The sequence below is a fragment of the Salvelinus namaycush genome, chromosome 3 (assembly GCF_016432855.1).
Source record: "Salvelinus namaycush isolate Seneca chromosome 3, SaNama_1.0, whole genome shotgun sequence".
NCBI classification, from domain to species: domain Eukaryota; kingdom Metazoa; phylum Chordata; class Actinopteri; order Salmoniformes; family Salmonidae; genus Salvelinus; species Salvelinus namaycush.
Window position 1 is genome coordinate 80,900,416 of NC_052309.1, and position 142,331 is coordinate 81,042,746.

General features: G+C 44.4%; 6 protein-coding genes and 1 long non-coding RNA gene across 9 annotated transcripts; 2 read left to right on the top strand and 5 right to left on the bottom strand.

Moving 5' to 3' along the window:
* Window positions 1-20,484: 20,484 nt before the first annotated feature.
* On the bottom strand, window positions 20,485-37,527 carry LOC120040364. 2 transcript variants are annotated; one of them, XM_038985553.1, is made up of 10 exons: window positions 37,241-37,527; window positions 36,732-36,864; window positions 36,323-36,488; window positions 35,956-36,065; window positions 35,675-35,838; window positions 35,298-35,317; window positions 34,918-35,054; window positions 33,061-33,227; window positions 31,511-32,791; window positions 20,485-20,704 (listed from the first exon to the last, which is right to left on the bottom strand). In XM_038985553.1, exons 2-10 carry the CDS (start codon window positions 36,842-36,844, stop codon window positions 20,646-20,648), a joined length of 2,217 nt encoding a protein of 738 aa, XP_038841481.1. In that variant the 5' UTR covers window positions 36,845-36,864; window positions 37,241-37,527; the 3' UTR covers window positions 20,485-20,645. The 2 variants fall into 2 exon arrangements, with proteins under 2 accessions (XP_038841481.1, XP_038841480.1); XM_038985552.1 differs by lacking the exon at window positions 20,485-20,704 and adding an exon at window positions 24,855-27,133.
* Window positions 37,528-38,556: 1,029 nt separating this feature from the next.
* LOC120044657 lies at window positions 38,557-40,265 on the bottom strand. The gene is made up of 3 exons (XR_005476576.1): window positions 40,047-40,265; window positions 39,860-39,919; window positions 38,557-38,742 (listed from the first exon to the last, which is right to left on the bottom strand). It is a non-coding gene; the product is annotated as an uncharacterized LOC120044657 (long non-coding RNA).
* Window positions 40,266-42,664: 2,399 nt separating this feature from the next.
* On the bottom strand, window positions 42,665-53,932 carry LOC120040388 (serine/threonine-protein phosphatase alpha-2 isoform-like). 2 transcript variants are annotated; one of them, XM_038985567.1, is made up of 8 exons: window positions 53,806-53,932; window positions 53,426-53,531; window positions 45,679-45,810; window positions 45,179-45,409; window positions 44,961-45,065; window positions 44,458-44,681; window positions 43,724-43,858; window positions 42,665-43,561 (listed from the first exon to the last, which is right to left on the bottom strand). In XM_038985567.1, exons 2-8 carry the CDS (start codon window positions 53,478-53,480, stop codon window positions 43,445-43,447), a joined length of 999 nt encoding a protein of 332 aa, XP_038841495.1. In that variant the 5' UTR covers window positions 53,481-53,531; window positions 53,806-53,932; the 3' UTR covers window positions 42,665-43,444. The 2 variants fall into 2 exon arrangements, with proteins under 2 accessions (XP_038841495.1, XP_038841488.1); XM_038985560.1 differs by having other exon boundaries at window positions 53,426-53,534.
* A 6,649-nt stretch (window positions 53,933-60,581) lies between these two features.
* On the top strand, window positions 60,582-61,413 carry LOC120044658 (claudin-4-like). The gene is made up of 2 exons (XM_038989332.1): window positions 60,582-60,713; window positions 60,910-61,413. Exons 1-2 carry the CDS (start codon window positions 60,582-60,584, stop codon window positions 61,411-61,413), a joined length of 636 nt encoding a protein of 211 aa, XP_038845260.1.
* A 1,044-nt stretch (window positions 61,414-62,457) lies between these two features.
* On the bottom strand, window positions 62,458-71,093 carry LOC120044659 (coronin-1A-like). Its single transcript, XM_038989333.1, has 11 exons — window positions 71,007-71,093; window positions 68,915-69,118; window positions 65,197-65,319; window positions 64,883-65,012; window positions 64,578-64,759; window positions 64,227-64,346; window positions 64,035-64,139; window positions 63,510-63,655; window positions 63,344-63,401; window positions 63,030-63,245; window positions 62,458-62,843 (listed from the first exon to the last, which is right to left on the bottom strand). Exons 2-11 carry the CDS (start codon window positions 69,110-69,112, stop codon window positions 62,751-62,753), a joined length of 1,371 nt encoding a protein of 456 aa, XP_038845261.1. The 5' UTR covers window positions 69,113-69,118; window positions 71,007-71,093; the 3' UTR covers window positions 62,458-62,750.
* A 7,285-nt stretch (window positions 71,094-78,378) lies between these two features.
* LOC120044660 (progestin and adipoQ receptor family member 4-like) lies at window positions 78,379-89,319 on the bottom strand. The gene is made up of 3 exons (XM_038989334.1): window positions 89,154-89,319; window positions 79,876-80,094; window positions 78,379-78,812 (listed from the first exon to the last, which is right to left on the bottom strand). The coding sequence occupies exons 1-3, from the start codon at window positions 89,317-89,319 to the stop codon at window positions 78,379-78,381; spliced, it is 819 nt and encodes a 272-aa protein (XP_038845262.1).
* Window positions 89,320-96,146: 6,827 nt separating this feature from the next.
* Window positions 96,147-99,411, top strand: LOC120044661 (perforin-1-like). The gene is made up of 5 exons (XM_038989335.1): window positions 96,147-96,251; window positions 96,891-97,477; window positions 97,689-97,827; window positions 97,986-98,203; window positions 98,392-99,411. Exons 2-5 carry the CDS (start codon window positions 96,945-96,947, stop codon window positions 99,269-99,271), a joined length of 1,770 nt encoding a protein of 589 aa, XP_038845263.1. The 5' UTR covers window positions 96,147-96,251; window positions 96,891-96,944; the 3' UTR covers window positions 99,272-99,411.
* The last annotated feature ends 42,920 nt before the right edge of the window (window positions 99,412-142,331 follow it).

Here is a 142,331-nt window from a genome sequence, read left to right on the forward strand (position 1 = left end):
CAGGAACACTGACACACAGTCAGCGGGGAGCAGCACCGACACTGGGCTCTACGTCAGGAACACTGACACACAGTCAGCGGGGAGCAGCACCGACACTGGGCTCTACGTCAGGGACACTGACACACAGTCAGCGGGGAACAGCACCGACACTGGGCTCTACGTTAGGAACACTGACACACAGTCAGCGGGGAGCAGCACCGACACTGGGCTCTACGTCAGGAACACTGACACACAGTCAGCGGGGAGCAGCACCGACACTGGGCTCTACGTCAGGAACACTGACACACAGTCAGCGGGGAGCAGCACCGACACTGGGCTCTACGTCAGGGACACTGACACACAGTCAGCGGGGTGCAGCACCGACACTGGGCTCTACGTCAGGGACACTGACACACAGTCAGCGGGGAGCAGCACCGACACTGGGCTCTACGTCAGGAACACTGACACACAGTCAGCGGGGAGCAGCACCGACACTGGGCTCTACGTCAGGAACACTGACACACAGTCAGCGGGGAGCAGCACCGACACTGGGCTCTACGTCAGGAACACTGACACACAGTCAGCGGGGAGCAGCACCGACACTGGGCTCTACGTCAGGAACACTGACACACAGTCAGCGGGGAGCAGCACCGACACTGGGCTCTACGTCAGGAACACTGACACACAGTCAGCGGGGAGCAGCACCGACACTGGGCTCTACGTCAGGAACACTGACACACAGTCAGCGGGGAGCAGCACCGACACTGGGCTCTACGTCAGGGACACTGACACACAGTCAGCGGGGAGCAGCACCGACACTGGGCTATACGTCAGGAACACTGACACACAGTCAGCGGGGAGCAGCACCGACACTGGGCTCTACGTCAGGAACACTGACACACAGTCAGCGGGGAGCAGCACCGACACTGGGCTCTACGTCAGGGACACTGACACACAGTCAGCGGGGTGCAGCACCGACACTGGGCTCTACGTCAGGGACACTGACACACAGTCAGCGGGGAGCAGCACCGACACTGGGCTCTACGTCAGGAACTCTGACACACAGTCAGCGGGGAGCAGCACCGACACTGGGCTCTACGTCAGGAACACTGACACAGTCAGCGGGGAGCAGCACCGACACTGGGCTCTACGTCAGGGACACTGACACACAGTCAGCGGGGAACAGCACCGACACTGGGCTCTACGTCAGGAACACTGACACACAGTCAGCGGGGAGCAGCACCGACACTGGGCTCTACGTCAGGAACACTGACACACAGTCAGCGGGGAGCAGCACCGACACTGGGCTCTACGTCAGGAACACTGACACACAGTCAGCGGGGAGCAGCACCGACACTGGGCTCTACGTCAGGGACACTGACACACAGTCAGCGGGGAACAGCACCGACACTGGGCTCTACGTCAGGAACACTGACACACAGTCAGCGGGGAGCAGCACCGACACTGGGCTCTACGTCAGGAACACTGACACACAGTCAGCGGGGAGCAGCACCGACACTGGGCTCTACGTCAGGAACACTGACACACAGTCAGCGGGGAGCAGCACCGACACTGGGCTCTACGTCAGGGACACTGACACACAGTCAGCGGGGTGCAGCACCGACACTGGGCTCTACGTCAGGGACACTGACACACAGTCAGCGGGGAGCAGCACCGACACTGGGCTCTACGTCAGGAACACTGACACACAGTCAGCGGGGAGCAGCACCGACACTGGGCTCTACGTCAGGAACACTGAAGATATACTCTGGAACTTTGGCGACTAAGTATTTTTAAACCTCCTGCTTTGGGCTGGATGTGTCATCACATGCATAATCTATGAGCATAATTACTGTATGAAATGCCTAGTTTGAAAGCAACAGTTTTACTGGAAGCAGTGCTGTGCCATTTTCCCTACGTGGGCCGGCCCCCTAGCAATTCCAGTTCAACCAACGAGCTTCAGCCCCTCGCCATATGAGTGACAGCTAGCAAGATGCAAATGATGCACCCACAGCAGAGCGAGAGAGAGAGAGAGAGAGAGAGAGCTATGACGTGGTGCACATATCTGCACATGTGATGTAGTAAGCAATTTTAGGGGACCACTTTTTGCTCGTGAGTGCTACTTTCAGAACTACTGGCTAAAAAGTATACAAAAGTACAGGAGAACCCTTTAACATTTCCATGTTAGTCATTTAGCAGATGCTCATATCCAGAGCGACTTACAGGAGTAATTAGGTTTAAGTGACTTGCTAAAGGGCACATTGACTGATTTTTCTCCTAGTCACCTCGGGGATTCAAACCAGTGACCTTTCGGTTACTGGCCCAACATTCTTCACTGCTAGGCTACCCAGCAATGCATTCTCGTATCAAACACACACTCAGAAATACACACACATACTGTACAGTAGTGGGAGTTGAGAGAGAAAGGCAGAGGAGAAGTTTCTACATGTTGGGCAAAGGAATGTCAGTGTCATTCCAGTTTTGTGATTTATCAATCGCTCTCACCAATGAGGCTAATTTTAGATCTCCCTTTGTGTGCCTCTGTCTGATTATCCACTCTGTCATCCTCTCATCTCTCTCGCCACCCGCCCGCAGCTAATGTGCACATATAAAACACCAACAGAGTGTGTGTGTGTGTGTGTGTGTGTGTGTGTGTGTGTGTGTGTGTGTGTGTGTGTGTGTGTGTGCCTGCGCATGGCGTCTGTGTCCAAATATCTTCCCTAAATCTGGTCCCTATCAATAGTTGAATCAACAGTGTAACTTTCTCTTCTGCTTTATTAAGTACAGCCTCCCTCCCCCCTCTCTCCCTCCCCCCCCCCTCTCCCTCCCTCCCTCCCTCCCTCCCTCCCTCCCTCCCAGCATCTTGCTGCATCATCAAGGCTTGTGTGTAATTAAATGTGCCCACTACAATGACCCATCAACACCCAGTGATCAGTGTTCCCTCCAATGGCTGATATGATGGAGGAAGAACATCAGAGACAAAGACATCTATAGAAAGACTCAGATAATGACAGAGCAGACCAACCGTGTGCTTCCATCTGAAGAAGGTCCTTATAATACAACCTTACAATAATCCTTATAATAATACAGCTTTATAATAATATAGCCTACAAACCCTTACCACAAGGACCCAGGTAAACCACCTGTGTGTGTGTGGGGGGGGGGGTATATGCAGGCACATGTGGAAGTTCATTCAAATGAAAGTAGATGTGGATATATAAGTGTTTGAAGTCACAGGTGCATACGCCTTTGGATGCACAGCAAAGTGCACAATAGTGTATGTGCATATGGATGTATCTAAATGTCTACGTGCATGTTGGGATACATGGACAGGTGTATCTGTGTGGCAGATCATACGTGGTAGTTCTGCCCAGGCAGTGTTCCCCTGGCATCATGACATCATTGACTACGTGGCTTCTAATGGTTATGTCTTCTGATGTGAGTACCAATCACATTCACCAGCTGCTTGACTGTGCAGCAGTCCATCACCGTCCTGTATGGGTACAACAGCCTTCAGTAGACTAATGCATGCCAATGGATGTGGGTGGGTGTGTAAATAACACCTCGCTGATGCCTTGTACTGAACACCACTTCCAGTGGGACTGCCTACACAAATTGCCATCTCAAGCCAATCCTACCTTCGTGTCCTTCACTGAACTACATCTAGAAAAGGTCCCACTTTCTCTTTCCGTCCCTTTTTCCATCTGAGAAGGTGTGATATACAGTGGGGAGAACAAGTATTTGATACACTGCAGATTTTGCAAGTTTTCCTACTTACAAAGCATGTAGAGGTCTGTAATTTTTATCATCGGTACACTTCAACTGTGAGAGACGGAATCTAAAACAAAAATCCAGAAAATCACAATGTATGATTTTTCAGTAATTAATTTGCATTTTATTGCATGACATAAGTATTTGATCACCTACCAACCAGTAAGAATTCCGGCTCTCACAGACCTGTTAGTTTTTCTTTAAGAAGCCCTCCTGTTCTCCACTCATTACCTGTATTAACTGCACCTGTTTGAACTCGTTACCTGTATAAAAGACACCTGTCCACACACTCAATCAAACAGACTCCAACCTCTCCACAATGGCCAAGACCAGAGAGCTGTGTAAGGACATCAGGGATAAAATTGTAGACCTGCACAAGGCTGGGATGGGCTACAGGACAATAGGCAAGCAGCTTGGTGAGAAGGCAACAACTGTTGGCGCAATTATTAGAAAATGGAAGAAGTTCAAGATGACGGTCAATCACCCTCGGTCTGGGGCTCCATGCAAGATCTCACCTCGTGGGGCATCAATGATCATGAGGAAGGTGAGAGATCAGCCCAGAACTACACGGCAGGACCTGGTCAATGACCTGAAGAGAGCTGGGACCACAGTCTCAAAGAAAACCATTAGTAACACACTACGCCGTCATGGATTAAAATCCTGGTCCCCCTGCTCAAGCCAGCGCATGTCCAGGCCCGTCTGAAGTTTGCCAATGACCATCTGGATGATCCAGAAGAGGAATGGGAGAAGGTCATGTGGTCTGATGAGACAAAAATAGAGCTTTTTGGTCTAAACTCCACTCGCCGTGTTTGGAGGAAGAAGAAGGATGAGTACAACCCCAAAAACACCATCCCAACCATGAAGCATGGAGGTGGAAACATCATTCTTTGGAGATGCTTTTCTGCAAAGGGGACAGGACGACTGCACCGTATTGAGGGGAGGATGGATGGGGCCATGTATCGCCAGATCTTGGCCAACAACCTCCTTCCCTCAGTAAGAGCATTGAAGATGGGTCGTGGCTGGGTCTTCCAGCATGACAATGACCCGAAACACACAGCCAGGGCAACTAAGGAGTGGCTCCGTAAGAAGCATCTCAAGGTCCTGGAGTGGCCTAGCCAGTCTCCAGACCTGAACCCAATAGAAAATCTTTGGAGGGAGCTGAAAGTCCATATTGCCCAGCGACAGCCCCGAAACCTGAAGGATCTGGAGAAGGTCTGTATGGAGGAGTGGGCCAAAATCCCTGCTGCAGTGTGTGCAAACCTGGTCAAGAACTACAGGAAACGTATGATCTCTGTAATTGCAAACAAAGGTTTCTGTACCAAATATTAAGTTCTGCTTTTCTGATGTATCAAATACTTATGTCATGCTATAAAATGCAAATTAATTACTTAAAAATCATAGAATGTGATTTTCTGGATTTTTGTTTTAGATTCCGTCTCTCACAGTTGAAGTGTACCTATGATAAAAATTACAGACCTCTACATGCTTTGTAAGTAGGAAAACCTGCAAAATCGGGAGTGTATCAAATACTTGTTCTCCCCACTGTATGTACTGCTATCAGAGTATTCTGCTGCCAAAATGTCAATGTTGCCCAACTCTCCCTTCTGTCTTCTGCCTTCTCACCACCTCCTCCTCCTTTATCTCTCTGTCATCTTGTTCTGTCATTAATCTTCTCTCTGCACGGTATTTGCCTGTGTATCTTCCTCTACAGTCACAGTATTGATATGACTCTCCGTCAACCCACGTGACCAATGAATTAGACACATTTCACATCAACGCTGTAACTTGCATAAACAACCCGCAACCACAACTCCCTCTAACCCTCTCCATTCTTTCCTGAGACAATCCCTGCTCTCGTCTGCTTGCCTTGCAATACTCCCCCATGCACCTCTCTCTGTCTCCCTCGGATGCAGAAAAAGCGCTTCACTTACTGTTCTTCTTCTGTTGCACTTGATTCACAGATCCCTCCTTTGGAAATGGAGAGTGACAGAAGTGGTGGAGGGAGGGAGGGGGATCCACACACAAAAATAAGGAGAGAGTAGGCAGCGCAAAATAAAAATAAAAAAAGAATGGGAGAAGTGGAAAAATCACCGCTGATAGTGAGGCCTTTGAAAATCACATTTTACGTGGTGTCCGGTGTCTGTGTGTGCTGTGGGGCGATGCATATTCTCCATGTCGGTCTTCTAGCACCAGGCAGCACAACCCAGTAGTAACACTTCTATTTCCTCAGTCCTGAAAATGTCCCTCTCGCTCTCCCTCTGCCTCTCTCTCTTCCCCTCTAGCACGTTCAAACAGCCCAATCTCTCTCTCACTTTCATCTGGTTGGTTTATTTCCCTCTATCCCCCTCCCATACCTGTGTCTCTCTCACTCTCTAGCGCTCTCGCCCCTCCCCCTCATCCTCTCCTCCGAGTCTCCCTCTCTCGCCTACACCAGCACCCAGATACAGGGCACACCCCTCCCTCTCTTTCTCTCGCTCTTTCTCCCACTCTTTGATGTTTTGAAGAATTCTTCACTCTTAGCTGGGAATAAATAAAAAAAATTGACAGAACTGAAGACACTACAGAACACAGACAGTGGGAACCACCCAGCACCACAGACTTCACAGGGAAACAGACCCAAACTGTCAAATTACACACAATATCGACAGCACAAATACAATGGATAATAAAATTATCAAATTATTTTCATCATCTCAATGATTGTTTTTCCTAATCAAATTATCCCAACAGACACAGTCTGAGCAGATGCAGCAGGACTGCCGAGCGACACACATAATGAAATATAAATTAAGAATGGAAAGGATGTGTATAAGGGGATAAGGGGGGCCACTGCAGCAATGCTGATTTCCATACACAGAGACAGTGGGGGAGAGACTGTATGTGTGTGTGGGGAGGGGTAACAGTGGGGAGAGACTGTATGTGTGTGTGGGGTGGGGTAACAGTGGGTGGAGAGACTGTATGTGTGTGTGGGGAGGGGTAACAGTGGGGAGAGACTGTATGTGTGTGTGGGGAGGGGTAACAGTGGGGAGAGACTGTGTGTGTGTGTGGGGTGGGGTAACAGTGGGGAGAGACTGTATGTGTGTGTGGGGAGGGGTAACAGTGGGTGGAGAGACTGTATGTGTGTGTGGGGAGGGGTAACAGTGGGGAGAGACTGTATGTGTGTGTGGGGAGGGGTAACAGTGGGGAGAGACTGTATGTGTGTGTGGGGAGGGGTAACAGTGGGTGGAGAGACTGTATGTGTGTGGGGAGGGGTAACAGTGGGTGGAGAGACTGTATGTGTGTGTGGGGAGGGGTAACAGTGGGGAGAGACTGTATGTGTGTGTGGGGAGGGGTAACAGTGGGGAGAGACTGTATGTGTGTGTGGGGAGGGGTAACAGTGGGGAGAGACTGTATGTGTGTGGGGAGGGGTAACAGTGGGGAGAGACTGTATGTGTGTGTGGGGAGGGGTAACAGTTGGGGAGAGACTGTATGTGTGTGTGGGGAGGGGTAACAGTGGGGTGAGACTGTATGTGTGTGTGGGGAGGGGTAACAGTGGGGAGAGACTGTATGTGTGTGTGGGGAGGGGTAACAGTGGGGAGAGACTGTATGTGTGTGTGGGGAGGGGTAACAGTGGGGAGAGACTGTATGTGTGTGTGGGGAGGGGTAACAGTGGGGAGAGACTGTATGTGTGTGTGGGGAGGGGTAACAGTGGGGAGAGACTGTATGTGTGTGTGGGGAGGGGTAACAGTGGGGAGAGACTGTATGTGTGTGGGGAGGGGTAACAGTGGGTGGAGAGACTGTATGTGTGTGTGGGGAGGGGTAACAGTGGGGAGAGACTGCATGTGTGTGTGGGGAGGGGTAACAGTGGGGAGAGACTGTATGTGTGTGTGGGGAGGGGTAACAGTGGGTGGAGAGACTGTATGTGTGTGGGGAGGGGTAACAGTGGGTGGAGAGACTGTATGTGTGTGTGGGGAGGGGTAACAGTGGGGAGAGACTGTATGTGTGTGTGGGGAGAGGTAACAGTGGGGAGAGACTGTATGTGTGTGTGGGGAGGGGTAACAGTGGGGAGAGACTGTATGTGTGTGTGGGGAGGGGTAACAGTGGGGAGAGACTGTATGTGTGTGGGGAGGGGTAACAGTGGGGAGAGACTGTATGTGTGTGTGGGGAGGGGTAACAGTGGGGAGAGACTGTATGTGTGTGTGGGGAGGGGTAACAGTGGGGAGAGACTGTATGTGTGTGTGGGGTGGGGTAACAGTTGGGGAGAGACTGTATGTGTGTGTGGGGAGGGGTAACAGTGGGTGGAGAGACTGTATGTGTGTGTGGGGTGGGGTAACAGTGGGGAGAGACTGTATGTGTGTGTGGGGAGGGGTAACAGTGGGGATAGACTGTATGTGTGTGTGGGGAGGGGTAACAGTGGGGAGAGACTGTATGTGTGTGTGGGGAGGGGTAACAGTGGGTGGAGAGACTGTATGTGTGTGGGGAGGGGTAACAGTGGGGAGAGACTGTATGTGTGTGTGGGGAGGGGTAACAGTGGGGAGAGACTGTATGTGTGTGTGGGGAGGGGTAACAGTGGGGAGAGACTGTATGTGTGTGTGGGGTGGGGTAACAGTTGGGGAGAGACTGTATGTGTGTGTGGGGTGGGGTAACAGTGGGGAGAGACTGTATGTGTGTGTGGGGAGGGGTAACAGTGGGGAGAGACTGTATGTGTGTGTGGGGAGGGGTAACAGTGGGGAGAGACTGTATGTGTGTGTGGGGTGGGGTAACAGTGGGGAGAGACTGTATGTGTGTGTGGGGAGGGGTAACAGTGGGTGGAGAGACTGTATGTGTGTGTGGGGAGGGGTAACAGTGGGGAGAGATTGTATGTGTGTGTGGGGAGGGGTAACAGTTGGGGAGAGACTGTATGTGTGTGTGGGGAGGGGTAACAGTGGGGAGAGACTGTATGTGTGTGTGGGGAGGGGTAACAGTGGGGAGAGACTGTGTGTGTGTGTGTGTGTGTGGGGAGGGGTAACAGTGGGGAGAGACTGTATGTGTGTGTGTGGGGAGGGGTAACAGTGGGGAGAGACTGTATGTGTGTGTGGGGAGGGGTAACAGTGGGGAGAGACTGTATGTGTGTGTGGGGAGGGGTAACAGTGGGGAGAGACTGTGTGTGTGTGTGTGGGGAGGGGTAACAGTGGGGAGAGACTGTGTGTGTGTGTGGGGAGGGGTAACAGTGGGGAGAGACTGTATGTGTGTGTGGGGTGGGGTAACAGTTGGGAAGAGACTGTATGTGTGTGTGGGGAGGGGTAACAGTGGGTGGAGAGAATGTATGTGTGTGTAGGGAGGGGTAACAGTGGGGAGAGACTGTATGTGTGTGGGGGGTGGGGTAACAGTTGGGGAGAGACTGTATGTGTGTGTGGGGTGGGGTAACAGTGGGGAGAGACTGTATGTGTGTGTGGGGTGGGGTAACAGTTGGGGAGAGACTGTATGTGTGTGTGGGAGGGGTAACAGTGGGGAGAGACTGTATGTGTGTGTGGGGTGGGGTAACAGTTGGGGAGAGACTGTATGTGTGTGTGGGAGGGGTAACAGTGGGGAGAGACTGTATGTGTGTGTGGGGTGGGGTAACAGTTGGGGAGAGACTGTATGTGTGTGTGGGGAGGGGTAACAGTGGGGAGAGACTGTATGTGTGTGTGGGGAGGGGTAACAGTTGGGGAGAGACTGTATGTGTGTGTGGGGAGGGGTAACAGTGGGGAGAGACTGTGTGTGTGTGTGGGGAGGGGTAACAGTGGGGAGAGACTGTATGTGTGTGTGGGGTGGGGTAACAGTGGGGAGAGACTGTATGTGTGTGTGGGGAGGGGTAACAGTGGGGAGAGACTGTGTGTGTGTGTGTGGGGAGGGGTAACAGTGGGGAGAGACTGTATGTGTGTGTGGGGTGGGGTAACAGTGGGGAGAGACTGTATGTGTGTGTGGGGAGGGGTAACAGTGGGGAGAGACTGTGTGTGTGTGTGGGGAGGGGTAACAGTGGGGAGAGACTGTATGTGTGTGTGGGGAGGGGTAACAGTGGGGAGAGACTGTGTGTGTGTGTGGGGAGGGGTAACAGTGGGGAGAGACTGTATGTGTGTGTGGGGAGGGGTAACAGTGGGGAGAGACTGTATGTGTGTGTGGGGAGGGGTAACAGTGGGGAGAGACTGTGTGTGTGTGTGGGGAGGGGTAACAGTGGGGAGAGACTGTATGTGTGTGTGGGGTGGGGTAACAGTGGGGAGAGACTGTATGTGTGTGTGGGGAGGGGTAACAGTGGGTGGAGAGACTGTATGTGTGTGTGGGGTGGGGTAACAGTGGGGAGAGACTGTATGTGTGTGTGGGGAGGGGTAACAGTGGGTGGAGAGACTGTGTGTGTGTGTGGGGAGGGGTAACAGTGGGTGGAGAGACTGTGTGTGTGTGTGGGGAGGGGTAACAGTGGGGGGAGACTGTATGTGTGTGTGGGGTGGGGTAACAGTGGGGAGAGACTGTATGTGTGTGTGGGGAGGGGTAACAGTGGGGAGAGACTGTATGTGTGTGTGGGGTGGGGTAACAGTGGGGAGAGACTGTATGTGTGTGTGTGGGGAGGGGTAACAGTGGGGAGAGACTGTATGTGTGTGTGGGGAGGGGTAACAGTGGGGAGAGACTGTATGTGTGTGTGGGGAGGGGTAACAGTGGGGAGAGACTGTATGTGTGTGTGGGGAGGGGTAACAGTGGGGAGAGACTGTATGTGTGTGTGGGGAGGGGTAACAGTGGGGAGAGACTGTATGTGTGTGTGGGGTGGGGTAACAGTGGGGAGAGACTGTATGTGTGTGTGGGGAGGGGCAACAGTGGGGAGAGACTGTATGTGTGTGTGGGGAGGGGTAACAGTGGGGAGAGACTGTATGTGTGTGTGGGGAGGGGTAACAGTGGGGAGAGACTGTATGTGTGTGTGGGGAGGGGTAACAGTGGGGAGAGACTGTATGTGTGTGTGTGGGAAGGGGTAACAGTTGGGGAGAGACTGTATGCGTGTGTGGGGAGGGGTAACAGTGGGGAGAGACTGTATGTGTATGTGGGGAGGGGTAACAGTTGGGAAGAGACTGTATGTGTGTGTGGAGAGGGGTAACAGTGGGGAGAGACTGTATGTGTGTGTGGGGAGGGGTAACAGTGGGGAGAGACTGTATGTGTGTGTGGAGAGGGGTGACAGTTGGGAAGAGACTGTATGTGTGTGTGAGGAGGGGTAACAGTGGGGAGAGACTGTGTGTGTGTGTGGGGAGGGGTAACAGTGGGGAGAGACTGTATGTGTGTGTGGGGTGGGGTAACAGTTGGGGAGAGACTGTATGTGTGTGTGGGGAGGGGTAACAGTGGGGAGAGACTGTATGTGTGTGTGGGGTGGGGTAACAGTGGGGAGAGACTGTATGTGTGTGTGGGGAGGGGTAACAGTGGGTGGAGAGACTGTATGTGTGTGTGGGGTGGGGTAACAGTGGGGAGAGACTGTATGTGTGTGTGGGGAGGGGTAACAGTGGGGAGAGACTGTATGTGTGTGTGGGGAGGGGTAACAGTGGGGAGAGACTGTATGTGTGTGTGGGGAGGGGTAACAGTGGGGAGAGACTGTGTGTGTGTGTGTGGGGAGGGGTAACAGTGGGGAGAGACTGTATGTGTGTGTGGGGAGGGGTAACAGTGGGGAGAGACTGTATGTGTGTGTGGGGAGGGGTAACAGTGGGGAGAGACTGTGTGTGTGTGTGGGGAGGGGTAACAGTGGGTGGAGAGACTGTGTGTGTGTGTGTGGGGAGGGGTAACAGTGGGGGGAGACTGTATGTGTGTGTGGGGTGGGGTAACAGTGGGGAGAGACTGTATGTGTGTGTGTGGGGAGGGGTAACAGTGGGGAGAGACTGTATGTGTGTGTGGGGTGGGGTAACAGTGGGGAGAGACTGTATGTGTGTGTGGGGAGGGGTAACAGTGGGGAGAGACTGTATGTGTGTGTGGGGAGGGGTAACAGTGGGGAGAGACTGTATGTGTGTGTGGGGAGGGGTAACAGTGGGGAGAGACTGTATGTGTGTGTGGGGAGGGGTAACAGTGGGGAGAGACTGTATGTGTGTGTGGGGAGGGGTAACAGTGGGGAGAGACTGTATGTGTGTGTGGGGTGGGGTAACAGTGGGGAGAGACTGTATGTGTGTGTGGGGAGGGGTAACAGTGGGGAGAGACTGTATGTGTGTGTGGGGAGGGGCAACAGTGGGGAGAGACTGTATGTGTGTGTGGGGAGGGGTAACAGTGGGGAGAGACTGTATGTGTGTGTGGGGAGGGGTAACAGTGGGGAGAGACTGTGTGTGTGTGTGGGGAGGGGTAACAGTGGGGAGAGACTGTATGTGTGTGTGGGGAGGGGTAACAGTGGGGAGAGACTGTATGTGTGTGTGGGGAGGGGTAACAGTGGGGAGAGACTGTATGTGTGTGTGGGGAGGGGTAACAGTGGGGAGAGACTGTGTGTGTGTGTGGGGAGGGGTAACAGTGGGGAGAGACTGTATGTGTGTGTGGGGAGGGGTAACAGTGGGGAGAGACTGTGTGTGTGTGTGGGGAGGGGTAACAGTGGGGAGAGACTGTATGTGTGTGTGGGGAGGGGTAACAGTGGGGAGAGACTGTATGTGTGTGTGGGGTGGGGTAACAGTTGGGGAGCGACTGTGTGTGTGTGGGGTGGGGTAACAGTTGGGGAGCGACTGTGTGTGTGTGTGGGGAGGGGTAACAGTGGGGAGAGACTGTATGTGTGTGTGTGGGGAGGGGTAACAGTGGGTGGAGAGACTGTATGTGTGTGTGGGGAGGGGTAACAGTGGGGAGAGACTGTATGTGTGTGTGGGGAGGGGTAACAGTGGGGAGAGACTGTGTGTGTGTGTGTGGGGAGGGGTAACAGTGGGGAGAGACTGTATGTGTGTGTGGGGAGGGGTAACAGTGGGTGGAGAGACTGTATGTGTGTGTGGGGAGGGGTAACAGTGGGGAGAGACTGTATGTGTGTGTGGGGAGGGGTAACAGTTGGGAAGAGACTGTATGTGTGTGTGGGGAGGGGTAACAGTGGGTGGAGAGACTGTATGTGTGTGTGGGGAGGGGTAACAGTGGGGAGAGACTGTATGTGTGTGGGGGGTGGGGTAACAGTTGGGGAGAGACTGTATGTGTGTGTGCGGTGGGGTAACAGTGGGGAGAGACTGTATGTGTGTGTGGGGTGGGGTAACAGTTGGGGAGAGACTGTATGTGTGTGTGGGGAGGGGTAACAGTGGGGAGAGACTGTATGTGTGTGTGGGGTGGGGTAACAGTTGGGGAGAGACTGTATGTGTGTGTGGGGAGGGGTAACAGTGGGGAGAGACTGTATGTGTGTGTGGGGTGGGGTAACAGTGGGGAGAGACTGTATGTGTGTGTGGGGAGGGGTAACAGTTGGGGAGAGACTGTATGTGTGTGTGGGGAGGGGTAACAGTGGGGAGAGACTGTATGTGTGTGTGGGGAGGGGTAACAGTGGGGAGAGACTGTGTGTGTGTGGGGGGAGGGGTAACAGTGGGGAGAGACTGTATGTGTGTGTGGGGTGGGGTAACAGTGGGGAGAGACTGTATGTGTGTGTGGGGAGGGGTAACAGTGGGGAGAGACTGTATGTGTATGTGGGGAGGGGTAACAGTGGGGAGAGACTGTATGTGTGTGTGGGGTGGGGTAACAGTGGGGAGAGACTGTGTGTGTGTGTGTGGGGTGGGGTAACAGTGGGGAGAGACTGTATGTGTGTGTGGGGTGGGGTAACAGTGGGGAGAGACTGTGTGTGTGTGTGGGGGAGGGGTAACAGTGGGGAGAGACTGTATGTGTGTGTGGGGAGGGGTAACAGTGGGGAGAGACTGTATGTGTGTGTGGGGAGGGGTAACAGTGGGGAGAGACTGTATGTGTGTGTGGGGAGGGGTAACAGTGGGGAGAGACTGTGTGTGTGTGTGGGGAGGGGTAACAGTGGGGAGAGACTGTATGTGTGTGTGGGGTGGGGTAACAGTGGGGAGAGACTGTGTGTGTGTGTGGGGGGAGGGGTAACAGTGGGGAGAGACTGTATGTGTGTGTGGGGTGGGGTAACAGTGGGTGGAGAGACTGTATGTGTGTGTGGGGAGGGGTAACAGTTGGGAGAGACTGTATGTGTGTGTGGGGAGGGGTAACAGTGGGGAGAGACTGTATGTGTGTGTGGGAGGGGTAACAGTGGGGAGAGACTGTATGTGTGTGTGGGGAGGGGTAACAGTGGGGAGAGACTGTATGTGTGTGTGGGGAGGGGTAACAGTGGGGAGAGACTGTATGTGTGTGTGGGGAGGGGTAACAGTGGGGAGAGACTGTATGTGTGTGTGGGGAGGGGTAACAGTGGGGAGAGACTGTATGTGTGTGTGGGGAGGGGTAACAGTGGGGAGAGACTGTATGTGTGTGTGGGGAGGGGTAACAGTGGGGAGAGACTGTATGTGTGTGTGGGGAGGGGTAACAGTGGGGAGAGACTGTATGTGTGTGTGGGGAGGGGGAAACAGTTGGGGAGAGACTGTATGTGTGTGTGGGGAGGGGTAACAGTGGGGAGAGACTGTGTGTGTGTGGGGGGAGGGGTAACAGTGGGGAGAGACTGTATGTGTGTGTGGGGAGGGGTAACAGTGGGGAGAGACTGTATGTGTGTGTGGGGAGGGGTAACAGTGGGGAGAGACTGTATGTGTGTGTGGGGAGGGGTAACAGTTGGGGAGAGACTGTATGTGTGTGTGGGGTGGGGTAACAGTGGGGAGAGACTGTATGTGTGTGTGGGGAGGGGTAACAGTGGGTGGAGAGACTGTATGTGTGTGTGGGGAGGGGTAACAGTGGGGAGAGACTGTATGTGTGTGTGGGGTGGGGTAACAGTGGGTGGAGGTACAGTGGGTGGAGAGACTGTAATGTGTGTGTGGGGAGGGATAACAGTGGGTGGAGGTACAGTGGGTGGAGAGACTGTATGTGTGTGTGGGGTGGGGTAACAGTGGGGAGAGACTGTATGTGTGTGTGGGGAGGGGTAACAGTGGGTGGAGAGACTGTATGTGTGTGTGGGGAGGGGTAACAGTCGGGGAGAGACTGTATGTGTGTGTGGGGAGGGGTAACAGTGGGTGGAGGTACAGTGGGTGGAGAGACTGTAATGTGTGTGTTGGGAGGGATAACAGTGGGTGGAGAGACTGTATGTCTGTGTGGGGAGGGGTAACAGTGGGTGGAGGTACAGTGGGTGGAGAGACTGTATGTCTGTGTGGGGAGGGGTAACAGTGGGTGGAGGTACAGTTGGGGAGAGACTGTATGTGTGTGTGGGGAGGGGTAACAGTGGGTGGAGGTACAGTGGGTGGAGAGACTGTAATGTGTGTGTGGGGAGGGGTAACAGTGGGTGGTGGTACAGTGGGTGGAGAGACTGTAATGTGTGTGTGGGGAGGGGTAACAGTGGGTGGAGGTACAGTGGGTGGAGAGACTGTATGTGTGTGTAGGGAGGGGTAACAGTTGGGGAGAGACTGTATGTGTGTGTGGGGAGGGGTAACAGTGGGTGGAGGTACAGTGGGTGGAGAGACTGTAATGTGTGTATGGGGAGGGGTAACAGTGGGGAGAGACTGTATGTGTGTGTGGGGAGGGGTAACAGTGGGTGGAGGTACAGTGGGTGGAGAGGGAGCCTTCCAACTGACATGAATAGCAAGTAGAAATCCCTTCCATTACACCAATCAGGGATGAGTGAGGCATGTCAAAGCTGCTAGGGGGCTCTGATAGCAGACACACCCCTTTCATGGCTCAAACACACTACCCTCAGAGGGAATCAGTCAGCACGGACGCCTGTGGATGTGTTCAGAAATATACATGGAGATGAAGTCCTACCTCCTAACACTCTGATATTAATATGAGTTGTTTGTGTTGGCTTGGTTAGTATCTGGATGGACAACCACTAGAAAGAGCTGTCAGTCATTCCTATGTATCCCAGGACTATCCCAGTGCCCCAGCGGTGTGTGCCCATCAAAGACATCTATCAAAACCATCTCACTGGCTGAAATATAATCAATATAAAAGTGACATATCAAAATGTGACTAAACTCTGTACTTAGTGAAAACACTGAGAGCTAAGTTCAATCAAATCTGCATCAAAATGTTTCCCCTGTGGGAAAAGTCCACCCTTCACTCTAGCGAGTTACCTCATACAATATCAAGCACAATGTAAATGTGATCCATCATCATTGTCACTAAATTGAGTTTGCATTGATTTGTGTGTGTACGCACTGCCGTTGAATAATTTGCTTTCCCCCTGCGTGATTGGGTGAGTCTGTGTGTTTACACAGGCAGACCAATTCTGATCTTTTCTAATTGGTCAATCCCATCAGATCTTTTCACATCAGATATTTTTCAGAGCTGATCAGATTGGTCAAAAGACCAATTAGTGGAAAAAATATCAGAATTGGGCTGCCTGTCCAAACGCAGCCCCTGTCTGTGTCTATCTGTGAGAGTCTGTGTGTGGTTAGCTGAATTTAGTATACAATGAGTAGGTTTGCAAAGGGTCGGAAACTTTCCGGGAAATTTCCATGGGAAGTTAAGCCCGGGAATTTTGCTTAAATTCATCAAAAAAGTTAGCTTATAACAGTGAACCTTTTTTGTGGGATACACATAAGGCAATTCTAGGTCTTGTGGCATATTTTGGTTAAACTATCCCCAATTTGATGGAATCGCAACCCTCTGCATGCACGGTGCATTCTTCTATCACAGGTGTAGTGCACTCTTCCATCACATGTACAGCTGATTCTCAAGATCTTGCACACTAATGAGATGCTATTGAGCCCACACCACTACACTGTCTGAGCCAAGGACTACATGCTTTCTGGTAAGTTTTGATTATAATACTGGGTGGGGTGAATATATTTTATATGACATACATTATTTTTTGCAAACTAGTAAATAGTAGCCTACAGCAAAGTGTGTTTAAATCATTTCTAACTTGTTAACAATTTCTGCTAGTTAGTTTTTGCTACCGTGTGGATTTTAGCTTGCTTAAGCCTGCTAACTGAGGAGTGTTAATTCACCTGTTTCCATACATGTTTCATTTTAAAACATTTATCTTACAAAGGAGTTGTTTAATCTAACTGCTTAACTATGTATCTCTACATATTTATCTGGAATTGTATTTGGGGTTTAAAAAAAAAAAAAAACGAATCTTTAAAGGAAAATGCCACGGGCATTATCTGATGTGTGGAGACATTTCACTGCAGGAAAAGCTGTATACATTTGCAAATAATGTGCCAAATCATATGTGAAGAATCCAACAAAGACGCAGAATCATCTGGCCAAGTGCATAAAGTTCCCTCAGCGCTCACAACAAGCAACCTCTGACAAAAGTCCCTCTACTTCTATTCAAGGTGAAAATGATGAATCAGACACCTTATCGATAGCAACAGCTCATGGTCCTCCTGGAATCAGAAGTTTTTTTTGACTCAATGAAGGACCGTAGTCAGAGAAATGCTGATGAATGTCTTGCTCGAGCTATGTATGCAACTGGTTCACCTCTGATGCTCACAGGCAACGTGTATTGGAAGAGATTTCTGAATGTTCTTCGCCCAGCATACACCCCAACCAGACATGCTTTATCTACTCTGGATGCAGAGTTCAACAGAGTTCAAGTGAAGGTCAAGCAAATCATAGAGAAAGCAGACTGTATTGCAATCATCTCTGATGGCTGGTCAAATGTTCGTGGGCAAGGAATAATTAGCAAAATCATCTCCACCCTCAACCAGTATTCTACAAGAGCACAGACACAAGGGACAACAGACACACCGGTCTCTACATTGCAGATGAGCTGAAGGAAGTCATCAATGACCTTGGACCACAGAAGGTATTTGCACTGGTGACAGACAATTCTGCGAACATGAAGGCTGCTTGGTCTAAAGTGGAGGTGTCCTACCCTCACATCACACCCATTGGCTGTGCTGCTCATGCATTGAATCTGCTCCTCAAGGACATCATGGTACTGAAAAGAATCTACAAGAGAGCCAAGGAAATGGTTAGGTATGTGAAGGGTCATCAAGTTATAGCAGCAATCTACCACACCAAGCAAAGTGAGAAGAATAAGAGCACCACATTGAAGCTGCTCAGCAACACCCGTTGGGGTGGTGTTGTCATCATGTTTGTCTCCTGGAGGGAAAGGAGTCTCTCCAAGAAATGGCCATATCACAGTCTGCCGATATGGACAGCCCCATCAAGAGGATCCTCCTGGATGATGTATTTTGGGAGAGAGTGGTAAGCAGCCTGAAACTCCTGAAACCTATAGCAGTAGCCATTGCACGGATTGAGGGAGACAATGCCATTCTGTCTGATGTTCAGACTCTGCTTGCAGATGTAAGAGATGAAATCCGTACTGCCCTGCCCACTTCACTGTTGCTCCAAGCAGAGGAAACTTCTGCCTGAAGCCCATACACGCCGCAGCGTACATGTTGGACCCCAAGTATGCTGGCAAGAGCACCCTGTCTGGTGCAGAGATCAACAAGGCCTATGGTGTCATCACTACTGTGTCTCGCCACCTTGGCCTGGATGAGGGCAAGGTTCAACGATGTCGCTCTTGCTGCGGGTGATTCCCTGATCCACCTCTACGCAGACGACACCATTCTGTATACATCTGGCCCTTCTTTGGACACTGTGTTAACTAACCTCCAAACGAGTTTCAATGCCATACAACACTCCTTCTGTGGCCTCCAACTGCTCTTAAACGCTAGCAAAACCAAATGCATGCTTTTCAACCGATCGCTGCCCGCACCCGCCCGGCCGACTAGCATCACTACTCTGGACGGTTCTGACCTAGAATACGTGGACAACTACAAATACCTAGGTGTCTGGCTAGACTGTAAACTCTCCTTCCAGACTCACATCAAACATCTCCAATCCAAAATCAAATCTAGAATCGGCTTTCTATTTCGCAACAAAGCCTCCTTCACTCACGCAGCCAAATTTACCCTAGTAAAACTGACTATCCTACCGATCCTCGACTTCGGCGATGTCATCTACAAAATAGCTTCCAATACTCTACTCAGCAAATTGGATGTAGTCTATCACAGTGCCATCCGTTTTGTTACCAAAGCGCCTTATGCCACCCACCACTGCGACCTGTATGCTCTCGCGGCTGGCCCTCGCTACATATTCATCCAGGTCATCTATAAGTCTATGCTAGGTAAAGCTCTGCCTTATCTCAGCTCACTGGTAACAACACGCGCTCCAGCAGGTATATCATCCCCAAAGCCAACACCTCCTTTGGCTGTCTTTCCTTCCAGTTCTCTGCTGCCAGTAACTGGAACGAATTGCAAAAATCCCTGAAGCTGGAGACTTACATTTCCCTCACTAACTTTAAACATCAGCTATCTGAGCAGCTAACCGATCGCTGCAGCTGTACATTGTCCATCTGTAAATAGCCCACCCAATCTACCTACCTCATCCCCATATTGTTTTTATTTACTTTGCTGCTCTTTTGCACACCATTATCACTACTTACACAGCACCATCTGCTCATCTATCACTCCAGTGTTAATCTGTAATTACTTTGCTACTATGGCCTATTTATTGCCTTACCTCCTCATGCCATTTGCACACACTGTAGATAGACTTTCTTTTTTTTCTATTGTGTTATTGACTGTACGCTTGTTTATTCCATGTGTAACTCTGTGTTGTTGTTTCTGTCGCACTGCTTTGCTTTATCTTGGCCAGGTCGCAGTTGTAAATAAGAAATTGTTCTTAACTCGCTTACCTGGTTAAATAAAGTTAAAAAAAAGAAACTGTAAAGTCTGGAAAAGTACATTTCCAAGCAAGGGCTTTGGGATGGAGATGCAATATGGCAGTCGTACCAACAATCAATCAATCAATCAAATTTATTTATAAAGCCCTTCTTACATCAGCTGATGTCACAAAGTGCTGTACAGAAACCCAGCCTAAAACCCCAAACAAGCAAGCAATGCAGGTGTAGTGTAACGGCTGTTTGAAGAAGAGGACCAAGGTGCAGCGTGGTACGTGTTCATGATTTTTAATAAAGCTGAACACTAGAACAAAAAATAACAAAGCGGAACAAACTAAACAGTTCTGTCTGGTGCAGACACACAAAACAGAAAATAACTACCCACAAAACCCATGTGGGCAAGAGCTACCTAAGTATGGGTCTCAATCAGAGACAACGATAGACAGCTGCCTCTGATTGAGAACCACACACGGCCAAACAACAAAGAAATACAAAACATAGAACACAAAACATAGAATGCCCACCCCAACTCACGCCCTGACCAAACCAAAATAGAGACATAAAAAGGATCTCTAAGGTCAGGGCGTGACATGTAGAAACACGGTGGCTAGGAAAAACTCCCTAGAAAGGAAGAAACCTAGAGAGGAACCAGGCTATGATGGGTGGCCAGTCCTCTTCTGGATGTGCCGGGTGGAGATTATAACAGAACATGGCCAAGATGTTCAAATGTTCATAGATGACCAGCAGGGTCAAATAATAATAATCACCGTGGTTGTCGAGGGTGCAACAGGTCAGCACCTCAGGAGTAAATGTCAGTTGGCTTTTCATAGCCGATCATTCAGAGTATCTCTACCGCTCCTGCTGTCTCTAGAGTTGAAAACAGCAGGTCTGGGACAGGTAGCACGTCCGGTGAACAGGTCAGGGTTCCATAGCCGCAGGCAGAACAGTTGAAACATATCTCATCAGCCACCTGGTGGAAGGGACTTTGTGGATCTGAGGCTCTTTCCCCTGTTGCCTTCATCATCCTCCAAATCCCACCAACATCAGCCGCCTCAGAGCGCAACTGGTCCTTGTTTGGGAACACACACCAAAGCACTCAACAGGTTGACCAATACAAGGGTTGAAAAACTGGTAGCCATCCGGGCAAAAGTTTTTTGAGCCTGACAACGAGCCATCCTCAAACAGGTTGGAAAGTGACAGTGAAGATGAGGCCTCAGAGTCTGATGTTCAAGAGGTGGACATTGAGGAGGTCCAGGGAGAAGACATGGAAGCCTGAGAGGAAGACAACCAAAGCTTTAGTTTCTAGACTATCATTTTACAGATGTATGTTGAAAATGTTTTTGGGAGATGCGATGGATCATTGGGGATCATTCAATATCCCCTTTCTTTTGTTGTTCAGTGAAATCATCCCATGTCAAGAGTCAAGAGTCAACTCATTTATTAAAGTTCAATTCGTAACTACATTGTTTTTTAATTTCTATTGTAAGGATTTAATCATTTGCAAATATGTCTACTTATGATAAGTTAAAAGCTTCATGTTTCTGTCTCCATATGATATGGTAAATATATCCAATGTAAAAAAACATCTACATTTAAATGGTATTAATATTAATTTGCATATATTTACGTTAATTCCCATATATTCCTGTTAATTCCCACGGAAAGTTTCCACCTCAAAATATTCCCCAAAATGTGCAACCCTAACAGTGAGTTTAATGACTATGAGGTTAAAGTACAGACTGTAAGTTTTAATATGAGGGTATTTTCATCATTTTTGTTTAGAAATTACAACACTTTTTTTTTTACATAGTCCCCAATTTTAGGGGATCAAAAGTATTGGGACAAATTCACTTATATGTGTATTAAAGTAGTCAAAAGTTAAAGTATTTGATCCCATATTCATAGCACGCAATGATTAAATCAAGCTTGTGACTCTACAAACTTGTTGGATACATTTGCTGTTTGTTTTGGTTGTTTCTGATTATTTTGTGCCCAATAGAAATGAATAATAAATAACTCATTTTGGAGTCACTTTTATTGTAAATAAGAATAGAATATGTTTCTAAACACTCCTACATTAATGTGGATGCTACCATGGTTACAGATAGCCCTGAATGAATCGTGAATAATTATGAGTGAGAAAGTTACAGACACACAAATATCCTACCCCAAGTAATTAGCATTTTTGGGGGGGAGGTATGATATTTATGCCACTGTAACTTATATATGGGACCAAATACTACACTTTTGACTACTTTAATACACATAAGTGAATTTGTCCCAATACTTTTGGTCCTCTAAAATGGGGGGACTATTTACAAAAAGTGTTGTAATTTCTTAACGATTCACCCGATATGGATGAAAATACCCTCAAATGAAAGCTGACAGTCTGCTCTTCAACATCATAGTCATTCCATCATTTCGAATCCAAAGTGCTGGAGTACAGAGCCAAAACAACAAAATAATTGTCACTGTTCCAATACGTTTGGGCTACCGTTATATCAATTAACTCAATCTAACAAAATAGTTGAAACCCCAAGCTCTAAGAGCAAAGAGTCTGACATTAAACTACTAACAGGAACTGTCAGAAAGAAAGATGTTCATAATAACGATAAAAGCCATGTCCCTGGCCGTGGAGCTGACATATTTATTCAGTCCTCTCTCTCCTCCACAATTGTCCAAGCCATAATTTACACTAATGCCCTGACACCACCAGCACTGGACACTCATTTGGAGCTTCAGCCTCCTGTCACCTGGGAAATAATGTCCTGCTACACTACCTCCTTCTAAGCCCTCTGCTTTCTCTCTCCTCTCCTCCATCTCTGCCCTGCTCTCTAAATCCAGCTCTTTTCTGTCTGCTCTTCTCTCCTCCATCTCTCTTTTCTCTCTCTCCTCTCCAGCTGAGCTCATTTTTCAGGGTTACAAATGGGGGTGTTCTCTCTCTGTCTCTCCACTCCACTGGCAGAGTGACTGAGCTGTACTCCTACTGTACTGTCTCCTCTAGACTCCAACACCAAGTCCACTCAGTCCGTCTCAGCCATCTCTAAGACTACACCACTACACTACACATGGCTACAGCTACTCTCTGCCCCTCTGACAGCCTGTAATCACCAGAGGGTGTTAAACATGGGGGCAGAGGAGCTAATGCTGCTACATACACTATATATACAAAAGTATGTGCACCCCCCTTCAAATTACTGGATTTGGCTATTTCAGCCAGACCCGTTGCTGAAAATAGAGCACACAGCCATGCAATCTCCAAATACAAACATTGACAGAAGAATGGCCTTACTGAAGAGCTCAGTGACTTTCAATGTGGCACCGTCATAGGATGCCACCTTTCCAACAAGTCAGAGCTGCCCCGTAAGTGCTGTTATTGTGAAGTGGCAACGTCTAGGAGCAAAACGGCTCAGCTGCGAAGTGGTAGGCCACACAAGCTCACAGATCGTGACCAGATCACGATGCGCTTAAAAATCATCTGTTCTCAGTTGCAACACTCACTACCAAGTTCCAAACTGCCTCTGGAAGCAACATCAGCACAATAACTGTTTGTCGGGAGCTTCATGAAATGGGTTTCCATGGCCAAGCAGCCGCACACAAGCCTAAGATCACCATGCGCAATGCCAAGCGTCGGCTGGAGTGGTGTAAAGCTCACCGCCATTGGACTTTGGACTTTAGCGGATGCCAGGAGAACGCAACCTGCCCCAATGCACAGTGCCAACTGTAAAGTAGGAATAATGGTCTGGGGCTGTTTTCCCTGGTTCGGGCTAGGCCCCTTAGTTCCAGTGAAGGGAAATGTTAACGCTATAGCTTACAATGACATTCTAGATGATTCTGTGCTTCCAACTTTGTGGCAACAGTTTGGGGAAGGCCCTTTCCTGTTTCAGCATGACAATGACCACGTGCACAAAGCGAGGTCCATACAGAAATGGTTTGTCGAGATCAGTGTGGAAGAACTTGACTGGCCTGCACAGAGCCCTGACCTCAACTCCATCAAACACCTATGGGATGAATTGAAACGCCGACTGCGAGCCAGGCCTAATTGCCCAACATCAGTGCCCGACCTCACTAATGCTCGTGGCTGAACTGAAGCAAGTCCCCGCAGCAATGTTCCAACATCTAGTGGAAAGTGTTCCCAGAAGAGTGGGGGCTGTCATAGCAGCAAAGGGGGGACCAACTCCATATTAATGCCCATGATTTTGGAATGAGATGTTCGACGAGCACATGTCCACATACTTACGGCCATGTAGGGTATATTTAAGAGTTGAGTGGAATTGTGACGTACAGAAGAATAGGAGAAAGAGTGGGTGAGGCGTTATAGAATAATTGAAAAGGGAACATCACAGTTGTTAAAGATGGCCAGTTTCAGTTCCTTCACAGTGTGTGGCCTATTTTGCACATATATGCACTAGGCTGTGTGTAGGTGAAGCTGATGGTGCATGGTGTGGATTAGTACCATTTACTAGCATTGATATCACTGATTTGATGTACATGTAGGTGTCAGCAGGTACTAGCATTGATATCACTGATTTGATGTACATGTAGGTGTCAGCAGGTACTAGCATTGATATCACTGATTTGATGTACATGTGGGTGTCAGCAGGTACTAGCATTGATATCACTGATTTGATGTACATGTGGGTGTCAGCAGGTACTAGCATTGATATCACTGATTTGATGTACATGTGGGTGTCAGCAGGTACTAGCATTGATATCACTGATTTGATGTACATGTGGGTGTCAGCAGGTACTAGCATTGATGCTAAGGGCTGTTGGATCATTCAGTGGTTGGTGAAACACCTCAAAGGATCCGGTCTCTTAGCACACTCAGATCGCCTCTCTGTCTCTCCCTCTCTGCTGCCTGCTTCTCTGCTCTGCTTGTCCTCATTATGGAAAAGCTGTTCCACTTGGCATCACATTTAACCCCTCACTTTCCACTGAGACAAGCAAAGTGGGTCACAGGATCTGAAGCGCTAAACATGCCAATGGGAAGTACATGCTGCTGCACTTAGAGAAGAGGCTAGAAACAAGACTGAAAACTGAGTGATGGAGAAGATGGGAAACAGACAGGAGGAGGCTTAGTGACAAGACGTAAATGACAGTCATATACTGTATGGATAGAGAGAAAGACATTACAGACTGGAGAGGGACACACATCCAGTCAAGAAAGGAATATGAAAGCTTGTGTAAATATGTTGAGTAAATAAGGAAGTAGTTGCCTGAAGGAAGCTTTCAATCAAACCTACAATCAAACCAGCATATTGTTTTTCCACCCCTAAACGTATGCACTGTTAGAAGTTTGGTATTTTCATAAACTACAGTATAACAAAATGTCTGAATGAACAAATAAGTCAATATAGAGTTTACAGCATTTTCTGTGGACTACAATGATGGTTGCAACCAAACAAATTCAGTCCAATAATATAATTACTGTATTTAATTAAGCAAAATGATTAACTAGCTAGGCACTGTAAGCTAACATTACAAGTTCAACATAGCATGCTTCAGACGATCCACAAATCTATAAATGAATCATGGTTCATAATACAGTTTCATGCCACACGACACAAAGGGGGTTTGTTGAACCAATAAATACATGTCATACCACGAATAAATTGTGAAGACACATCCAAAGCTTAATTCAAAAAAAAGAATGCATTTTTCTTTAATGATTTACATTTTACAATTCTACAGCAGACCATTAGAATGTTTACCTCTTCAGAAGGCTGATTATATATCACCACCTGAATCAACGCTAAATCTTGGTCCAGGGGAAATGTTGGGGAACCATAAATGAAATGTTAGATTTTTTTTTTTAAAGTAAATAAACAATATGTTCTATCATGTAATATAAACAAACCTTTCATATCTGGAACTATCAATATTATATGTAAAATATTAAATTACAATAAAGCACCATTTTCAATAATAATAATAATAATAATAATAGTATTAATACAGACAGACATGACTGCTTCATGGTTTTACATAAGATGATGTAGTCCTATTGAGTACCTCTGTTGGATTGCTACTGGAACGATGTCTAGATGACGAAAGTGGAATGCTCAAATGACATTACAAATGTGTAAGAGCAACATCCATTTCAAAAATGTGAATCTCATTCATGGATGTAAAAATAATACATGCAACCACGTGGCTGACTACACATTTCTCAGATAACATTTCATTGTGATCACCATCTACACAACTAGCCTAACCAGTGTGATCCAATTAAGTAATGAGCGAGACAAGACTAAAAGCAAGATTATCAAGTAACAAGTCACTGTCCTTGTTCTAATTCACAACAGATTGCTTTGAAGTTGCTTCATAAATAATGCCATAAGCACCAAGTATTCTCAGTGTGGATACAGAGGGGAAAGAAGGAAGGGAGGGAACACAAAATGTACCCACTTAGTCCAAGTTGCCCCACTAATACAGTATCATCTACCCCTTGACCTACACAAGACCAAAGAAAAAAACTCATTCTGCAGAAAACATTGCAGTCAGTCTCCCACCCACCCGGTCTCCCTCCCTCGTATACTGTGGGTGCTCTGGACAGCGGCTGCAGAGCTGCAGTTCATGTCATGCACGCCACCCCTCAGTGGAGTTGTCCTGGAATTTACAGGCCTGGAAGTCATTCTACAGTACACACACTGTTGATGCACAGTGCATTTCTTAATGCACCATTGACTGCTAATCTTCACTCAAATTGGCAAGGCAGTGCACAAACATACCATGTACAGAAAAGCATGGTACCTAAAATCACTCCTCACTCCCACACACACTTGCAAGTCTATGTACTTAGTGAAACAGAGAGCAAATACAATAAAACTGTACATTTTAGAGCTCGTAGACAGAACTTAAACCGACTGGAATCAAAGCCCTACTTCCCAAAATCACAGAAACATGATAGAGACACACTTGTTTTAAAACTTAAAAACACATTTTTATGTCAAAGTAATCATGTTGTAGAATGTGCAAACGGTTTGTGTAGGCCTATCTTCCTGACGTGTCAACTTCAGAGAACAACCCATTCAACTATGTTACAGTACAATAAGAAGGCCTCCACATACTACTAACTAGAGGGTTCAATGTGCCCACCTTGAGGCTAACCTCTGCTATGACAGACGTCATGCCAGAAAAGCATTGTGGAGACTGACTGATCTATTCACTACATATTTTCCTCTTGCAAATCACTGAACTTACACAGAAGATGGTTGTATTCACAAAATAAATAGAAATAAAACTGTTAAGCATAAACATTACTCGATCCCCACAGATGTCAATAAAACCTTCTCTGAGACATTCATATCATAACAGTATCCAAGAGAGGGATTAGAACAAACACCAGTAACCATTAAACAAACATAATGATAGGTAGACTGTGTAAATTGCTGCTTAAAAAAACATCAGGGCAGAGATATGCTCCTCATGAACAATTCTGTACAATAATGTTGATATATTACAAGCTGCATCAAAGTCAGATGAGAAGAACAGGTATAAATCAGTCTGTATACTGGAGGTCCAGATCCACTAGCCCATCAGTAACCACTAGCCTCAGTCTTTTGGGCTTACGGTCTGAAACCGGGGTACTCAAGGAGTGGGAGGATGTGGGAGCATGGTGGGATGTTGGTGGGTGGTCTATGGGCTGGCACTGCTGTTGTGTGTCCCTCTTGCAGTGGTCATCCTGGCCTTTAAGCCCTGAAAAGCCCCCCACAGAGAAAGATGGTGAGTGTGAGAGTTGGGGTCCACATGGCTCCAGAACCAGCCTCCCCTGGGTGCCCGAAGGCTCCATGAGGCAGCGGTACGTATAGTTGGTGGGCGGTGACCCTGGGTAATCTCCCAAGCCCATGGTGACTGAGTGGTCACCAGTAAAGTTGACCACGTAAGGTGGACCTTGGTTACCATAAGAGTAGGAGAAGGAGGAGGAGGGGGGCTGCTGTTTGTTTGCTGGTGTCTGTGATCCAGAGGGAGAGCTGTGTGCTACTTGGGGGCTAGTGTGCTGAGACATCGAGGGAGAGAGCGAGGTGGAAAAGGTCAAGTCTGAGGAATCGTAACACAGTTTGTCAGGTGACGCCGATGTGGCATAGGAAGAGTGAGGGTTCTGGGAGTGCACAGCACCACAGGGCTTGTCCTGATTCAAACGTTTGCCATGAGGAGACCCATAATTCTGAGGTGCTTGGCTGGGGAAAAAGAAAGGCCTTGGGAGAGTGGAGAAGTTTTTGCTGCCAAAGCTGGTTTCAGTGTATTGAGGTTTGTCAGAGGGCCGCTTCTCCAAAGCTGTCGTTGTACTTTTACTGGACGTCTGGAAATAATCTGGATGGACTTTGTCATTGGGAAGATTTGACTTGATGGGGTAGTTTGATGCATTGAGACGAACTGGATCTTTTCCTGAAATGATGCTATAACTGGGCATGCTACCTTTATGGCCGCCAGTGCTAAAACCTGAACATTTGTTACTCTGGTGGACCTTGTCAGTGTCACTGTACCTAGATTTGGCAATATGAGGTTTGGCCACAATTTTAGGGTTGCCAGTGACAATATTAACTTTAGAAGGGGCACTATTCAAATTCTGACTTGGTTTCCCTCCTTGAAACTTAAGCACACTCTGGATCACACTGGAGCTTTTGTCATACGTGTTGCGAAAAGCATCTCCTACATTAGGATTTAATTGTGAGCCAAACTTGTTAGAAACCACTTGAGGTGAATGGACGGTCTTGACTGAGTAATTCTGGGGCCCAGTTTTGAAGGAACTTGGCACTGGCTGAGAGGTGGAAAAAGATTGAGATTTGTTGGAAGAGCTCATCAGGTGGAAGGGACCCGGAGTTTTGACTTGAGGCTGGACCTTAGAAAAATTGGAATGAGCAGAACTAGCCTTAGTACCATTGGTGCTCTGATTGAGAACATTGACTGGGGTATTGTGGGAATGGGAACCGATGGATGGAGTATTTGTATTAAACATGAATGATTCTTTCTGAGAGTAGTGGGTTTTGGCTGCTGAAGATAAGGCCTGTGTCTTAGAATCTTCTTTTGACAATTTCATCCCAGGATTTTTCATCAAAAAACGATCCATGAAAGTCCCCTCAGCGCTGCTCAGGGGTGTAAAACAAAAATTTGCATTGAGCTGTCCTCTGTCTTTGGATGTATCCTTAACTCCACAATCCAAAGGGAGAGACTCATTTTTGGAGCACACAAGACCATTAAGAAATTGCTGATCCTCTGCATTGAAGATACTTCCTGGGCTTGGAGGGCCAAGGTATGGGGTTTCTGGGTTCCAAGCATCCGAGGGGCTATGAGAGAGGGGACTACTAAAGGGCCCGCTGGGTGGATCCATTGGACAGAGGTCTATTGGAGAGGTTTGGAGGATGTTCTGTGGATGATAGAACCCTTCAAGATTGAGACACTGGAAGTCGAGGAGATCTTCACAGCAATTAGCAAAGCTGGATTCTGTGGAAAGCATCCTTTCTGGAAAACTGAACGGTGGAGACTGAGACTGGGATGGAATCTTTGAGGTGGAAGCAGTGTAATCAGAAGGTATGTTTTTTTCTAAGGATTGTGACTGACATAACCCTTCTGAGAGTCTAGAAAGACTGTTGTCTATCTGTAGCAGGTTATGACTAAGACAAGAAGTTCCCATCTCTCCAGTTACAACCTTACGAGCAGTCTCTGTTTTCTGCCTTTCTTTCCGTCCCCTTCCCCTTCCTCCCCTATTAGTGATTTTTGGCATGGCCCTATCATTCATTGTTTCAGGAGCATAGGCCATCACATCAGAACCCACAGGTTGGGGTGAGTTAAGGGTCAAGGGTGAGAGAGATAAAGTGAGGGGGGGAGGTTCTTTTTTCAGAAGAACAGCAGAGGAATCTTTTAAAGTGTTGCACTTGATTGCACTGTTGAGTTTCTGGCAGGTGGGAGGTTGAGAAGGGCACTCTTCTTTTGGCTTAACGCATGTAATTTCCTTCTTCTCTTTTTCAGACTCTGCTTCAATCTGCTCCAACTCCTGGCTGTCTACCTCCCATACACCCTGTATTTTTCTCCGCAGTTTGATCCGTGGCAAGGGTTGGTCCTCATCCTTTACTTTGTGTTCATGCAGTGCCCCACTGTCAACCAAACTACTCTCTACTCCAATACAAGTATCCTTCACTTGTTCTCTGTCTTCAGCCAAGGATGGAATATCTTTCTCTTTTCCACAGATTCTAACAGGACTTGGTGTGACTTGATAGTCACATTGCAGTCCTCCCACTCCGACAGACATACCCTCACTAGTAATTGTATGGCCCTTTTCTCCTGGCAGTTGCTTTACTCCATAAATAACCTCGTCTAGCACCTCATTTATCTCTACCTCGCTGAGCTCCCCCTGTTCCTTTTTTTTCTCTTTCGAGTCTACAGCTACAACCTCACTCTGCCTGTTCATCAAAATGGGACCTCTATCTTTCAAACTACCCAATCTGTCTCGTCTAACTTTACGTCTCTTCCAAAATCGTACGTCATGAGTCTCCTTCCCATCTGCCTGGGCACCCTTCTCCATTTCTAAGTTTAAGATTGACACAGAATCTAAAATGGCCCTATAAGGCTCCAATTGTTGTGAATCAATAGACTTTTCTGCTTCAATAATCAAATCCTCTCCTCCTGCAGGTCTGTCCAACTCCCACACTTTGCCCCTCTTTCTCTTAAAACGGATTTTGAAGTTGAGGCTCTGCCCTTTCCCGTTCTCTTCCTTGCATGTTTGCGAGGTGAGTGAATTCAGTAACTCAGTATGTGATTCTGGCTTCTTCTCTCCTTCATTTACATGTTCTTTTTTAGAATCCAGTGAGATTTCACCATGTCCTGCTTTGTGTTTGTCCTCATCAGATTCATTCTCCAGTACCTCTGAGTCTCGGGTCCCTCTTTTATACTTTCCTGCACTCCTCCGTGGCCGGTCTTGTTCCAGTTGATTGACTCTGGGACGCAGCATTCTGGGCGTTGCATTTTGTTTTGCTGTCCTCTTGAAGGTCTGTGTCCGAGATTGGACCCCAAACTCTGAAACGGTAGACTTAGGGTCACTATTAGACCGCAACCCACCTCTACCACAGTCCTCCAACACTTTGATAGCTTTGGTTTCTCTTCCTGAACACAGAGTCAGATTCTGCCTCAGCCCTGTGGAGGGTTTGAGGTCCTTGGAGGATGGCTCTGACACAGGAGAGTTGATGCTCTGCTCAGAGTCAGTCTCCACCGAATTACGGAACATCCGTTTCTTCAGAGGAATGTTGGCCTGGGTGTGTGTCTGAAGATATTCTGAAGAAGGAGGGGGAGACTTGGAAAGCCTATCTTTCGCTGAGATTAAATCGTCATTACTTTGTGGCGAGTGAATATGCAAGTCTTGACCTGGACCCTCAAGTTTCATCTTACTAGCCCTTCCTTTCCCCCGTTTGGAAATTATCCCACTTTGTGTTGTTGCATGAGGCAAACTATTTGTCTGTGCATCAGATAATATTTGTTCCCTAACCTCTTTCCCTCCATCATTATTTGCCTCTCTGCCATCTTCCATTTGCTTATGGTTGGAGGAAATTAGATCTTTCTTTCCTGTGTTCCCACTTCCTGAGCCCCCAGCCTTCTGATCCCGCTCTTTTCTTAGAATATCAGAAAGTAGAACCCTCACCTGTTTGATAACAACACCCTTCTTGTCCATAGTTATACTACTCCCCTTTTTTACCATTTCAGACACCCTCTCATTCTTACCTCCATCCTTTCTGATAATGCTGTCACAACTTTTGCTATTTTGTCCTCCTGCTTTTCCATTACTCTGTTCTTCTGCATCATTTCGCCCTCTAAGCACCCTCTTATCACAGCCAACCATTTGAGATTGTACACTTTTACTATTTAGTTTTGCCCCTCTGTCAATGTCTTTTACACTCCCCCTATGCCCCTTCCCAGCCACACTAACCTTTTCCCCCCCACCAGCAGCTTCTATTTCAATAACCTTCTCACCTGCCCCTTTCTCACCATGTAATAAATCGACCTTCACCACAGCAGTCTGTCCCCTTCCTACATCAGCTTTGTTAATCTTAGCCTTGAAATACATTTCCCTCACCCCTTTCTTACCTTCAGCGTCTGACAACTCTCTGCCTGCTTCCTCCATGGACTTCTGCTGGGACCTGGACACTCTGGTGTCTGCCTCTCCTCCCTGTGTAGCTGATCTAGCCATCTGTTCTGCTTGCACTGGTACGCTGCTCTCTCTTCTCACAATGCCCTTTCCCTCCAATCCTGGACAGGCCCTTTCTTCTGCTACACTTTCCGGCACAGACACTCTTATCAAGCTAACTGTGACTTGCTTCAGTCCTGACATTACTGGAACATGGTCAAGTGAGGGGGAAGAGAGAGAAATGGTACTAGGGGTGGTAGTGACAAGGGGAGTACTAATGGGTTTCTGGTGATTCCCAGGCTTATTGGCTTTGTCCAAAGCACTTTGGCAAACTTCAACCCTTTTACCAGAGGGTTTGCTCGCCACAAGTGTCCCATCAGTCCCCGATTCTCCAATGGTTTTGATTTCCACTTTCAGATCCACTGGTTTCTGATCTGCATCCTGAGCCTTGCTGCCTTTGGGCCCGCCTCCACCAGTGTATGTTCTGTTGCTGATGTATGCCACATCATTGTTGTTGCCGCTGGTGTTATTTTCGATGGTTATGCAATTGGTTCCATGAATATCTTTGATAACATTGTGCGTGGCATCTTTTCCACTACAGCTATCCATGTGTTTCTGAGGACTTGCGCTGTTGCTTTTTCTGCAAATGGGTTTGGTGAGTTCAATGCGCTTGCAAATTATTTTGTTGTTCTTCTTGGCTCTGGAAACAGACGGGCGTGTGTGACAGTTTCTGATCATGCTCCTTGTTCTGGAAGAGATCCTTGTCTGGACAGATACTTTTTCCACCACTCGAAGGGGCTTTCCACCCAGTATCTGTCCACAAACTGCTGGTCCAGCATTCTGTTGAGAAGACAAGGAAGGGTGAAGAGTGAAAGGCTTCAGGTTTAACTCACAAGTATTGCTGCTCTTCTCTTTTTTGTCATTCTCTTTGGTTATACAGCAGAGAGCAGATTGTTCCTTCCTCCACTGTGTTTTTGTCTCCACATGTTCAAGCTGGTGCAGCAAGGCCCTCTCTTTGCTGGTGGGGTCCTTGCAGCTCAACAAGAAGTTGAACGTGTGGCGCCGTACTCGGACCCTAAGGTTCCTCAACACCACCTCTGATAGGGATGGCATTATCAGCCGTTGCTGCTTCATTCCCGATATCCTCCTTTGCCCCTCCTGTTTCAACCTTTTGGTCTTCCTGCTCATCATCAGAGCATTTCTCTTCATCTGCTGGGTAAATGAATTCCTTGAAGGGATAGCTAAGACAGGAAGATAAAGAACTAAGAAATTCAGGCAAAACTAATAGCATAACAAATAAATGCATACGGCACCTAACATTACATTCTAGTTGCATACTGTCACTAACTGTCTTATCTGCAATACATTTAGCAATAAAGACAGTTTATTGCTCAATGACCAATACGTAGTACCACTTGTATCTTCATAGAATGAGAATTTCAGACATTGTTAAAAGACATGAAGATCATTAGCTTAAAGTTTGAAATGAGAGACACAAACACAAACTTACCTGAATTTGAAAATGTAAATGTAGGCCGAAATGTAGGAGGACAGGGTGCTTTCCCTCTGTTAAGACGAAGGTCTGTGTCTCTGAGGCGGTACTTCTGGCCAGACAGGTCATTAGAGTCATCACAACCAGGCTGCCTCTCTCTGTGTCGGAAGTGACCCTCTCCTTTTCTAAATAATAAAGAAATAGTATAATGTTACACGTCATTATATAGTACCAGTCAAAAGTTTGGACACACATTCAAGGGTTCTTCTTTATTTTTACTATTTTCTACATTGTAGAATAATAGTGAAGACATCAAAACTATGAAACAACACATATGGAATCATATAGTAACCCAAAAAGTGTTAAACAAATCAAAATACATTTCATATTTGCGATTCTTCAAATAGCCACTCTTTGCCTTGATGACAGCTTTGCACACTCTTGGCATTCTCTCAACCAGCTTCATGAGGTAGTCACCTGGAATGCATTTCAATTAACAGGTGTGCCTTGTTAAAAGTTAATTTGTGGAATTTCTATCCTTCTTAAGGCGTTTGAGCCAATCAGTTGTGTTGTGACAAGGTAGGGGTAGTATACAGAAGATAGCCTTATTTGGTAAAAGACCAAATCCATATTATGGCAAGAACAGCTCTAATAAGCAAAGAGAAACAACAGTCCATCATTACTTTAGGACATGAAGGTCAGTCAATGCGGAAGATGTCAAGAACTTTGAAAGTTTCTTCAAGTGCAGTCACAAAAACCATCAAGCGCTGTGATGAAACTGGCTCTCATGAGGACTGCCACAGGAATGGAAGACCCAGAGTTACCTCTGCTGCAGAGGATAAGTTTATTGGAGTTACCAGCCTCAGAAATTGCAGCCAAAATAAATGCTTCAGAGTTCAAGTAACAGACAGCTCAACATCAACTGTTCAGAGGAGACTGTGTGAATTAGGCCTTCGTGGTCAAATTGCTGCAAAGAAACCACTACTAAAAGACACCAATAAGAAGATGGGACTCGCTTGGGCCAAGAAACATGAGCAATGGACATTAGACCAGTCCAAATTTGTCCTTTGGTCTGGAGTCCAAATTTGAGATTTTTGGTTCCAACCACTGTGTCTTTGTGAGACGTGGTGTGGGTGAACGGATGATCTCTGCATGTGTATTTCCCACCGTAAAATCATGGAGGAGGTGGTGTTATGGTGCTTTGCTGGTGACACGGTCAGTGATTTATTTAGCATTCAAGGCACACTTAACCAGCATGGCTACCACAGCATTCTGCAGTGATACGCCATCCCATCTGGTTTGCGCTTAGTGGGACTATCATTTGTTTTTCAACAGGACAATGACCCAACACACCTCCAGGCTGTGTAAAGGCTATTTTACCAAGAAGGAGAGTGATGGAGTGCTGCATCAGATGACCTGGCCTCCACAAACCCCCGACCTCAACCCAATTGAGATTGTGAAGGAAAATCAGCTAACAAGTGTGCAGCATAAGTGGAAACTCCTTCAAGACGGTTGGAAAAGCATTCCAGGTGAAGCTGGTTGAGAGAATGCCAAGAGTGTGCAAAGCTGTCAAGGCAAAGGGTGGCTACTTTGAAGAATCTAAAATATATTTTTTATCTGTTTAACACTTTTTTGATTACTACATGATCCCATATGTGTTATTTCAAGGTTTTGATGTCTTCACTATTATTCTACAATGTAGAAAATAGTAAAATTAAAGAAAAACCCTTGAATGATTAGGTGTGTCCAAACTTTTGACTGGTACTGTATGTATGTATGTATGTATGTATGTATGTATGTATGTATGTATGTATGTATGTATGTAAGTTAAGGTGGTCATTGAGACAATGAGCAGATATGTCTCAATCCTCTCACCTCTCACAGGTGCAGCATTCACACATTTCATTGTCTTCTCCAAAAAAGCTGTCGCCATAGTAACAGGTGATCTCCTCCCCAGGTGCGATGGGCCTCACCACTTTTACACAGCCTCCATTCTTATCGCCAGGAACAAACTGGAGAGAAGGGGGAGGTGAGGGAAGAAACAAGGTGACATCGCTAGCCCTGGGGATGTAACACTTCAAACAATAAAACCATAATAGTACAAACAAAAGACACAGACGAAGAGGATAATAACAATAATCATGTATAACAACACTTCTATAAAAAGGGAACAATGCTTAACAGGAACAAACACGCAGAACGATTAAAAATATAGGAGAGTAACATGACTAATAATATATAACATTGTTGATTACCTTACAGTTTGGTCTGCAGTCTTCACCCAGGAAACAGAAACAAACGTATGGTTACAATACAGATATAACAACTTAAAAACACTGGAAATTGTGCCATGCGTCTGTATAATAAAAGTATTGACCATTAGCAAATCCTGTGAAGCTCTTCTATAGGTGAGCACATTAAGTAACAGGATTAGATTAGTGCATTTGATTTGATCACTCTAGATCTAATGTATGACTTGTTAGGATTGCCTAATTAAGAGAAATCCCATAAGCAGATGCTCTGTCTGTGTGTTCTGTGATAGTGTATGCACAGTGGGTTTCTGTTGAAGTGTGTGTACAGTGCCTGTACAGTGTGGCAGACAGTAACTGGGGTTGAATCTTGAAAAACTCACCGTGGTTGATGAAAGCCGCAGGCCCAAGCCAGAGTTGTGCACAGCGCTTACGAGTGGAGTACATCACACTAAAGTCATTCACCCCTGCTCTCAGAACAGCACTGTCTGCTGGACTCAGCTCGGCTATACAACCCAACAGAACCTCCATCCGCTCACCTACAAACCTGCAGCATTCAGCGTCACAGTTAAACATGATATATAAAAACACAGACAAGATTTATCTAATCTGCAGAGTTACACATGACTATTGAATGCAATTGTTAAAAGAAGTTGATCCTTACCAGTGCTTGGTAGAGGTTATCTTTGCTCCGTTGGTTTCTGAAGAGTATCGGTCACATGACTCAATCTGGACACCACTATCCAACAGGAAGGCACAGAGATAGCGATACACCTGAAGAAATAATAGCTGTCAAGACCATGCATATAGCCAAGCATGTTCATGCACACAATCATGAATACCCACAGAGTGAAAATAGGTAATATTAGCTCACTACCCAAACTAATAAGAAAAAATGACAGAGGCCAACAAAAGTAAATGAACAAATGAAAGAACTTACACTGACTAAAGAAAGGAAGGGGCAATCAAAAACGTACTTCTAGTGCACACTGATATAACATGGTTAACTGATCCTGCAAACACACACTTACATGCTGTTTCAGTAGTTCCAGACGGTGTGTTCCCAGTCCAGTGAAGTAGTCACAGGCCCAGTCTCCCACTGTGAGGGCCTCAAAGGTAGCCTGTAAGTCATGTGTGCGTTGGAAGCGTAGCAGAGTCTCTTTGAGGTAGCCCCAACGACGGACCTCTGGGGGGGGACTGCAGGGCGACAAGAATTAGGTGTGCTGTTCTTTGCAATTGTGAATTAACTTCTCCACTTCTCTTTGAAGAACGCTGAAGTTGTGCCTTAACTGCCTGATGAAGACTGATTACTAGACGCATAGAGGAACCATCAAGACCAAGCAGAAGAAAAATGGTACAATGCATACATCTATGGCAAAAGTTAGTCATTTCACACACTTTTGTCAAATATGTCATGGATAGGAGGTTTAAAGAGATTACCTGACGTTCATTTTATGGGTGCTGAACCCCAGCAAGGGGTCCAGCACCAAGCTGGTGGCCAGATCATCCGTCTCACACAGCTCCATCACACTCATTTTACTGCATCCGTCCATCGCCTCCCACCATCAGCATGCTGAAAGGACAGGGGTCGGGGTCAAGGGACAGGGCGATGCGACTGACAACCACCCACAACTGAGTCAAGTTGTCCTCGTATCCCCATACAAGCTAACGTTAGCCTTTATGTACGGCTTCGATAAGCTAGTTCTAGCTCAAACATCAATAAGGTTGTGTTAGAAACTAGCAAACTGACCAGCTAACTAGCTAGCTAGCCTTCTGATTTTGATGTCTAAATTATCATCATAGCTAGCAGCTAGCTACCGCAGGACATAGCGTTAAGCTGAAAGTCTAGCTAGTTAGCGTCTGACTCAGGCATAAGCAATCATGAGAAATATAACTAGCTATATTGATTTATATAAATTAGGCTGCAGTTATATTTAGCATAACATTACCTGGGAGTATTTGATAACGAAAGCCGTTAGCTAGATTGTATCCGTAGTGGTTGCTAGCTAGCCGCTAGCTGGCTATGTCGAGTCAGCTAGCTACGTCGAAACACAGGACAATTTCTTGGTGTTGCCTCGTTGATTCAACGCTGCAAATGTAATCAAATTAGCTAATCAGCTAGTTTCCACAGCAAAACGACTGACCCGAGGGAAGGATTAATTTTTTAAATGTTTGTTATTCTCGTATCAGAAGTTGGGCGAACAACCACTGAGGTATGCGAGTAACACTGCTGCAGTGAAACCGAACTAGGGCCATATCCGTTGTTTTTCATTGGCTAGTGCCAAGGTCAATTTTACGCCAGTTACGAAATCTCTCACAGGCCATTTGTCAATAGGGAGAGGATGTACTTTAGTTCTAGTAATACTGTTGGTTGTACCTGGTCATTGGTTGGGTTTGTTGCTTGAATGGACAGTCGTTATTTATAAGTTTCAGTTTAACTTTCACGTTACACAAATTGATAACCCTCTCAAAAAGAACACTGTTACATCGACAGAATCCAATGCTAAGGACCCCGTCTCAGCCATCTACTATATTGGTGTAAGCAGTGATGTCATGTCAGTGGTCCTTCATGGTCTTGGGGAAGTGTGCCCTTACACACACACACACACTGGGTGTCTTGCACAGGACACCGAGGGAATAACGCATCAGTGTAAGCTTGTAACTACCCAGGCTTGAGGTACAAATCATTGTAGATCGATCCCATTCCAACTATACTGAAGTGGGCCAGTTTTCTAGACCTTGATTAAGCCTATACGCCTACGTTTGGGTTAAACACAAAGCCAATATTACGTTGTCTATTAAAATGAATTTACACAGGCATACAAATTCTGATATCTCTTCCTACCAATGGGTCAGCTCTGAAATGTGATTGGTCAAAAGACCAATTAGTGAAAAATATCAGAATTAGGCTGCCTGTCTAAACGCAGCCAGTGTGAGGCAATAGAACACTTAGCAAATGTCTAGGACTAGATTGAAGCCAGAAAACTGGAATCACTGAGGATTGATCAAGGACAGTGGTTTCCCCCCTCATGTCCTATGAACAATATTAAACCTATGGCACCACTGATTAAGGAAGACATGCGAAGTCCCCCTTTACCAGCAAGGGCCTGATTTTGGCCTCAGGTGGTACCCACTACAGACAGATCACATGTTTACTTAGCCAGACATTTAACGTTCCAAGGAAGTGGTAATATCACTGGAATTCACATTACTGCTCACTAAAAAGCAAGGAGACAGTGTCACATGATTGAAGACATCCAAAATTGGAGCTGCAGTTTATTACAATGCCCTTTTGTCATACAACAGGGATAATGTCATGTGCACGGGTAGAGGACATAGAGTGTCATGCGTCAAGCCCTCACTGACAGCAGCTTGTGTCGCACGTCTTGCCCTCCTTGCACACAACCAGAGGCGCACTTGCTGCATCCAGTCGGGCAGCAGGAACAACAACCTGGAGGAATGAGAGAAGAACTGATTAATGACCATGACTGGTATTCCAACAAGACCTGTGGCTGCTATATAACAGGCCTGAAGGCATTTTATCTGGGCTAAAAGTTCAGCTGAATGTTACACAGACATGCCACTAGTGGCAGCATCCAGAGTTTGACTGGATATTCAACTTTTTAATTATTTGGACATTGCACTAAATGCTTACAATGTAAGGAAAGATATGCAACTTTGTAATTTCAGGTGAAGGATTCCTTTAAAGCAGGGTTTCCAAACTTGCAAAAGGGACACCAGGGTAGTCAATTTAGCTCTTAGGTCTCAATGGTGGGTTGCGCGTTTACACTGGGCGGATTTCATTATGCCGAGCAGCGGGGCACAGCCTATGGCCCTTGATGTGAACGGGCAAAGGCAGTCAATAACAGTCAATAATCTGTACCGCACCGAATTTGCAAACTAGTTGTTTTCATAGGGAAGGCAGATAGAAATTACTATTGCACGTGAAGGCAATCCTACTCATTACTCCACGCGCATAATTATGTCACTTAGAGCCGACTTCGCCGTGGGCTTTCTCCGGGCACCTGGCTCACGCCCAGGAGGCAGCCCGGTTCTTGAACGCAATAATATTTCTCTCGGTGTAACGCACGCCTACCCGAGCCCAATTTTTTCGAATCCTCTCATTGGTTTGGGATGTTCAGTCTGTCGAAGACGTGGCTACCAATTGTTCACAAGACTGTAAAGTACAACAAAAAAAAAGACGCAATCTGCACTTGTTACAGATGTTGACAAATTCGACATGTACCCATTGATTCTTTAAGAACTTAGCTTAAATGCATAATGCGCTTAGTTTAACTGTCGTAGGCCTATTCCATCAGAACACAATATAAAATGCCGACAAAATATTGGAAAAGAATAAACACTAAAGCTACAACTATATAATGGATAGTCAGTCTCAACAGCCCATAGCACAGTCTAAGTGTACATTTCTCCAGCTCCATCCGTTCACGTCGCTTTGACGGATTGCACTTTATCCAATTTTATAGATCACACACATATTTAGCAGAAGTTATTGCGGGTGTAACAATTCTTGTTCCGAGCTCAAACAGCTCAACACATGCACTTACTTTTCGTGGCACATTCGCAGTTTGTACACTTGCAGAGTCCACCGCAACTGCAACTTCCAGCTATAAACAAAACACGTCAACTACTAAATTAATAAGGGTTACCTGCATTGCAACTCTATATAAAAATCCATTGTACCCGTTCAGGTCAATTCGGAATTTAGAGATCAATTCCATTAGGCAAACTTACTTTTTGAACAATCACAAGGATCCATTTTCAGTTTGAATTATATCTTAACCCAAACAATTCAACAAGGCTGACCTGACTCCGTTCCAGTGGCGCTTTGTCTGCTATTGATTTGAGATTTGGTTCAGCTGTTTTATATGATCGGAATTGATAGGGCAATGTGCAAAATAGAAACGTGCATTCATGCTCCGCCTATTTCTCCCTATAATACAATTTTACTATAAATGATTTCCTATAGATGAACTGCATACGTTGTTTTATACACTAGATGGCGCCCATTTAAAATGTAATCTCAAACATACAATATGTAGTATGTATCACAATATATAGCATCAATTTATCTTACATTATACACAAACCATGGCTCATTTAAAGTTCCATTATGGAATATTGGCCGTTTCTTGAGACAAAAATGGTCTATTATGGACAGTAATATTGTCCAGAAATTACTTCTCTAGACAGAAGAGGGGCGAACCTCCCCACACCCAAAAGTTTATATTGCACGTCATGCATACGAACCATACAGCCAACACTCGCGCAAAACTTCCATATTGTATCATCTTTAAGACAAAAACAGACAAAGTACAAATTCACTATTTTTTATTTTCTACCCGGTAACAGACAGGATTTGTGATTGGTTGGAAAACAAATTACATAAAAATAAAACATCATTTTATTTTTATTTAACGTTTTTGATTCATTTATATTTTAGCTTTTCTAGCCTGGGGCGCGTTCAGCAGGACTTAACGTTTTGATACGTTCGGATAGAAAAAGGGCTATGTAGAACAAACGCCTCTGACATGTAGAATACGAACGCATCAGCTCTATTCATGACATTTCTATCTGCAACGTTCGACAACGTTTGGCAACTGAACGTGGCCTTGTATTGCCCCCAGCGACAGTGCATTAAGGAAAAACGTCCCTGATTGGTTAAAATAAAATAAAAACGTTTTACATTATCACAATATCTATATTGCCCTAGTCCTTGAAATAAAAGTTCAAAAGAAATAAGATTGATATCGATAGTTACAGTAGATTGTTGGTGATGTCTTAATAATGATTTTAGCAAATTAATGATCTGACCAACATTACAAGCAGAACGTTTACCCTGCTATGAACAGAGTAGGGTCGGGTGAAATTGGAAGTTGTGAAGTATCATTCAGGACAGCAATACTAAGACCTGCAATGATCCCCAAAACAATTTATCTTCAAGTTGAGGCATTGCTCTACCCTACTGCCTAAAGCATGTAAGCAAAGTTTGTTTCCAAAATGCATATTTTCCAAAAATTGCAGATGGTCTACATTACAGCTCTGAATCATCGTCTTAAAGCCTTGTCAGAAAAAAAGCTATTGACAATTCCGACAACTTGAAACTCCTGCCGTTATTTTATCAGCAAAAAGGTTTTCCAACCCAAAATGTTCTAATATTACAGCTCTTTTAAAAACAAGCGTATTACCTTTCCATGTAACATATTGTATATCAAGCATTCAATATCCTTATAACAGCAAATAACACTTCCTCTGGTCAATAGATCATTACATGTCATTAAAACCAACACTCCTTGGTCTCACAATATGATCAATTTTCTTTATAAACTACAAAGCCAAAAAACCTTGAGCCATGTGCTCTTTAAAAAACATACTGCCACCTATGCACCATGAACGCACTCAGCACTGTTGGGGGCGCATTGAATGTACAGTACTCCTGATCCCATCTTCAGTGAGATGACGCAATGGTGAGTGTTGTATGAAATGCACCACCTAGTGGAGGAGAGAGAGCACTAGAAGCAGATATGCGCTAGCTACTAAAATGTGAGAAAGAACCCAGCACAGGAAATTAGCATTAATGCTGTCTGGCAAGTTGTTATACATCTTTAAATATAAAAGAGAAGAGAAAAACATGAGTGGAGTAAGGGGTGGGGGCAGATGCAAAGTGGGGTGAGAATTGAGGTATGACATTCTTTGACTACTCAGAACCCAGAGGGAAACTGCTGAGCAAAATGGGAGACAATATGGAAGATGGGGGGGGGGGGGGGGGGGAGAACCAGAGAGATGAACATTGACCGTGTTTAACGGATAGGGGCAAGGAGAACACATTTGAAGGAAAGGGGATGATAGAAAATGGCTAAGCATAAGCCCCCAAAATGCTGTGCAGGAAATGGGTATTTCTTGGAGCCAGCAACTTATGCCAACATCCCACCCTGAACAAACAAAGCTTTCGATACCGTTCAGACAAGAGAAGAGCAAGTGGGAATGACAAAGGGGGTAGAGCAGGGGTGTCAAACTCATTGCATGGAGGGCCGAATGTAACTAGGCAAGTCAGTTAATAACAAATTCTTTACAATGACAGCCTACCCCGGCCAAACACTAACCCGGACGACACTGGGCCAATTGTGCGCCGCCCTATGGGACTCACACTCACGGCTGGTTGTGATACAGCCTGGAATCGAACCAGGGACTGTAGTGACTCCTCTAGCACTGAGATGCAGTGCCTTAGACCGCTGCACCACTCGGGATCCCTGAAATTCATTACTATTTAGTGACCTTAATTCATCCACCAAGTACAAGGGTGGAGGAAAAACCCACGGAAACGCAGCCCTTTGTGGAATGAGTTCGACATGTGGGTTAGAGGAATTTAATATATAAACAAATCACAAAGCAATGGTGAGGTGAACATAGTGAACAGTGTGATGGAATATTTTAAATAAACGGTTCTTTATTAATCATCGGCTTCCAAATAAACTAAAACTCAAGGATTCAACCTTTTTTTATGCATCTACAAAAAAATAAAAAATAAAACAGAAAAGCAGAACTATTTCACATCCATGATTGCGTTTTCAAATCATTGGTTTTTGGGAGAGAAAAAAAATAAACGTGTCCGCTTCTTGATCTTTGTGAATCCATAAACTAAAAGGGTCCATCTGCACATATCCACCTGTGCTCTCTGCGTGTGGTGTGTGCCGTTGTTACCATCTGACCATGCAGATTGACCCCATTCCACACACACACACCTCTCAAACAGGATGTACAAAAGCTTGTGTTGAGCATCAAAACAGTGCAGGGCCCTAACAAACAGTAAAGGCTCCTTCCCCCCCCCCCCCCCCCAGGTGTGCATTTACATCACTGAAAGGAAGGACCAATTTCATCTACAAAGTGACAGGAGAACAGAGCAGGGGAAAGGAAGGACATACAGAATACAATAAACCTCTCAGACACACGCACAGACATACATACACTCAAACAGTTAAAAACAGGACCAGAGAAAAAGAGGACCGAACCCTAGGTACTGTCTGCTTTGTTGCTGTTTGGTGATGAGGGAAAAAGTAGGGAGGTAGAGAAAGAGTGTGGGGGGGGGGGGGGGGACAGGGGTGCCTGGTTCAGGGAGGGGGGTCCAGTGGGTGTTATTTCTTGGCCTTTCCGCCTTTGGCAGAATTCCGTGGCGGGGTGACGGGGCGTCCAGATCCCATTCCTCCACCTCCACCATAAGAGTAGAGCTTCTTATCCGCTGGCTTGAGAATCTGAGGAACAGAGATGCTTTCTTTAGACAGCTATAAATATACATATACTCCTACAGACTGAACACTGCAGCACATAACAGGTAAGACAGGGGACTGGCAGAGCTTAAAAATCTAGACTGAAGGAGAGAAAAGGGGCAGAGAGAAAAGCAGAGGAGTACACACCTGAAAGGAACACATGAGGGTCTCATCCACACTCATCATGGCACCGGCATTATCAAACTCTCCACAGTAGTTAGGGGCAGAAAACAGAGTAACAAGCTGTCTCTTTGCAAAGAACTCGTAACCGTCTTCTACCACCTGAGGACAGGAATGAAAGAGGTAAGATCGCAATGAAAAATAAACAGGAAAAATACCAGGAGTGGATAACCAACAACTGCAGGGCAATCAGTACATTTCAAACAGAGGAGTTACCATCTTAAATGAACAACCTCCATCGCCAGTAAAAACACAAAATGACACGCTTTAAAGATGGAATCCGCATCAGGGGAAACAGGGCCACTGTTCACCCCAGCACCTTTGTTGTTTGTGTTGTGAAACGGAGGAGTCGTCTTCGGCAGCATGGACCAAAAAAATTACAGTACATATTCTGCTGTTATATCACGCGTGCAATGATGTCAGAGAGGAAAAATAGGGTTTGTTGTTTACAGCAACTTCTTTGTTGTTGTAATATCCCAAACAGATGTGGCAGTGTCACCAATTAAGGATTCCAGCTTTAAAAAAGTGCTTCAATATTTTATGTAGGTGCAATGACCTTCGATCATCTGATTTCCCTGATTAATAACAAGATCCCTCTATTCTTCCAAACCTACCATTGGTCTGACAGTGTCCCGCAAAATACTCTCTTCCCAGCCCCTAACCTCCATCCAAAACTCTAAACCACTGAGCTAAGCCATTACCTGATGTGCCCTGCATATAAGGTCCATGTCGTGTTTGTGCAGAAATTTGGCCACCACGTCTGCCCCGAATGTGAAAGAGACCCCGCGGTCGTTCTCGCCCCAGCCCAGGACATCTTTGTCTGGGTCGGCCCACAGCAGGTCACACAGCAGGCCCTGGTCAGGCACATCTGTGGGTCGCATCACTCTGCGCACCTGCTCCATGGACTGGAGGTCTGGAGAAAGGCCTGGACAGACCATAGCACACAGAAACATTACATCACCATACAAATGAATGACTGCCATGATACTGTCTTCTACCACCAAGAACAATAATATCTGAAATCACACCTTGATAACTACCACCTCTTATCAAACGTATAGTGTATACACTTGAGTCATCTTCCACCACAAACACTTAAGGGGAGTGGTTAATCCAAACGATCATGGGGCCACCAAGTGCTTATTGATAAGGCCCACAGGGGAAAGACCCACACACTCAGACCATGCAAGCATACACCACCCACCTCCATGGCAGCAGAAGATCTTCTCATCTACAATGGCAGCCACGGGTAAACAGTTGAAGCAGTCTGTGAACGTCTTCCACAGCTTGATGTTATACCGTCTCTTACCTAAAGAGGAGCAGGGGCCACAAAGAGCAAGGGGCATTACTAAATAGCTAATACTCTGTGTTCCGGTCTCCTGTTGTTAAGCATGTGTTCCAGCTTCTCTTCTCGGCACTTACACTCGTCATAAAAGCCGTAGATACGGTTAATGGAGGCACACTCGTGGTTGCCGCGCAGCAAGAAGAAGTTCTCTGGGTATTTGACCTTGTAGGCCAGAAGCAAGCAGATGGTCTCCAGGGACTGCTTCCCTCGGTCCACGTAGTCCCCTAGGAACAGGTAGTTGCTCTCCGGGGGGAAGCCTCCGTACTCAAACAGCCGCAGCAGGTCGTAGTACTGACCGTGGACGTCACCTGCAGGGGGCAGCACAGAGGTGGCTAGTCAGTCACTACCACACCCTCCCTGACTACATTAGATCTGTGTGTGTATACAGGCCGTTGGACTGAGATAGCAAAGGCAATTAGAGATTAGAATTCTACAGTAAATCAGACAATCAGTCGTGTTATGAAACCTTGGAGCTTTCACTATCAGTTGTGTCAGAGAGGCGCAGCTGCTTTGCTACACTGACATTAATTACTATGAAACCAATTTCAGCCATCGTAACTTATCCAATATGACTCACCGCAGATCTTGAGTGGTGCCTCAAGCTCGAGCAGGATTGGCTGACTGAGGAATATTTCGCGAGACTTGAGGCAAAGGCCACGGATCTCGTTCTCTGTCAGCTGAACGTTCTTGCCTGGCCGAGAGCCCTTAACTGGAGGAGAGAGAAAGACAGAGCAAACAGTGAGGACTGACGTTGCGCTTATTGGAACAAACATGCTAGGCCAAGACCATGGAAACAACACATACACAAATAGCACAGCCACAGATCTAACACACAGCACACCAGAGCAGAGAAACCAATCAATATCACGGGCCCCCGCTGACAGCACAACCCTGAGCATACTGCAGAGCCAAGGTGAATCTGCTCACACAGCACAAGCCAGGAGGATGAACTATTTGATGTGTGAATCTCAAGGTTACAGAGAGTGAAACCTAAATGAAGAGGGGGTTGGGGTCTTTATTTCTGAGCACTCAAGGCTAGGGGATGATGATGGCCATGTTGAACTGAGCACCAGCAGAAGGTACAGGCCTGGCTATGTGTCTGAACAAATGTGTGCAGTGTGCACCCAGCCCCAGAAGCACGTATAAACACACCACCTGCCTGTCTGCTGATGTAACCAGGACAGAGAGGCTGCAAAGGAAAGAGGAACACGCAGCGAATCTCACACTGTACGACTCAAAGGATCAAATACACTGCACTTCAAATCAAAGTAGGCCTAAAATACAATTAAATAAACATATCATTGATGGCCAACTTCAGAGCTCTCTGGTTACAAGTGCACCGCATGCAGTCTGGTAGCATAGGGTAGCCTGTGAACTGACAGCAAACGTTGCTAGGCCGCCTCTGACCACACGGCAGAGCTAAGCAGGCTAGTAGTAGCAGGCTGGTAGTAGCAGGATGGTAGTAGCGGGCTAGTCAGATGTGGTCAGGTCACAAGGGACACATGCACAGTGCTGCGCTGAGTATCTTCCTGAGGCATGCTCCTGGCTGTCCCCTAACTCTGCTCTGGATCTCAAGAATCTTACATGTTTGTTGAGTATGGTAGCTAGTTATGACATTCACACATATTCTACCAAGAAAAGGAAAACTCACCCTGTGGCTGTGTAAGTGTTACGTGTTCATCAAGCAGAGGTGCAAATCCACAGTGCAACTGACATGATAAGTGTTCAATGATCAACACAGACAGGTGATCAGCTCTACTGGAGCCACAAATTGGTAATATGTTTAATGTAGTTAGCGCACCATTGTAGCCCTGGAGCAGGGAATACTCTTAAGTATGTTGGCATGATTTGCAGGGCAGCTTGAGGCTTTTGTGGTGCTGCAGGTCAAGTACAGGTTTAATATGATCATCTGGATGAGGCTCCTACTTCAATCTCAACACTCCTCCCAAACTAAAACCTTCACTATAGCTGCAAGGGATCACTACAACAGCACATCTATAGTCAAACAAATACAACAGTAGGACTGTATTATTCAGAAATCCTGTTTGCATGACAAGCTCCAGGCAAGGATATAACGGAGCATATAGTAAGTGTATTCCAGTGACTCATGATGTACGGGGGACTTGTGCAAGAATGCGCATCAGGGTTGTTTGTGTCACAGAATCAATTCCACCCCCTTTCCTACACAATCTGCTGTCTTCCCTAGGTGCAGGTGAAAAGTCCAATGCCAGCGCTCTATAAACCATCACAGGAGAACTAGGCAATGACAAACAAGCATCAACAGAAAACCTTATAATATTCAACCATAGACACTTGTTGTGCTCTATCATGCACCTGGTACTGTAATTGCTGAAGCTAAATGGGGTATCGACACACTTGAGAGCAGAACAATAAAATTGCCTGAAACCCTTCAGTGACATTCTGCTTTACAAGCTGGGTGCAGACAGTGTTCTTTACAAAAACACACGCCGGGGTTAATTGAACACTTGTCAAAGCTGACAGCTCAAACTGAACGTTGCTGACCTTGCCAAATAGCAAACTAGAGAACATGCAGTTATCACACAACGCCACAGATGTCTCAAGTTGAGGGAGCTGTTGCTAGAGAATGTAATGTTCATTTCTTTACCATAAGCCACCTCCAACATGGTTTTAGAAAAATTGTGAGGCCAGTTGGACGTACTGACAACTGCATACCACGTTGTGTAGGCGAGCATTTTGCTTATGTCAATGTTATGGTATGGGCTGGCATTAGGTAGGAACAACAAACAATTGCATTTTATCGATGGCAATTTGAATGCACAGAGAAACCGTGACGAGATCATTAGGCTCATTGTCGTGCCATTCATCCGCCGACATCACCTCATGTTTCAGCATGATAATGGACGGCCCCATGTCGCAAGGATCTGTACACAATTCCTGGAAGCTGAAAATGTCCCAGTTCTTCCACAACCTGCATACATACTCACCAGACAACTCACCCAACAAGCATGTTTGGGATGCTCTAGATCGATGTGTACGACAGCGTGTTCCAGTTCCCGCTAATATCCAGCAACTTCACACAGCCATTGAAGAGGAGTGGGACAACATTCGGCTTGGGGATTCGAACCAGCAACCTTTCAGTTACTGGCCCAACGCTCTAACCACTAAGCCCAACTCTATGCGAAGGAGATGTCACACAAGATACTGACTGGTTTTCTGATATATGCCCCTACCTTTTTTGTAAGTTATTTGTGACCTAATGGGCCTAATGAATTTATTTCAATTGACCGATTTCCTTATTTGAACTGTAACTCAGTAAAATCTTAGAAATTGTTACATGTTGCATTTATATTTTTGTTCAGTGTAGTGCTTTCACAAAAATATATTCTGCCCTAATAAAATCACAGGCAGTGGGAGAGGGGCACACACATTTGTTCTGAAAATGGAGGATGGAAACGGACGAGGACTTCCAGGTAGGACCTTAGCAATAGATCTAAATGAGCAGTGTCATGTTAGGGCAGCAACACAGGCCTTGGCCTAAAAGAGTGAAATGTGGGTATAAATAGGGTAGTGCTGCTTGTCACTTTAAACCTGGATTAGGGTGGGCTAAGCCATGACAGAGCTTACTCTTAAATTAGCCACATGGCAACAGTGTGCTTAGAGCAGGGGCGTGGGGGATGGGGAGGGGGTCAGACAAAGGGCTTTCCGCTTTGCTGGTCACGGGATAGAAAAGAAAAAGTTGGACAAGCACAATAGGAAAGCCGTTGGGAATCAACAGTTGGCTGGCTTCAGATTCCCCTCCTGATATGTCCATGGCTGATATGGACATCCTCATAGATGGTGACAGGAGGTGGTAGTAGTGGCCTGGACTGACCGTTCAATGTACAGGTCAGGAGGCTGATGGTTAATCCCATTGAAACTAGTCACACCGTCACCACATTTAACTGGTTTGCAAACATTGTCACCAGGCTGGCCCATGTGTTAAGGTGTACATGGTGCAGCTAAAGGTCAATGGTGGTCAGTCACCATTCTCTGACAAACGAGTGATTAAGCAACCAGAAGTCAGTTACCTTGGCCTGTCTCTACATCATAGAAATACAACAGGATTGGATGGACAAAAAGCCACAGGTGATGGTTTATGGACTGGCCAAGACTTAAAAACTAATTTAGAAAATGCCATACATGACGTGTTAGGCTAATTATGACAACTCTCACGACAGAGGCAAACACTCTGCCTTGTAATGAGTTGCCACACCGCAAGAGAAAAAAAGATCCGCTATATCCTGCCAGTACAGCTGTTTTTTTCTGAACTTGTCAGACAACCTTATCATGGACAGAGTAGAACACGGTTTCCACAACACTTCCAGCCATCAAGAGCCACAGTCAAAGTCAGAAGGGGCTAGGGCTGAGCGATATATCTAATTAATTTGAATGTGCATTTTAGCGCAAAATTCCAAAACACATGCATCTCAAGAATAACGTTCTCCCGTTTTTATGAGCGTTTATGTCTGCTTGTCTTTTTACTCCAGTGCTGTGTGCACCTTCCCATTCACCAAGCCCCTCCCCCTGCCACTCACAACAACAAAGTTGATAGATTACTTCTTTCTCTATGACAACAAGCAGTTTCAACTGGCTATTTGCATTTGAGGTTTGGTACAACAGAATCATTCATATGGACACCGAAACATAGTCGAGACATTTTGCTGTAATAGAAAAGTGAACCTTTCCAACAATACCCTTTTTATGTCTCAACTCCCAAAATTTAGCACAGAGCAGACCCTGTCTAGTCTACTAGCTGTCTAGCCTGTTTTTAAATGTGCAATGAGCATAAAAACTAACAACTAAAACATTATGAAACTTCTATTTGATCAATTAAGTAGCAAATAAGCCGTTCCATTTTTTGTTATTCACCTATATTTAACCAGGTAGGCTAGTTGAGAACAAGTTCTCATTTACAACTGCAACCCGGCCAAGATAAAGCATTGACCTCCATACGAGCGAAGAATATAAAAACACCACCTGCTGGAGAAGACAGACTTTGGGCCCAGCTATCCCTCTCGCTTCACCTCTTCCTCTCTGGTGTGACTCACACATTTCAGTTAATTACTATAGCTCCTGCCTTGGGCCAATCAGTGTCATCGTTCACCCAAGTTTCATCAAACTCGGGCCAGTGCTGTCTGAGATGGCGTTTTTACTAACGTACGAACAGAGACCGATCCACAGTCCCCATACCTGATTTCATTGTGGGAAACAACAAAGTGGACAGGATAGTATGTTGTTCAAACAGTTGGGGACAGAAAACAAGGTGGAGCCAAAGATTTTTTATAACTAACCCAAGATAGACCACAGCCTGGCGTTTCCAACGGGAACAAATGAGTCAGTGGGCAGAACAAGCAAGGAGTGGGCAGAGCCAAGCAAGAGCTAGAGAGGTCCTATTGGTGCGTTCTAGCACATATTTGTATATTTCCGTGAAGGAACACCTACTCTGAAGTGTGTGTGCAATAACTCAATTTGCCCTTGCACTCCTTCCAAACAACATTTTAATTGTTTTACTTTGACAACGGGTAAAATCTCCAAAACTTAGTCCACTCTTCATAATGGATTCTAGCTTTGACAACAGAAAACCGTGTTGAGGTCAAATGTTTCATCGAGGAGAAAATGATCACGATGTCTGCAAAAATCCATCTCGTTCCATCTTGTCTCACTGCCGGCCACTGGGTTTTCTCTCATCACCATATTAGGTAGTGAGTGGAAGTGTCAATCAGATGCTCCACACTTATACATCCAATGAAATGTCTGAATTATTGTTCTATCTGTGGTGGAGCCCTACAACATGATGCACCGCTATTACCATGATGTAGAGGAGCGATAACACTGAGAAAACAGACATGTGAAAATGTCTAGGTTAACTGCAGAACCATTACAGTCAATAATTGTCAAAACAGAAATAAGCGATAGCCTATAAATTTATACAGTAATAATCTGTATACATCTAGATCAATAGATTTCAAAAAGGGAAGAACAAAAACAGCAGATCCAGGGGTTTGAACACCTGATGTGACTTTGAAACCAGTTAGACCAGACTTCGAGAGACATTTTTTAAATCTAACTAGACAAGTTCCAAGAGCAGCAGAATGCCCCACTTCCTGTTTTCTGAACTGTTCTCAGGCCAGCAGAAGCTCATGTCTGGCTCGGCCACTGTGCTCATTACAGCAGAAGGCCCATGCAGATTTAGTAGCTGGAGGGGTTTATGTTGGTCTGACAGCCTCAGGTCTCCCATTACGCAACATTTATCATACAGATCATAAGTTTGCTTCTGCCCCCCCCCCCCCCATGTACACACAGTCCCCAAAACTCATATCTGTTACTATAGAAGCAATCATAAATCTAAGGAGTGGCCAGGACTGAGGGTAGGCAAACCTGTGTGGTATAGACAGCTTCTCCCATGCACCAAACACTAACACCTACATATTATTCAACAGTCATTAACCTCCACAATACTCCAAGAATGGTGTGGTGGTCACAAACAGAAACACGGTTAGCGGAATCGTTTTAATCCATCAATACATCCATAAGCTGCCCACAACAAAAGACGTGTTCAAAGTAAAAACCCAAGAGAAAGAAAGACATTAGGCCTGCTACTTGCAAACACTGTCCCTCACATTCACCAAGTCTGCCCATATTTCTACTATTCATGCTTCTGTAGCCGATGTAAAATACCTAACTAGTTAGTGGTGTGGGCTAGTAGTGTTCAATTACTACTAGCCAGCACCGCTAACTAGTGCTGGCTCAAAGCTTGAAGTAGTTGTTTCCCTAGCACTTGAAGACCCACTGCTTTTGTGGAGCTATAGGTAATGATGCTTCTTGGGTGACAGTTGCGGTGTTCAGAGGGTCCTTGGTTCAAGCCCAGGTTGGGGCAAGGAGAGGGACGGAAGCAACACTTCATTACATTACAAATTTACTGCGATCGCAGAGAATGTAATGCGCCATAATGTTTCCACCTCTAGTGTTTACAGTATGCACAACTTTCAGCCCTGCTATAAGCTACTTGGTCAATGAAAAACAAACCCAAATCTGGACATTCCCTTTACTTTATAATGTAGTAAAGGCCATTGGCCTTCTTTAGACAGATAAGAGTCTAAAACCAGGGCACTGATGTTTCCTGTCCATGGAATTTGGAGTATCACAGTAGTACGTTATCATGGTGGAAACAGTTGCACCGAATGAAAATCAGTGTGACCTATTGGTGCCCTTCACTCTGTGTAACCAACCACTAATGATATGGCTAAATCTACTGTAGCTTGCATTTAAACAATAAAAGCAAGTTATTACTTCAGCAAGCAGGCTTTCAGCACATGAAAATTGCATCAGCAGCCCTGAAAAACATGCTTAAGTATGCTTCTCCCTCATCCAGGCATGAATTGCAATGGGCCTGCTCCTACATACAGCATCCTCCATTCAGGCTGCAAATCCATAATTTCCCTCCTTAACTAGCTTTAATGGGCATTAAAAAAACTGAAAATATGCATACTTTCTTCATGAAACAATTAGTCTTTTCGGACAATTTAGGATATTGCACATTCTTGGTTGAACATGGTGTGCAACATATTAGATTGTCCAAAAATTGTTTCAAAAATAAAGTAAGCATATTTCCCTTGAATGGAGGATGTTTTATGTACAAGCCGATCCATAGGGGGACACTAGTGTATTACCGGGAATGCACATCCAACCTAGACGATAGTACATGGGCGCTAGATCTGTACTATCGTCTGCCTAGGCTACAGTAAAACCGGTGTGTGTTAGACATAGCTAACTAAATACTGGCAAACAAAAAAACGACATTATGGAAAGATTGGATGCAGGAAACAGAAATGAATGGTAAACAAAACCTACTAACCGACGTTACTGGCTAGCTTTGCATTAATTTGTATAACAGCATACACCAGACAGAACACTGAACATATTTAGCGTTACAGTAGCTAGCTAGAGTTAGCTAACACAGCATCATCGTAAAATAGCCGTGTTCGTCATCTTAATGATTTGCCATTAATACTAATATTACAACAAAATGGGCACTTCAGGCCGAGTGATAAAGATTGAAGCAGCAAGCTAGCCATCTCTCATTTGCCTTACTAGTTCGTAGACCTAGGAAACGTTATCTCGCGCTCTAACCCGGCCACATCGTTTTCAAAGAGAACAGCTAACTTGACGTTAAGCCTACCAACTACGCTAACATGCATCAGATATCTTTAGAATTCCGACGCTTCTTTGAAAATCCAAAAAGCAACTGATTCGTAATTAATCAAATTAAGTGTCTTGACTCCTAGTTAAGTGCAAATCCTCACCTTCCAGAAGACGCTGTATTATGGAGTCGATGTTTAATTTGTCCGGCTCCGCCATTTTACTCTTTTTTGTCGTGGTTCAGGCAGTCAAGACCTTCGTTTCGTGTTGCTTCTTCGATGAGACAAAAAACAAGTACCGATCAAGTTAAACAAACAACTAGGCAGCTTATATTTTGTTATGTCAAATTGAGGAAAAAAATTGTAATTTGGCTTTACTTTCCCTTCCGTGTTGTAGCTAGCTGGCTAAATGTGTTAGCTAGTTAGTTCAAGCTAGCTAGCCGATGTTAGTTAGCTAGCAATGGCTAACAAACCAAGCTACCCGCTTTAGTTATAGCTAGCCAATAATGAATGATGCAAATACGAAATGTTAACATATAATCAACCTTTGATTTGACAATAGTCTTCCCGTGTAGAAGACAGGGCCCTTTCAGGTCTGTTTTGTGTCTTTTTGTCTTCGTATTTCAGAGTCCCCCTTTCTCTTCCCCCACTGAACTTAAAAAGGGCCGTGTTGTTCAGCGGAAGCGAGAAGAGAGGGGGTTGATACTATGGCGAGCTTTAGATTTACTCAATGATGATTGGGTCACTGCTTGATTTTGAACCCATGTTGTCGTTTTCCATTGGATACATTGTACATCCGTCACACACTGGTGCCCCACCTCCAGCTGTTTTACGGATGACATCAACGGTCGTCACTAGTTACCACTACTGAGGTATAAAGAACTACCACAGCCACAAAGTCAGAAACTCCGCCTATTTCTACAATGTATCTTCTTAAAATGTGATTTTAGACCTAGCCTTTACCATAACCACACCGCTAACCGTATACCCAACCCTAACCTTAAATTAAGACCAAAAGGCATGTTTTCAATTATTTTTACGATATAGCCAATTTCTACTTTGTGACTGTGCTATCTAGTGGAAACCGACGTCAAAGGGGTTGGTACCGGCAAGGACTGCCACCGTGTGTCAGAAGTTAAAAGTAGAAGGCATGTTTTGCATTAGGCTAGAGTCCAGGGTTTCCCAAACTCGGTCCTGGTTTTTGCCCTATCACTACACAGATTATTCAAATAATGTAGTAGTTTAGTGTGTCGTGTGTAGTGTATAACTTTGTGGGAAGGTAATATGTGGATGTTGTGCAACCCTAACCCATGTCAGGCTGCACTGAAATCTAACAATACTGCTCCAGCTATCATCTTATTATCCATGTCTTTTAACCAATCATCAGTCATCTGAGTCAGTGCAAGTTGAGTGCCCTTCCCTAAATGCATGCTGAATGTCAGTAGTTAACTTGTTCTCTGAAGAATAGCATTGTATTTGGTCAAACACATTTCTCTTCAGTCTACTAAGAACAGGCATCAAACTGATTGGGCAGCTGTTAGAGCCAGCAAAGGGTGCTTTACTATTTGTAGTCAGTGAAATTACTTTAGCTTCCTTCCACACCGGTGGACACACAGAGTACTTTAGGCTTTGGTTAAATATATAGCAAATAGGCGTGGCAATACAATCTGCTACCGTTTTCAATATTTTCCCATCAAGGTTGTCTGTACCTGGTGACTGATCATTATTGATGGAAAACAACCATTTTTCCACCTCTCCCACACTAACTTGACCAAATTCAAAACAGCAATCCTTCTCTTTTATTATTAGATCTTTTATACATAAATATGATTGGTTCACTGTTCAGTGTTGTCATTTCACTTCTAGGTTTGACCATTTTACTAGTGAAGTAGTCATTGAAATGATTGGCAATATCGAAAGGTTTTGTTATAAATTACCTATCAACTTCAATGAACGATGGAGATGAATTGGGTTTTCTGCCCATGATATCATTTAAGGTACTCCAATGTCTTTTTCCATTGTGTTTTATGTCATTTATATTGGTTAGGTATTATCATTTCTTCTTCTTTTTGTTAAGTCACAAACTTTTTCAATTTACAGTGTCAACCAATCAGTTGAGCAGCCTAACATGTTTCTGATAAGATTTCAGTTTGTCTTGGGTGCATATTTTATGTGGTTGAAATACTGTGTGAAAGATAACACATACCATGTGCATTTGCATTTTCTCAAGAGATCCTGAAAGAAATAAATCATATTTCTCCACTCCTGTTCCCAAGACAAAATTAGAATTTGTTGTATAATTTCACTGCAAGAAATGCATAATTCTGCAGGAGTTAATATTATATTATGCTACATGTGAGAGGTTGTAGGCCTACAGTCAGTGTCCATATTTCAGTTACAATTCCATTTAACCCATATGAACTTAGATGAGGAATATTATTTTTATTCATGGATACAGGGATACTCATTAGAGGGATATCAGAGGTGCATGTAAATGGCTTATACCTATAAAGACCTTAAGCGGGATATGAGCTACTATCCGGAATGCTGTGCGCATATAAATGTGGTCAATGTTATGGTCACTACAGCCAATGGGAACTGATATTGCTCTGGAACGAAGCTCTGCAGTATTAGTGAAGAGATGATCAATACAAGTCGATGTAACAGATCCAACACTATTTGTATGCACTGTAGTTGGTTGAGTGATAACCTGGGTCATATTACAGGCATTAGTCACAGGTAGAAGGTTCCTTTTGAGAGAAAATAGACCTCTCGTTAATATCACACACAATATCGAGCATTGCACACATATGATCCAAATACTGATTGTTAGCACTTCGTGGCGAAAAGTAGCACCCCACAAGAAAAGGGTTTAGATGAGGTGATCTAGATGAGGCATTCCTGTCTTTTCTGTAGATGTTACATCCTTGTATTGCTACTGCTGTTTCATCAAATAAATCATGTACTGTAAGTGAGTTTCAGAGATGGCCAGTATATGAATGGTATCCGATGTTAGCAAGTTATTGATTTCATTAACCTTATTTCTAAGGCTACATACAGTGCCTTCAGAAAGTATTCATACCCCTTGACTTATTCCACATTTGGCTGTGGTAGAGCCTGAATTTAAAATGGATTCAAGATTTTTTTAAATTACACACAATACTCCATAATGACAAAGTGAAAACATGTTTTTAGAAAATGTAGCAAATTTATTGAAAATAAAATAGAGAAATATGTGGTACTCAGTAATGTGTTATATTGGATTTGCTCCAAACATAACACTTTTTATTCAGGAAAAAAAGTAAATTGCTTTGCCAATTTTTTTTGCAGTATTACTTTGGTGCCTTGTTGCAAACAGGATACATGTTTAGGAATATTTTTTATTCGGTACAGGCTTCCTTCTTTTCACTCCGTCAGTTAGGTTAGTATTTAGGAGTAACTACAATGTGGTTGATACATCCTCAATTTTCTCTTATCACTGCCATTAAACTCTGTAACTGTTTTAAAGTCACCATTTGTCACGTTCCTAACCTGTTTTCCCTTGTTTTGTGTTTATTTTGTATGGTCAGGGCGTGAGTTGGGGTGGGTTGTCTATGTGTGTTTTTCTATGTTGGTATTTTGTGTTCGGTCTGGTATGATTCTCAATCAGACGCAGCTGTCAATCGTTGTCCCTGATTGAGAATCATACTTAGGCAGCCGGGGTTTCACGTGTGGTTTGTGGGTGTTTGTTCCTGTGTTAGTGTTTCGCCACACGGGACTGTTACGGTATGTTCGTTTATTGTTTTGTATCGTGTATTGTTTTCGTGTTCATTAAATTACCATGGAAACTTACCACTCTGCAAATTGGTCCTCCGATCCTTCTCGCCTCTCCTCGTCCGATGAGGAGGACGACTTAGACTGCCGTTACACCATTGGCCTCATGGTGAAGCATTGGAAAACCTCCCTGGTCTTTGTGGTTGAATCTGTATTTGAAATTGAATGCTCAACTGAGGGACGTTACAGACAATTGCATGTGTGGGGTACAGAGATGAGGTAGTCATCCAAAAATCATGTTAAACACTATTATTGCACACAGAGTGAGTCCATGCAACTTATTACGTGACTTGTTAAGCACATTTTTACTCCTGAATTTATTTAGGCTAGCCATAACAAAGGGGCTGAATACTTATTGACTCAAGACATTTCAGATTTTCATTTGTAATTAATTAAAAAAATGTTTTTATTGAAAAACATAATTTCACATTATGGGGTTCAGGCTGTAACACAACAAAATGTGGAAAAAGTCAAGGGGTGTGAATACTTTCTGAAGGCACTGTATAATAATATGGGCCTTGCTTAGCCTTTTCCTTGGTAGCTTATCGGAGATAGATATGTGGAGAAGAAAAAATGCAATAAAAACATTGTTTAGCTAATAGTGTCAGTCAATCAGGCACTTGTGTCAGTTGCTGTGTGTGTGTGTGTGTGTGTGTGTGTGTGTGTGTGATGTTGGGCCGAAGCTACTGACCCAGAAGCTTGGCTCTCTCACTCCTCCCAGGCTTTTGGGAGGGAGGGTGGACAATGAGCTTGTCGTAGGCGATATAAGCAACGTCCCCATGCTCTCTGGCAGCTTTCATAGCTGGGATAAGTTCTTTCCACCTCTGGCACACAGCTTCAGAGAAGTCCCTCGTTGAGGAAGATGATTCCGCTCAAGTTTTTGTCTCTCTCCAAAACAGTCATCTTGTCCTTGAACCTTAGGAACTTGACCACTATCGGCCTGGGTCTGTCACCTGAGCTGGTTACAGGTTTTCCAGACCTATGGGCGCGCTCCACCGCAATCTTCCTATGAACCATCTGCAGCTTTTCAATAAAAAAATGGCTTACTTTCTCCTCAGACTATATCCAGGCCAGATGTGGAGACTCTGGTATGCCATCTACAACAATGTTACTCCTCCTGGATGGTCCTCTAGTCTGTTTTCTCAGTCATCTGTAATAATGATTCACAGACAGTGCTGATGTCATCTCGCATAGACTTAGAGTTTGTTGTCAACTTGCTGCAAGTCTCTTTCAGAGCATCCACCTCTCCCTGGGAGAACTGCAAACTGTTCTTAAGGTCTTGGACCTCTCTGGTCAGATCGTCCATTCTTTTGTTAGCTGAGTCCACCAATATTTGGACAAAGCTCTTGAAGCTATTTTCCTGTTGCTGTAACAATTGCTTGTAGACATATTTTTGTTGATTTAAAAGATCACGCACTTGCGATAGCAAAACACTGTCCTCTCCATTACTCCCACCTTCTTTAGCTTTGGGCAGCATGATGGTAGCATTACACATTCTGGTAACATAAAGTGTTCTGTTCTGTTGCAATTTTATAGTCTATGACATTTTAGATTTACATATGATAATTTTTCACAAAGTTGTTTGGATGTAGTGAACTCGTTTTTCAAAGTAACTGTAGTTAGTAAACAATATTTGTCTTAAGGGGAGCTTTAATGTAGCTTAACTTCTTCCAGTGTGAAGTAATTGGTAGGTTGGTAAACTATTTTCAGAGTAGCTTCCCCAACACTGCTAAAAAGTTGTGACTAAACCTGGAATGTCAACACTAGAAACACAAATGAAAGCTGGAAAAAAGAGTGGGAAAGAGAGGCATGAGACAAGTCCAGTCTGGTTGTGAGGTACATCCCGCCTCCCTCTCTCTCCTGTTCTTCCCGGCCCCACCCTACACCTCACAGTCCACTACAAAACCCTTTACATCACACCAGCTACATAACAGACCACCACTTTACATAGATCAACACCTGAATTAAGAGAGTAGAATTTCCTTTTTAAAGAGAAGGAAAACCCTTGACAAAGAACTTTACTTTTCAAATTTCCAATCAAGACAAGAGGACACATCATAAGGTATTTGTTAAAGTTTTCTACTTGTATCTCTGATTTTGTGCTATTTCAAATATGAAACATACCAGCTCCATAGTGCATTATAACTGCATTTTAATTTGTTGTAACTCTTAGTGGAGTAACCTATCCAATCAAGTTTAAATAAATGAACATTGATGGTATGTTTAGGGAGCATACACATGCATGTAACATCCTTATACTTTCATGAATGTCACTTAATTCAAACAGACTAAGGTATGTATGATTCAGGCCATATGCAAAGTACAAACAAATACACTTTTTTTTTGCTCTCTATCGATTAAAAGATAAGTTCTGAGGAACATTTCCACCCAAACTTTTACTTTTGACATGAATCTTTTGTGAAACACTATGGTTAATCCAAAATACGCTACTTTTTTCAATATGGTATAAGAAATGTATTCATACTCTATTCCATTGACGAACCAAACATAACGCCTTCATGTTATGCTCAGGATTCAGTGATTCACCAGGATCTATAAGTAGCAACAATTACTATTAGTAATTTTGTTCTTACCACTCACCCCCATCCTCTCGACCTCCTCCTCTTACCCTCACCTCTATGGGTCCTTGTGAGAAGAGAAGACACTTTTATGTCTTTGTTTTACTAGTCTGCCAGGTCTTGTCCAGTTGAATATAAGGAGAAGGGTCCAAGTAAGCACTATTGCATGTTTTCTTAATTCAATGAGAGTAGCATACCATCATGGGGCGGCAGGTAACCTAGTGGTTAGAGTGTTGGGCCAGTAACCGAAAGGGTTCTAGATCGAACCGCCGAGCTGACAAGGTCAAAATCTGTCGTTTTGCCCCTGAACAAGGCAGTTGTTCCTAGGCCGTCATTGTGACAAAAGCATTTGTTCTAAACTGACTTGCCTAGTTAAATAAATACAAAAATTGCTTAGGTGGAATAAATAATATGATCCCGTGGAGAAAATAAAGGTGTGACATTTTGCAAGGCTACTTACTGTTGGGGTGGAAGAAAAGCTCTTTTGGCTTGATTTAGTCAAGTTGTACTCAGCTAAAGGGATGACATTTGTTGGACTTTTTCGCAGGGCTAGGTGAGATTGAGTGGATCCAGGTGAGGAGATGTTGCAGTCTCAGTGAGACTAGGAGTGGCAGCATGCCACTGAGCTGCAGCAGCAGCAGGCTGAGGTAGACCGGGCATGTCACAACATGAGTCTGTCCCAGGGCTATGCTTTCTGAGACTTTGTTTTTAAATGCACCTCTGAGCTACACAATCCTGACTTGTACAGGCCTGTCATAGGGAATGAGTCAGTGTGTGAAAGTATGTGTGTGTAGGTATTTGTGGGGTACTCTGCTGTGTGATGATCACAGAAATGACCATGTAATTCGATATCTACATTTAAAGCAACCACACTTCCTTTAATACCAGAATGTGAACTGTTTTGTATCCCCCCCTCTCTCTCTTCCAGGATGGGATCTGCTGGGGTACAGATTGTATGTGTGGCCCTTGGGGTCCTGGGCCTGATCGGGGGAATTGTGTGCTGTGCCATCCCAAGGTGGAAAGTGTTATCATTTACAGGACAGAACATCGTAACGGCACAGGTACTGAGCAGATCAAGTGTTTTATTAGCCCTATGTGGTTTACATTTTAAACCCCTAAATACTTTCCATAATTATATTGACTCAAATGACTCTAATAACTCGGAAAACGTAGAATGAATGCAATGTGCTGAAGTCAAATAAGCTGTAATGAATGAATGGCGTGTGTATTACTGTAACTATTTGTCTCTGTGTGTAGGAAACTGAAGAGGGCCTGTGGATGACCTGTGTGGTGCAGAGTACGGGCCAGCAGCAGTGTAAGAGCTATGAGTCCCTGCTGGTCCTGCCATCTGACCTGCAGGCGTCCCGCGCCATGACCATCATCAGCTGCATGGTCGCCTCCCTGGCCATCCTCATCTTGTTCGCCGGCGCCGACTTCACCACCTGCGTGGAGAATGAGGACATCAAGCCCAAGATCAGCCTTGTGGCCGGGATCGCCCTGTTGGTGTCTGGCCTCCTCCTCATCATCCCTGTCAGCTGGTCCGCCCACAACACCATCAGAAACTTCTACAACCCCCTTGTGGCCCAGAAGATGGAGCTGGGAACCTGTATCTTTATTGGCTGGGCTGCTGGGGTGCTGCTGATTCTGGCTGGAGGCCTGCTCATGTGCTTCAGCAGAGCCAAATCTGGCAGCTCGGGAGGAACCGCCAAGTACTACGGCAACAGCGCTTCAGCCCCCGCCGCCAACAAGAACTACGTCTAGTGCATTTACTACACCTCCGTATGTTTGTATGTGTGTAGAGAGATAGTTTAATGTACTACACCTCTGTATGTTTGTATGTGTGTAGAGAGATAGTTTAATGTACTACACCTCTGTATGTTTGTATGTGTGTAGAGAGATAGTTTAATGTACTACACCTCTGTATGTTTTTTATGTGTGTAGAGAGATAGTTTAATGTACTACACCTCTGTATGTTTGTATGTGTGTAGAGAGATAGTTTGATGGAAAGGAAATGGGTCAGACAGAATGGAAACAAGAAAGGGGAGGGGTTTAATCTTGAGGATAAAGAAGGGACATTATTAGTGGAAATAATGGTTGTAAATATTGAATATTTCAAAATAGTAAGACTGGTTTAGTTGTTGTTAATCCAAGGGTCCAATATGGTGGTTCAATTTAAAATACAAATATATGTTTCTTTTTTGGGGGGGGGACTAACTCAATATACTATAATATACTACAAATCGAAACTGTGTAGAGATGATGATGTACCTACATCCATACAGTTTCTTAACTGTGTCCAGCTCGCTAATAATCACCTACATGAAGGTTAGACAGTCAAGGAGCTGCGGAAATTCCAAAAACGATGGATAGAGGAAATTATTTTACAAATTGTGACGGCGAGGAAATATAACCAATTTTCAGTGTGGATCTCCGGACCTCGTTGAAGACCAAATGCAGCCCCCGGGGCAGAATGAGTTTGACACCCTTGTTGTAATGTGTTATCTCGTTGAGTTTTTTAGTGCTGGGTGACATGCTTCTATAATGCCATGAATGAACAACAGAGAGCAAGGTGAGGGACTCAGTGGTCATGCATTTCAAAATACAGGTATAGTCAAATGACTGTATATATCATTTACATCCATGAGATCACAACTTTTTTACTTATGTAAATCAGCTTGTCTTTGACTTTTGTGTATCAAATAATAAATACATGTTTTTATTTTATTCTGTTGCAATACAAATGATTGTCATCACCTTCCTTTGGATGGCGTTTGGAAATGTTAACAAAAGCAAAACAAGTTTAAATATTTTGGAAAATATTAAGGACTTTTATTTCCAACTATGTAAGAGCATATATTAAAAACAAGTCTCTATAAATGTGAAAACTGACACCAAACAACGAATTCAAGATTACAGACCCAAAAATATTTGGCTGCTAAAATTGATGGGTCCTGTCTCCAACTCTCCCTTTAACCATCTTTCCTTCAAACATCCCCAACTATTTATAACTATTTTACTTTCATCTCCTCTTTCTCTTCTCCTCTTTACACCTCCTTCTCTCTCTCCATCAGCTCCCTCTCGAACACAATGGCTCTGTTTCAATTCTTGCTCTCCAGTTCGCTCACGCGCTTGGTCAGCTCCTCTACTGTTTCCTTCAGAGTCTTCACCTCCTTCTGCAAGGCATGTACCTCCTGAGACAGAGAGAGGGAGAGAGAGAGAGAGAGAGAGAGAAAGAAAGATAGAGACAAAAAACAGAGAGAGAGAGAAGGAGAGGGGAGATTCCTGGTGAAATGTGCAAAAGAGGAAGCCATATCTAAAATACAGTATCTATTCACAGATATATCAAAGCATGTAGGTAGATGCAGCCATGTCCTTACCCCAGTGTTATCGTGCTGATGCCCCGTGGCTGCTGATGTGGTCTTCAGAAGACTTTTGTGAACTTTGAACTCTTTGGATTTGGTGGTTGTTGCAAAACCATCCTTCAAGGAGATCAGGATAGGTTGGCCCTCTTTGCCTTCAAACCACTCATTGGCCTCCACAGACGGCTCTGGACCATTGGTGTCTGGGTACAAATCATCCTGAAACAGGTCAGACTGAAGAGAGAGAGAGAGAGAGATAGAGAGAAAGTGAAAGTGAAATATTTAAGAATCACATGCTTTGAGTTATAGTCATTTTTTAAAAGTGTATTTACCTTGCGGGGCACCGTCATGACAATGGGCTCACACTTCCTCTCATGGAGCTTGTAAAACCTGGTGGAGGGCGAATAAAACAATATACATTCCCATTTTACAAACAGCGCTTGTGTGTATGTGTGTGTATACTGGCGAGTGAAAATGTCCATGACTCTGTGTGGTTACCTGGCGATTTCACACTTGTTGACCTCCAGGCCCCTCTTGGGCATGTAGCCCATGCCCTTCTGACTCTCCTTACTGCTGTACATGGACAGGTAGTGAACATAGGGAGCCTCATCCGTCACCTCAAAGTACCGGATACTGCTGTCACCCTGAGGCAGGAAAATGAATGGTTAGTAAACCATAGTGTGTGTGTCAAAGGAGGTTGGTGGCATCTTATTTGGGGAGAAAGGGCTCATGGTAATGGCTGGAGCTGAATAGGTGGAATGGTATCGAATATATAAAACACATGGTTTCCATGTGTTTGATGCCATTCCATTTGCTTCGTTCTGGCCAATATTTTGAGCTGTTCTCAAAAAACATTTGAGCCTCCTGGGTGTGTGTGTGTGTGTGTGTGTGTGTGTGTGTGTGTGTGTGTGTGTGTGTGTGTGCGTGCGTGCGTGCGTGCGTGCGTGCGTGCGTGCGTGCGTGCGTGCGTGCGTGCGTGCGTGCGTGCGTGCGTGCGTGTATGTGTGTGTTTTTAACTCTAACCTTGCCACAGAGGTAGACGATGCCAGTGTCAGGGTCAAAGAAGGGCAATAGGACACCACTGCTGGTGTCCAACTCCTGCAGGGTGAGTGGCTCCCCAAAGCTCTTCTGTCAAACACATACAGGTCATGTTGGGTCTTAAGACACTATTCATAAGCCTTTATAAGAAGTTCATAATTGTCTCATAACACTCACCGGGTCCCAAAGTGCCACCTGCCTCTCACTCATGCGACTGAAGCCGGTGCTCAGGATCTTCCCATCGGACACAAACAAAGCCTTGACAGGCCTGGAGCCTTCGTGGGTCTTCTCCTTCTCCTGAGAGAGACAGAGAGGCAGAGAGAGACATGCAGACTCAGGGAAAGACAGACACTCAAAGGAGGTTCATCTATGAAAGACGCGTGAAGGGAACTATATGAACTAATCACTGACTGTGATTCTATTGAGATCTATGACATTAAACCTGGTAGCTAGGTGCATCTGACTCTCCAGGGTTAGAGTGGCTGGTTCTCCTGTGGTATTGATGGGGGCAGGGAGGGGGGCACTCACGGCGATGACTGTGCCCTTGCGGGGGTCCAGCACACGTATGGTCTTGTCCTTACAGGAGGTGAGGATCTGGGATCCGTCCCTGTTCCAGCAGGCACTGTAGATGAGGTCAGGGTGGACCGAGTCGATCCTCACCATGGCCTCTCCACACGCCACGTTCCACAGGATCACCACGTTGTCACAGCCTGGAAGCAATGGGAGAGAGAGACGGAGGAACAGGCAGTTAGGCCATGCAGTGCTACTCCACTTATGTTAACAGTTGAAGAGGCACTTGTATTCTGAGGCGATGCATCATAGCAGTGCTATACCTGCGCTCATGAGCACATTGTGGGCAGTGGGGTGCCAACTGAGGATGCCCACGCGTTTGGAGTGCCCCTCCAGCTTCACCACAGGGTCGTTCAAGGGCGTGACCAGGCCACCCTCCGGGATCTCCCAAATCTGAACGATGGAGAGGTAGAGGAAGAGGAGGGTATGTCATTACACTGAGTTAATACAGTACATAGATACAGAACACTGATCGACTGGATCACACAGGGACATATGTCCTAAAGTGCGTCCATAATATAATTCTACTTAACAAGCTCAACATTATGGCCAGTGAAAGGTTGTGACCTCTACTTACCATGACACTGCAGTCCTCTGAGCCACTGGCAATGATGTTGTCGTTGTGGGGACAGAACTCAATATCCAGCACTGGGCCTGTGTGTCCACAGACTGTGGGCTGGGACATGTCAATACGACCCGTCTACAGGGAGACACAAAGGAAAAAGATAAGTTACTATGACACAAATAAACACACACACACACAAGCTGATGGCTCAAACAGGAGATAAATACTACAGTATGCAGTAAGAACACATGGAGAAGTAGAGTGTTGCTACCACTGTGGTCTTAGCAACAGAGAGACCTAGAGAGGGTTCAGAGGAGAGGAACTCAGTCAGCTGATGACAATTGTATAGCTATGCCTCAAATCAGCCTTAGAGAGCAGAGAACTCTACTGGGAGAGCACTAGCAGTCTGCAGGGTTCCCATGGCCCTGGTGGAACACACACAGGATCTGAACTGTTGGCCCTGGTGGAACACACACAGGATCTGGACTGTTGGCCCTGGTGGAACACACACAGGATCTGGACTGTTGGCCCTGGTGGAACACACACAGGATCTGGACTGTTTGCCCTGGTGGAACACACACAGGATTTGGACTGTTTGCCCTGGTGGAACACACACAGGATCTGGACTGTTGGCCCTGGTGGAACACACACAGGATCTGGACTGTTGGCCCTGGTGGAACACACACAGGATCTGGACTGTTGGCCCTGGTGGAACACACACAGGATCTGGACTGTTGGCCCTGGTGGAACACACACAGGATCTGGACTGTTGGCCCTGGTGGAACACACACAGGATCTGGACTGTTGGCCCTGGTGGAACACACACAGGATCTGGACTGTTTGCCCTGGTGGAACACACACAGGATCTGGACTGTTTGCCCTGGTGGAACACACACAGGATCTGGACTGTTGGCCCTGGTGGAACACACACAGGATCTGGACTGTTGGTCCTCTCTGTCACGTTGGACCTCACCCATCATTCACAGTACAAAAACAAAACCATCTACATTCAATAAGCTACTAAGGATGTACAGTACATGCCTTATTTTTAATATGAAGTGGCATAATGTTTCTTTTCAAACTTTATTCAAATGTTTCTCCTAATGTTCCTGCCTTCATTGTAGATGAACAATCAGCTGCCATCCAAAAACCTCTTAGTCACCGTCTCAATAATAGTGATCACATACTGGTTATATTGCTGTAGTAATAACTACAGAGTAGTTAAGTGACAGAAAAATGTACTTCTCCAACATATAAATCAAGGTAGACTCAGCGATATGACGTAGATGCAGAAAGTAAACAGCATAGTGGGTCAATTTCCACAACAACTAAGAGCATTGAAGCGCGAGGCTCAACTTCTCAACTGTTTTGGTCCCGTGGCTCCCACACTGTAAGAGCGTGATGCGAACCCGTGCACATGAGCAGATACTTTGTGTGACTGTGTGAAGTCTTGCATCTCGCTCATCTCAATATCTAGAGTCATTTCGCTGTCTACCTTTAAATCAAATGATCGTTCATTGGGGAACAATGGCTTCCTTTGACCAAATCATTAGTCCTTAAATGCACTGTGAATTTTGGTTGAGAGGACTAGTATTCATTCCTGTTACAGGCAAGTCCAAACAGTGATGCAATGGCGTCTACCCATGACGTTGAGACAGTCTATATCTTTGGGTAAAATCTACGTATCTGTTCTATATATGAATTTGCATATATGTCAATTACACCTTTATGCTTCAATATCACATAACGCATTCAAAATCAATCTAGATATTGACTACTATAAGACCATAACATACACTATATATACAAAAGTATGTGGACACCCCTTCAAATGAGTGCATTTGGCTATTTCAGCCCCACCTGTTGCTGACAGGTGTATAAAATCGAGCACACAGCCACGCAAACGTCATAAACAAACATTGGCAATAGAATGGCTTTACTGAAGAGCTCAGTGACTTTCAACGTGAGTTTGTCAAATTTCTGCCCTGCTAGAGCTGCCCCGGTCAACTGTATGTGCTGTTAATGTGAAGTGGAAACGTCTAGGAGCAACAACGGCTCAGCCGCGAAGTGGTAGGCCACACAAGCTCACAGAACGGGACTGCCGAGTGCTGAAGCACGTAGCGTGTAAATATCGTCTGTCCTCGGTTGCAACACTCACTACCGAGTTCCAAACTGCCACTGGAAGCAACGTCAGCACAAGAACTGTTCGTCGGGAGCTTCATGAAATGGGTCTCCATGGCCGAGCAGCTGCTCATCACCATGCACAATGCCAAGCATCTCCTGGAGTGGTGTAAAGCTCGCTGCAATTGGACTCCAGAGCAGTGGAAACGTGTTCTCTGGAGTGATTAACCACACTTCACCATCTGGCAGTCTGATGGACGAATCTGGGTTTGGTGGATGCCAGGAGAACGCTACCTGCCCCAATGCATACTGTCAACTGTAAAGTTTGGTGGAGGAGAAATAATGGTCTGGGGCTGTTTTTCATGGTTCGGGCTAGGCCCCTTAGTTCCATTGAAGGGAAATATTAATGCTACAGCATACAATTACATTCTAGATGATTCTGTGCTTCCAACTGTGTGGCAACAGTTTGGGGAAGGCACTTTCCCGTTTCAGCATGACAATGCCCCCATGCACAAAGCGATGTCCATACAGAAATAGTTTGTCAAGATCGGTGTGGAAGAATTTAACTGGCCTCCACAGAGCCCTGACCTCAACCCATCGAACACCTTTGGGATGAATTGGAACGCCGACTGCGAGCCAGGCCTAATCGCCCAACATCAGTGCCCAACCTCACTAATGCTCTTGTGGCTGAATGGAAGCAAGTCCCTGCAGCAATGTTCCAACATCTAGTGGAAAGCCTTCCCAGAAGAGTAGAGGCTGTTATAGCAGCAAAGGGGGACCAACTCCATATTCATGCCCATGATTTTGGAATGAAATGTTCGACAAGCAGGTGTCAACATACTTTCGGTCATGTAGTGTATGTGTTTGTTGCTGATATTGCAGCACATTCGTCCCATGCTGATACTGTACCTGCATCCCACATATGCTTCTGTTTTTCAATGGCAAACCCACCACTGGTATACATGACCAAAGAGCTATATTTTCATGTTATCTGACCATAGCACCGGTTCCAATCCATGTGCCAATGCCATTGATCAAACTCCAGGCGGTGCTATAGTCAGATGGCATGAAAATATAACTCTAGCTCAGTAAATAGCTCAGTATATATATATATATTTTATACAGTCTTTTTTTCTCATCTTTATCAAGTGTGCTAATAATTTTGGACCTGACTGTATATGCAGCTGCACTATACTGCGCCCTAGCCACATCCTGTCAAGACTGTGTTGCACTGAACCGCTCCAAATATGGTGAAAAACTAGCAACAACGCAGAGAGAGCGAGTGACATGTAGAACCGAAACTCTGCCCCAAACTTCCTTATTCAGCACAATGTGTGATGCCGCCTTGCAATATTCAAAATTCAAATGTTGAAAAAACATTGTTCTTAGAACACTGTACAAACGACACGCCAATGAGCATTTTCATCAAAATTGTAGTTGGGCAAATCTGGGCATGAATGAAAGTGACATTTTGAAACTTCAAGATTTGAGACTGAGGCATATGCATAGATGGAGAGGGAAATGGACGTTAGACCACTTTTGAGGCCTGAAAACGTCTAACTTCACTTAAGACATTCACTTTGACCTCTGTCTCTCTGCTCAGGCCCACCTTGTTCAGAGGAAGCACTAGGAAGGCCCCTCCTCCGCTGGCATCCACAATCATGGCCACGAACTTGGGGTTGACAGAGCAGAAGTTGCTGTCCCAGGTCATCTGGGAGATGCGGATGTCATCGTAGCACTGGTCAGCCTTCACCCCCTGGCCGAAGACATGACGGAACTTACTGGCCCTGACTACCTTCCTGGACATGGTGACCTGATAGGGGAGAGAGATGAGGACGGGGAGAGGAGAGGGGGGGTGGGTGGAGCGGTAGTAGGAGAGATGAGGATGGGGAGAGGAGAGAGTGGGGGGGATGAGGCGGTAGTAGGAGAGATGAGGACAAGGAGAGGAGAGGAGGAAGGGATGAGGCGGTAGTAGGAGAGATGAGGACAAGGAGAGGAGAGAGTGGGGGGGTGGGGCGGTAGTAGGAGAGGGGAGGAGAGGGGGTTGGTGTGAGAGAATTAAGAGGAGATATAAGAAGAAAAAGGAAGAGGGGCAGAGTTTTTAATGCACAGTGGTCGACTAATCAAGTGGTTATTGTATTTAAGAATATGCAGACTGCTACTGTAGCCAGTGAACTCTCACCCGGCACCCCTACAACATTTACATAGACACAGAGAGACACAGAGAGACACAGAGAGACACAGAGAGACACAGAGAGACACAGACAGACAGACAGACAGACAGACAGACAGACAGACAGACAGACAGACAGACAGACAGACAGACAGACAGACAGACAGACAGACAGACAGACAGACAGACAGACAGACAGACAGACAGACAGACAGACAGACAGAGAGAGAGAGAGAGAAAGAGGGAGAGAGAAGAGAGAGACAGAGACAGAGACAGAGAGATGTATAGAAGAAAACCCGTAATCTGTGAAATAAATTTAACTGTTCATCATTTGCATAAATAATACACAAATGCAAGTATAAACATTTTACAGGATATGAAGAGCAATGAAGGGATTTGAATACTGTGACCTTAGATGCCACAAAATGTCTTAAGAACATGAGCATCACTGACCCACTCCCTAGTTAGACCACAAGACAAACACATAGTGAGGACACAAACATACAGACACAAAGCTACAGGAAGGAAGGTCAATACAGGAAAAGCAGAGAAAAGGGGAAGAAAGAACTTGCACAACTACTTCCTCAACTGTTTCTTTTTGTCTTTATTATCCGAGGCACACTTGTGGCTCTGTGCAATGCTTTAACTCACATCTAGTCATAGGGATGAACCCACACAGAGAGAGGCAACATGGAGAATTGAAGGAAATATGAGCATATGGGACTACAAAGGCAAAATGAAAGGCATACTCCACTGCTGTTTGGAAATCATGTGAACCAGGAACCTACAGCAACAGTTAGACCACATCCTACAGAACGAACAACAGAACCACAAAACTATCTTTCTTTCCGTTTCATTCACACACATGTCTTTGTCCCTCTCTAATGGTCCTTTTCACACATTAAACAGTTGGCAGATATGTATATGATATTATCTTTTTGCGAGCTATAACCAAAGAGAATGCAACTGGTTGAAATATTGTCATCCAATTTAGGGTTTGTAGGGTTTGTAATGCATTACTGTCAGTGGATAGTCCTCATGTTCAATGCATAGGCTACATTTCACAAGTTTCAGATTTATCAATAAGAATATTAGTGCACACAATGACTCAGTCCTGGCTGACAGCCCATACATTTATGCTGTAAAACGACAACTCTAAAAGAGTGAGCATAGAATTTACCTCCATTTGCAGACCTTACTTCCTCAAATCTGAAGCTGCGCTGACTGAATCCCTTGGCTAAAGACTTAGGCCTCATTGTTCTTGTAGCATTTGTGCATCACAAGACCTCTTTGGTAGACATTCATCTAATGCAATAATCCTTTGCAGTGTGCCTTAATGTTATAAAGGACCAGGACCTGAGTACATGTTAATAATGGTGTTTGTGTGTGTGTGTGTGTGTGTGTGTGTGTGTGTGTGTGTGTGTGTGTGTGGAGGCCTACAGCATGATCATATAAAGTGACAGCAATTATGGACTATCAGTCACATGGTTTGTGATTACTAGGAGAAGGATGCTGAAAGCAGGCCTACCTGTTTTAGTGATGGGGAAATGTTCTGCTCAGTCAGGCTCCCTGCTTGGTTCTGCTGTGTCGCCAGAGAGGAGTAGGAGCCGGTAGTCTAGGGTAGATCTCTTTATGTGATGGAGGAAGTGAGAGTTTTAGATGAAGATGGAAATGGGAGGTGTCTCGTTCTGTCTTCTTACTTGCTGGGGTTGAAACATTTAAATGACATCTCAAGAAGAGATTAGATGAAGTTGTTGATATGCAGACCAAAGTGAGCCTAATTAATTAGACTAATCAAATCATCAAAGCGTGTGTGCAATACTTTCTAAGTCTGTATTGCTTTGATTTGATTACATTTAATTTAAATTAAGATATATACACTGCTCAAAAAAATAAAGGGAACACTTAAACAACACAATGTAACTCCAAGTCAATCACACTTCTGTGAAATCAAACTGTCCACTTAGGAAGCAACACTGATTGACAATAAATTTCACATGCTGTTGTGCAAATGGAATAGACAAAAGGTGGAAATTATAGGCAATTAGAAAGACACCCCCAATAAAGGACTGGTTCTGCAGGTGGTGACCACAGACCACTTCTCAGTTCCTATGCTTCCTGGCTGATGTTTTGGTCACTTTTGAATGCTGGCGGTGCTTTCACTCTAGTGGTAGCATGAGACGGAGTCTACAACCCACACAAGTGGCTCAGGTAGTGCAGCTCATCCAGGATGGCACATCAATGCGAGCTGTGGCAAGAAGGTTTGCTGTGTCTGTCAGCGTAGTGTCCAGAGCATGGAGGCGCTACCAGGAGACAGGCCAGTACATCAGGAGACGTGGAGGAGGCCGTAGGAGGGCAACAACCCAGCAGCAGGACCGCTACCTCCGCCTTTGTGCAAGGAGGAGCAGGTGGAGCACTGCCAGAGCCCTGCAAAATGACCTCCAGCAGGCCACAAATGTGCATGTGTCTGCTCAAACGGTCAGAAACAGACTCCATGAGGGTGGTATGAGGGCCCGACGTCCACAGGTGGGGGTTGTGCTTACAGCCCAACACCGTGCAGGACGTTTGGCATTTGCCAGAGAACACCAAGATTGGCAAATTCGCCACTGGCACCCTGTGCTCTTCACAGATGAAAGCAGGTTCACACTGAGCACATGAGCACCTGTGACAGACGTGACAGAGTCTGGAGACGCCGTGGAGAACGTTCTGCTGCCTGCAACATCCTCCAGCATGACCGGTTTGGCGGTGGGTCAGTCATGGTGTGGGGTGGCATTTCTTTGTGGGGCCGCACAGCCCTCCATGTGCTCGCCAGAGGTAGCCTGACTGCTATTAGGTACCGAGATGAGATCCTCAGACCCCTTGTGAGACCATATGCTGACACATGCACATTTGTGGCCTGCTGGAGGTCATTTTGCAGGACTCTGGCAGTGCTCCTCCTTGCACAAAGGCGGAGGTAGCGGTCCTGCTGCTGGGTTGTTGCCCTCCTACGGCCTCCTCCACGTCTCCTGATGTACTGGCCTGTCTCCTGGTAGCGCCTCCATGCTCTGGACACTACGCTGACAGACACAGCAAACCTTCTTGCCACAGCTCGCATTGATGTGCCATCCTGGATGAGCTGCACTACCTGAGCCACTTGTGTGGGTTGTAGACTCCGTCTCATGCTACCACTAGAGTGAAAGCACCGCCAGCATTCAAAAGTGACCAAAACATCAGCCAGGAAGCATAGGAACTGAGAAGTGGTCTGTGGTCACCACCTGCAGAACCAGTCCTTTATTGGGGGTGTCTTGCTAATTGCCTATAATTTCCACCTTTTGTCTATTCCATTTGCACAACAGCATGTGAAATTTATTGTCAATCAGTGTTGCTTCCTAAGTGGACAGTTTGATTTCACAGAAGTGTGATTGACTTGGAGTTACATTGTGTTGTTTAAGTGTTCCCTTTATTTTTTTGAGCAGTGTATATATGAAGATAAACATTGTAATGTCACTGGAACAGTCTCCAGAGTGCTCTAAAGCTTTGTGCCTCCCGAGTGGCGCAGCGGTCTAAGACATTGCATCGCAGTGCTAGAGGTGTCATTACAGACCAGGTTTGAACCCGGGCTGTATCACAACCGGCTGTGATTGGGAGGCCCATAGGGCGGCGCATATTTGGCCCAGTGTCGTCTGGGTTAGGGGAGGGTTTGGCCGGGGGGGCTTCACAAGTAGGCTGTCATTGTAAATAACAATTTGTTCCGAACTGACTTGCCTAGTTAAATAAATAAAGAACAATGAATTCTAGGGTTAGGTCATCCCAAGGATCCCACTTAGCATCTACCATACTGTAGTTGCCTACTTGCAGTGGGGACTGTTGACTGTGGGATATAAATATGCGCAAAGAGGGTGCTGCTGTATACAGGACAACAGCCTACAAAAATCATAATTTAACTTGTGTGCACAATGTATGGATAACAGGATGAAGTCAAACAGAGAACGCCATGGCACAGCTAGGCTCTGCTTAGACACATGTATGCATCCTTTAACCAGACCCAGCTCCCTCAACCCCCTGAAAACATCTCCATTAAAACAAGCAAGAGAACAGAACAGGAGATACCAAAGACAGAATGGAAGGCCAGAGACAGGTTAAAAAATATAGACTTCAGTTTATTGCACAATCGTTGCTGGAGACTGAGGAGTGGGAGGGCCTGTCTGTATAATGCAAGACACTACAGATGGACACGTAGAGAAACTAGACACAGGGAGATACAAGATGGCCATAAATTAACAGAAGCGTTGGTGAGAAGAACACAGGCGGGTCGATGAGGCACAGTAGGATGCAACTTGCACCCAGACATGGAACAGGACAGACAAAACACATTAAAACACAGATTTCACACATGAAGTATGAGATCTTAAAACAGCTCATATATTCAAACATACAGGGTCCATAATATACATTCATAACTGGTTTGTGCAACCCTGAACATGCAGGGTTTGGTCACTCCTAGCATGTTAACACTGTTGAGTAGTAAGTATGTCAGTCAGTCACATTGCCTGTGTAAAAGCAGCCTGTCTAATTCTGGTATTTGTTTTCCACCAATGGTCTTTTGACGAATCACATCAGATGTTTTTCAGAGTTGATTGGTCAAAAGATCAATTTGTGAAAATATCAGAACTGGGCTTCTTCTGCCAGACAGGATGGTTGGCGGTGAGCCTTTATACGATACAATATGATGCCTGCAATAGACTGCAACGTTACAGAGTTATGTCCACCAGATGGGGACAAATAAACAGTCATTCAATTCATTTACAAAAACCAAGACAGACCGAAGACAAGGACAAAGAGAAACAGACAGACCCTCAAGAAAGCTCCCTTCATCAAGAGGAAAAGGGCATTTCATTATCTGTACAGACAGTATCATAATTAGTACCAACCATCCACAGAGTAATTGTATCAATAATAATAAGTATCATCGTCATCATCATCGTATAACAATAGTGGACAGTTAATCCTTTATAAATAGTCAGAAACAGGCTAGCTGGCACCTGTGTACAAAAAAAACTGTTACATTTTGTTAGTGTTTTCATACATTATGTCATCATTATCATCATAGAATATCAGAATATACAGACTAAAACAATGACCGGTGGCTGGCCTGGTTCCATCTCTGAAAAATGGTACTGTTGGTGGGCCTGGTTCCATCTCTGAAAAATGGTTTTCAGTTCTTTCTCCCACCACTATTCCCTCCCCTCCCATCTTCCCGTTTCCACAGTCTTACTCTTTGCTCAACCACTCTTTAAATACATTTCACCTTGTTTTATCAGAGCCCACCCCAAGAATCCCTAAATAATCCCTACTTCTACTGCTGACTCTTACCTTCCCTCAGACCCCTACCCAGTTCAGGAGGCCCTCACAGTGGCCTCTGTGGTGTGCGGCTCTAAAAGCCATGTTTCAGAGAGGAACCCCCTGGCCTCGATGTAACAGCTACGGCTATAGCACCCTGAGAAGTGGAAAACCCAGGGTGGTGGAGTCCCTTTGAGTAGAGAACTGGCCCTTTTTGTTCTTTGTGACAGTTGAGAAACATACCACTTGAACACACATCCACTTCAGACAGTATAAATGTATTTGTATCTGATAATGCATAGATATCCAGTTGTAATCAGAGGTATTCATACATGCCCCCCCTCCTGTATCTTCCCTATCTTTTATTTTTATGAGGTTACATTTAATCGAGCAAAAGCATTCTTAAACCCTGGGTCTCTCAAAAACCCACACGGTTACCCATCTCTACAACAGAACTGAAAAGAATCAGTTTTATCTGGGTTCACATATTAGAGTAAATAGGTTGGATGTGGTTGATATTAAATACACAGTAGTACCACCCTCAGCCTGTTTCTCTTACCAGGTCCCTTTTCCCTCGGACACAGAGCATTGTCTGAGGTGACATACATATTGAATTCCAGGTTCCTACTTCTGCTTTCTTCCCTTTACATATATGTATAAAAAAGTATCAGCGTTATATACTGTTTGCACTGTATGTATATATAATCTACATACATCCATGTATTTACATGGACTTTAAATAAGTTTCATTACTGGTTTTCACTTTGATCCAAAGCCCTTTTGAAAATAAATAAACAGTGCAGTTTATTTGATATAGTTGTATTGCCTCTGTTCTAGTCCCTCACATTCCTGTATTAGTATATACTGTATGTAGTATGTTCCTCTCTTAACACTCATGGTCCACTGCCCTGACAGCATGTAAAGCTCTTAGCTGGAGTGACTGACACATGACGTGTCATATGTTACAATGCACAAGCATTTGGCTAATACTAAGTTAAAGTCCTCGTATGAGACAATGAGTTTCTGTTTGAGCGCTACTAACATGCATTAATAATCAGTTTCATTCAGTGCACTGTAATACAATTTCAGCGTATGACGATACAAGGGGCCATGGCTGTAATGTACTCACCATGACAGGGGTGGTTTCATAAGGGGGCTGAGAAACGGTTTAACACTAGTCAGGGTCGGGTTGCAGTCTGAGGCCTGTGTGGGAGAGGCTGGGACATTCTCCCTCACTCTTGACTCAATGTGAGCAAAGTATGTGCTACAACGGAGGCCCTCGACACATCATTTGGCAACTTGTGAGTGAAGTGGAAATTAGTGTGGGTATGTGTGAGTGTGGTTACAAGGTTACACTTTTGCACCAGGTTACAAAAGTGCAATGTTACATAGAAACATGCAAACTTAACTAGTCCATGGGACGACTAGGTAAAAGGTCCCTCAGAGCAAAGCAGATTAAAAAAACAAAACGCTTGGTCTCAACCTTCCACATACAGTCAATCGTTGAACAAAATCTATAAAACACAAAAGTAATCCAAAAGGTAAACATTGTACTGTTCCTCAGAGCATAAACTCAAATGCCAGTGCAGAAACTAGTGGCAACAATTTTTACTTTAAAATGAGTAACCAGACATAGTTTCTCAGGGTTACTGGTTGTGAAAATGGTGAGAGGGTTAGGGGTTCATTCATGCTTGGTTGCAGTTGTCTAATGAAATACTATATGGCACAGGTCAGCTTGGTACTAGAGTACTGTACCTCTCTAAGGGTAACAAAGTGCAAAGAGTCAAACTGGGCTATGTTATGTAGTAATAATGTCCAGCTTTGGCATAGAATGCAGTGCATCATACCAAATCATTATCTGGCCTCGGACAGTTAAAAGCCTAGAAAGTAGCGTAGCTGTCGGCCATTTCCACCCTCTCAGGGGAACCTACTGGTTTCTAGTAGTCAAATAATAATAGTGCATTCTAATTTAAAAAACCCTCATCACAAACTCTCTCTCTAATGCTGTAGCGTAATAAACATTTGGTATCTGTTTGGTGGAAGAACTTCCCTTTTCAGTCAACAAGATCCATCCTGCACAGTCACGTAACTATTGTTCAGGTATTATAAAGAAAGACATCCTGTCTGTTTTAAGCATCTTCATTTAAGACGCTATGTGCCCTTTTCATTGACTACAGTATGTGCCAAACATGATTACAATAATCAACAACAAAATATATATTTTTAACTTAATGGTCATGAACTAATTCTAATAATCCAGATTCAAAACCAAATCAAATTCCTCAGTTAAATGAGGAATTGTCACTTTAAATATAGATATTGATGAATAAATAAAAAGCACTGTCTTACAAGATTAAGGTCAACCAATAATAAAAAGTAACTTAATGTAACTCAACAATAGCAATTGTACACATGGATAATCTGTCATGATTCCCTATTCAAAATGGTTGTATTTTCAATGGCACAATGCATCCAAGTTCAGTCTAGCATTTAGGCTATGTGGACTGCACTAAAAGGGAGGTAAACTTCAAACAAAATGAGCACTAACAAGCCAAGGAATGAACCCCTTCACCCATAACCAGTTACCCTTCACCCATACCCAGTTACCCATACCCTTCACCCAGTTACCCATACCCAGTTACCCATACCCTTCACCCAGTTACCCATACCCTTCACCCAGTTACCCATACTCAGTTACCCATACCCTTCACCCATACCCAGTTACCCATACCCTTCACCCATACCCAGTTACCCATACCTGACCACAGAGAGACAGACAAAGCCAGAGAGAAGGGAGAAAGACAAACAAACATGGAAGAAACAATGAGAGGGAGAATATCCTCTCTAATACACAGTAACTCAAGTAGTTCCATAGGACTCTGTGACGGGTCTGGGAGTGCTTTGTGCATTACTTGTGCATTACTAGCATGTATGCATGCTACGCTGTGAGTGTGTGCGGTGTGTGTGTTTGTTCTAAAGTTTATATGCTATGTGCTGCATAGGTTGCAATAGAATGACATCTGAAAAATACTTCAGAAAGAATGAATGCATCATTGACGGATCCACTTTGATAAAAGCCATTGGATGAAATGATAATTGACACATGAGGATAAGTCAACAGCAAATCAACTATTGCTCAAGTGTAACTTCACTTGCATATCATGATTTTTTTTGTAGACATTTCTATGTGTATTTCTGATATCAAATCCTTAATCTTTTTTGTGTGTAATCTCCACAGACCCTCTGCTGTGTGCTGTGTGCGTGTGTGTGTGTGTGTGTGTGTGTGTGTGTGTGTGTGTGTGTGTTGACCATTGAGCCAATATCCAAATCCTTGTGTGTGTGTTCCCTAATATAAATAGCAATGCATGTATAATGGCAAGATGGACACAGATACAGTATGAACATTCTTGCTAGGTGCACATGTGTCAAAGCCTGCACCAATCCCTATTATGTAAAACACTTTATCTGGCCTTCCATGCACATCTTCACGAACACCTCCCATCTTACCTATTGAAACAGCCCCCCCCCCCAGAGGTCCTAAACCCTGTTCCCCGCTGGTCCTCCTCCAGGCAGGGTGGGGCTCAGTCTGAGGGACAGTGGTGGCTGTTGATCCAGAGCAGGTCGTCCAGCACACCCCAGTGCAGGTAGAGGATGGAGCCCACCACCAGCACGTGCATGATCTGGTGGCTGTTGCACCAGTAGTCAAAGAGGCCCGGGCGGAAGCGCTCTGGGATGCGCGAGATGTTGATGATCCCGCCCAGTACAGCCAGCGCGTCCATGGTGAGGAAGTGTTGCAGCGAGGTGGGGCTGCCGCCGCCCACGCCCACCCAGCGCAGCAGGAAGAAGGAGAAGCGGAACAGGGCCTGCCAGGCAAAGGAGCGCAGACGCCGCACACTACTCCGCGCCGTGATGGCCGAGTAGATAGCGTAGCTGGACAGCAGGATGTAGACGAGCAGAGCCACTGTGCGGGTGAATGGGTAGCACAGCAGGGTGCTGTAGACGATGGGCAGCGCTCCTGAGGCAAACACAACACACAAGGTCAGAGGCTGTTAGTCATTAAACTACACCACAACAAATATTCACATCCCAGAGAATCATGCACACAGGGTGGCTACTTTGAAGAATCTCAAATATTAAATATATTTTGATTTGTTTCACACTTTTTTGGTCACTACATGATTCCATATGTGTTATTTCATAGTTTTGATGTCTTCACTATTATTCTACAATGTAGAAAATAGTAAAAAGAAAAGCCCTGGAATGAGTAGGTGTGCCCTAACTTTTGACTGGTACTGTATATATAGATGACTTCCCTGTCAAAATAAATTTTTAATAATAATACTTTATTTGGCACTTAATAGGTACTTACTATAGTCATTTTTTATGAGATGGGGAAATGTTTTTATTTTTATTAGGTTATGCATGTGCTCTTTATGACAAAGTGTGAAATCAAACTTTTTACACATCTTGAAAGGCACCAAATTGCTGGAACGACCCACTAGTTATTGGATACGCAAGATGATTTGCCTATATGTAAATTAAAAATGGATTGCACAAAAAGAGTGCGCCAGAGAGTGTACACAGAAAACAAAAGGCCGGAAGAGAAAGAAAGGAGAGAAGGAGATAAAAAGGTAGAGAATGAAAGTGTCACGAAGTCGATGCCTCTCCTTGTTCGGGTGGTGCTCGGCGGTCGACGTCACCGGTCTTCTAGCCATCATTGATCCATTTTTCATTTTCCATTGGTTTTGTCTTGTCTTCCTACACACCTGGTTTCAATCCCATTCATTACCTGTTGTGTATTTAACCCTCTGTTTCCCATCATGTCTTTGTCAGAGATTGTTTTATGTTTAGTTCTGTGTTGTTTGTATTTGGTGCGTGACGGGTCCTCGTACCCAATTTGTTTCATTTTATATTTATGGTTTTGGAGTTATGTTTTGTTTTATTAAATGACTCCATTTTACCAAGTTTAATTCTCCTGCGCCTGACTTCTCTGCCACCTATACACACGAATTGTGACAGAAAGAAAGATTGAGAGAGTAGAGAGCTTTTAGTTGCTACCCAGAAGCCCCTCTGCTTACCCAGTGTGTTGATCATGCAGATGCCACACATGTCGAGGGTGAGAAGGGTGTGGTAGACAGGCTCTCCTCCCTCATGGTTCATGAAGAGGTGGTAGAGCACAGAGCCCAGCTGGGGGGACAGGCAGGCCAGGAAGTGGACCACACCCAGCCATGTCACACTGATCTGGGACCAGGGGAAGTTGAGCGGGATGAGGAACAGGAAGCAGAGCAGAGGGATGCCTGTCAGGAAGGGGTGAAGGGGATAAACAGGGTTCGGTCAATTAGGCCTAAATCTTGCTGACAACTAGCACCAGATTTACCAATACAAAACGCTTGCAGTTTGCACTACTGTACTGGATAGTTTATTTTCACCTGTTATTCTATTCCAATGAAATGACAAATGTCAAATGTGTTATGAATTTCCAATCACATTAGCAATATGGCATAGCGCTACTGCATACACCTTTTTTCACCTTCCACAAGCTCTTGTTTAGCTTCAGCAAAAATTACTGCTGCACTACAGGGCAATTCCACGATAACAGAATTACACAGAGACTGTATGGCAAGCAAAAAACAACTATGTACAATGACTACTTTGAACAACTTACACACCAGGGTTCTCCCCAGGATATTTTAACAAGGAGGTGCTGCAGAGTACAGCCAAGATTTATGAACACCTGTAACTGCAATTTCCTGCAATCTAGAGCAAACAATGGCCTTATGATAACAAAGTAAGTAATAAAAATAGATTTTTTAAATGGTTCGGTCCTACAGACAGTGGGGCCATGGGGCAGGCAAACAGGCATCCAGTTACTGTTTGATTGATCGCTAGGATGACATAAGCGACTTTGAGCGTGGTACGACTGTCCAGTATCTCAGAAATGGCCGGCCTTCTGGGATTTTCACGCATGACAGTGTCTAGGGTTTACTGAGAACGGTGCGACAAACAAAAAGCATTCAGTCAGCGTAGCCCTGTGGGCGAAAACAGCTTGTTGATGAGAGAGGTCAAAAGGAGAATGGCAAGAATCGTGCAAGCTAACAGGCAGCCAACAAACAGGCAAATAACGGAGCAGTACAACGGCATCTCGGAACGCACAACTCGTCGGTCCTTGTCACGGATGGGCTAATGAGCAGACGACCACACCGGGTTCCACTCCTATCAGCTAAAAACAAGAAGAGGAGGTTCCAATGGGAACGTGATCACCAACACTGGACAACTGAGGAATGGAAAAACTTTTCCTGGTCCGACTAATCACGGTTGCTGTTATGTCATGCTGATGACAGAGTCAGGATTTGGCCTAAGCTGCATGAGTCCATGGCTCCATCCTGCCTGCTGTCAACAGTACAGGCTGGTGGCGGTGGTGTAATGGTGTGGGGAATGTTTTCCTGGCACACGTTAAGTTCCTTGTTACCAATTGAGCCATGTTTGAACACCAACCACACCTTGTAGAATCCATGCCCTGAAGAATTCAGGATGTTCTGGAAGCAAGAGGGGGTCTGACCCGGTACTAGATGGGTGTACCTAATAAACTGTCCACTGAGTGTAAGTGCCTTCAGAAAGTATTCATACCCCTTCACTTATTCCACATATTGTTGTTACAGACAGAATTCTAATTTTATTAAATAGATGCATTTTCTCACCCATCTGCACACAATACCCTATAACGACAAAGTGAAAACCTATTTTTTCAAGATTTTTGCAAATTTATTGAAAATGAAATACAGAAATATCTAATTTACATAAGTATTCACACTCTTTTGCTTTGACACTCCAAATTGAGTTCAGGTTCATCCAATTTCCTTTGATCATCCTTGAGACGTCACTACAACTTGATTGGAGTCCACCTGTTGCCAATTCTATTTTTTGGACATGATTTAGAAAGAAACACACCTGTCTATATATGTCAGAGCTGAAACTATCCCATGAAGTCCAAGGAACTAGTACATGTCCAAGATTGTGATGAGGCATATATCTGGGGAAGGTATACAACAACTTCTAGAGTGTTCAAAGTTTCCAAGAGCACAGTGGTCTCCATTATTTGGAAATAAAAAAATATGGAACTACCCAGACTCTGCATAGAGTTGGCCTTCTGACCAAACGGAACAACCGGGCAAGAAGGACCTTGGTCAGGGAGGTGACCAAGAACCCAATGAACACTGACAGAACTACAGAGTTCCTTGGCTGAGATGGGAAAACCTGCCAGAAGGACAACAGTCTCTACAACACTTTAAGGGAAAGTGTCCAGACAGATGCCACTTCTGAGAAAAAGCCATGACAGCATGCCTGGAGTTTGCAAAAATGCATGTGAAAGACTGATAGCAAAAGGCAAAATATTCTGTGGTCTGATGAGACAAATTTTACTATTTGGCCTGAATGCAAAGCGCTATGTCTGGAGAAAAGGCACAGAACATCAACCGTCTAACACCATCCCTACTGTGCAGCATGGTGCTATGGACATGCTTTTCAGCTGCAGGGATTGGGAGACTGATAGAGGGAACAATGAATGGAGCCAAATACAGGCAAATCCTTGATGAGAACCTGCTTCAGAGTGCAAACGACCTTAGACTGGGGAGAAGATTTACGTTCCAACAGGACAATGACCTCAAACATACAGCCAAAGCAACGCTGGAATGCTTTAATCCTATTGAAAATCTGTGGAAAGACTAAGATTGCTGTTCACCACCACTCCCCATCTAACTTAACAGAACTTGAGAAAAAAAACAAATTCAGATGTGCAAAGCTGATACAGACATACCCAAGACGACTCAAAACTGTAATCACCGCCAAAGGTGCTTCTGCAAAGTATTGACTCATGGGTGTGAATACTTATTTAAATGAGATATTTCTGCATTTAATTTTCAAAACATTTGCAAAAATGTTTAAAACATGTTTTCACTTTGTCATTATGGGGTATTGTGTGTAGATGGATGAGATAAAACATGTTTTAATCAATTTTGAATTCAGGCTGTAACCAAAAAAAAGAGGTATAAGTCAAGGGGTATGAATACTTTCTGAAGGCACTGTTTTTTTTCTCTCTTAAGTTCTTTGGGAGATCCCTGCACAGTAAATACAATTAAAACATTTACTGGAAAAACAGTGCAGATGCAAAGATCACAGTTCTTTCCTGTGAAAAATCGCAGCGTAATTCCGTTACCATGGAATTACCCTTAAACTACAGAGATGTGTTGTAGGTTGCTTCACTTAGGCTATTGGGATGTGCTTGTTGAGCAAAATTCTTCCCGATCTTTCGCTCACTCTGCTTTTCCGAATGTAAAATAATTTGTCCTGGCCAGGTGATACAGCCAATCCAATCCAACACCAGAGGAGGCTGGTGGGAGTAGCTATAGGAGGACAGGCTCATTGTATTGGCTGGAATGGTATAAATGGAATAGAATCAAACATGTGATTTCCATGTTTGATACCGTTCCATTTATTCCATTCCAGCCATTACAATAAGCCCGTCCTCCTATAGCTCCTCCCACCAGCCTCCTGTCTAACATCTATTTTGAGTGTGATCTCTTCTGCACCCCTCCCTCCATACCCCGCTCAGCACTACTGAACAGTACAACTGGACAGGCTCTCTAAGGCTGCGTTTACACAGGCAACCCAATTCAATGGGGGTTTTCCATTAATTGGTCTTTTGACCAATCACATCAGATATTTTTCAGCGCTGATCTGATTGGCCAAAAAAACAATTAGTGTAAAAAATATAATTGGATTGCCTGTGTAAACACAGCCTAAGTGGTCCAAAGTATGATTGCTACTCTTTAGACAGGAGTTGGGTGTTTCTATCCAAAAGTATTCCAGCTGTTGAACCTATTGTGCAAATGTAGCATGTGGACTCCATTTGTGTGATCTTATTTGGTTTTCAGGTGCCATATATTACTAAAAATGGGACCTGTGTGACTTCACCAACTTGAAATATATAAATATATACCATTTAGCAGACGCTTTTACCCAATGAGACCCAATGAGTCATACATCCGTATTTATGTAGCCTATTTTCTGAATGCTATTATGCTGCAAGAATATTGCAATAACCTTTTTCTCTGAATGACAAACCTTTTCCTCTGAATGACAAACCTTTTCCTCTGAATGACAAACCTTTTCCTCTGAATGACAAACCTTTTCCTCTGAATGACAAACCTTTTTCACTGAATGACAAACCTTTTTCTCTGAACATCCTTTTTCTTTTAATTACTTTCTTTGAATGACAAATTGCATAGTAAGGGAGAGGCTAAGCTGCCTGCCAATCAATCAATCATTCCTGGTCATTCCTCTTCCTTTCAGGAATAAATCCCCCCCTGCCCTGGTGATCACTAATCCTGTCTGTTTTAATGACTGTTGACAGGGTGTGCTGTAAGTAAAATGGAAGGAGTTGGCTGACACTAAAACTCAACACTCCATTGGTACACAAGCATCCTTTATACCGTGGCAAGTTGACTTCACTTGAGGTCATCAAGAATCCTATGCTAGAGACCATGGTTTCATATGCAATCTTGGTCACTTCAATCTGAAAATGAAGAGGATTTTTAGAGACACACAAGCCTCCTATATATGATTCTCAATCAGGGACAACGATTGACAGCTGCCTCTGATTGAGAATCATATATAGGAGGCTTGTTTTGTGTTGGGATTTTGTGGGTGATTGTTTCCTGTCTCTGTGTTTGTGGTCTGCACCAGATAGGACTGTTTTCGGTTTTCACATTTATTGTTTTTGTTGTTTGTAGTGTTCACACATTCTTTATTAAATATGTTGAACACTAGACGCGCTGCATTTTGGTCCTCTCCTTCACCAATGGAAGAAAGCCGTTACAGAACCACACACCTAACCCGGACCAAGCAGCAGCAGCAGGAGAGGCTGCAGCAGCAGCAGCAGCAGCAGCAGCAGGAGAGGCTGCACTATTTGGAGGAATGGACATGGGAGGACGAATTAGACGGCAAAGGACCCTGGGCAGAGCCAGGGGAATATCGCCGCCCCAAAGAAGAGCTGGAGGCAGCGAAGGCGGAGAGGCGCTATTATGAGGCGCTAGCACGGCAGAGCGGCTGGAGGCCCGAGAGGCAGCCCCAAAAATTTCTTGGGTGGGGGCACACGGGGAGTGTGGCAGAGTCAGGAGTCAGACCTGAGCCAACTCCCCCTGCTTACCGTAAGGAGCCGGTCAGGGCGGAATTGGAGGTGAGCGACGCAGAGACAGTGAAGGAGTTAATGGGGAAATTGGAGGAGAGAGTTATGAGGGAGGTGCTGGTTTGGTGCATGAGGCACGACATCCGCCCGACTGAACGTGTCGGGGAGTTGATGTCACCGGGAACAGCTCTCCATACTCGTCCTGAGGTGCGTGCTAGCCGTCTGGTTAAGACTGTGCCAGCCTCACGCACCAGGCCTCCTGTGCGCCTCCCTAGCCCTGCACGTCCTCTGCCAGCTCGGCGCTACAGCTCTCCCAGCCGTGCTTCCAGTGGAGAGAGAGGGCGTCGTACCGGGCAGGCACCGTGTTATGCGGTGGAGCGCACGGTGTCCCCGGTGCGTGTGCTTAGCCCGGTGCGCAACATCTCAGCTCCCCACATCTGCCGGGCTAGGGTGAAGATTCAGCCAGGGCGGATGGTGCCAGCCCTGCTCAAGACCTCCAGTGCGCCTTCACGGTCCGGTCTGTCCAGTACCACCAGTGCCAACACCACGCACCAGGCTTCCTGTGCGTCTCCAGAGCCCTGTTCCTCCTCCACGCACTAGCCCTATGGTGCATGTCTCCAGCCCGGTACCACCAGTTCCGGCACCACGCACCAAGCCTCTTGTGCGTCTCCAGAGTCCTGTACGCACTGTTCCTTCTCCCCGCACTCGCCCTGAGGTGCGTGCCCTCAGCCCGGTACCACCAGTTCCGGTACCACGCACCAGGCCAATAGTGCGCCTCGAGATTCCAGTGTGCCCTGTTCCTGCTCCCCGCACTAGCCTTGAGGTGCGTGTCTCCAGTCCGGTACCACCAGTTCCGGCACCACGCACCAGGCCTACTGTGCGCCTCAGCAGGTCAGAGTCGGTCGTCTGCCCAGCGCCATCTGAGCCATCCGTCTGCCCAGCGCCGTCTGAGCCATCCGTCTGCCCAGCGCCGTCTGAGCCATCCGTCTGCCCAGCGCCGTCTGAGCCATCCGTCTGCCCAGCGCCGTCTGAGCCATCCGTCTGCCCAGCGCCATCTGAGCCATCCGTCTGCCCAGCGCCATCTGAGCCATCCATCTGCCCAGCGCCATCTGAGCCATCCGTCTGCCCAGCGCCATCTGAGCCGTCCGTCTGCCCAGCGCCTTCAGAGCCGTTCGTCAGTCAGGAGCTGCCAGAGCCGTTCGTCAGTCAGGAGCTGCCAGAGCCGCCAGCCAGTCAGGAGCTGACGGAGCCGCCAGCCAGTCAGGAGCTGACGGAGCCGCCAGCCAGTCAGGAGCTGCCGGAGCCGCCAGCCAGTCAGGAGCTGCCGGAGCCGCCAGCCAGTCAGGAGCTGCCGGAGCCGCCAGCCAGTCAGGAGCTGCCGGAGCCGCCAGCCAGTCAGGAGCTGCCGGAGCCGCCAGCCAGTCAGGAGCTGCCGGAGCCGCCAGCCAGTCAGGAGCTGCCGGAGCCGCCAGCCAGTCAGGAGCTGCCGGAGCCGCCAGCCAGTCAGGAGCCGCCCTCCAGTCATGAGCTGCCCTCCAGTCATGAGCTGCCCTCCAGTCATGAGCTGCCCTCCAGTCATGAGCTGCCTTCCAGTCATGAGCTGCCTTCCAGTCATGAGCTGCCTTCCAGTCATGAGCTGCCTTCCAGTCATGAGCTGCCTTCCAGTCATGAGCTGCCATTAGTCCGGAGCTGCCCTTCAGTCCAGAGCTGCCTCTCTGTCCGGAGCTGCCCTTCAGTCCAGAGCTGCCTCTCTGTCCTGAGCTACCTCTCTGTCCTGAGCTACCTCTCTGTCCTGAGCTACCTCTCTGTCCTGAGCTACCTCTCTGTCCTGAGCTACCTCTCTGTCCTGAGCTACCTCTCTGTCCTGAGCTACCTCTCTGTCCTGAGCTACCTCTCTGTCCTGAGTTATCTCCTCTATTTAGGAGGGACCTTTGGGAAGGTTCCTAGACCAGGGTCGGGGGCGAGGGTTGCCACTCAAAGGACGCTAAGGAGGGGGACAAAGACAATGGTGGAGTGGTGTCCTCGTCCTGCGCCGGAGCCGCCACCGCGGACAGATGCCCACCCAGACCCTACCCTTGAGTTTTAGGGGTGCGCCCGGAGTTCGCACCTTGAGGGGGGGGGGGGGGTTCTGTCACGTTCCTGACCTGTTTTCCCTTGTTTTTGTATTTGTTTAGTATGGTCAGGGCGTGAGTTGGGGTGGGCATTCTATGTTGTGTGTCTAGTTTGTCTGTTTCTGTGTTCAGCCTAATATGGTTCTCAATCAGAGGCAGCTGTCAATCGTTGTCCCTGATTGAGAATCATATATAGGTGGCTTGTTTTGTGTTGGGGATTGTGGGTGGTTGTTTCCTGTCTCTGTGTTTGTGTTCTGCACCAGATAGGACTGTCTCGGTTTTCACATTTGTTGTTTTGTATTGTTGTAAGTGTTCACAGTTCGTTAAATTAAACATGTTGAACACTAACTGCGCTGCATTTTGGTCCTCTCCTTCATCCCAGGAAGAAAGCCGTTACAGCATGGGCCTAAGGCACTGCATCGCGTGCAAGAGGCAGCACTACAATCCCTGGTTCAAATCCAGGCTGAATCACATCTGGCCGTGATTTGGAGTCCCATAGGGCGGTGCACAATTGGCTCAGTATTGTAAAAAATTGAATTTGCTCTTAACTGACTTGCCTAGTTAAATAAAGGTTCAATAAAAAATAAAGGTTACTCATTAAAAGAGTGTGGATCTCGGTTACATTTCACCCACCTTTGACCTCATACTCACGGCACCAATATAACTGACTGGGTTCGAACTCAGGCCTACTATAGAACAACACTTTCTGTGGCAAACAAAAGCATAAGAATCTGTTTACCACATTAATGAGAGCACAACAGCGGTGGTTTGGTGATCCATGCCTGTGATGAACAACCTTGCCTGAGACCGGAAGACATGATTAGGTTCTAACCCAGGTCTCCTGTGTGCCAGACAATGCAACTTTTCAGGTCTCAGAGTACTCATCATGAACCACCTGTTACACTTCACCCCCCCTTTGACCTCCTCCTCAAAGAGACCCATCCAAGTCACAGGACCAATGCCTAGGCTTTAGCTCAGCAGGTTAACAAAGTCTTCACCCAGTCAGTCACATTATAATGAGTACCCTTGCCGGAGACTTGAAACTAATATGTCTAACATGTCAAACTAACACGTCTTCAGATCTCAGGCAAGGTTCTCATCACATAAGCATGGTCACAGAAACCACATCCATGTTCCAAGTTTTAGCTTTCAGCAAAGGGGTCATAATAGCTTATAGCCCAAAGAGTTCAAATGCTAGAGCCAAATTCATTGGAAGAAGATAAATTCAACATGACACATTGGCTTTAGAAAACCTGTTTAACACAGAGCGCATGGTTCTCCCCAATGTAAGTGGGGTGCTGCGCCACCTTGTAGACTGGCTGCACCACTATGTAAAAAACATATTTTTTTGTTAGCATTTAATAGAGTATTTTTTGCTTTAGATTGGAGGAAATGGCACTTACACGTGTTAAAAATGTAAAAAATCTCTGAGTCCAAAGGGGGTCACTGCCCTGCTCTAGGCCTCCCCTCAGCCGTACTCTGCAGCACCACCTTGTTAAAATATCCTGGAGAGAACCCTGGAGCGTGTGATTCTATCTGTTATTTTCTACCATTCCTTGCTAGCAAAGTACCAGGATGATGTCTCTAGTTTTGAATCTGAATTTAAAGAACTGAATTTGAAAAGTGAATCTGAATGCATCTGAGAAGTTGAATATATGAAACTTTGCTAAACTTGAAATTATATTTTGTAAACTTAATACACAGACAATGAAAGCAATATATACCATATTTAAATTGAATATATACATATTGCATTTGAATATTTAATGCAATTGAAATTGAATTTTAAAATGGAATGCAATATTCATTCAATTCAGTTTCAAATCATGAAATACAAGTGCAATTCATGAATTCAATAACTTCAATAATAATATCTTAATACAAAAATATTGAATTCAAATCGTTTCTGTTGGCACTGAAATCGCTCCATAGCAAAGCCTTCACCCAGGCAAGATTTGCACTGCTCTGTTGCTAGCTAGCTAGCAAACCCACTCATTTATTTCTAGAGAAATTTAGCTAGCCAGCCAGCAAGTTATCTTCATCTCAAAATATTTAAACTCACCATGTGTGTATATGTTTCCCAGTTCGTTGTGCATGTAAAAAAGGCTTCTTATACAGTCTTGGACAGAAGATATTGGTCGGTATCCAGTCAGGACGTATTTGTTGAATTGAAGATGAGGAGGTGAATTCGCCCAGTCTAATAGTCTTGGTCCATTTAAAAATGCCATAGCAACCAAAATAGTTAAAACAACGCCGCCAAAAAAGTAAAATAATGACTGTACACCTATATACACATATAATAGAATTATTGCGAATAAAAATTTATTAGACACCATTGATAAAAATCTGGGGGGGTAGCTAGCTATAATGTGTTGCTAGCTACATAGCTAGCTAGCTCCCATAGCTACAGTACTGTAGCGAGCTAGCGACAGAAAATGTGTTCTTTCTTTTCAGCACCACTACCCGGTGACAGCGTTTTTATCCCGCTGTTTGCTTTTAAAAACCGATACTTGTGTCAACCACAGGGGTTGACAAGGACGAGGCCAACCACATACATGGTGTAAGCCCGTGGTATACATTACATATTACATTTAATTGCCGACATAACACCCAACATCTGTCGTAAGTTAGCTAACACAATATCATTCATGGTAGCTGCTAGCTAGTTACTCAATGTGTCGCTAGCTAGCGTACAACATTCCACGGCACATAGCATTAGCCATAGTTAGTTCATCTGTACTGGTTCACAAGTCCAGTGGCTTTAGCTTAGCTACTTCCATCCGTCACCTTGATACCACTGACTACAAAGGAATGGGTTTAGCGGTCAGATTTCCAATACAGGACTAACGTTAGCAGGTCATAACGTAAAAGCAGCTAAATGCTCGCGCACAATCATCTCTATTGTATTTACAAAAATATCCATATTCTGGTTACAGCTAAGGTTAGCTAGTTTGTCACCGACCAACAACTACAGATGTAGTGCGATGGAACGCGTTAGCGTGCTACTGCTGTGATTTGGACCGGGAGATTTCAAACAAATATAGATAAGGAAGTTGTCAATCCGACACCAAAAAATACAGATTTTCGTGTCCAAATCTTCTCTCGTATTGGTAACCCCATTTCCCATAAAGATTCCGTCCAAACTCTTGTTAAATGTGACTCGTTTGTTCACCGGCGTCGAGTCCCTTGCATCGGATGATTGATGCCCTGTACCGGACAGTGACGCTATAATCCAATGTGGGTATAGAGCGGTACTGAAGATAATTATTGCGGGGGACTGACACTGGGGTTTTATGAGAAAACAGCACAGGGGAGACAGAGATAAATACCTCACCAGTCACTGGCTGGTATTATTTTGGAATAATGTTTAATAATGGTTGCACCAATAATTAGGCTATCCTCTCTAGAATTTAGGAAACATGAAGAAGAAACAGTTACTTGTACATTCATCTTACATCTTCTCCTATGTATTTTTCTAATTACTTTCACGTAGTTAACAAATGTAGGCCTACAACAGCAAAGTTTATTTGAAAATACACAAAAATGCATATTGGATAAGAAGGTGAAAGGTTGACTGTAGTAACAGCCAGGGTGGCGGGAGCCATGTCAATCAACCAGCCCTCGCAGCTTGCGCACTATGTTCACCCCTCATTAGCCAATAGGAAAGCCTATAACATGAACACGCCATTACTAAACCAACTGGAGCGCAGAATTGTGTTCATGGGTGTGTTCATGTAATATATTATTATATGGGTGCGATTCTATCTGATATGATTCTGTAGTTGTGAGAGAGGGCAAAGCATAGAGAAAATATGTTGTCCCTATATTGTTGGAGGTATGCTTAATAATTCTAATTGACTGTATAGATTGTGATTCAATAAAAAAACAATTGTTTATCAAAAAGTAATAACTTAGTTACTAGGACCATATGAATGTTTCTCTAAATATGAATCTAAAATATTGTTTCCACACTCTCTTTCTCTCTCTCTCTCAATTCAATTCAAGGGTATTTATTGGCATGGGAAACATATGTTTACATTGCCAAAGTAAGTGAAATGGATAAACAAAAGTGAAATAAACAATAAAAAGTGAACAGTAAATATTACACTCACAAGATCCAAAAGGGTAAAGACATTTCAAATGTAACGATGTGCAAATAGCTAAAGTACAAAAGGGAAAATAAATAAATGTGGGTTGTATTTACAATAGTGTTTGTTCTTCACTGGATGCCCCTTTCTTGTGGCAACAGGTCACACATCTTGCTGCTGTGACACACTGTGGTATTTCACCCAATAGATATGGGAGTTTATCAAAATTGGATTTGTTTTAAACATTTTGTGGGTCTGTGTAATCTGAGGGAAATATGTGTCTCTAATATGGTCATACATTTGGGAGGAGGTTAGGAAGTGCAGCTTAGTTTCCATCTCATTTTGTGGGAAGTGTGCACATAGCCTGTCTTTTCTTGAGAGCCAGGTCTGCCTACGGCAACCTTTCTCAATAGGAAGGCTATGCTCACTGAGTCTGTACATAGTCAAAGCTTTCCTTAAATTTGGGTCCGTCACAGTGGTCAGTTATCCTGCCACTGTGTACTCTCTGTTTAGAGCCACATAGCATTCTAGTTTACTCTGTTTTTTTGTTAATTCTTTCCAATGTGTCAAGTAATTATCTTTTTGTTTTCTCATGATTTGGTTGGGTCTAATTGTGTTGCTGTCCTGGGGCTCTGTGGGGTCTCTTTGTGTTTGTGAACAGAGACCCAGAACCAGCTTGCTTAAGGGACAGTTTTCCAGGTTCATTTCTCTGTAGGTGATGGCTTTGTTATAGAAGGTTTGGGAATCGCTTCCTTTTAGATGGTTGTAGAATTTAACATCTCTTTCTGGATTTTGATAATTAGTGGGTATTGGCCTAAATCTACTCTGCATGCATTATTTGGTGTTTTACGTTGTACACGGAGGATGTTTTTGCACTCTCTCTCTTTCTTTTTCTCCCTCCCGCTCTTTCACTCCCTCTCTCTAGATGAGTATCATTTCATATCTAAACTTGAATAACATTATGAGTCTCCCAGTCGGCCAGTCTCAACATTTCAATAGTTGTCCTACGAGGTGACCCTATGGGTGTAACATGCCATAAATGTCAGTCTCTTTATATGAGAGACTTGATGCCATTGTATCTATTTTGATAGTTCTGATTGACACATCAAAATTAAGCTTGGAGCTAAGGCAGTGGAATCTCCCTCAAACATGGTTTAACTTCCTACTATATTTGGAAATGAGCAGCCTACATGGTAGGCTCAACTGAGAGTGGGCTGGTTAACATTATTCCTTCAAATTTTGTCTGATATGGGAACACTTTTTGAATTCAACTGAACAAAAATATAAATGCAACATGCAACAATTTCAAAGATTTTACTGAGTTACCGTTCATATAACGAAATCAGTTAATTGAAATAAATTGATTAGACCCTAATCTATGGATTTCACATAGGAATACAGCTATGCATCTGTTGGTCACAGGTATCTTTTTAAAAAAGGTAGGGGCGTGGATCAGAAAACAAGTCAGTATCTGGTGTGACCACCATTTGCCTCATGCAGGGCAACACATCTCCTTTGCATAAAGTTCATCAGGCTGTTGATTATGACCTGTGGAATGTTGTCCCACTCCTCTTCAATGGCTGTGCGAAGTTGCTGAATATTGCCGGGAGCTGGAACACGCTGTCATTCACGTCGATCTAGAACATTCCAAACATGCTCAATTGGTGACATGTCTGGTGAGTATACAGGCCATTGAAGAACAAGGACATTTTCACCTTCCAGGAATTGTGTGCACATCCTTGCGACATGGGGCCGTGCATTATCATGCTGAAACATGAGACGATGGCGGCGAATGAATGGCACGACAATGTGCCTCAGGATCTTGTCACAGTATCTCTGTGCATTCAAACTTCCATTGATAAAATGCAATTGTGTTCGTCGTCTGTAGCTTATGCCTGACCATACCATAACCCCAGCGCCACTATGGGGCACTCAGTTCACAACGTTGACATCAGAAACCGCTCGCCCTACATTGTAGAATAATAGTGAAGACACCAAAACTATGAAATAATACACATGGAATCATATAGTAACCAAAAAAGTGTAAAACAAATCAAAATTATTTTAGATTTTAGATTCTTCAAAGTAGCCACCCTTTGCCTTGATGACAGCTTTGCACACTTTTGGCATTCTCTCAACCAACTTCACCTGGAATGCTTTTCCAACAGTCTTGAAGGAGTTCCCACATATGCTGAGCACTTGTTGGCTGTTTTTCCTTCACTCTGCAGTCCAACTCATCCCAAACCATCTCAAGTGGGTTCAGGTTGGGTGATTGTGGAGGCCAGGTCATCTGATGCAGCACTCCATCACTCTCCTTCTTGGTCAAATAGCCCTTACACAGCCTGGAGGTGTGTTGGGTCATTGTCCTGTTGAAAAACAAATGATAGTCCCACTAAGCGCAAACCAGATGGGATGGCGTATCACTGCAGAATGCTGTGGTAGCCATACTGGTTAAGTGTGCCTTGAATTCAAAATAAATCACTGACAGTGTCACCAGCAAAGAACCCCCACCATTACACCTCCTCCTCCATGCTTCACGGTGGGAACCATACATTCACCTACTCTGCGTCTCACAAAGACACAGCAGTTGGAACCAAAAATCTCAAATTTGGACTCAGACTAAAGGACAGATTTCCACTGGTCTAATGTCCATTACCTGTGTTTCTTGGTCCAAGCAAGTCTCTTCTTATTATTGGTGTCCTTTAGCAGTGGTTTCTTTGCAGCAATTCAACCATGAAGGCCTGATTCAAGCAGTCTCATGTGAATTATTTGGGCTGCAATTCTGAGGCTGGTAACTCTAATTAACTTATCCTCTATAGCAGAGGTAACTCTGGGTCTTCCTTTCCTGTGTTGGTCCTCATAAGAGCCAGTTTCATCATAGAGCTCGATGGTTTTGCGACTGCCCTTCAAGAAACATTCAAAATTCTTGATGTTTTCCGGATTGACTGACCTTCATGTCTTAAAGTAATGATGGACTGTCGTTTCTCTTTGCTTATTAGAGCTGTTCTTGCCATACTATGGATTTGGTCTTTTACCAAATAAGGCTATCTTCTGTATACCACCCCTACCTTGTCACAACATAACTGATTGGCTCAAACGCCTTAAGAAGGAAAGAAATTCCACAAATTAACTTTTAACAAGGCACACCTGTTAAATAACTGAAATGCATTCCAGGTGACTACCTCATGAAGCTGGTTGAGAGAATACCAAGAGTGTGCAAAGCTGTCATCAAGGCAAAGGGTGGCTGGCTACTTTGAAGAATCTCAAATATAAAATATATTTTGATTAACATTTGTTTGGTTACTACATGATTCCATAAATGTTATTTCACAGTTTTGATGTCTTCACTATTATTCTACAATGTAGAACATAGTAAAAATAAAGACAAACCCTTCAAGGAGTTGGTGTGTCCAAACTTTTGACTGGTACTGTATACTTCAAGGGTGCTTTCTTTCTTTCTTTTTCAGACCTGAGCCTAGGCCCATGCCTCAGGACTACCTGGCCCGATGACTCCTTGCTGTCCCCAGTCCACCTGGTCGTGCTGCTGCTCCAGTTTCAACTGTTCTGCCTGCGGCTATGGAACCCTGACCTGTTCCCTGGACTTGCTACTTTGTCCCAGACCTGCTGTTTTCAACTCTCTAGACAGCAGGAGTGGTAGAGATACTCTGAATGATTGGCTATGAAAAGTGAACTGACATTTACTCCTGCGGTGCTGACCTGTTGCACTCTCTACAACCACTGTGATTATTATTATTTGACCCTGCTGGTCATCTATGAACATTTGAACATCTTGGCCATGTTCTGTTATAATCTCCACCCGGCACAGCCAGAAGGGACTGGCCACCCCTCATAGCCTGGTTCCTCTCTAGGTTTCTTTCTAGGTTCCGGCCTTTCTAGGGAGTTTTTTCTAGCCACCGTGCTTCTACACCTGCATTGCTTGCTGTTTGGGGTTTTAGGCTGGGTTTCTGTACAGCACTTTGTGACTGATGTAAGAAGGGCTTTATAAATATATTTGATTGATTGATTGATTGCTGTCATGTTTTCTGTCTTGTTGTGTGTTATGTGTTTGTTGTTATTAGTGTAATGGTGTAATGTCATATTGAACATTTTAAAAACTTTATTGACAAAATAAAAACCCTTCTTCCTTCAGTTATCTATGGCCAGTGTCACGTTCTGACCTTTATTTCCTTTGTTTTTGTCTTTATTTAGTATGGTCAGGGCGTGAGTTGGGGTGGGCAGTCTATGTTTGTTTATCTATGTTTTTCTATTTCTGTGTTTGGCCTAATATGGTTCTCAATCAGAGGCAGGTGTTAGTCATTGTCTCTGATTGGGAACCATATTTAGGTAGCCTGTTTTGTGTTGGGTTTTGTGGGTGGTTGTTTTCAGTCTTTGTGTGTCTGCATCAGATAGAACTGTTTCGGTTGTCACATTTGTTGTTTTTGTATTTGAGTGTTCACCTTTATTAAATTAAGATGAACAATTACCACGCTGCACCTTGGTCCTCTTCTTCTCCTCCAGACGACAACCATTACAACCAGCTCATATTGCTCTGCCTCTTTTACAGTAACAAACTGATAATATTTGGGTCATTTCAGAACATACATGTAGCTTGTTATATTGAATTAGCAGTTCTATAATTGAGAAGTTAAATTCCTTCTTATATCACATTACCCAGGGTTTCCTAGACCTAGTAGGCTATCATATCTTCTCAACAGTTTCATTTTATCAACCCACACCACCACTTCAGAGAAATGACAAAGTAAATGGTCTGTCAGATGAAGACATTTAACTGAAAGACCACTGTCGTATATTTTTCCACTGAGCAGCACACCAGACCACCACCCCAACCCCTCTTCCGCTCAATTCTCGCTCTCTGAAACCACAGAATGTTCTGTTCTGCGGCAGACACTCTTTTGCATCGTCTATACTAAGACCAACATCCCCCCAACCTTCCATTTGCTAGTCCCGTTTGAGTACGAACACACCTTTTCCAAGGAACTTAAAGGAACTTTAATACGGTACATTATTTAATACGGTACACATCCATCACATGGTGGACAGACCGGTCAAAGGTGAGTTTTAATGCTGTATATTTAGTTTTGCTTTGCACCATTTTTATAGAAAGGAAACATACACAAATAGTTATGTGAATATGGACATAAATATTATTTTTGAGTACACATATTCTAATAATTGGATTTGACTTTGATAGTAGGCTGCGGTAACACATTTACTACCACATTAGATAACAAAAGAAAGAGAAATTGAACAAAATATGCACCAAAAAAACTGTACAGTCAATAAGAGAGTGGCCTTTGAAATGGATAAATAACAAGTGGGATGAAATAGAACAAGATTGAGTTTATGCAAGTGTTATGCTTATACCATATTATGTATTTCATAGTTGAGGGTCATGATTAATTTCCATTGAGGATTCAATTCAGGGAATATGATGACATGGAAGTAGAATTCAAGAATAACTATTATGTAAATTGGGAATATTTATGTAGAAGTTCCATGTACACCAGCACCAAGTTTTCATACTTTTGTGTAAAATATGGTAAACATTGTTAGCTTATAATCTAGCCTATAGGTTACGTTTGAATGCTGATTTGCAATAAGTTATGTATGTTATATCTTGGTTATCAATAATTGTTTACTTCATTACAATAATTACCCTCTAATTCACAAATAACTTTTATTTTTTTCAGCATGAAACAGTGACTTGTAGCTGCCGTCCCAAACATCTTCTCACCTCATCCAGGATGTCCTTATTGATAGTGTGCCTCTGGGCAGGGCTTATGTTGTCCCTTCCTCGTCCCAGTTGCCAATCATGCACCATCGGCTCAGCCAATGAGTGCAAAGAGGCAGAATTTGCCCCTGGAACCAACCTAGCAGGGGAAGGCTTTGACATCACCAAAATGAAACGCAAAGGAGCCTTTGTCATTGACATGAACGTGTGGAAACGCAAAGACAAGACATGCACCCTCTGTAAGAATCCCTATCTGGAAGGGAAAAAACAGAGGCTTCCTTTGGCAGTGGTGGATTGGAGACCAAACCACCAGTGTAGTATGAAAGTGTCCAGTAAACTTCATCGCTCCAGTGAGTCTCTCGTCAGCTCCAGTGGCTCTTCTGTGGAGAATAACTGGCAGGTCAATCTAGAGTTAGAGAAGGGATCAAAAAGTGGGAAGATTATGCTCGCTGGAACCAACTCCAAATTGGCTGAGTACTCCATGGAGAAAACCAAGAGTGACAAGTTCAGTTTCACAAGCCACAGTGTGTCCTGCGGGTATTACAGGTAAACATCAGGTGGCCCACACAGCATGAGCTCATTTTACCCATGTGTCTCTGTGAAACCTCATCTCACAGTTTCCTTTGGGGATTGTAAATAAAAGTATATTTTTGCATGTTTATGTCTGGTATATTTCTGTGATCATTTCATTTTATGAGTGTTTGTCTGTATCCATACAATATTAACCCCCCTCTCTCTTTTCTCTCTCCACAAATAGCTATCGAGTATCTGGCCAGCCCAAGTTACACCGAGAATTCAAGACAGCAGTGAAGAATCTCCCCAAAATATATCAACAAGAAAACAAACAACGTTATTACAAGCTTATTGATAACTTTGGCACGCATTACATTACCAAGGTGAGGGAGAGAGATGGTCGACATCAATGTTGTTAATCATCAAGGCAATAGGCACACAAACTAAATATCAAAATTAGGAATGTTTGCCCCTAGATGTGCAGTTTACTGGCATCTCTCTGGGAACATTCATTACTTTCTACCTCTCATCCTGTGTGTAGGTGAGCCTGGGTGGAACGGTGCAGTCTGTGACCAGTATCATGCAGTGCCAGGCCAGCCTGCAGGGTCTCAGTGCAGAGGAGGTGAAGATGTGTCTGGATGTGGAGGCGTCTGCCAGTGTGGGTGACAGCAACAGCTTGAAGACTGAGTTCAAGCACTGTCAGGAGGATAAGTCTAAGACAGAGAGCAAGGCCAGCTTCTCCAGTGTCTTCAATGATAGGTGGGGAATTATAGTCTGCTGCTCTTTCCCATATAGATTCTCCCTCACACAATTTCTTTATTTCTCTTTATTCTTCATTTCTTTATCTCTCTCTCTCTCTTCACACTTCCCTAATCATTACATACTCTCCCTTGCTAAAATGTGTATTGCCCCTCACAAAAACCTTTTCCCCCTCTGACACCCTACAGGTTCACAGAGGTGAAAGGTGGCCACACCACAGAACCAGAGCTCCTCTTCTCTGCTGATAAAGATCCCGCCTCCTACAAGGAATGGCTGGACTCCCTACCACACTATCCGGACATCGTCTCCTATTCGCTGGAATCTCTCCATGAGTTGCTGCCCACCACCAACCCAACTCGGAAGCACCTGCGCAAGGCCATCAGCGACTACATCCTGGAGAAGGCCTTGTGGAAGAACTGTTCTGAACCCTGTCAAACTGGCATCAAAAGTGACCACAGAGACTCCTGCGTCTGCAGCTGCCACAACAACCCCGGGGTGAGCGCCGACTGCTGCCCCACCCGCAAAGGCCTGGCGCGGGTGGTCATCACTGTTCAGAGAGGGGCCAACCTGTGGGGAGACCACACCACTGCCACTGACGGCTACGTGAAGGTGGCTTTCGCAGGCCAGACAATCGGACGCACTACAGTTATCTACAACAACAACAACCCCAGCTGGGCAATGAGCTATGACCTGGGAACCGTGGATCTGTCAACCAGTAAGAAGCTGAGATTTGAGGTGTGGGACGAGGACGACAAGTGGAACGACGACCTGTTAGGAGAATGTGAGAAGGAGCTGACAGCCGGGGTGAAAGAGGATCTCTGCAACCTCCAGCATGGCCAACTGTTCTACAAGTGGGAGGCGGTGTGTGCCCCCAGTCTAGGTGGCTCCGCCTGTATGGACTATGTGCCCTCCCCTATGAATCCCCACCTGGAGAAGGTTTATGTGTCTCGCCACTCCCGTCTCATTCCAAAGGACATGCTGGTGAGTATGGGAGTGTTGATGGACGGACCCAATCTCCATGGCAACAAGAGCCTCAGTACAGGGAACAGAGAGTGTGGTCGATTTTAGAGGTATGCATGGTGATCCATGTCAAAACCCAGATCTTTTTCAGGTAGATTTCTTAAACCTAAAATAATAAAATAAATGTTTTGGTACAATGTGTTTTGTTTTCTATACTGTATCTTTGAACTCCCGAGTGGCACAGCGGTCTTAGGCACTGCATCTCTGGGCAAGAAGCGTCACTACAGTCCCTGGTTCAAATCCAGGCTGTATCACATCTGGCCATTATTGGGAGTCCCATAGGGCGGCGCACAATTGGCCAAGCATTGCCTGGGTTTGGCTGGGGTAGGCCGTCGGTGTAAATTAGAATTTGTTCTTAACTGACTTGCCTAGTTAAATAAAGGTTACATTTAAATAAAACAATTTGAGTATTAGTTGCTTGTTTTGTACTTGTTTGTGTTCATTTACAAGGTAGCTTGCATTCAATTTAAAATTGTTGAATGATTGGGTTACTTTATGCATAATAAAATGCTTATAGCACACACAGGGAGATCTCTTTTATGTCTCAAATGCAAAGTTCTCTGAAGATAACAATCAGGCAATATGTACATGTTGATTCAAGATGAGCACGTGAATAGCTGTCGTTTCTTTTTATGTCAGGTGTTGTATTGTTACGTTATGTTTTGTTGCATTTGGTTTCGTTTACTGTATGTGAGATACCAGTTGTTTGAAGGCACAGTTGCATTACTTGAGAGAGGAAGGGCTATGGTTTCCTGTGCACGGATGAAGTTTAGGGGACGCCATGCAAAAGACGAATGAAACGAACTGCGTGTTGAGATAACGACAAAACTATTTCCATTGTGGAACATGATAAAGGTCTTTGGGGATACATTGTCAGTAATCGCAATACAGTAACATAAGAAGTACTATGTCATGAACAAACACCACTAGCATACTGAGGTACTAAGGAATAGTTTTTCATACACATGACATCTTCTGTACTTAATATCCATCACAATGTCCCAGAGAATATCCCCCTTTATAATGATCTCAGAAGAATTCAGGTTTCAGGTTTTGAGAACAGGTCTTTGAATTTTATTTTATTTGGTGTTGATTTAAACTCATAGAGCTTCAGTCTTAAAACTCAACCCCCACATCACATGTACAGTACATTTACCATACTGTTGCCAAGGTTAAAAGATTAAAAGAATGCGGAGACTGACAGACATTATACGGTTGCTTTCTGACCTTTAGTGTGAAATGGATATGAACACAAACATACTGGCAACACAATCTCCAAAAACAGTAGAGGAAGAGAGGGGACAGACACACAACAATACAAAAGACAAGGACCATGAACAAAAAAACACACAAATAAGAACAAAAATGGAATTACTAAATGTAACAACAAACCAAACAACAAACATCACAATAAACACATGATGGAACGGAACAAATATTCACTTCAAGAAGGCCTCAGCTGATTGACTTAACCTGGACAGAGAATGAGAGAGATAAGAAATTATGTTGAGTGATGCAGCTGGTTAAAGAGAACAATAAAACAAGGTAGGCCAAGAAGCTCTGATCTAAATTACTAGTAAGGTGACTTCATGTGCTCAGTCACAGAGACAACCATAAATTAGTAACAAACACTCATCCCACCCACCTTTGTACCCTCCATTTCCAAAGAATCCATTCAGTCCACCACCACCATATTTGCTTTCCTTCCCTCCTGCTCCTGAAGGAGACACACAGTCAGAGGTTTAGGTTTTGTTAGTTCAGCAGACAACAAAACAACCAAACAACAAAACAAACAAAAATGCAACGGTGTTAATGGCCATCCCTGGTTAGATGTAGGAACCAGTGAAGGCTGGTGAGGGGAGGATGGTTTACAGTAATGGCTGGAATGGAGTCAATGAAATGGAATGCAACACATTTCATTCCATTCCATCCACTCCATTCCAGCCATTACTATGAGCCGTTCTCCCCTCACCAGCCTCCACTGATAGGAACTAATATGGTTATTCTGACAGAAGAGAGCAGGACATTCAGTCAGGGAATGTGACTTTATAACTTACCGTTACTGTAGGGGGCACTCTGACCTGCACCCAGCTGTCCTTGACCATAGCCTAAGCAGTGCCAAAATGAGAGTCGTAACAATAGTTACCACAAACAGGACACACAGACACAAGGGACATTTACAAGACACGCACAGAATACGCACAACTGACTAACACTGAAAAATGTCTGCTCTTCCTCACCCACATGCATTCACACCTTAAGCAGTTACCATACACATAATTTCCTGAGGCAAGCAGTGTAGGGGTTGTGGTTGTGAGTGTGAGTTTAATCACCTGCTGGCTGTGCTCCATAGCCCCCTCCATTTCCTGAAACGACAAGAGACAAGTACCCACATGTAAATAGGAGGAACAACGACAAACACATTCAGACATACTACAGAAAACACACAAAATCATATACAGTGATCCCTCGCCACTTCGCGGTTCACTTATCGCGGATTCGCTATTTCGCGGATTTTCATAATGCATTTTTTTTTTTTTTTTGGTGCATTGTGCTCTGCATTCTGATTCGCTAAAAACTCACTCCCGCTTCTTGTATCAAAACATGCTACGAATTGTGCTATCATTTTGTCGTCTCGTGCAGTTATGTGTACGTACATAAAACAGCTTGGCAAATTTACATTAAGTTGGCCAAATTATCTTGTAATTTCGAACATCTCCTAAACCCATAATGTCGACGAAACGGCCTACACGTGAGTCACTGTATTTGTATACATGTAATAGTTGCTAATTGTAAAAAAAAAAAAAGTTTTCTATTTCGCGGATTTCACTTATCGCGGGTCATTTTCGGAACGTAACCCCCGCGATAAACGAGGGATTACTGTATAGCACATGAGCAGACGAACGTGCGGACACACAAACACATACGTATAGCGACAGACAACACATATAGGACAAACTGACATGTACACAAAGACATGTACCATTTTTGCAAGGTGGTTTCCCACCACCAGTCGCAGGTCCATAAGGCTGTGCACCCTGTTGTGCACCCTGTGGCAATCCACCGTTGCCTTTAGAGAGATAGTCAGAGACAACAGAAGCAAGACAGGTTTAGAGAGAAATTACCACACAAACAAGCACATTGTACACACACAATCTCTGTCTCTCTTTCTTATACTCTCTTTCTCTCTCTCTCTCTCTCTCTCTCTCACATACACACACACACAAACACACACACACTACCAGTCTCACCATATTTGCCAGCGGATTTGCCTCCATCACCACCACCAAGGCCCAGTTGCTGAGCACCATAAGGGAAGCTTCCATCACCTGCTGGGAGAGTTTATTACAACAAGTGTATTTAATTGTGTCTAATACTGTTATAACAAGACCTCACATAAACATTCACAACCACACACACAAACAGTTTTTTTTCTTCCTCACACATCCACACTGTATAAGCAGGGTCACAAGTCACAGCAAGGAATTGTAAAACAAAAAATTCCTTGGGTCACAATGCTCTTACCATCCAGTCCAGCAGTATTGACTGGGACTCCATTGTAAGGAAGCTGACTGACTCCACCCCCTGTGGAACACCACAAGGGTCGCTTATAGAGTCTCATCATCTCTCCTCCCATCCCACAGACCACATCAATGCATGGAAAACATGTGACTCAATTATGGCATCAACAGTATGCAAATGTTTAAAATGACAATGATTACTGTCTTTCCTGTGACAGTGACCCTTGAGTTTTTGACAGGGACCTTGGAGTCCCTCTGTTGCTGCTTCAGTGTTCATCACTGACTTGCTTTTTTCTTTGTCTAATCCCTCTCTTCTCTCCATCTCTTTACTTTTCAGCCTTTCTCTACCTCTTTATTTTTCCTGACCACTCAGTTTTTTCAGTCCTTTTTCTGCCTCTATTTTCTCTTGTTCTTCCTTTGTTCACCCTCCCCTTTCTTTAGAGTGTATTTACCCAGGCCAGTATCATGCCCCAGCCCCATAGGCTGAGCAACCCCGTAGGGCTCTGGGCCGTACCCGCCCAACTTCCCACCATCAGGCCACAGCCCAGCAGGGACCACAGGCTGGCCCCCATAAGGCAGAGCACCACCAGGACCAGAGCCAGCACCCCCTACAGACACACACAGGTTACTGCATGAAGGAGGAGGCATGTGAGTTAAACAGAGATGGATTACACAGATTACACAGTGCTGATCAGAGTGAGCATAGAGAGTATGTCAGAAGAGAAGTGAAACACAGAATGTGTGTATGATTGTGTGAAGGTAATAATAAAATTGAGAAACTTCAATTTGTTTCACTATGTGTCCTCTAGAATGAAGATATATGTAGACATAATCATCCAGATGATGTCATGAATGATGTGCTGAACATGCATATTTTGAAAAGCTGGCATTCCTGAAACAGATGTTTTTCAAACATAACTGTCTGGTTAAAGGGGTCCATATGGTGCACGTTCATGGATAATTACATGATTATGGATTAATTGATCAGGTATGTTTTAGATGGTCATTCCTGATGGTAATTCGGAGTGTTTAGGGTGAGTGATTAGGTATTACACTGTGACATGTCCAGGGAGCATTTCATTACTTTCGTTAGCATGCATGTTTTGGAGTGTGATGTTATTAGTGACATCAATTAGGGTGAAAGTTATTCTCCTTCCATGTGTACATCCTGCTTGTTGATGCCCTCTATCTTTTCAAGACAGGACATTTTAGGGAAAACATCCACTTCTTGACCCCTCTTCTTCCATTACAGGGTGACTTCCTCACCATATTTCTCCTGTCCCTGTGGATATCCTCCTGCGCCAAGACCTAGAATAGCAGAGGAATAAAACAAACGATGAACCCCTGGGCGGTTAACTCTGTGGTTAGATAGAGGTTCCCTAAAGTGATGAAGAAAAACCCACATAAGACAACTAGGAGATATTGACAAGACATGGTTGGCAGAACATTGGCATGGTCCAGAGTTATTTCCAAATGGGAGACAATTGCTACACCTAGCATCCACACTGTTACATTACACCTAGCGTCCAAACTGTTACAGTACACCTAGCGTCCACAATTTTACATTACACCTAGCGTCCACACTGTTACATTACACCTAGCGTCCACACTGTTACATTACACCTAGCGTCCACACTCTTACTTGACACATGACATGTTATATGATTATGACCTGACAAAATACTTCCCTCTTACCTCTCTCAATGCAGACTTTGAACGATTGTTATTTGTTTTGAGTAGGCCTAAGTAAGATCCTAAATTAGGAGGTTATAACTACTTATGAGTTGTTATGACAGTTTATGGAAGTTTTATAATGCACTATAATGCCTTATTTGTATATATGCCTCATAGAAAGTGTTACTGACCTTCCTCATCTTACTGAGAGCGAGTCAAGTTCCCACAGAATAGAACAGTTACCAGATTGAGTTATTATTGAGTTATTATTTATGCTGCTGGTGATTCTCTGATCCACCTCACCATTCTGTATACTTCTGGCCCTTCTTTGGACACCATGCTAACAAACCTCCAGACGAGCTTCAATGCCATACAACACTCCTTCCGTGGCCTCCAACTGCTCTTAAATGCAAGCAAAACTAAATACATGCTCTTCAACCGATCACTGCCCGCACCCGCTCGCCCTTCTAGCATCACTACTCTGGACGGTTCTGACTTAGAATATGTGGACAACTACAAACCCCTAGGTGTCTGGTTAGACTGTAAACTCTCCTTCCAGACTCACATTAAGCATCTCCAATCCAAAATTAAATCTAGAATCGGCTTCCTATTTCGCAATGGCATTCCTCCACTCATGCTGCCAAACATACCCTCGTAAAACTGACTATACTACCAATCCTTGACTTCGGCGATGTCATTTACTTACAAAATAGCCTCCCAACACTCTACTCAGCAAATTGGATGTAGTCTATCACAGTGCCATCCGTTTTGTCACCAAAGCCCCATATACTACCCACCACTGCGACCTGTACGCTCTCGTTGCCTGGCCCTCGCTTCATATTCGTTGCCAAACCCAGTGGCTCCAGGTCATCTAAGTCTTTGCTAGGTAAAGAACGCCTTATCTCAGCTCACTGGTCACCATAGCAGCACCCACCCGTAGCACGCGCTCCAGCAGGTATATTTTACTGGTCACCCCCAAAGCCAACTCCTCTTTGGCCGCCTTTCCTTCCAGTTCTCTGCTGCCAATGACTAGAACAAATTGCAAAAATCACTGAAGCTGGAGACTTATATCTCCCTCACTAACTTTAAGCATCAGCTGTCAGAGCAGCTTACCGATCATTGCACCTGTACATAGCCCATCTGTAAATAGCCCACCCAACTACCTCATCCCCATATTGTTATTTTTTATTTTGCTCCTTTGCACCCCAGTATCTCTACGTGCACATTCATCTTCTGCACATCTATCACTCCAGTGTTTACTTGCTAAACTGTAATTATTTTCGCCACTATGGCCTATTTATTGCGTGACCTCCCTAATCTTACTACATTTGCACACACTGTATATAGACTTTTCTATTGTTTTATTAACTCTACGTTTGTTTATCCAATGTGTAACTCTGTGTTGTTTGTGTCGCACTGCATTGCTTTATCTTGGCCAGGTCACAGTTGTAAATGAGAACTTGTTCTCAACTGGCCTACCTGGTTAAATAAAGGTGAAATAAAAAAAGAATGAGTTGTTACTGGTTTATGAATGGTTACCTCCTGCTCCCTTCCCTGCCTTGCCTCCCAGCCCAGCAGCACCATCCGCTAACACTGTTGGGTACCCAATCCCTGAAACATAATTATAATCATCAATCAATTATAATTATGTCTGTATGTGAGCGGGTCAGTTAGTTGGTCAGCCACCCACAGATGTTAGTTGGTTGGCTATAGATGATGAGACCTACCGGCTCCATAACCATTGCCTCCAGTACTAGCACCGTAGCCATTGCCATAGCCTGTGGAGAAGAGGGGGCATGTTAAAAACCTTGACAAGAAAGCAGACATTTAGTCTCAAACAAAGTCCCCAAACAACACTGCATGTAGCTTTCCAGCTCCTCTAGCTTTTTTCCAGCTCCTCTAGCTTTTTTCCAGCTCCTCTAGCTTTTTTCCAGCTCCTCTAGCTTTTTTCCAGCTCCTCTAGCTTTTTTCCAGCTCCTCTAGCTTTTTATAAGTTTTCCACAACAGTACTTCCTGTACAGGGGATAGAAAGGTTAACAGATAAGGACAGGTGCATGCCATGTACAGACAGACAGATAGACAGATAGAGAAGGACAGGTGCATGCCATGCACAGACAGACAGACAGACAGACAGACAGACAGACAGACAGACAGACAGAAAAACAGACAGACAGAAAAACAGACAGACAGAAAAACAGACAGACAGAAAAACAGACAGACAGAAAAACAGACAGACAGAAAAACAGACAGACAGACAGAGATAGACAGAGACACATGCCGACGCCAAATACCTGCAGGCACTGCATTGGCCCCCCTAGCTGGGCCTCCACCTGCATGAGAACAAAAGGAGTCGAGGTCACTTCCTGGTGGTACAGACACTGAGGATCTGTCTTCTCTCATTTAAGATCACTCCTCAGTGACAACTTTGGTGCAGTTGTCTTCCGTCTCCAGAGAGACAGCTATGTTTCACAGAGCTACTGTAATCCTCAGTCATTCCCAACATATCTATTGAATCTCGTATTTCATCGTCAATGCCTCAGCTCTATACTTCAGTCTACAGTGTCCTCTAATTATAGTTATATTTTAAGGCATTTGACCTTAATAAAGGAATTTGACAGCATTTGACAAGGGGAAGCATGCTGACTCACCATTCCCATAGCCGTTGCCAGCTCCAGCCCCGGGGTATGCTCCTCCCATTTGATCACCATAACCTGTGATGACAACCAAAAAACATTAGAGCACAGCACATCATTCATAGAGAGAGTACTGTGGGATATTTCATAAAGAGAAAAGAGGAGATTGGCACCTGAGATCAAAAATCGAGTGAAGAAGATGGCAAATGGAAATGAGAGAGAAAATGAAAGGTGGGAGAGATAATAAGAGAGCAAGAGAAACAGAGAAAGATAGAATAATTAGAACACAGAGTGCAAAAGTGTGATAATTAATAGGCCTTACCCTCTGATTTGCCTGCTCCACCCTGGGGGTATCCTCCTGCTCCACCCTGGGGATATCCTTCCTGTCCCAGATTAGCACCTGAGAGAGAGAGAGAGAGAGAGCAAGAGTGAGGAAGAGGGCAAATTAGAGTGAAAGAGAAAAAATAGAATAGAAATAGAGAGAGAGAGAGAAAAAAACATGACGACAAAGTAAAAGGCTCACCACCGCCAGCTTTGCCTGGTTTTCCTGCTCCACCCTGGGGGTATCCTCTTGCTCCACCCTGGGGGTATCCTCCTGCTCCACCCTGGGGGTATCCTCCTGCTCCAACCTGGGGGTATCCTCCTGCTCCACCCTGGGGGTATCCACCAGCTCCTCCCTGAGGGTATCCTCCTGCTCCACCCTGGGGATATCCACCAGCTCCTCCCTGAGGGTATCCTCCTGCTCCACCCTGTGGGTATCCACCAGCTCCTCCCTGAGGGTATCCTCCTGCTCCACCCTGGGGGTATCCACCTGCTCCACCTTGAGGGTATCCTCCCTGTCCCAGACTGGCACCTGAGATAGAGAGCAAGAGCGAGAAAGAGGGAAAAATGGATTAAGATAGAAAAAATAGAAAGACAAAGATATTTAAAGAGAGACAGAAATAGAAAAACAAAGATATATAAAGAGACAGAAATAGAAAGACAAAGATATATAAAGAGAGACAGAAATAGAAAAACAAAGATATATAAAGAGAGACAGAAATAGAAAAACAAAGATATATAAAGAGACAGAAATAGAAAGACAAAGATATATAAAGAGAGACAGAAATAGAAAGACAAAGATATATAAAGAGAGACAGAAATAGAAAGACAAAGATATATAAAGAGAGACAGAAATAGAAAGACAAAGATATATAAAGAGAGACAGAAATAGAAAGACAAAGATATATAAAGAGAGACAGAAATAGAAAAACAAAGATATATAAAGAGAGACAGAAATAGAAAAACAAAGATATATAAAGAGAGACAGAAATAGAAAAACAAAGATATATAAAGAGAGACAGAAATAGAAAAACAAAGATATATAAAGAGACAGAAATAGAAAGACAAAGATATATAAAGGGAGACAGAAATAGAAAGACAAAGATATATAAAGAGAGACAGAAATAGAAAGACAAAGATATATAAAGAGAGACAGAAATAGAAAGACAAAGCGAAAAGCTTTGTCTGCTCCATTCTGGGGGTATCCTCCTTGTCCAAGACCTGTAGCATTGGTGCATTCATTACTCAAGCGATCATCTACTTTTAAATTAATTTCAATTACATCACCTAACATGCATTAGAATGTACTGTGAAGAGGTAACGTGGAACCTGTGCCTGATTTAGTTTCCAATGATTTTCTTTATGCCACAGAATAGTGAGCCATCCATTGAAAGGAGAGAAGATGTTGGTTAGGTTTCTGTCTGTCAGTGTCAGTTCCATTACCTGCTCCATAGCCGTTGTTTCCTGCCCCAGGATAGCTGCCTGCTCCAGCACCGTAGCCTGTGGAATAAGTCAACAAAGCTCAGCACAAAACCCTGTGATTGACTTGAGACTGAGCGACACGATCCCTAAACTCATCGCATTGTGATTGACCCTGTTACCTGTGGAGGAAAACATACAGCGAGCACTCATCACATAATACTGCTATTGGCTCCAAGCCTGCGGAGCACAACATCCATGCACATTACATATCACTGTGATTAGGCTGTAGCCTGTGACACACAACATCCATGCACATTACATATCACTGTGATTAGGCTGTAGCCTGTGACACACAACATCCATGCACATTACATATCACTGTGATTAGGCTGTAGCCTGTGACACACAACATCCATGCACATTACATATCACTGTGATTAGGCTGTAGCCTGTGACACACAACATCCATGCACATTACATATCACTGTGATTAGGCTGTAGCCTGTGACACACAACATCCATGCACATTACATATCACTGTGATTAGGCTGTAGCCTGTGACACACAACATCCATGCACATTACATATCACTGTGATTAGGCTGTAGCCTGTGACACACAACATCCATGCACATTACATATCACTGTGATTAGGCTGTAGCCTGTGACACACAACATCCATGCACATTACATATCACTGTGATTAGGCTGTAGCCTGTGACACACAACATCCATGCACATTACATATCACTGTGATTAGGCCGTAGCCTGTGACACACAACATCCATGCTTACCACATAACTGTGACCAATCAGAAAGATATGTTTACACAAATCCAAGCCATAGTGAAAATAAGACAAACCTGCAACTCAGGTCAAATTTCAAGTCAACCATCCCTAAAGCAATTCATCAAAAGCTTCCAGTGTGCTTCTAGAACACAAATATAGAGCCAACAAGACCGGTGCATCATTCATAGAGGGTATTATCATATACAGTGCCTTCGAAAAGTATTTAGACCCCTTGACTTTTTCCACATTTTGTTACGTTACAGACTTATTCTAAAATTGATTAAATCGTTATTCCCCCTCCTCAATCTACACACAATACCGCGCAATGACAAAGCAAAAACAGGTTTTTAGACATTTTTGCTAATTTATAAAAAATAAAAATGTAAATATCACATTTACATAAGTATTCAGACCCTTTACTCAGTACTTTGTTAAAGCACCTTTGGTAGCGATTACAGCATTGCGTCTTCTTGGGTATGATGCTACAAGCTTCGCACACCTGTATTTGGGGAGTTTCTCCCATTCTTCCCTGCAGATCTTTTCCAGCTCTGTCAGGTTGAATGGGGAGCATCGCTGCACAACTATTTTCAGGTCTCTCCAGAGATGTTCGATCGTGTTCACGTCCAGGCTCTGGCTGGGCCGCTCAAGGACATTCAGAGAGTTGTCCCGAAGCCACTCCTATGTTATCTTGGCTGTGTGCTTAGGGCCTTTATCCTGTTGGAAGGTGAACATTTGCCCCAGTCTGAGGTCCTGAGCACTCTGGAGCAGGTTTTCATCAAGGATCTCTCTGACTTTGCTCCGTTCATCTTTGCCTCGATCCTAACTAGTCTCCCAGTCACTGCTGCTGAAAAACATCCCTACAGCATGATGCTGCCACCACCATGCGTCACCGTAGGGATGGTACCAGGTTTCCTCCAGCCAGACATGAAGATTGGCATTCAGGCCAAAGAGTTCAATCTTGGTTTCATCAGACCAGATAATCTTGTTTCTCATGGTCTGAGAGTCCTTTAGGTGCCTATTGGCAAACTCAAGTGGGCTGTCGTGCCTTTTACTGAGACGTGGCTTCGGTCTGGTCACTCTACTATAAAGGCCTGATTGGTTGAGTGCTGCAGAGATGGTTGTCCTTCTGGAAGGTTCTCCCATCTCCACAGAGGAACTCTGGAGCTCTGCCAGAGTGAGCATCAGGTTCCAGGTCACCTCCCTGACCAAGGCCCTTCTCCCTTGATTGCTCAGTTTGGTAGAGCGGGCAGCTCTAGGAAGAGTCAAGGTTGTTCCAAACTTCTTCCATTTAAGAATGATGGAGGCCACTGTGTTCTTGGGGACCTTCAATGCTGCAGACATTTTTTGGTACCCTTCCCCAGATCTGTGTATAAAAACCTGTTCCCGGTTTGTCATTATTGGGTATTGTGTGTAGATTGATGAGGATTTTTTATGTATTTAATCCATTTTAGAATAAGGCTGTAATGTAACAAAATGTGTAAAAAGTCAAGGGGTCTGAATACTTTCCTAAGGCACTTTAGCCATTGACACAAAGTGATCGCTACAAACGACAGTTAATGGCACATGCAGGTGGATATAACACACAGATTGTATGGGGTTACCAGTTTTGGTTGCTTTAGCACCCTGTCCATTGGGCTCTCCCACTCCTGGACCATATCCTAGAGACCACAACAAATGTTACTCGACAGTGCTACATTCACAATATTACAGCCACAAAAAAAATTGAAAAAAGGGACAGACACAGAGGTTTACCATTGCCTTTGGCTCCCTGATCACTGGGAACTCCAGCTCCTGGACCATATCTTGGAGACCACTAAACAAGTTAGCTCTGTAGCTTATAATAATAGAAACAGCGTCCCTCTGTTATAGCACTTGCAACACTAAGGGTTGTGGGTTCGATTCCCGCTGGGGCCACCCATTTATAAAATGTATGCATGCGTGACTGGAAGTCGCTTTGGTTAACAGTGTCTGCTAAATGGCATATATTATTATATATTATGTGTCCGGCTTGAAGGACCATGAAAAACACCACCACCCAGAGAGTGGTTTAAAATAAGAAACATATCGCCCTGTCTCCTCCTACTGTGTCATTGTCCTAACAGGGGACCCACTTTAAAAGACTAGGGGGCACTATTTTCACGTCCGGATGAAAAGTGTACCCAAAGTAAATTGCCTGCTACTCAGGCCCAGAAGCTAGGATATGCATAGTATTAGTATATTTGGATAGAAAACACTCTGAAGTTTCTAAAACTGTTTGAATGATGTCTGTGAGTATAACAGAACTTATTTGGCAGGCGAAACTCCGCGGACAAACCATCCAGGGAAAGTTTATTTTGAGGTCACTCTTTTCAATGGATTTTCTATGGGGATCTAGATTTCTAAGGCACTTGCTTGCAGTTCCTATCGCTTCCACTGGATGTCAACAGTCTTTAGAAATTGGTTGATGTTTTTCCTTTGAGAAATGAAGAAGTAGGGCAGTTCAGAACGAGGGTCAAGTGAAGTGTACTGTTTGTTAGAGGCGCATGACCTGAAAGCTCGCTCCACTTTGTTTTTATCCGCTATTGAACGCAGTTTATCCCATCTTAAATTTTAGCGATTATTTACGTTAAAAAATACCTAAAGTTGTATTAGGAAAGTTGTTTGAAATGTCTGGATCAAGTTTACAGGTAACTTATTAGATAATTTGTAGTCATGTTGCCCGAGTTGGAACCAGTGTATTTTCAGAATCAAACGGGCCAAGTAAATGGACATTTTGGGGATATAACGAAATAATTAATCGAACAAAAGGACCATTTGTGATGTTTAATGGACATATTGGAGTGCCAACAGAAGAAGATCTTCAAAGGTAAGGCATGAATTATATGTTATTTCTGACTTTTGTGTTGTGCCTGGCGGGTTGAATTATGATTTTCATGTGTATGTTTGATGGGGTGCTGTCCTCAAATAATAGCATGGTTTGCTTTCGCCGTAAAGCCTTTTTGAAATCTGACACTGTGGCTGGATTAACAAGAAGTTCATCTTTAAACCGGTGTATAACACTTGTCTGATTTATGAATTATTATTATGAGTATTTCTGTTTTTGAATTTGGCGAGCTGCTATTTCACTGGGTGTTGTCAAATCAATCCCGTTAACGGGATTGGCGCGCGAAAGGATCACTAAGAAGTTAAACAGTACCTCTCCCTGTGTCCAACCCTCACTGGATGGTGCCCAGACACAGTGACATTACAGAGACTGAGAAAGAGGTTTACCATTGCTTTTAGCACCATTGAGAACTCCAGCACCTGGACCATATCCTAGAGACCACAACAAGTGTTACAACTAGAGGTCGACCGATTACTCGGAATGGCCGATTAATTAGGGCCGATTTCAAGTTTTCATAACAATCGGTAATCGGCATTTTTGGACACCGATCATGGCCGATTACATTGCACTCCACGAGGAGACTGTGTGGCAGGCTGACTACCTGTTATGCGAGTGCAGCAAGGAGCCAAGGTAAGGTGCTAGCTAGCATTAAACGTATCTTATAAAAACAATCAATCTTAACATAATCACTAGTTAACTACACATGGTTGATGATATTACTAGTTCATCTAGCTTGTCCTGCGTTGCATACAATCGATGCGGTGCCTGTTAATTTATCATTGAATCATAGCCTACTTCACCAAACGGTTATTTAACAAGCGCATTCGCAAAAAAAGCACTGTCGTTGCACCAATGTGTACCTAACCATAAACATCAACACCTTTCTTAAAATCAATACACAAGTATATATTTTTAAACCTGCATATTTAGTTAATATTGCCTGCTAACATGAATTTATTTTAACTAGGGACAAATGTGTCACTTCTCTTGCGTTCTGTGCAACAGAGTCAGGCTATATGCAGCAGTTTGGGCCGCCTAGCTCGTTGCGAACTGTGTGAAGACCAACTTCGCCAAACAGGGGATGATTTAACAAAAGCTCATTTGCGAAAAAAGCACAATCGTTGCACGAATGTACCTAACCATAAACATCAATGCCTTTCTTAAAATCAATACACAGAGGTATATTTTTTTAAACCTGCATATTTAGTTAAAAGAAAGGGTTAGCAGGCAATATTAAACTAGGGAAATTGTGTCACTTCTCTTGCGTTAATTGCACGCAGAGTCAGGGTATAGCAACAGTTTGGGCCGCCTGGCTCGTTGCGAACTAATTTGCCAGAATTTTACGTAATTATGATATAACATTGAAGGTTGTGCAATGTAACAGGAATATTTAGACTTATGGATGCCCCCCATTAGATAAAATACGGAACGGTTCCGTATTTCACTGAAAGAATAAACGTTTTATTTTCTAAATGATAGTTTCCGGATTTGACCATATTAATGACCTAAGGCTTGTATTTCTGTGTGTTATTATGTTATAATTAAGTCTATGATTTGATATTTGATAGAGCAGTCTGACTGAGCGGTGGTAGGCAGCAGCAGGCTCGTAAGCATTCATTCAAACAGCACTTTCATGCATTTTCCAGCAGCTCTTCGTTGTGCTTCAAGCATTGCGCTGTTTATGACTTCAAGCCTATCAACTCCCGAGATTAGGCTGGTGTAACCGATGTGAAATGGCTAGCTAGTTAGCGGGGTGCGCGCTAATAGCGTTTCAATCGGTGACGTAACTCGCTCTGAGACCTTGAAGTAGTTGTTCCCCTTGCTCTGCAAGGGCCGCGGCTTTTGTGGAGCGATGGGTAACGATGCTTCGAGGGTGGCTGTTGTCAATGTGTTCCTGGTTCGAGCCCAGGTAGGGGCGAGGAGAGGGATGGAAGCTATACTATTACACTGGCAATACTAAAGTGCCTATAAGAACATCCAATAGTCAAAGGTATATGAAATACAAATGGTATAGAGAGAAATAGTCCTATAATAACTACAACCTAAAACTTCTTACCTGGGAATATTGAAGACTCATGTTAAAAGGAACCACCAGCTTTCCATATGTTCTCATGTTCTGAGCAAGGAACTTAAACGGTAGCTTTTTTACATGGCACATATTGCACTTTTACTTTCTTCTCCAACACTTTGTTTTGCATTATTTAAACCAAATTGAACACGTTTCATTATTTATTTGAGGCTAGATTGATTTTATTGATGTATTATATTAAGTTAAAATAAAAGTGTTCATTCAGTATTGTTGTAATTGTCATTATTACAAATAAATAAATAAATAAAAAAATCGTCCGATTAATCGGTATCGGCTTTTTTGATCCTCCAATAATCGGTATCAGTATCGGCGTTGAAAAATCATAGTCGGTCGACCTCTAGTTACAACCACTGATTATTCAAAACCATTTGCATTCCCACAACACACTGCTCTTTATCCTAGTAATTCAACACATAGATTCTTAGCCATGCATAAAACAATATCACAGAGACAAGCTGATTAGCATTTGGGAGGATATCAGCAAATGTCATGTCACCAAAAATATATTTTTAAAGATAGTTCTAAATATACAGCTCCACTTCAATACAGAAAGAGACAGAGACAGACTGTGACACAGACAGGGTATCAGAGGTTTACCATTGCTTTCAGCACCGCTGGGTTGCTGAACTCCTGGGCCATATCCTAGAGACCACACTAGTCATTACTTTACACTACTTGCTCAACACTGTTTACAATTGACCATTGGAAAGCTCTGTTACATCCTTTCCAGAACAGTTATAGGCATTCAATAAGTCTGTCGGGTTAAAGCGAGACTTACTTCCAATATGGTCTTAACTGTAAAGCTGACAAAGACATCATTGTTGCAGTGGCAGTGCCATCCAGCATGCAGAACAATGTGCAGATCCCCACTGATGAAGACCAGCCAGAGAAACAGAAACAACCCAGTAGCAGAAGTCTACCATTTTTAGCACCAAGCCCTGTAGACACTCCAGCTCCTGAACCATATCCTGGAGACCACAACTACTGATACTGAACACTGGTTACTCAACAAGCCAAGTAAGACTTATAGTCATAGGTTCTGTAGCTTATCATACGAGAGTGACAGGGAAAGAGAGATTGAGAGACTGTAACACTCAGATAGAGCTTTACCATAGCTTTTACCACCGTTGAGGGCTCCAACTCCTGGACCATATCCTAGAGACCACAACAACTATTACTTAACACTGGGTCAAAGCAAGTTAGCGCTGTAGAATTTATTATCAAAAGTTTTGTAGGTTATGATAATGAGTGCCATCCAGTTATTTAAACCCAGAAATTTAAACTGGCATTACCATTGCTTTTAGCCCCACCATTGGGAACTTCAGCTCCTGGACCATATCCTGAAGACCACAAAAGCTGTTATTCAACACTGCTTATAGAAAATCAAAACCACTTGCATAAACACAACACATGTTGTCTTTGACACAGACAGACAAGATGGACAAAGACAGACAGAGACACACAGACAGGGTATCAGAGGTTTACCATTGCCTTTGGCTCCCTGATCACTGGGAACTCCAGCTCCTGGACCATATCCTGAAGACCACAACAACTATTATTGAACACTTGTTACTCAACACAAGTTAGCTGTGTAGATCTGATCATCAGAGGTTTTGTAGCTTATCATAGGAGAGTGTCAGATGAATAGAGATTGAGAGACTGTAACACTCTGAAAGAGGTTTACCATTGATTTTACCACCACTGGGAACTCCAGCTCCTGGACTATATCCTGGAGACCACAACAACGGTTACTCAACACTGCTTATAGACAATTGATCAAAACAACTTGCACAACACATTTTGCCCTTGATCCTAGTATTTCATCACATAGCTTATAGCCGTGCACAAATATCTTGCAAACACCAGCTGGATGTGTTCAGGAGCTTATCACCAACACTCTTCTAAAGATAGAGTACCATACAGCATGCAACACAGACAGGCAGGGTATCAGAGGTTTACCATTGCTTTTAGCCCCGTTAGGTGCTCCAGCTCCTGGACCATATCCTGGAACCACAACAACTCTTACTCAACACTGTTCTACAATTGACCAGGCCAGCATCCATGGATCGGTCAAATTCTACAATATGCTCAATGAACTGGCAACAGGCATGCAAAAATATGTTACAAACTGTAACATTATCACACAGCATGCAGCATCCTGCTCGACCTCAACTTTGACATGGATGACAAACATTGAAGACAGACAGGACACAGACAGGGTAGCACAGGTTTACCATTGGGTTTAGCACCCTGACCATTGGGACCTCCTGCTCCTGCACCATATCCTGAAGACCACAACAACTGTTACTCAATACATGTTACTCAACATAAGTTTTCTCTGTAGATCTTATCATCAGAGATTCTGTACCTTATTTATAATAAGAGATGCTATAGCATTTCACTGTAATAACATGTTTATTTGGCCTGATAGAATGGTTCAGAGTACTTAAATGTCTGGTTCAAAGGACCAGGAAAAAGAGTGTCACCCAGTGATTGGTGGACTAAGAGAAAGGTGCCAGTTTACCTCTAAAGTGACAGAGAAATAGAGACTGATGAAGACTCAGAAGGTTTACCATTTCTTTTACCACCGTTGGGTACTCCAACTCCTGGGCCATATCCTGGAGACCACAACAACTGTTACGCAACACTGTCAACACTGACTTATTGTAAATAATCACTTGCATGAGCACAAAACATGCTGCCCTGTGACCTTTCCCCTCTGGCCATGCACAAATATATTAATCCTTCTCAACGTTCAGGAGTCACATCGCACCAACTTTTGTTGCACATATCATGCAACATACAGTCAAAGAAGCTCCACTTTGATACAGAGAGACAGTGTGACACAGACATGTTATCAGAGGTTTACCATTGGCTTTGGCTCCCTGATCATTTGGAACTCCTGGGCCGTATCCTAAAACCAACAGCTCTTATTCAAAACTGTTCTAAAAATGACCAGACCATGCAAGCATAATATGCTACAAACGTTGGCATTACCACACAGCATGCACCATTCAGCTCAACCTCAATTTAGAGATAGAAAGACACACATTGAATAGGGCTGTAGACACAGACAAGGTAGCCATGGTTTACCATTGGGTTTAGCACCCTGATCACTGGGAATTCCAGCTCCTGCACCATATCCTGAAGACCACAACAACTATTATTGAACACTTGTTACTCAATTCATCTTGGCTCTGTACTTATGATTAACAGAAGTGATGTATCTTATCATAAGAGAGCAACAAAGAAAGAGAGATGGAGATAGACCGGTATCACCAGCTGGATGTGTTCAGGAGCTTATCACCAATACTCTTCTAAAGATAGAGTACCATACAGCATGCAACACAGACAGGCAGGGTATCAGAGGTTTACCATTGCTTTTAGCCCCGTTAGGTGCTCCAGCTCCTGGACCATATCCTGGAACCAACAACAGTTGTTACAACAACAAAACATAAATCAAAACCACTTGCAAACACAATGCATGTTGCCCTTGACACAGACAGACTAGATGCACAAAGACAGACAGAGAGACACAGACAGGGTATCAGAGGTTTACCATTGTCTTTGGCTCCCTGATCACTGGGAACTCCAGCTCCTGGACCATATCCTGGAGACCACAACAACTGTTACTCAACACTGCTTATAGACAATTGATCAATACCACCTGCACAGCACATTCTGCCCTTGATCCTAGTATTTCATCGCATAGGTTATAGCCATGCACAAATATCTAGCAAACACAGACCTTAAGGCGCTACAGAGGGTAGTGCGTACGGCCCAGTACATCACTGGGGCTGAGCTCCCTGCCATCCAGGACCTCTATACCAGGCGGTGTCAGAGGAAGGCCATAAAAATGGTCAAAGACTCCAGCCACCCTAGTCATAGACTGTTCTCTCTGCTACTGCATGGGAATCGGTACCAATGCACCAAGTCTGGAACCAACAGGAACCTGAACAGCTTCTACCCCCAAGCCCTAAGACTGATAAAATAATTAGTCTGGGTAGCTTTGGGTTATCTGTATTCACCCTTTTTGCACCAACTCTTTTGACTCATCACATATGCTTCTATTACCGTTTATTATCTGTTCTGTCACCCCGGACACCTGCACATCAACTCTGTACTGGTACCCTGTGTATATAGCCAAGTTATCGTTACTCATAGTGTTTTTAATCCTTGTTTTATTATTTTTCTCTCTCTGCATTGTTGGGAAGGGCCCGTAAGTAAGCATTTTATTCTTAGTCTACACCTCTTGTTTACGAAGCACGTGACAAATACAATTTTGATTTGAACACTAGCTGGTTGTGTTCAGGAACATATCACCAATTTTGTTCTAAAGATAATTACCATACAACACAGACATGCATGCATAATATGCTACAAACGTTGGAATTACCACACAACATGCACCAGAAAGCTCAACCTCAACTTTGAGATAGAAAGACAAACAGTGAAGACGGACATAGACACATACAAGGCATCAGAGGTTTACCATTGCCTTTGGCTCCCTGACCTTTGGGAACTCCAGCTCCTGGACCATATCCTGGAGACCACAACAACTGTTACTCAACAATGGTTATCTCTGTAGATATTATCAATGACCATTGAGTTCTGTCACAAGTAATGAAAGATACAGCAATAGAGAAATAGAGATAGAGACTCTGACTTTTAGTAATGGTATCAGAGGTTTACCACTGGGTTTAGCACCACTAGGTTTAGCACCACTGGGTATAACACCACTGGTTATAGCACCACTGGGATTAGCACCACTGGGTTTAGCACCACTGAGTTTAGCACCACTGGGATTAGCACCACTGGGTTTAGCACCACTGGGTTTAGCACCACTGGGTTTAGCACCACTGGGATTAGCACCACTGGGTTTAGCACCACTGGGTTTAGCACCACTGGGTTTAGCATCACTGGGTTTAGCATCACTGGGTTTAGCATCACTGGGTTTAGCACCACTGGGTTTAGCACCACTGGTTATAGCATCACTGGGTTTAGCATCACTGGGTTTAGCACCACTGGTTATAGCACCACTGGTTATAGCACCACTGGTTATAGCACCACTGGTTATAGCATCACTGGGTTTAGCATCACTGGGTTTAGCACCACTGGTTATAGCACCACTGGGTTTAGCATCACTGGGTTTAGCACCACTGGGTTTAGCATCACTGGGTTTAGCATCACTGGGTTTAGCACCACTGTGTTTAGCACCATTAGGAACACCAGCAACTGCACCACTGGGTTTAGCATCACTGGGTTTAGCACCACTGGGTTTAGCACCACTGGTTATAGCATCACTGGGTTTAGCATCACTGGGTTTAGCACCACTGGTTATAGCACCACTGGTTATAGCACCACTGGTTATAGCACCACTGGTTATAGCATCACTGGGTTTAGCATCACTGGGTTTAGCACCACTGGTTATAGCACCACTGGGTTTAGCATCACTGGGTTTAGCACCACTGGGTTTAGCATCACTGGGTTTAGCATCACTGGGTTTAGCACCACTGTGTTTAGCACCATTAGGAACACCAGCAACTGCACCACTGGGTTTAGCATCACTGGGTTTAGCACCACTGGGTTTAGCATCACTGGGTTTAGCACCACTGGGTTTAGCACCATTAGGAACACCAGCAACTGGACCATATCCTGAAAACCACAACACTGGTTAATAACCACCACATACCGTTTAAAGAATGCATGTCTGAACACTGCGTAAAACTGCATCAAATACCACAATAGCAACAATAGGGAAGTTAGGCATCCAGTCAAAATGTACAGCAACAGTGTACTTAAAAATCCCTAACAGATCATAGCAGGTCACCAGCTGATATCCACACACTAGACAGTGATATTTGTCAGAAGGGCAATATCATCCAGAAATACCAGCATCATGCAATACTGTACGTAGCAGACAGACAGGGAAACAACAGACAGAGTAACAACAGACAGCGTAACAACAGACAGAGCAACAACAGACAGAGTAACAACAGACAGAGTAACAACAGACAGAGAAACAACAGACAGAGTAGCAACAGGCAGAGTAACAACAGACAGAGAAACAACAGACAGAGAAACAACAGACAGAGAAACAACAGACAGGGAAACAACAGACATAGAAACAACAGACAGAGTAACAGCCGACAGAGAAACAACAGACATAGAAACAACAGACAGAGTAACAGCAGACAGAGTAACAACAGACAGAAAAACAGCAGACAGAGTAACAATAGGCAGAGAAACAACAGGCAGAGAAACAACAGACAGAGTAACAACAGACAGCGTAACAACAGACAGAGCAACAACAGACAGGGTAACAACAGACAGGGTAACAACAGACAGAGTAACAACAGACAGCGTAACAACAGACAGAGCAACAACAGACAGGGTAACAACAGACAGGGTAACAACAGACAGAGTAACAACAGACAGCTTAACAACAGACAGAGAAACAACAGACAGGGTAACAACAGACAGGGTAACAACAGACAGAGTAACAACAGACAGAGAAACAACAGACAGAGAAACAACAGACAGAGAAACAACAGACAGAGAAACAACAGGCAGAGAAACAACAGACAGAGAAACAACCGACAGAGAAACAACAGACATAGAAACAACAGACAGAGTAACAGCCGACAGAGAAACAACAGACAGAGAAACAGCAGACAGAGTAACAACAGACAGAAAAACAGCAGACAGAGTAACAATAGGCAGAGAAACAACAGGCAGAGAAACAACAGACAGAGAAACAACCGACATAGAAACAACAGACAGAGAAACAACAGACATAGAAACAACAGACAGAGAAACAACAGACATAGAAACAACAGACATAGTAACAACAGACAGAGAAACAACAGACAGAGTAGCAGAGGTTTAACATGGGGTTTAGGTTTAGCACCCTGACCATTGGGCACTCCACATCCTGGACCACTTCCTAGAGACCATAATACTGGTTATTCAACACAACCTAAAACAGGGTATTCAGCAGCTATCTGATTGTAATATATTTACTGTAACGTCATATCTTCCTGCTGTTAGAGTTTTAACTTTTGACAGAGACACACAGAGATAGAGTAGCAGATGTTTACCATTGGGCTTAGCACCCTGTCCATTGGGCACTCCAGCTCCTGCACCATATCCTGAAGACCACAACAATGACTCATTAGGTACAAAAATATATAAAAACAGACCAAACACGTGACATAAAAGCTAACATATTGACAACTTGTTGAATCTATACGTTAGTCATGGGCATGCAGTCTTAGCGACACTTGTACTGCAACTAATATGAACCATACATATACTTCAGGAACTCAATATAACACTCACTCTAAACGAAAGCTAAACTGAGGATGTAGCAGAGACTCTATATTTAGACTGTCAGAGTCAGGGGGATGAATTCGGATTAGCATGTAAGTCAGAGTTTTGAATGAACCAAGCTGTCCTCTGTGGCTCAACACTGATACATAGAACAGACACCAGGGCACAGACACAGACAGGATCACACACACTGAGCTACAGACGGGACGACAGGCAAACACACGGTTGCCTTTAGCACCCTGTTCAATAGGTTGCTCTGCTCCACCATCACCAGTCCCATAACAACCAGTAGAGGTACAGTATATACACATTTTATACAATGGGTGGGTCTAATCCTGAATGCTGATTGGTTAAAAGTGCATTCCAGCCGGTGTCTATTCCACAAGTTTCCACCTGCTAAATCTATACACATTTTACCACACACTCACATACCTTCACTACACACATCAACATGTTCAGCTAAGAAGTCAAGTAAATGTTAATTGAAGGTCACTTCAAGATTTTTTGTCACAACTGAATGAAATGCTTTTCCAATCTGGATATATTAAATCAAGAACTACTCATTGTCACGTTCCTGACCTGTTTTCTGTTGTTTTGTATGTGTTTAGTTGGTCAGGACGTGAGCTGGGTGGGAATTCTATGTTGTGTGTCTAGTTTGTCTGTTTCTATGTCCAGCCTAATATGGTTCTCAATCAGAGGCAGATGGTAATCGTTGTCCCTGATTGAGAATCATATATAGGAGGCTTGTTTTGTGTTGGGATTTTGTGGGTGTTTGTTACCTGTCTCTGTGTTTGTGTTCTGCACCAGATAGGTCTGTATCGGTTTTGCACATTTGTTATTTTGTATGTTGTTTGTAGTGTTTCACTTGTTATTTTATTAAACATGTTGAACACTAGCCGCGCTGCACTTTGGTCCAATCCTTGCTACTCCTCTTCGGATGAAGAGATGGAGGAAAGCCGTTACAGAAACACCCACCAAACCCGGACCAAGCAGCGTGGCAACGGGCAGCAGCAACAGCAGCAGCAGTATAAGGAGGAATGGACATGGGAGGAGATTCTGGACGGAGAAGGACCCTGGGCAGAGCCAGAGGAGTGTCGCCGTCCCAAGGCGGAGCTGGAGGCATCTAAAGCGGAGAGGCGACGATATGAGGAGGCAGCACGGAAGCAAGGCTGGAAGCCCGCAAGTACAACCCAAAAATTTCTTGGGGGGAGGCTAAAGGGTAGTGTGGCGAAGTCAGGTAGGAGACCTGCGCCAACTTCGCGGGCTTACCGTGGAGAGCGAGAGTACGGGCAGACACCGTGTTACGCAGTAGAGCGCATGGTGTCTCCTGTACGTGTTCATAGCCCGGTGCGGGTTATTCCACCTCCCCGTACTAGCCGGGCTAGAGTGAGCATTGAGCCAAGTGCCATGAAGCCGGCTCTACATATCTGGCCACCAGTACGTCTCCTTGGGCCGGCTTACATGGCACCAGCCTTACGCATGGTGTCCCCGGTTCGCCTACATAGCCCGGTGCGGGTTATTCCACCTCCCCGCACTGGTCAGGCGACGGGGAGCATACAACCAGGTAAGGTTGGGCAGGCTCAGTGCTCAAGGGAGCCAGTACGCCTACACGGTCCGGTATATCCGGCGCCACCTTCCCGCCCCAGCTCAGTACCACCAGTGCCTACACCACGCACCAGGCTTCCAGTGCGTCTCCAGAGCCCTGTTCCTCCTCCACGCACTCTCCCTGTGGTGCGTGTCTCCAGCCCAGTGCCTCCAGTTCCGGCACCACGCACCAAGCCTCATGTGCGTCCTCAGAGCCCTGTACGCACTGTTCCTTCTCCCCGCACTCGCCATGAGGTGCGTGACCTCAGCCCGGTACCACCAGTGCCGGTACCACGCACCAGGCCTATAGTGCGCATCGAGAGTCCAGTGTGCCCTGTTCCTGCTCCCCGCACTAGCCTTGAGGTGCGTGTCTCCAGTCCGGTGCCACCAGTTCCGGCACCACGCACCAGGCCTACTGTGCGCCTCAGCAGGGCAGAGTCGGCTGTCTGCCCAACGCCGCCTGCACTGCTCGTCTGCCCAGCACCGTCTGAGCCATCTGTCTGCCCAGCACCGTCTGAGCCATCTGTCTGCCCAGCACCGTCTGAGCCATCCATCTGCCCAGCGCCGTCTGAGCCATCCGTCTGCCCAGCGCCGTCTGAGCCATCCGTCTGCCCAGCGCCGTCTGAGCCATCCGTCTGCCCAGCGCCGTCTGAGCCATCCGTCTGCCCAGCGCCTTCTGAGCCATCCGTCTGCCCAGCGCCTTCTGAGCCATCCGTCTGCCCAGCGCCTTCTGAGCCATCCGTCTGCACAGCGCCTTCTGAGCCATCCGTCTGCCACGAGCCATTAGAGCCGCCCGTCTGTCCCGAGCCATTAGAGCCGTCCGTCAGTCAGGAGCCGCTAGAGCCGTCCGTCAGTCAGGAGCTGCCAGAGCCGCCAGCCAGTCAGGAGCTGCCAGAGCCGCCAGCCAGTCAGGAGCTGCCAGAGCCGCCAGCCAGTCAGGAGCTGCCAGAGCCGCCAGCCAGTCAGGAGCTGCCAGAGCCGCCAGCCAGTCAGGAGCTGCCAGAACCGCCAGCCAGTCAGGAGCTGCCAGAGATGCCCTACAGTCATGAGCTGCCCTACAGTCATGAGCTGCCCTACAGTCATGAGCTGCCCTTCAGTCATGAGCTGCCCTACAGTCATGAGCTGCCCTACAGTCATGAGCTGCCCTCCAGTCATGAGCTGCCCTCCAGTCATGAGCTGCCCTCCAGTCATGAGCTGCCCTCCAGTCATGAGCTGCCCTCCAGTCATGAGCTGCCCTACAGTCATGAGCTGCCCTACAGTCATGAGCTGCCACCCAGTCCGGAGCTGCCACTCAGTCCGGAGCTGCCATTCAGTCCGGAGCTGCCACCCAGTCCGGAGCTGCCACCCAGTCCGGAGCTGCCACTCAGTCCGGAGCTGCCACTCAGTCCGGAGCTGCCACTCAGTCCGGAGCTGCCACTCAGTCCGGAGCTGCCACTCAGTCCGGAGCTGCCATTAGTCCGGAGTTGCCCCTCTGTCCGGAGTTGCCCCTCTGTCCTGAGCTACCTCTCTGTCCTGAGCTACCTCTCTGTCCTGAGCTACCTCTCTGTCCTGAGCTACCTCTCTGTCCTGAGCTACCTCCTAAATCATGTGGGGGCCTTGGGGAGGATTCTTAGGCCAAGGTCGTGGGCGAGGGTCGCCACTCAAAGGACGCTAAGGAGGGGGACAAAGACAGTGGAGGAGTGGTGTCCTCGTCCTGCGCCGGAGCCGCCACCGCGGACAGATGCCCACCCAGACCCTCCCCTTGAGTTTTAGGGGTGCGCCCGGAGTTCGCACCTTGAGGGGGGGGGTTCTGTCACGTTCCTGACCTGTTTTCTGTTGTTTTGTATGTGTTTAGTTGGTCAGGACGTGAGCTGGGTGGGAATTCTATGTTGTGTGTCTAGTTTGTCTGTTTCTATGTCCAGCCTAATATGGTTCTCAATCAGAGGCAGATGGTAATCGTTGTCCCTGATTGAGAATCATATATAGGAGGCTTGTTTTGTGTTGGGATTTTGTGGGTGTTTGTTACCTGTCTCTGTGTTTGTGTTCTGCACCAGATAGGTCTGTATCGGTTTTGCACATTTGTTATTTTGTATGTTGTTTGTAGTGTTTCACTTGTTATTTTATTAAACATGTTGAACACTAGCCGCGCTGCACTTTGGTCCAATCCTTGCTACTCCTCTTCGGATGAAGAGATGGAGGAAAGCCGTTACACTCATTCTGATAAATCAAGGCTGTTAATGTAAATGAGAACTCAATTGAGGCGTAAGTGAAGTGTACACGCTCAAATCATCACATATGAAGATTGTTAAAGACATTGGATGACAAAGACGCTGGAGAGACAACATAAATAACATGTTAAAATAACACTTGAAAAAAACACCATGTCAAATTCATTAGCAACCTCAGACAGCTGATATGCACATACTAAAGAGAGGTTTCTATGAACACCTGGAGTTAGTCACTGATTGAGATACATTTTAAGATTTAAAACATTGTAATTAGATGAAGAGCAACATTCAGAAAAACTTTTGTAATGAAACCATAGACAAACAGGAAGATGATATGCGTCCCAGTTGACAACTAACAATAGGATGACTGAAAACAAACCATAGCAGGTGAAGAGGAGTCTCTAGCGAGCCCCAGTCCAGCTGGTATTGTAGGTCTATGGTTTTTGGCTCCCTGTCCAGCTGGTATCGTAGGTCTATGGTTTTTGGCTCCCTGTCCAGCTGGTATTGTAGGTCTATAGTTTTTGGCTCCCTGTCCATCTGGTATCGTAGGTCTATAGTTTTTGGCTCCCTGTCCATCTGGTATCGTAGGTCTATGGTTTTTGGCTCCCTGTCCATCTGGTAACGTAGGTCTATAGTTTTTGGCTCCCTGTCAATCTGGTATTATAGGTCTATAGTTTTTGGCTCCCTGTGCTACAGGACCAAGACTTTTGCCCTCTTTCCCAACAGGCACCTCAGGTTCTAGACTTTTAGCCGCCTGTGACTCTGGGACCACAGAACCAACACCTTCGGAACCCTGTGGCTGCTGAGCTACTGGACCTTGACCTTAACCCCCCTTCCCATCTGCCACTGCAGCAGGTCCATAGCATTTGGCTCCCTGTGATTCTGGACCAGCAGGACCAAGACTTTCGGCCTCTTTCCTAATGGGTATCTGAGGAATTAGGCTTTTAGCCCCCGGTGTATGGGATGCCACAGGACCAGAACTTTTGACCCCTTTGCCATTTGGAGCTGCCGGTCCAAAACATTTGGCCCCCTGTGGCTGCTGAGCTACGGAACCAGAATTCTTGGCTTCCTTTCCCAGTGGAGCTGCAGGTCCATAGCTTTCGGATCCCTGTGCTTGAAGAACAACAGGACAAGGGCTTTTGGGCCCCTTCACATCTGGCAATGCAGCAGGTCCTTGGCTTTTTGCTCCTGTTAAATCCTGTGCCACTAGACCTTCGCCCTTATTACCCTTTCCAGCACCCCTCAAACCTCCCGCAGAGGCACCTGGCAGACAAAAGCTTGTCACCATTCACTATTTATTAATTATTTGGGACCTGGAGAAGGCTCAAATCGTATGCATATCCCATTGGCACATTTGTGGCTGAGGGCAGAATACTTTCACAATAATGAACTATTGGCATATACAGATGTTTTTGTTATTTAAAAAAATTCTCAACATTTTTTTTAACTGCAAAAACTGAGACAAGCCTTAAAGGTATAGATTTCAGGACTTTGGCACAAAGCACTTTATCTACTTCTCCAGAGTCAGATGAACTCATGGGTACCATTTTTATGTCTGCGTCCAGTATGAAGGAAGTTAGAGGTAGTTTTGCGAGTCAACGCTTACTAGCGTTAGCGCAAAGAGTGGAAGTCTTTGAGATCAGCTAGCATTCTTCCTTTATACCTCTAACGTCCTTCATACTGGACACAGAGACACACATTTTTTATCCACGAGTTAAGTAATCTGACTCTGGTGAAGTAGAGATTGACCTTTTATTTGTTGTTGATATTAAAGAAAAATAAAGATCCATTGAATTGCAGGTCGTATAGGCCAATTCTGTTGCTTAATGTAAACATAAAACTAATCTCTAGTTCTGGCTCTACAACCACAGTTTCTGGTTCTATGACTACAAATCTCTTCACCCAGCCACAAGGTATATCCACGGGGTTGATTGAAGACAGACCATTGTACTTGAACACACTTTAAAACACCAACTTAAACAGTAGTACAAATCTTCCAAATTACACTTCATGGGCCTTTTTCTCCAGGTCACTCAGCACTCAATACCAAACAACCATCCTCTGACAGACTACATATAGGACAGCGTGACAGAAAAAAGACACACAACACTGACAAGATGAGGGGCGATCGTCCGAGATTAACGATGGGCCTAGGTTAAAGGACACATCATCAGCCATATTAAGACACAGACTAAGACAAACAACAACAGATGACAACAAAAGCCACAAGGGAAACAACAGACGCAAAATAGACTAACGTGAAAATATACTCTCTGAGGGCATCCACTGGCATAAACACACGCCCACATGGAGGTCACACACCTAACAAAGCATTGCCATCAAAAACTCTAAAACTTCAATGGAACACACCAAGACCAGTCTCCATGTGACATTTATAGACAAAGACACACAACAGTCAACATCAGTGGGTGACAAATCCACCTGATGGACAGTGAGAAACGAAAATGCAGAAGACACAGACTTGACGGACAAGCCGGAGATCATTTACAGGGACAATTACACAATAATCTTAGCGGCAGGGGCCTAGTGGTTAGAGCATTGGACTAGTAACCGGAAGGTTGCAAGATCAAATCCCCGAGCTGACAAGGTAAAAATCTGCGGTTCTGCCCCTGAACAAGGCAGTTAACCAACTGTTCCTAGGCCGTCATTGAAAATAAGAATTTGTTCTTAACTGACTTGCCTAGTTAAATAAAGGTAAAATTAAAAAAAAAAAAAACATCCACAAGACTCACAAAACATCCACGTCAAACCGTAAGCCAATTGGATATACCAGCGGCTCGAGCACTGACGCTGAAACCTTGAAAGCACTTAGTAAGTATAGAGAACCAGATCAGAGAAGAAGGAAAGGCCACCAGGTGGAACGTTGAAGTTCTAGACTAATTATTATAAAGAGATGACATGAAAACAAGGAAAGCGAGGTTTACCCTGTTTGGATGGTTTAGCACCCTGTCCAGTGGGAACTCCTCCAGCTCCTGCAGCATACCCTGGAGACCACAACAGTGGTTATTCAAAAAGATTCACCCAAAAACCAACCAATAAAAAGACTGGAGTCTGAAACCCAAAATGAATCTAGAATTCTATATGACAATGTGATTTCAAATATCATAATATTGAAAATAGAATACTTTGATCATCGTTAGGAGTCACTTTCTAGTGATTGGTCAAGAAGACCCAGGACAAACACATGCTGTTAGAAAAACCCAAATCCCTATACAAAGTTAGGAACAAAACCCACAACCACAACATGCTGACAGGGGCTGTGATCCACACATGGCAATAGATATTGGCATGGTGTCTCAATAGCATTCAAACAAAACTATGACTGAAAATGATACCTACACATATGTAGACAGTATGTGAACTTACACAATCAATATCATGATTGTGGCAAAATGTGTCTACATGCAACATGCACCTTTACAGAAACTGGGACAAAGACACACATAGACAGACAAACACACAGGGTAGCAGATGTTTACCATTGGGTTTAGCAACCTGTCCATTGGGCACTCCAGCTCCTGCACCATACCCTGAAGACCACAATAGTGATTACTCAACACTGGCGACTATAGGATGGACTCATGCAGATACGATGCTCTGATCCACGAACATAACCATACTTTCATACTTTACTACTAACACAATTGCAATCACACCACAACAAAATATATATGGCTGCCCACTTGAAAGAATTTGGCAGCCGAAAAATAAAGACAACCATTGATGGTAAGTAGATAGACACCTGTTAATACACTGAGTAAACAACATGCATTTACACCATGTCTGACTGAATCAGCGAAAGGCATAAATACTGATTACACAGAAGAGATTGAAAACGGCAACACGAAGAGCAGACATGAAGGCACAAAATGAAAAACGCAGGTAAAAACAAACAAACATGAATGTGGACACGGACGGACACAGCAGGATTGGAAAGTTTACCCGGTTTTGGTCCCTTAGATCCCTGTCCATTGGGATACCCAGCTCCAGCACCTAATGTTTGCAAAGGGGCACTGTCAATTGGAATTATCAAACTCCACATGCAGGGTACTAGGTACAGAGACTTTGCAGCAATCAACCACTTTGCTTGTACAGATGTAGGATCTTAATTTCAGCCAGTTTGCGACAGGAAATGTGAATTATTATGTGGATTAGAATTCATCTTTAAGAGTAAATTGACGCACCTATGCATCAATCTAAGTAACATTATTAAAAAATTCCCAACAAAACCAGTCAGTTTAATGGACATTTATGTAGGGGTTAATACATTTTTCAATGGGGCAAATTAAGTCTGAAATTTCAAAGTGGAAAATCTTTTTAAAACTCAAATTTTGCAAATTAAGATCCTACATCTGTAAAGCCAGTTTACAGATGCTTGCTGTCTATGTAGGACCCGGCTGGCTAATGTACACTGTACAGTGTACAGTATGCAGATGACAATTTGTAAGATGCGTAATATGGAAATCCCCACTGATTTATTGATTGGGATTGACAGTTTGTTCAATGAATTAAGTGCTTGAGGTGTGAGCTGTAAAAAATATGAACCCTGGCTTGTAAAATAGTAGACTATATTATTGGCCTTTAGATGGTTCAGGCCAGCAGGGATTGGCTGCTTACCTGGTCGTGGATAGCCTCTGGCTCCAGTTCCAGCCCCGTAACCTAGCAACAAGACAAGTAGCAAGGTCAAAGAACATGCAAAACATAACTCTTTACAACATGTCATTTAACCACATAACCACAAACAGAAAGCTTAAATCTCCACCGCTGGAGTTTTTATTATTTTATTCCAAGGTTACATTCTGGTTTATTAGATGAGAACCAATCTGCACTCACAGACAATGGCACAAATTCAACTTAACTATGATTAGATCCAACAGACAGAGACAGAGGAGACGGACTTGAGGATCTTAAATATTGTGTGTTCTATACAAACAAATACCAGGTAACAGAACAAACACGTACCTGGCTGTGTGCCATAGCCATTACCACCGTATCCTGACAAACACAGACAAACAGACAGATGATGTTTACTCAGCATTGTTAGTACAAACTTTGGAATAAAACATCTCTTGTCCTGAATGTCACACTGACCTCCACCTCCACGTGGTTTCCCACCCTGTGAGCCCAGTCCGGCTCCCGCCCCCATTCCTTGGCCATTTCCTGCTCCCAGACCAGCACCTACAATCAGACAAATGGGAAGAAGTCATATTATGTAGACATTTATTAAAATAAATAAATAAATGAATGAATATTTAAATCAACAAGGAAAACTGCTGCAAGAGTTAGACATTTTTGGCATATAACCATTGTGGATTTCATCTTAACAAGCCTTGTTCAGAGACTGTTTGTTAAGTAAAGTAGTAGACATTACCATAGCCTCCCTGGCCTCCGTTACCATATCCTCCCCTACCCCCGGCCCCTCCTGGGCCTCTGTATCCCCCTTTGAGAAAGACAGTGGAGACATGTCACATATTGATACACACAAATAACACATTAAACAGAGTAGAATAACACAAGCTGAATCAAACAGAGAATACTTACACTGAGAATACAAAACATTAAGAACACCTGACACAGCCTTTACCTGGATTCACCTGGTCAGTCTATGATCCCTTATTGATGTCACTTGTTCAAGTCACTTCAATCAGTGTAGATGAAGGGGCCTCAGGTTAAATAATGATTTTTAAGCCTTAAGACATGGATTGTGTATGTGTGCCTTTCAGAGGGTGAATGGGCAAGACAAGAGATTGAAGTGCCTTTGAACAGGGTATGGTAGTTGATGCCAGGCATACCGATTTGTGTCAAGAACTGCAATGCTGCTGGGTTATTCACACTCAACAGTTTCCCGTGTGTATCAGGAATGGTCCATCACCCAAAGGACATCCAGCCAACTTGACAAAACTGTGGGAAACATTGGAGTCAACATGGGCCAGCATCCCTGTGGAACACTTTGAACACCTTGTAGAGTCCATGTCCAGGCGAATTGAGGCTGTTCTGAGGGTGGGGGGTTCCTAATGTTTGGTACAGTAGACTCAGTGTACGTGGTTTAGCCTTATCTTTGAGAAACTCACCTCCTCCAAGCTGCTGAGCCCCCCCTGGATAACGACCACCTGTGATTCATTAGAAAGACAGGTCATGATGGTACATAAATTCAATTATGAATGATGATTGGCAGCACTAAAAATATAAATATGGCAATCAATCAATATTACCCCCAGCTCCTCCGGTTTTGGCGGGCTTGGCTCCGTAGCCTCCCTGTATCCCAAGAGCACCAGCCCCTGGAAGACCACAACAAGACACCACAGTGAGATATGAGACATCAGTGATCAGTGAGCACCATAGCAGAGCATGTTTCTCTATGGTGGGAAAAAACTCTAAACATTGTATCATATGAGTCTATATTAAATCATTAATAAGGAGAATGAGCATTGCAATACAGAATCTAAGTCAGATTTCTCATTGAAGATTGCACCACTTTCAGTTTTTAATTAATTCTAAAAATGACAGACAACTTAATCTGAAGCTATATTTAGTTGAGCAAATTAGTTTAGACCATGCTCAAGACGGGTCAATTGAGTGCAGTTCTGAGATAAGACAGGATCTGTTAGGGGCTCAGAAATGTTGGTGGAAGTTCCACTGACCTCCAGCTTTTACACTTCTCATTCCTGCACCCAGAGAGAGAGAGAGAGAGAGAGAGAGAGAGAGAGAGAGAGAGAGAGAGAGAGAGAGACAGAGAGAGAGAGAGAGAGAGAGAGAGAGAGAGAGAGAGAGAGAGAGAGAGAGAGAGAGAGAGAGAGAGAGAGAGAGAGAGAGAGAGAGCGAGAGAGAGAGAGAGAGAGAGATGTGGGGGTGGGGGAGACAGACAGACATACAGAGACTAATAATTGCACTTACCCCTGGGTAGCATTTTCCCCATACTGCCACTTTGAGGTTTCACTCCTAATAGAGATGAAAAAAACAGAATTGCAAATCACTATATGAAGTATGCTATGCTGCTATGCTGTGGTTTGGAGAGAGATGAAGGCCTTCATCGTTTCCTGTTGGCCAGTGCCAGTGTTCCACCGTCCATAACGTAAGCATTTGAAACACTACAGCTGATTAAATATTAAATGATGTCATCGGATGATGAGTAGTGTACATCTCACTCCCATCCCATGCAAACTCAGCTCCAACTGGGCAGCTTGAGGGAAGAGAAACAGACATCTCCATTGATGGAGTGGAGAGACAGACAAAAAGGAGGGACTGTGTGCAGGTTGTAAAGGCTTCTTTCACAACAGGTTGTCAAATTTGGACCGCTGCTGCCACCTCACCTTCCCATGCTTTGATTCAAAGCAATCAGACGAGATGAAACTACAGAGGCTTAGCGGGGTCAACAGACTTGGAGCAGGTCCATTTCACAGAGGTCCAGGCAGCAAGGACCACGTAGGCCCATTTTCTTCCCTGATCTGACACGGTCATTGGAAATTTGACACGTAAATGTCAGTTGGGTGGTTTTGCAGAGATATTTGAGCATGATACCCAAGTTGATTCCTGATAGTTTAGCAACGTGTCTACAGCTATCTGTTACTCAGCTGTACAGGTGTAGGATCTTAATTGGATCCTCATGTTGCAGGAGAAATGTCCTGCAATGCATGAAATGTGAAACTTGTAGTGTATTTGAGGTTTGTAATTTCTACTTTGAAATTTCAGACATGATTTTCCCAGGAAAATATCAATTAATTATAATCCACATAATAATTCACATTTCCTGTTGTTGCAGGATTATTTTCCTGCTGTAGCAAGCTGACTCAAATAAAGAGCCTACATCTGTATGTTGACAGGCTTTCCAGACCTCTCAGATAAAGTCACCAGAAACATGAAATGCATGTTGTCAGGGTTAAAACAAAGTAGTTACTCTGAATTGCTCAAATGTTCCATACAATTGTTTTCATTTTATCCCCAACTATTCAATTAAAGCAATTATGCTGGCAATTATTTTCAGATTTTCTCTGTGAATTTTAGAGCTTCTATTTTTAGAAGAGAATTTGACTACATGCGTCAAAGGAATTTCACAACTAGGGAATTAATGTTATATTAAACATATCTTATAATTCAAATGTTATTTCAATTTAATTTGGACAACTGAAATTGGCAAGTTTTTTATGGAAGTTGCAAGTTGTGCGTAATAGGTAACTAAATGTGGGCCACAATGCAACACATCCAACAACAAAAATAGTTCACGTTTTATATATGAATATAATATGAATATTATACATGCATAACCATTTAAGTAATCAAACTACACTTGTTAAATATTCTTATTTTTTTAAATCTAAGTTGAGAAACAAGCAAATCCATAATTTACAGAACAATACAATATCTCCGGAAACTACTATAAACTATTAAATAATTAACATTTAAACATTTAAGTCCAATTTACACTGCTGTGCACTAAGCAAGCACCAGTGAAGATTTAAGGTGGTAACAAGCAGTCCTGTGCTGACACCTACTGTACAGTGTTTCACAACACAACGTAATGTGTCTGAATGCTATTATAATAATGTTCTACAAAGACAGTCTTGAAACTACTTCAACATTAATTCTAACTATTAATTAAAAATACAATTTCTGATGTGCCAACTCTACAATTTAAGAAATGATGGTGGCATGTCTTAATCTCTCTTTCTATCCTTCCCAATCCTCACACAAATGTGGGCCTTACTTCTTATCTCTCTCTTCTCTCACCTGTGATCTACGTCCTTCAGACAACGTTCTCACTTTCTCGCATATTCTGTCATATTCCCTCACATCCCTCTTCCACATTCCTCTCATCCCTCTTCCATCAGCCATTCTATCCTCCAAACAGATAGTATTGGTTATGTCTCTTACCTCCTTGTAGTGTGTGCTGTGCCAGCCATAGGACCAGCGAGGTCTGAAGGAGCGCTTTTACCAGCATGGTGGAGGAGACCTGGTTCGGCAGAGAGAAAAACAGGCAGAAAGACAGACAGACAAGGAGAGAGAGAGAGAAACTGGCCGGCTGGACAGGGGCACAGCACAAGTAGACAGCTCCAGTGTTTGCCCACGCCTTAAATACGATTCTGGTTTTGATACCCTCCCCCTGACCAGCCCTGCCCTCTACCCTGCAATTGGCCATTGCTGCACCGAAGCACCTGCCCCATTTCTCCCTCTCTCTCTGGACAGGCAGTCAGGCCCACCGCTGCCCATCCAAAGACAGTCCACATCAGGTTGCTGATCAGCTGGAGGGCTGCCAGCCAGTATATTAACATGGCAATGTGATTTGTGTGTGATGAGCGGGATAAGACAATGCTTCAAAGAGGTGATAAGTGTGAGATCATGGTTTAGATCAGGGATCATCAACTAGATTCAGCCATGGACCGATTTTTTCTTGAGCAGATGGTCAGGGGGCTGGATCTTAATTACAAATAATTTGTAAACTGCAAATTGACCGCAAGAAGCCCAAATAGATATAATATTTGACTTAAACATTTCAAACCTTCCTTACATTTGTATACGATCACGTGTCTCTCTATTATGCATGGGAATCACTTGGAGCTGATTTTCTGGTGTTTTTATAGTCTTTTATGTCTAACAATAAAAAATGTAATGCATAATGTTGCTCAGAAAACTTGGGGGGGGCAAATAAAACCACCCGCGTGCTAAATTTGGATTGTGGGCCTTCAGTTGAGGAAGTCTGGTTTAGATGGGGCAGTAGGACAGAAGGGCATTTTCAGTATGACAGTGTTTTAAAAAAAAAGTATTGTTAATGTAACCTTTATTTAACTAGGCAAGTCTATGTGTGTTTTACAGAGGGGAAGGATGGGAATGTGTATACATTCAAGGTGGCTAGCCTTGGAAATCCACTACATTGGACTGGCTGTATGATATTATTACATAACCCTATTACATAATGACATCATATTTATAACATTTCTGAACGAGAACTTATTATATTTATCAAAACACATATACTTAAACAAGTACATAGACCATACACCCAGAAACAGAAACACCCAATAAGCTGAAATCCTTCTCCAAGAGAACATGTATACACCAGGCCTTTGTCCCTGTTGTTCAGTTCTACTCTGTAACCCCTCCCCTTTTTAACTCACATCCTGACCATAAGGAAAGAACCCTCAATGGCCGACTGCCTCTAATAACCCCTTCAGACCCCTCCTACCCCCTCCCCACCCCTCCTTAGAATTAGTGACCCCTTCAGACCCCTCCTACCCCCTCTCAGAGCCTCACGGTCACGCCAGCCCAGCATGAGCTCACAGCGGCAATTTACAGTGACAAAACAGTGCATGAATCACTATTCTGGCTGGAGGCAGCAAGAAGATCCTAAGAAAATGTAGAAGACTGATAACATTCAAGTAGCAATCCAATCAAAACCAATAAACAGACAACCCGGTTACCCCCGCCCCCCAAAACTCTTCTCATGCATTGAGCTCATGTCTGAATTTATATGCAGTCAAGCAAATTTTTGAGTACAATGGTTTTTTGAGTGATATTGTTAGTATGTTCCTGTCAAGCCAAGGGCAAAGGGAAGCTGTTTTAGGTCTACCTCGGGTTAGTGGAGACCAGTGGAGGTTGGTGGGGGGAGCTATAGGAGGACAGTCTGATTGTAATAGCTGGAATGGAATCAATGGATTGGAGTCAAACGTGGTTTCCATATGTTTAATGTGTTTGCTACCGTTCCATTTATTCCATTCCAGCCATTACAATGAGCCCGTCCTCCTATAGCTCCTCCCACCAGCCTCCACTGGTGGAGACATATTAGATGGACACAGACAGACAAAAAGCTAATTCTTGTCAGTGATGAGCGCCAATGTGATGAGATGCTGCCAAGAGAACACACGCTCAGAGTGTCTGATGTCATCTCCACATACTGCACTGTTTACAGAGAGAGGGCTGGAACAGGCACACATAGAACACACACATATTGCAAACTTTATTATTTAGCAGATGCAGTTATCCAGAGCAACTTACAGTAGTGAGTACCATCATCTTCATGCAGGTCCCCCGTGGGAATTGAACCCATAACTTTGGCGTTGCAAGCGCCATGCTCTACCAACTGAGCCACAGTGGAGTAAAGTACTTAAGTAAAAATACTTTAAACTACTACTTATGTCGTTTATTGGGGTATCTGTACTTGTCTATTTACATTTTTTACTACTTTTACTTCAATACATTCCTAAAGAAAATTATGTACTTTTTAACTACATACATTTTCCCTGACACTCAAAAGTACTAGTTACATTTTGAATGGTTAGCAGGACAGAAAAATTGTTTAATTCACAAACTTATCAAGAGAACATCCCTGGTCATCCCTACTGCCTCTGATCTGGCAGACTCACTAAACAGAGAACATCCCTTGTCATCCCTACTGCCTCTGATCTGGAGGACTCACTAAACCCATTATTCATTTGTAAATGATGTCTGAGTATTGGAGCGTGCCCCTGGCTATCCGTCAATTAAACAAATCTAAGAAAATGGTGCAGTCTGGTTTGTTTTACATAAGGAATTTTAAAAGATTTATACTTTTCCTTTTGATGCTTAAATATATTTTAGCAATTACATTTACTTTTGATACTTAAGTATATTTAAAACCAAACACTTTAAGACTTTTACTCAAGTAGTATTTTACTGGGTGACTCACTTTTACTTCAGTCATTTTCTATTAAACTGTCTTTACTTTTACTCAAGTACGACAATTTGTCACGGTTGTGTGGAGAGACGGACCAAGGCGCAGCGTGATTAAAGTTCCACATATTTATTTAAGCAAAACTTCCAAACAAAAAAAGAACCGTGACTTCAGCAGTGCTACATGCACTAACTCAAAACAATATCCCACACATCAGGTGGAAACAGGGAACCCTTAAGTATGATCCCCAATTAGAGACAACGAACCTCAGCTGCCTCTAATTGGGAACCATACCAAGAGCACCAACATAGAAATAATAAACCTAGAACACCCCCTAGTCACGCTCTGACCTACTATAACATAGATAACCAAGGGCTCTCCATGGTCAGGGCGTGACACAATTGGGTACTTTTTCTACCACTGCTGTGCCACACGGGAATACATATATATGTAGAAAACAAACACTCGGGCAAACTAACATAAACCTCTATACACAACAGTCCAGTCCACTGACAGGTGTAATATAAATGGATGGGGCTGTTGCTCTGGGGAGAGAGATGACGATGATGAAGAGTGGTAGAGAGAGCTTTCACAGTCAGGTGGAACAAACTCAACCTGCTCTGTGTTCCAAACAAGACCCACTGGGTTCATTAACGACCGTCTTGTTTTTACTAAACAGGTGTGACTGTACGCCTCCTAAAAAATAAGGGAAAGGGAAAAGAATGAGAACACGCAAACAGAATGTCTGAAATTTACACAAACAGCCTAGAAAAAGGCCCAGTAAATTGCAGGATAAATATGACATCATTCTAGAGTAGTTTGTTTCTGCCAGGCACTGTAAGGCTCAGTGAAAAGCATGTTGGTATAAATGTTTAATGTGGAAACCTGTGCAACCAGGTTGAAATATTCCTCAATGCCACCTTCTCTCTTAAAAGATTAAAATGATTTTTCCATAATTTTTCTACAGTGGGACGTTGTAAAAATGTTCCTTCAAAATAACCTGTCTAAAACCTTTTATTACGCTGTTTGTACTGACCATCTCTCTTAGTTTTCACCTCAGTTCGTAAACAAGAGGCATTGGTCCATCCATGGGATTGTGGTTCCTCATTGACTCACACATGATCTACGGCCTTCTACACTTCCTCTGTGCTGTGTGAGGGCTGCTACCACTAACACACACTGTCCACCTACACCTCCATGACTGCCGAATATATGATGATATAAAACATTAAAATAGTGTATATGGCACCACGCTGATATCCAAAACCTTACACAATATACAATAATTTAACGAGTGGAATTCAAAGATCTCTGGTTATTTTCCTGATTATATAGAACTGAAAGCACACCTGCATATTGTTTCTCATAGTGGTGCTCAGAATAGAAACCCTAACTTCATAGACATAAATGATTAAAATTACTCCCTCACCCACGTTTGACCTCTGCATGTATATTTTCTGGTCATTTCACTCATGGGGACCTTTTTGAAGACATTGTCCAAACCCACAGCTTCTGTGTGGTCAGTGCACTGCACAATTAATGTCAACACAATACATTGATGAGAGGTTCCAAAGAACACTGGTTATTTTCAGAGAAAAGAGAGGCAGAAAGAGGGAAGAAAGAGAGAAGAAAGAGAGGGAAGAAAGAGAGAGGCAGAATGAGGGAAGAAATAGGGAAGAGGGGGAAGAAAGAGGGAAGAGAGAGGCAGAAAGAGGGAAGAAATAGGGAAGAGGAGGAAGAAAGAGGGAAGAAAGAGAGGCAGAGAAGAGGAAAGAGAGAGGGAAGAAAGAGGGAAGAAAGTGTGAAGAAAGAGGGAAGAAAGAGAGGCAGAAAGAGGGAAGAAAGTGGGAAGAAAGAGGGAAGAAAGAGAGGCAGAAAGAGGGAAGAAAGAGAGGCAAAAAGAGGGAAGAAAGAGACGCAGAAAGAGGGAAGAGAGAGGGCAGAAAGAGGTGGTATAGACAGTGTTGGCTCTTTGAGGAAGTGAGAAGAACAGGGTATGCAATGTGTGGACAGACATCTGGACGGCTATTTATGTGTGGTCAGTCAAACTGAAAATACCGTGCCTCACTGAACACACAGACTGAAACAGAGACAGGAAAAACACACCATACCATGGAGACAACCTCATAGTTGGTAAGGAGGAGGGGGCTGAACAGGTAGTTCCTGCAAACACAACACACGATGAATGCATACACCTACACTGATGCAAGAACACACACTGAGACGTCGCAAGACAGCAGCACTGGCATACATACATAACAATCAGTCAATTCTTAGTTTCTGACAGGTTCTCACATGCCTGTTAGGTGTGCGTAGATGTGTGCATTCAAATTATTTTCAATCATGTTTTTCATCTCTTAGGATTGAGGTAAATGCCATTATTAGTGTGTGTGTCTGTCTGAGATAACCTGTGCCCACTACATCTGTCCCAGGTCCTCATTCATCCTCTGAATGTCAATAACCCATCTCTTCAGACACATGTTTCATACCCAGACAAATATGGTGCTGGACACATGACATAATTATTTGTCATGTATTTTTTAAATTGCTTACCGCAGTTTAGCCCTGAGGTTCCAGAGTGTTAGGCCTACGTGGTTTTATGCTCTTCGGGCATTATGCTGCTTCAGTCTCGTAAGTTGCTCTGGCCACAGCTGGGGGTTCTCAATATTAGTGTTCAACTCTGTGTAGCATATCAAAACTGAGTTAAGAGAACACAAAGAACCACAGAAAGGTCTGAAAAGCATGCTCACCTCCCTAGCTGTACAGGTGCAACGGACATACCAGAGGATGTGGCTGAACCAACAGGTGATGGTTGTGTCTGATGACAAATCTGTTTGCAATAAAATATCCCTCTGACAGACCACCATGCACCCTCTCACAGATGGACAACTCAAACAGTCAATATTTGCAGTCAAAATCCATCACTGCAGTATTAATGGATATAAAAACCTTGACAACAGTAGTGGAACAGAGAGATGCAAGGGAAGCTTTTGTGTAGATACGTGACTCAGGATGCCCGAGCTGGATCCTCCAGGACACACAAATCAAAGACAAAAAGCTGACCAGCAGCAGGGATATTTTTCAGGGGGAGTATGGAATCCAACATGAGCTGCACTATTACCTATACTCTTAGAAAAAAAGGGTTCCAAAAGGGTTCTTCGGCTGTCCCCATAGAACCCTTTTGGGTTCCATGTAGAACACTCTGTAAAAAACAACAACTATTATTTCAGTGTAAACTCAAACAACTGAAACCAAATATTAAATATGTAGCAAAAATAATAGACCTATATATTTTTTTATTATATAATCTTTGAGAACTAACAATCACCAATATAAAAGCAAAACATTCAGGGGAATAGAAAATTCCAAAAACAATGCATTTAACAGTATTGATGTTGTTAATAAATTTGAGCAAAAGAACCAGCCATGGCAAAATGCATAGAATTGCAGGAATGTATCGATAAACTGCTAAATGTTCTCTCAGCTACATGGCAGAATATGTATAATCCAGTGGAGGCTGCTGAGGGGAGGACAGCACATAATGGTTGGAACGCAGCAAATGGAATGGCATCAAACACATAGAAACCATGTGTTTGATGTATTTGATACCATTCCACTCATTACGCTCCAGCCATTAACACGAGGCCGTCCTCCCCAATTAAGGTGCCACCAACCTCCTGTGGTAGAATTGCTTAAAAAACTGCATCTATATCTTTCAACGCCACGGCAAAATGTGTAGAAATGCAGGAAATGCATCTCGGCTCCATGGAGAAATTCTGAGAATTGCAGGAATTGGCTTAAAAATGCAGGCCGGGGGCAGCAGGAGCAGGGGTGCCAGGAGGTGGAGGTGGTGAGTGGGGCTGTTTAAACAGTCCTATAGAATCCAGACTGATGAAACAGAGAGGAGAGGGAGAGGGTCACATACAGACGGGCCGGCCTGTCAAAACATCATGACTCTGCCAAGCTCTCAGTGAGAAAGAATGGCCAAGAGTCTAGCTGCCGGCCCAGTTGGGTGATCTACAGTTTCCTGCCCCATAGGCCAGGCACACAGTAATGGACAGCTCCATTAACACTGTAATAATTACTGCCTCTTATTCAGACTGAGATAACACACTGGGCACACTGCGGCATTTCAACATGGATAATTGGGTAATATTTGGTTGAGACATTGACCAATGAGGTTACAACCTATATTCACCCACTCAAAAAGACAGACAAAAGTTAGTTGGATTTGCATTGTGTTATTAGTATGCTTTCAAAAAGCACAACCAAATTCCAATGGAAAAACAATGTCTGAGTTTTGGTTTAGTTGTCACCCAAATGTCTATCACTGCACTTTCAATCATTTAAAAGCACAGCAAAGTTCAAATGTCAGATATTTATTTATAGAACAGATGAATGTGATATCACTGTGTTTCATCTAATAGTACAACCAAATGACCTGGATTGCAATTGAGATTACATTAAAATTACATGGTGCAAGTGATCAATGCCGTTCGAGATTCTGCACAGATTATTACAGCAATTGTGAAGATCTCCACAGACCTGCGATGACCTATGCATGCTATCTTGATCATGCACTCTTTATATGATTACATAAGAAGAAATGTATAGTTACAGTAACTTCAAAATATTACTAATTTTAAGGTTGAATGTTACATTTCTTTGTAAAATAGCTTTAACTTTAGGTTATTTACGAAATTACAAAAGTAATTTTGGTTGACAACACAACCAAATATCAACATTTAAAGGATATGTATCTACTGCTTGGGTAGTTCCATCTGAGCTACTGGCTTATCCCATTCTTTAACTTTTATTTTTGGTTGAGTTGAAGACATGAATCCAACATATCATTTGCTAACTTGGGCGAAGTTAATAGGCTATGTATTGTATTTCAAAAGTGATATTGAATTGGGTTTGGTTGTCAACACAAATAAAAATCTATATTTTAAGGAGATTTCTCTTCTGATTGGATATTGCCATCTGTGCCACTGACTCAGTCTGGCTTTAATT

Bases quoted from the DNA above. Each gene is read 5' to 3' on its own strand.
- LOC120040364 (XM_038985552.1), bottom strand. From the start codon at position 36,844: ATGGACGGATGCAGTAAAATGAGTGTGATGGAGCTGTGTGAGACGGAT. The intron at 36,489-36,731 runs GTAATCTCTTTA...GTCGCCCTGCAG, and splicing joins ACCCATAAAATGAACGTCAG to TCCCCCCCCAGAGGTCCGTC. The intron at 35,318-35,674 runs GTGAGTTTTTCA...TCCTGGGTGAAG, and splicing joins TGCGGCTTTCATCAACCACG to ACTGCAGACCAAACTGTAAG.
- LOC120040388 (XM_038985567.1), bottom strand. From the start codon at position 53,480: ATGGCGGAGCCGGACAAATTAAACATCGACTCCATAATACAGCGTCTT. The intron at 45,410-45,678 runs GTGAGTCATATT...TGCCCCCTGCAG, and splicing joins GGCACCACTCAAGATCTGCG to GTGACGTCCACGGTCAGTAC. The intron at 45,066-45,178 runs GTAAGTGCCGAG...GCTCCTCTTTAG, and splicing joins CTACGGCTTTTATGACGAGT to GTAAGAGACGGTATAACATC.
- LOC120044658 (XM_038989332.1), top strand. From the start codon at position 60,582: ATGGGATCTGCTGGGGTACAGATTGTATGTGTGGCCCTTGGGGTCCTG. The intron at 60,714-60,909 runs GTACTGAGCAGA...CTCTGTGTGTAG, and splicing joins AGAACATCGTAACGGCACAG to GAAACTGAAGAGGGCCTGTG.
- LOC120044659 (XM_038989333.1), bottom strand. From the start codon at position 69,112: ATGTCCAGGAAGGTAGTCAGGGCCAGTAAGTTCCGTCATGTCTTCGGC. The intron at 64,140-64,226 runs GTGAGTGTTATG...TGTGTTTGACAG, and splicing joins AGGTGGCACTTTGGGACCCG to AAGAGCTTTGGGGAGCCACT. The intron at 63,656-64,034 runs GTTAGAGTTAAA...TTCCTGCCTCAG, and splicing joins TCGTCTACCTCTGTGGCAAG to GGTGACAGCAGTATCCGGTA.
- LOC120044660 (XM_038989334.1), bottom strand. From the start codon at position 89,319: ATGGCATTTTTAAATGGACCAAGACTATTAGACTGGGCGAATTCACCT. The intron at 80,095-89,153 runs GTGAGTTTAAAT...CCTTCCTGACAG, and splicing joins GGGAAACATATACACACATG to GCATCCCTCTGCTCTGCTTC. The intron at 78,813-79,875 runs GTAAGCAGAGGG...TGTTTGCCTCAG, and splicing joins CTGCATGATCAACACACTGG to GAGCGCTGCCCATCGTCTAC.
- LOC120044661 (XM_038989335.1), top strand. From the start codon at position 96,945: ATGTCCTTATTGATAGTGTGCCTCTGGGCAGGGCTTATGTTGTCCCTT. The intron at 97,478-97,688 runs GTAAACATCAGG...CTCCACAAATAG, and splicing joins GTGTCCTGCGGGTATTACAG to CTATCGAGTATCTGGCCAGC. The intron at 98,204-98,391 runs GTGGGGAATTAT...GACACCCTACAG, and splicing joins TCCAGTGTCTTCAATGATAG to GTTCACAGAGGTGAAAGGTG.